Source organism: Phyllostomus hastatus, unplaced genomic scaffold (assembly GCF_019186645.2).
Source record: "Phyllostomus hastatus isolate PE091 unplaced genomic scaffold, TTU_PhHast_1.1 phas_contig_209, whole genome shotgun sequence".
In the NCBI taxonomy this organism is placed as follows: Eukaryota; Metazoa; Chordata; class Mammalia; order Chiroptera; family Phyllostomidae; genus Phyllostomus; species Phyllostomus hastatus.
The window spans coordinates 18,076,688-18,220,866 of record NW_025333735.1 but is presented as its reverse complement, the minus strand read 5'-3'; the positions used below and the strand labels follow the sequence as shown (position 1 = coordinate 18,220,866).

Sequence of the window (144,179 nt, the reverse complement as noted above, 5' to 3'; positions counted from 1 at the left end):
GGCTGCAAACGAAATTTTGTGCATTGGCTTTTAAGAGGCTCTCTGCATCTCTAGCTGCCTCTCCCTGGTAGAGAGAAACCCTGCTGCTTTTCACAGCTGGATGTTATCTAGGTTACTTTCTGGCTCTGGTGCTGTAGGCTGGGGAGTCCAGCTTGAGGTTTAGACCCCAAATTCTCAGGGGGAATGTCCTGGCTGCTGAAATATCTCTCTGGAACTCTAGCTGCCACTCACATGAGCCCAGCCAGTTCTCTTGTGCCTCCTCCACACTCTCTACCAGTCATGCTGTGGTAAAGTGGTTTCTTCTGTCTGTCCTTGGTTATAAGGCTTCTTTCCAGCTACCATTCAGTTGGTTATTCAGGATGATTTCATTACAATTTAGTTGGAATTCCAGATTGGTCCTGAGAGGAGATTAGTGTAGCTTCCACTTACTTCTCTACCATCTTGGATCTCTAAATCATTACCTTTCAAGAAGCTTACATTTTAGTGGGGTAGGAAGTGAAGATAGGGGATGAAAAAATTAACAAGAAAAAAATAAAGAAGAAAAATGCCAGATAGTAAGTGCTGTGTAGAGAGGTAAAATGAGATAATATGATAGAGAGCAATTTGGTAGTCACTTTACACAGGGCAAGTCTCTTCCAAAAGCGGACACTGACATTGCCATTTGAATCATAGGTAGGGAGCCAGTACAGTAGAATCAGCTTGCCACTGATAAGTTGCTTCTGTAGAAAAGTTCTCCAGTGTCTAATATCTCTACTCTTTTCCTAATGTTCATGTTACCCTAACCCCACTCCCTGCCACCTTTCCCTTCCTCAGCCAGAATTTTCTGTAGATTTGGGGGACAAATGTGTATCTTTTTATCTTACCCTTGGGCTTATTATTACCTTTGGGTCTCACAATCTTTGTAAGTTGCTGCTTTTTAAACAAATATGTTGTGCTTCTTGGTGTGGGTTAAGGAGAAGGAAAAGCCCCTCATGATACCATTCAGAGGGAAGAGGAGAAGAGAAACACAAAGAAAGAAAGGCAGATTAATTTTCAGCAATGCTGAAGCCAAATGGAATATCCTAATTCTGGACAATTCTAAAACATCCAATTTTCTCTTGTTTTAGTATCTTCCTTTCCCTCTACCCCACTTTTTTTTTTAACATAGAAGCAATGGAGGAGGCACAGTTGAAGTACAGTTTTGGGATGTATGTGTGTGTTTATCCTTTTTAAATTAGAAACTTTTTTACAAATAAGAAATAATATTTGATGATATAAGAAGGCTTATGAGTTTTAGCATGTGGCTCTCAGGTACCATGGGTTGCTGTTCAGCCATGCTGGTACAACAAGAGAGTGTTCTCAACTTCTTTTCTTATATTTTCAGCCATCCTCTCCTTAACATAGAGGCAGCACATGACTACGACATAGGGCAGAGTTTTCATAAATAAATTTTAGCAACTGAAAGGAAACCTGTTACAGAAGCCCAAAATGTAAAACAGGTGAAAGCAAGCCTCCCATTGGAACAGAGGTTGAAGGTCATGTCTGAAACAGCCTATACATGCAGAGTGAAAATCCAAGGCTGGGAGCACTGGTTCTCTCTTCCACACCTGGGTGATCTGGATCCCAGCCTAGCCTTGAGAAGCCAGGACCTCAGGACTGAACCAACTTTTCCATCTCAGCCACAGACTGCCAACCCAAGCTAATAGAACCACAACTCCCTGAAACCTCCCTACACCCTTAACAACTTTGTAACAAGGACTTTTCTCTTAGAGGTTGGTAATAGAAGTGGTACTACATGCAATAATTAACTTGTTTCTTTCCAATTACTTTATCATAAATGTCTGGGTTTAGTTTAAGTTTATGTTCTTTTTGTGATCACTAAAGTATAAAATATTGTGTTGTGAACATTATTAGATTTTATAACCCCAAAGACTGCTGAATTGTGCTGTGGTTTATCTCTGTATAAAGAAATAATACCAATTATAAGAGGTGATATTTTAATGGGTAATGTTATCCACTTGGCAGACACTATTGATTTAAAATAAAACAAGTGATTAAAAACAATTTATGGAGCTCTCTTGGGTAAAAGCATGAAACCAATATAAAATAATTGGATTCTGATTCATGGAGTAGATTATGTGTTACTTTCTTGGATGCCACACTTAAGGTAATTTTATACAGAACTATAACAAATGTTTGAGAGAATGTTATTATGTCTCTTTCCCACTGCTAAGATTATACCATTAAATTCCAATTAATGTTTCATGTTAGGACTCTCTTAGTTATTTTGCTAATTTCACTTTCAACCTACTCTGCATCTGTTTATCCAGAATTTCCATCAATTTTCTGAAGATGCATCTCCTTTAAGCTTATGTTCAGGAACACAACTTATTATCTAATTTTTATAATTAGGGTTTAGCAATAAATTAAGAATTTATTCTAAAATGGTTTTTTTGTTTGTTTGTTTGTTTGGGATAGTAAAAAGATTCTGGCCTAGCTTTTTGAGGAGAAAAAAAACTAAACTAAGCAAATGTTGGAGAAACAGTACTTTCCTGAGATCCTTGGTTCAAAAATTGAAGCAAAACAAAATGCTGTTTCTAGCCACACATGCATGACTAAAAGTAGTGACTCTGTCGAGCACAGGAAGGAAATCATGAAGAGTCAGACACTAGAACCCAAGAGTGAGATACAGAAGTTAATAAACCTGACTTTTCTTTCTGTTTACATCCTGCTTGAGAATTTTATTAGAAGTGAGTATGAGAGAAAGAATATAACTAAAATTTTTAAATAGTATTTTTATTTTTCAGCTACACAGTAATTCACTTAAAAAGTGTTTTAAAAAGTCAAAGTGATACCTACATAAATGGAGTGAAAACTGAGTCCTCCTGCACACCCCAGCTTCCCATGTCCCAGGCCCATTGTAATAATAATTCTCAATAAATTAGTGTTTTTCTTTCCAGTTTAATGGTTAAAAATGTGGTATTGCTCTGTGGCTTTCTATCTTCATCTAAAAATATGTCTTGGAAATCTTTACATGGTGTTATACATAGCTTTATCTTATTCTTTTAACATTTGCACAGTATTCCATAGAAAAAAAACTTATTATATTTACCTATTCTGGACATTTTGGTTGTTTCCAATTTTTCATTATTATACCTACACCTCTAGTAATTGTTCTTATATACATCTTTACATCATAAGCCAATGTAGGGGGAGGGATAAATGCCTAAATGGATAGAGCAAGAAGGGGAATACGAGGTACCTGAGTGGAGAGGCAGGAAATGGCAGGGGCTTGTATAGCAAAGAGAACATAAAGAAACAGGGCTAGAAGACCCCCAAAGCATGCACTTTTAGGTATCACAGGACTGCTCTTGTTCACCTAGTAAATAGCTCCAACCCTACCTAAATTCCTATGATACTCCTGCTCCTTTGTTTTAGTGTTCAGAATTTCATAGTAAACACAAAAAATATATTCAATGGAGACTGGCTGATCTGATACTTATTCCAAACCTCTTCCTATCTGGATTTAAACAAAATTCAGTACTCATTTTACTTTGGGATTCAATGTAGGTGATTCATTTTATCTTAGTGAAATTGAAAATCATTTATACTTTCTTATGTGAGGAGATTAGGACCTTAAGAAGCTGCCAGCTGCCTCATATTTGCAAGTTCATTTTTCCTTTTTTTCATATTCATTACACATTCCATTTAATGTACTACTTTGGAGATTCCATGTAATTGAATAGAGGCAGAATATTCAGAACCCTGTGAGGGATGGGAAGGAGCTTGCTAAAGCCCAGAGTAATGCAGAAAAGCAATTATAATGCAAAAAAAATGCTTTGGAAATATAATAGATGATAGAGTCAATCTATCCTCATGACTTTAAAATGATTTCTAAAAGCACTCTTTAAAACTCTTATTTTTCCATTTTGTTTCTTTTGTTTTACTAAGTAATGGAAATCCTCATTTAGCAAAAAATTTGCAGAAAAGTATAAAAATTACAAATATGAATAATGGTGCAATAGGTTGGCTAACCTTTCTTCTTTTATTTTCCATTAAAGAGACTGAAATAAGGTCAAACAATCAGGGGTTTGAATTTTGAATCTACCACATGCTAAGTGTGTGACCTTGAACAGTCACTGGAGTTTGATATTCTCTCTCTTTGTCCTATTTTCTGGGACAGGATACTAAATTTGGTGTACCTTACTAAAGAAAACCTGACTGAGTTGACTACTCTCTCCTTCCTGAAATGCTTTCTTCACTCCACTCCAGGAACACCACAAGCCCATGACTTCTTTCTCTGACCACTGATTCTCAGCCTCTTCTTCTGGTTTCTCCTAGCCTCTCTGTCACATAAACATTGGAGGCCCCATAAACCAGGCCTTAGTTTCTCCTTTAGTGATCTCGTCCATTCTTGGGGCTTTAAGCACTATCTGTGTCATGAAACAGATCATCCTGGCCTCTACCATGAAATCCAGACTCATACATTCAACTCACCCTCTGACATATCCGTTTGCACATCCTCATGCCTATAAGACCCTATATGAGATGATCTCTTAAGCCTTCTCCACTCATAGATATCTCCATCTCAGTCAATAGTATTGCTATTTTTCCAGCTGCTCACAAATCTAGATGTCATCCTTGACCTTTAATGCTATCACTTGTCATATCTACACTATTAGGAAACCCAATCCATCCTATGTTCAAAATATATCTAGAAACTAAATTACTCTTTTTACTTTCAACTCAACCACCCTAGTTCAAACCACAACCATCCCTTGTCTAGGTTATTACAAAAGTCTCCTAAGGTCCATCTTTGATAGAGTAACCAGATGTAACTAGATGATCCTGCTAAAACAACACTTATCCAAAACCTGCCAATGGCTTCCATCCCATGAATAATAGTAGTTCAAGTCACTACAGTAACCTATGAAGCCCTATCTGATTTATCTCTATCCCACTAGCCACATAGTAAGCACCTCAAGGATTTTTTTTCTCTTCCCTGAGACTTCTGCATTGCCCAGTAGTACATTACCTGTAAGCCTTCCATGACCACTCTATCTAAAATTGCAAACCTCACACCCATACTTCCTACTCTGCTCCTCTGCCATACATTTTATACACACATCATGTTCATTGTTGCCTGCTATAAGATAAGATCCAGGAGGGCAGGGGTTTTGTCTCCTTTTGTTCCCATAAATTTTTGATGCTTAGAATGGTGCCTGCTACATAGTAGATGCTCAAATAATGTTTTAAAAAACGAATTAATAATAGATAATGACTCAATCTATTAATTCAAATCTGCTTCCAATGAGAAGTAAAACAATACCACACAAAGGCATCAAAGAACTTTGAGACCTCAATGCTTTTTCTGTGATTCTTCCATAACACTACTATTTGATCACCATCATTGCTGTTTCTCTTTAAACTGACACTGGATAGTTGATGTAAAAGCAATGATATTCTGTAAATACATGCATTTTCTTTTCAACTCTGTGTTTTTATTTCCTTGGATTATTTCAACATGATACTTATTTTCAACAACTGTTTTTCTTTTGACCAAAGCCCTTACTTCAAACAGATTCAAAGGAATTCTAACTCTTCAAATAGATTCAAGAGTTAATAACACTTCAGTGGACAAACAGTATCTTCTATTTCCTCAGGAAGAAATGTGTCTAGCAACCACACTAATTAGTCAGCTCTCTGGCTAACAGGGGCAGAAAAATCGTGTGGCGTGTTTGGTCAAACAAAATGACCAAACAAACAAGTGTACTCACTTTATAGAACATTAGCTAAATAGTGTGCTAATAAAACCCAATAGCTAATTTTTTTAATTTTTATTTTAATCATTGTTCAACTACAGTTTTCTCCCTTTTACTTCCACTCCAGCCCACCCACCCATCCCTCCCCACTTCCCTCCCATTACCACCCTCCCCCTAGTTTTTGTCCATGTGTCCTTTAAATTTGTTTCTGTAAACCCTTCCTATTCTCCCCTGAAATTCCCTCTTCTTTCCCCTCTGGTCATTGTCAGCCTGTCCTCTATTTCAGTGTCTTTGACTATATTTTGCTTGTTTCTTTGTTTTGTTGTTTAGGTTCCTATTAAAGGTGAGACCATATGGTATTTGTCTTTCACTGCCTGGCTTATTTCGCTTAGCATAATGCTTTCCATCTCCATCCAAGCTGTTGCAAAAGGTAGGAGCTCCTTCTTTCTTTCTGCTGCATAGAATTCCATTGTGTAAATGCACCATAGTTTTTTGACCCATTCATTTACTGATGGGCATCTAGGTTGCTTCCAGCACTTAGCTATTGTAAATTGTGCTGCTATGAACATTGGGGTGCAAAGTTCTTTTGAATTGGTGTTTTAGGGTTCTTAGGATATAGTCCCAGCAGTGGAATTGCTGGGTCAAAAGCCAGATCCATTTTTAGTTTTCTGAGGAAGTTCCTTACTCTTTTCCATAGTGGTTGTACCAGTCTGCAGTCCCACCAACAGTGTACTAGGGTCCCCTTTTCTCCACAACCTCTCCAACACTTGTTGTTTGTTGCTTTGTTTATGATGGCCATTCTGACTGGTCTAAAGTGGTATCTCATTGTGGTTTTAATTTGTATCTCTCTGATTGCTGGCAATATTGAACATTGTTTCATGTGTCTTTGGATCCTCTGTATGTCCTCCTTGGAGAAGTGTCTGTTCAAGTCCTTTGCCCATTTTTTAAATTGGGTTGCTTGTCTTCTTAGAGTGGAGTCATGTAAGTTCTTTATATATTTTGGAGATTAAACCCTTGTCTGAGGTATCATTGGCAAATATGTTTTCCCATACAGTTGGTTCTCTTTTCATTTTAATACTGTTTTATTTAGCTGTGCAGAAGCTTTTTATTTTGGATTAAATAAAAGCTTCCCATTTGTTTATTCCCATTTGTTTATTCTTTTCTTTATGTCCCTTGCTCTAAGGGACATGTCAGTAAAAAAAGTTTCTGCGTGAAATATCTGAGATTTTCCTACCTACCTTCTCCTCTAGGACTTTAATGGTGTCACGGTTTATAGTTAAGTCTTTTATCCACCTTGAATTTATTTTTGTATAGGTGTACGTTGGTGCTCGAGTTTCATTTTTTTGCACATAGCTGTCCAGTTCTCCCAACACCGCTTGTTGAAGAGGCTATTTTTACTCCATTTTATGTTGCTGCCTCCTTTATCAAATATTAATTGACCACAGAGACTTGGGTTATTTCTGGGCTTTCTGTTCTGTTCCATTGGTCCATGTGCCTGTTTTTTTATGCCAGTACCAGGCTGTTTTGATTACAGTGGCCTTGTAGTATAGTTTAGTGTCAGGTACTGTGATCTCTCCTACTTTACTCTTCTTTCTCAAAATTGCAGCAGCTATTTGGGGTTGTCTATGGCTCCACATAAAGTTTTGAAGTGTTTGTTCTATGTCTGTGAAATAAGCCATTGGTACTTTAATAGGTATTGCACTGAATGTGTAAATTGCTTTGGGTATTATGGACATTTTAATGATATTAATTCTTCCAATCCATGAACACGGTATATGTTTCCATTTGTTTGTCTTCCTTGATTTCTTTCCTCAGTGTTATGTAGTTTTCTGAATACAGGTCTTTTACCTCTTTGGTTAGGTTTATTCCTAGGTATTTTATTTTTCTTTTTGCTAGTTCAAATCGGATTTTTTTCTTGATTTCTGCTTCTGCTGTTTCATTGTTGGTGTACAGAAATGCCTTTGATTTCTGGATATTGACTTTGTATCCTGCTGTTTTGCCAAATTCATTTATTAGGTCAATCAGCTTTTTGCCCAAGTCTATAGGATTTTCTATGTACACTATCATGTCATCTTGAAACAGTGACAGTTTTGTCTCCTCCTTTCCGATTTGGATGCCTTTTATTTCTTTTTCTTGTCTGATCGCTGTGGCTAAAAGTTCCAGTACTATATTGAATAGAAGTGGTGAAAGTGGACATCCTTGTCTTGTTCCTGATCTTAGTGGAAAAGATTTTAATTTTTGCCCATTGAGTATGATGTTGGCTGTAGGTCTCTCATATATGGCATTTATTGTGTTGAGGAATGCTCCCTCTATTCCCAATAGCTAAATTTAAAAGACCAAGCATTCTCATAGTTGATAGGAAATTTGATGTAAAGATATGTTGTTAAAATCTACCTAAAATAGTCAATATACAATTCACACTATTTATTTATTTATTTATTTATTTATTTATTTATTTATTATTGTTTTAAATGCCATCTACTTTTGTTTCAACATGAAGCTGGGGTTGGCTGGGTGATATGTGCAGAGGTAGCAGAGCTGGGGCAGACCTTACTTTCCTGACTCGCAGCCCAGGGCTCTTTCACGACCTATACCAAATGAACTGCTTAGAAATGGACCGGTAGTTCTCATCTGCCTGAACATTAGAACCACTTCAAGAACCCAAAACAACAACAAAAGACTACTGAAGCCTGGTCACTGCATCCAGCCTCAGTGATAGTTTTATAGAGGTTTGTCAGGGGTATTTTATGTAAGGCCGGGGTTGAAAACCATTAACTTAATTGTTCCTCTTTGTAAAAAGAAACTTTTTGCTTTTATATACTATTATTTATACCCCCAATCCTTCCATCACCACTTTTTCTCAGGGACAATAGATGCCAATCCATGGAAGTCCCTTCATCTCACTACTCCCCATCTACAAACTTCCTTTCACCCATCCTGTCTCCTTGCTTTCATGAGATAAAAGAGGTACACCTGTCCCCTCTCAGGCTAATATTTTCACTTAGCATTTACTCTTCCCCTCATCTTGTGCCTCCTTAGGAACTGGCTGTAGTTTTCTATTTATAAATCACACCCATCTTATTCTCATTCACCAGTGTCTGGCTCATAGTAAATGTGGTAGAGATTTCTAATGTTCTGGTCAGCATCCATTCTCATGTTCTTATTAACAGAACCTCTATATTATTGAAGCATCAATGGCCTCATGGAAGGACACATCTTCCAGCCTTCCCTGCCACTAGGTGTGGCCATGCAACTGAGTTCTGTCAAATGAGGTATACTTAGGAGCTGTTAGAGGGATTTCCAGGAAGTCTCTTTAAAAGAGGAGACAGATGAATGGAGAGCATTTTTCCCTCCCCCTTCCTCCTTCCTTATGACTGGAAGTGGACATGATAGCTAGAGCCACAGAACCCACTTGGGACCATAGGTGATGTGAGGACAAAAGCCATTCACTGAGGATAGCAGAGCAGAAACATGGAAGAAGCCCACATCTCTGGTGATTTTGGGGAGCTGTCTTGGAACACTTTTCTCTACTTTTAGATGAGATAATTGTTTTAAAATCACTGTTATTGGTGATCTTGTTATTTGTATCTGAATTAACCCTAATGGATGCAATAGGTAATTACAGGTTAGCTTTTCAAATAAGGAATGGAGTACACCCCTCTGGTGTTCATCTATCATCTCCCCAGTTCCCCTTTCCTGGGAACTGCCCCTTTCCTCCTATCCCTGTTCCTCCAGTGTCACCCTGGTCAGCTGGCTGAAGTCAGTTGGTGTGGGATGTCCTAATGCAAGCTTGGCCTGTCAAAGGCCTTCCCCAAGACATGACTCTGGCCATAACAGTTGGGTTAAAGATGCACACCTGACCTAAGCTGGGCCAATCAAAGATGTCCCCCAGGAACTCTGGAGAAAGAGACTCTCTCTAGTGAAAGCATTTGAGATACGAAGTTCCAAGCTGTTGTCAGTCATGTTTTTCTTCACGTGGCCAGAATAAAAGAAAGATGGTCTGCATACAGAGCAAGAAGAATAAAGAGATGAACAGAAAAAGGCAATGAGAAGAGAGAGAATGAGAAGCCTAAAGGCATCTAAGTACCTGATTTTAACTGCTAACAAAGTTCAATCATATTCATGACTCACAGTTAATGAGAAACCTTAATAATAGCCTTCTTTTTTGCCTAAGCTATTTTAAATTGGTATTTATAATGTGAGTCCTAATTAATACAACCACTTAAACTTAAAAAGAAAAAACTTTGTATTTTGCTTCCAGAACGTATATGATTTTCTTCTAATAATGATTAGCAACAATCCAGTCTGTTTGTTTTTATCTTATACATCAGTTTACCTAGAACTGAAAAGTTACTACTATGCAAAGATATATTTGGTGTTGTTTTCAGTAAATCATTAACTGGAGTTAAGCCTCAAGCCATCCTGACAGCTGCTCCCTACATCGACATCTTTGCAATAACAGACAGAAGAATTGGCAATAAATGCAATCGCTTTAAGAAAATATCATATACTTTTAAAAGCCTGTGAGTATCGGATTGCACTATTAACTTCCTGTGCATCCTAACTGGAAGCCTAAAATGGAAACAAAGTTTTGATATTTTTATTTTTAAAGATGATTATAATTTTTAGCTTTTCATCTCAATAATTGTGCTTAAAGATACTGCACATTATCTGAGAAGAGGACAATCCCTTTAAATTACATGACTGACTTTCAAAATATGAGTAAAGTATGGCTAACCAAAATGTTCAACCGACCATATACAAATCCTTTTCTATGACTACGTAAACAAAAAATCTTTTGCACGGTACCAAGTTTTATGTGGTATAGCATGTAAAAGATAAAACCCCTTATCTGTGTTTCTGCAGAAACCAGGTAACCTTGTCATGAACTAGGGAAAAAATGACTCAAGTGTCACCTCCCACATTTCCTGCTGTGAACAGACTTAAGGGCTCCTGGGTGTCATAACCATTAACACACAAACTTGACAGTAACTAAATCTCAGTGCACAAGTTGAAAAAAAAGTATCTGTTATACATGAGTTCTATGAATTCATAGCTGGCTTTTTTCATACATTATTTAACTTCCCAACAACTGTGGTATATTATTAGCTCTTTAATGCTGAGGAAACTGAGTCAGAGAGATGAGGCATTTTTCCAGGGCACCTCACTCATACCATGTGCCTTTCTCAGCACTGTGCCTTACCATGGATTCCTCAAGGTACGGAAGCTGCTGTTTAAATTGTTTCTTTTAATTAACCTCTGCCATACAAGACTAGAACCTTGGTAGTAATAATTGTATATGCCAAGAATATAGCAGTTTACCAAGAGTATATTAAAGTCATCAGGTGTGTGTAATAGACAAATTACTAAAGGCATTCCTGTGAAACATTTTCAGATTTAGCAATAAGAAATAATTTAAAATGACTTGACCACCAAATTTGTGATCCTGGACTGAATTCTATGCCATTGGCAAGTATAAGGGGAGATTTGCTGTCAAGATTATTATTGGGACAGTCAACAAAATTATAATATGGGATGTAGATTATTTTTAAAATACTCTTATCACTGTTAAATCTCCTGCATTTGATAACTGCTGTGACTACTTAAAAACATATCTTTATTTATAGGAAAACATACTGTAGTATTATAACTAAAAGGCCATTATATATGCAAGCAACCTCTTTCAGATAATTTAGTAAAGAAACTGGGTGGCGGGGGGGGAGGAGAGAGAGAGAGAGAGAGAGAGAGAAGGAAAGAGAGAAAGAAAGAGAGAAAGAGGAAGGAAGGAAAAAAGGAAGGAAGGAAGGAAAGGAGGGAGAGAGAGAATGAGAGAGGAAACAGAAATGACAAAATGTTAATAAAATAGTCTGATAAAATGTATACAAAAATTTTTACATGTATTGTTTTCATGATTTTTTTGTAAGTTTGAAATTATCTTAAAATATAAGGTTAATAAAAAAGAACATTAGCTTTAGACCCAGGGATAATGGATTTCCCATTATCCATCTGAGTGACATTTGTCATTTCATATAGCCTCTCTGGACCATGTGAAATACAGAAGTGATTTGTTTTAACTGTGGCTGGGCATTCCATTAGGTCAATAAACTGCATTTCATCCATTACCCTACACTGGGTAGCTTTGACTTTTTTTCATTATACACAGTACTACAGTAAGCAGCTGTATATATTCTTCCTTGTGATCATGTGCAAACTTATCCTAGAGTTGATCTACCTGTAGGAACAGGGATAAACTCAGGATTATAGCTTAAGTGAAAAAAGCCCAGTCCAAAAGGATACATTAATATGATTCCATTTATGTAAATTTTCAGATATTAAAATACATGATAAAAGAAGAAAAACATATACTGGATTCATATTCACCAGCTTCACCAGAACTCACCACCAGGGGGAGGGAGAAGGAAGAGTGTGGTAAGGTGGGCTTTAGTCACATCTATAATACAATGCTTTATTACTGGGGGAGGGGAGGGAATTAGAGTAATAAAAGGGTTCAGTTAAAGAATATCTCAATCCCTTACAGCCCTAATGGTTCATATTTGAGTTAGATTTATAAACTTAAACTTGATAACCTGTAGCCTGTTTATGAGTGTGTGAAGACAATTTAACAGAAATCAACAAGTACATATTAAGAAAATACTTAAGCAGAGTACTAAGGTACCTACCAGGTAGTCAGAGATAAATAAAACATGGTTTAGAATGCTTTGAAGGAAAAAAAGACTCTGATGTTGTATTAAAGAAAAAAGCCTAGTTAATCATTTCCTTGAGATAATGGAACTTAAGCAACAATTAAAAGAGGTAATGAACATGGGAGTAACGGCAGGCTTTAGTTAGAAAAATGGTTTTAGCTATTTATTCCTGATGTGAAAACAGGAGCTTTTCATTCTTGGCATTGTTGGCTCAGCAAACCACCTAAGGAAGTTACACCCCAAAAGGAAGCATGTTATTACACATTGGAATTGACTGTTTCTCCATTAATAGCTACAATGGAATTGCACGTTTTGAAACTGCAGAAAAGCAGAAGCAAGGGAAAATATTTTTGATTCAGGACTGGTATGATTTAAACTAAAGTGAAGTAGAAATTTATTAATTATCCAGTGAATTTCTGCAGCTCAATAACCAAACTGGATAGTTCAAGCAAAACATGCATCTATTGCTGCATATATGCCATGACAACAAACCAGCTCTCTCTCCCAGGAGGGTCACTTCACGTAAACATGAACAGAAGAGGAGCTTATCCATGAGGTCTCTTTTGGATCAAAGAGTAGAAAACCTGGCTCACAAACTTAAATGAAAATAGGAATTTATTGGACCAAGTAACTACAAAATTTATGCATAGATCTAAATTAAACCTTGATGCAGGAGCTAAGGCTATGGCATTGATTCAATTTCTTCCCATTCCTAGGCTTGTCCTTCTGCAATGCTGGTTTCATTTTTAGGCTTTATTTTTTTTTAAGATTTAATTTATTTATTTTTCGAGAGGGAGAGAGGGAGAGAAACATCAATACGTGGTTGCCTCTTGTGTGCCCCGCACTTGGGACCCTGCCTGCAACCCAGGCACGTGCCCTGACTGGGAATCAAACCTGCAACCCTTTGGTTCACAGGCCGGCACTCAATCCACTGAGCCATACCAGCCAGGGCAACAGTAGAAGAGAGGCTGAGGCAAACCCTGTGGTCCTCTGCTCTTCTCCTAGACTCATTCAGCATCATTTGAACAAATGTTGAATAGTTATTTAAAAACCATCTCCCTGAAGAAGTACCTGCTTGTGGAGCCTGTGTATCTCAGTCTAGCTCTCATCACAACACCCTGAAACACTAACCTCTCTCCTTAATGGCCACTGATTTTACTCCAATGTCAGGTGAGATATTCTTGCTGTGCATCTTGTATTTCCACAATCATAGCACATAGTGCATATTATTTCTGTTAACAAGTTCAGTTGTCTGTCCTACCTTCTGGACCATAAGTTCAAGGTGGGTATGGACAGTGTCTGTCTTATTTATTTCTGTGCCCCTTTTCTCTAGAACAGTGCCTAGGACAATATTTTATAAATAGCTTTTAATTGAGCCAACAATTACAGTAATGGTTAACATTTTTGCCATTGTCAGATATTTAAATTTTGGCCATTCTGGTGGGTGAGTGATGGTATCCTATTTGGTTTTAATTTGCATTTCCCCAATGACTAATGAGATAGAACACCTGTTTGTGTGTTTACTGGCCTGATGAGTATCTTCTGCATTAGGTGACAAGGGCTGCCGAAACACAGTACTACAGGCTGGGTGGCTTAAACTACAGAAACTTATTTTCCCACAATTTTGGAGACTAGAAGTTTAATATCAAGCTGCTAGCAGGGTTGCTTTCTTTTGAGGCCCTTCTCTTTGACTTGTGGATGGCTGTGTTCTCACATGGTCTTTCCTCTGTGGTGAATGTATCCTAACCTCCTCTTCTTATAAGGACACCAGTCATATTAGATTAGGGCCCTCCCAATGACCTCATTTTAACTTAATTACTTCTTTAAAAATCCCATTGCCAAACAAGGTAATGTTCTGTCCTAGGGGATAAGACTTCAACACATTAATTTGGGAGTGTATTCTTTTAATAAAAATAAACTTTATTTTTTTTAAAAAAGAGAAGGGAGACTGATGAGAATCTCAGATGAGAAGAAAAGTGAAAAATATCTATTGGCTTTATCAACACCAAAGCCACTGGTGTTAATGTGAGGGCTTCTGCTGGAGGGGTGCCCCAGAGGACAGGTTCCAGTGGAGTGAGGAATGGGAGTTGAGAAAACAGAGACAAGTAGGCAACACATCTATCATCTCACATATTTAACTTTTTTGTGTGTGTGGAAACATTTAAGTTCTCTTCTCTTAGCAAATTCATAATACTCAACCCATACCAGGCACTTAACAAACTATCACTGATGAAATGGATGCCTGAATCGTTCATGGCACCTGACAAAGGACAAATGAGTATCTTCCCAAGCTGACCGACCCTACATTTTAGTTCATTTCCTATGAATCCATCCCAAGAATCCTTATGTTCCACAAAAATTGCTCAAAGCTTCCAAACTCAACCTGCACTCTAACTCCTTACTCCAAACCATACGATTCCATCTCCCTCAATGGTCTTTCCACACACCTTCGGGACTGCAACACTTCTACTCATTCTTCCAGATCCACCTTGAGTGTCAGATCCATGTGACTCTGTGTTGATCCCTCAGAATGAGTTAGTTTTCTGATTATTCCCAGAACAGTGAGTACATTCTAAAATTTACTCTTGTACATACACTGTTTTTCAAAAAAAAATCTTTGTATCTGTTTTCTTCACCAAAATGGGGAAAGATTGAGGATATGAAACATCTACCCATCTTGGTATTTTCAGCAACTGACACTGTAAATGAATGGTTGAATGGCTAAACAAATATTCAAATATGGGATTTAGGAGGGTTAAATTGCCTAAAGAGTAATTAGGAGTATAATATAAAGGCAATGAAGACCTGAGCTAGGATGCTAGTAGTGATGATGGAAGTACTACTAAGAATATCAAGGTGGCAAAGTTAAAAATTTGATAACCAAGCAAAAGTTAAGGAGAGACACAAAACAAAATAACTCTGTCAATTTTATTCAGTTATGTACCTCAAAAATCTAAAGAAAGCTAAGAACATTCATTCCTGGAAAAATGCACATATGCTTATTCACAAAGCTGTTTGCATGTTGAATCAGAAGATTTCCTTTCTTAAACATCCTTCACTCAAGTTCACACACTACTCCTTTAAAGTTGCAAGAGTAACCAACCTATGAGCAACTCAAAAAGCAGCTTAGAGGAGTGAAGGGAAATTGGGTTGTGAGAATACAAAAGACCTTATGGTGTGCATGGTTTTCACTACTCTAGAGAGACACTTGAGGAGCATGACATGTGCAACTTCTAAGGATGCTAAAGCATATTTGAATCCTGAGGCACTGCGATATTACAGCTGGTCAGTTAGTTTTAGCTCAGCTGAGTGCATAGCAAATGAAACTTGACTTCTTTATACACTGGTCTTAACAAACTGAAAAAGATCAACTTGTGGAATAGGTTAATGCAAACTATTAACTCAAACAAGCATTTCCTTATGTGAGAGTTAATAGATACATTCATTCATCTTGAATAGCAAGTTTGCTGTTTTGACTTTGAAATACTAATGGGCCACAGAAGCAGAAATGCTCATTAGATGGTTGAAATGGTTATTGGAAAAGAAACTGAAATCGAGTTAAAGATTTGAGAGTCATTCCTGCTGAAGTGTGAACATCACATATGTAAGTGTGAGATTACCGCGTGCAATAGGCAGAATTCTAAAATAGCTCCATGATTCCTGCTCCCTTGTACTGATATCTTTGTGTAATCCTCTCCTCTTAAGTGTGGGTGGAAACTGCGATCTGTTTTAACCAGTAGAATAGGGTAGAGGTGATAGGATATCACTCCTACAATTGTTACCTTATTTGGCAAAGGTGAAGGTATTTTGCAGATGTAATTAAGGTCCTAAATCAGTTAACTCTGAATTGATTAAAAGGAGTTATCTTGGTGGACCTAATCTAATCAGAGGAACTCTTTAAAAGAAGGACTGGGACTCTGCCTGAGTTCAAAGAGGACCTCCTGCTGGCCCCAAAGGAACAAGCCACCACGAATTCTACAGCTGCATGGAAATGAATTCTCCCAACAGCCCTTCGAGCTTGGAAGAGGACCCCAAACTTCAAATGAGGTCACAGCTCTGACTGACAGCTTGGCTGCAGCCTTGTGAGACCCTGAGCACAGATCAAGCTGAGTTGTGCCTAGACTCCTGATCCACCAAAACTATGAGATAATAAATATATAACTGCTATACATGTGGCAATTTGTGATGCAGCAGAATATTAATATAATATGAAGAGGACCAAAGAAAGTGAAAAATTCAGACATATATACGAGGTCTGTCCAGAAAGTATTCAGCCATGTAATATGAGAAACAGAGACATTCATTGAAGAAGACACAAGATACAAGAAACATAGTCCATGGGACAATGATGCCTTAATCCACTTCAAACTAGGTACCTAGGGACCTCGCACAGTTCTCCTAATTACCATCAGATGCCCTGTAGGATTTTCCTGAATCTCATTGATGGTCTAAAATCTCTTCCCTTTCAAAGGTGATTTTAGTTCTAGGAAAAGATAGAAGCTGCAGGGTGTCAAATCTGGGCTATAGGGGGGCTTAGTCACCTGGGTGATTTGATGTTTCACCAAAAAACTCTGTATAAGACATGATGTATGAGCAGGTGCATGAGCGGTATGATTGTTGTGGTGAAGCTGCCAATCACCAATTGCCCATAGCTGTGGCCTTCTGAATCATCCAAATAGTTTCCACAGAGGAATGTTTAAGCTTAATGTAAAATTTGATGCAGATTCATTGTTCTATTTGCTCAGTCATTTTGAGCGAATGCAACAGCCACACAGTACAATGCTCACTCAATGGCCGTCTACTGACACCACTGACTAGTGCAGTGAAGTTGTCATTGTTCACACATGTCCACTCTCCTTGGCTGCCAGGTTACATCGATGTTATACAAACAATTCTTGCTCGTTATGTTAACAATGGCTGAACTTTGTCCAGATGGACCTCATATATAGCTGCATTTGAGTGACTGAGAAAGGATAGAGAGTCAGTGACAGGTATTAAAAGAGGGTGGAAGTCAGGCAGTGTCTTGTTGCAGCTGCCATAACAAATGTACCAGAGACTTAAACTCAAGGGTGTTTAAGTGAAGAATGACTTAAACAGCATTTATTTCTCACAGTTATGGAGGCTGGAAGTTTGAGACCACGTGCCAGCATGGTCAGATTCTGGTTGAGAGCCCTCTTCTTGGTTTCCTCACAATGAGAAGGAAGAGCTTGGGTCTACTCATCCCTTCTTAAGGGTACCAATCCCATCATAGGGGTTCTACCCCCATGACCTCATCCAAACTGAATTACTTCCCAAAGACCCCCACCTCCAATAACGTAACATGAATTTGGGGGCAACACAAACATATTGTCCTTAGCAAATGGGGACTTCTAGATAATAATATAGAAGCTGGTACATGAAACTGTTTCTAACCCTAAACATGTAGAAATTATGAATATTAAAATAATTGTTTAAAATATGAAGCCAAGCCAAAATCAAGAATGAACAACCCCATTTGCCAGAAATGAAGGGAAGCCTAAACAAAGAGTATGAAGTAGGAGCTAAAACAGAACAGTTCACAGGGGTAAAGGAAATAATTATATCTCTTTGGCATTAGAGTTTTAGTATTGTACTTTTGAGGAGAATTAGCAAACAGCCTCAGACCCATGTGTGATGGTGAACTTGAATAATTTTGTCCTGTTAGTAAAAATGGGGCAGGGGGGAAACTCCATCAAACCAACACAATAAGACAATAAAAAAAAAGAAGTATAAGAATTAGAAGTGAGGGAGAATAGTGCTTTATTTTTAGGTAATATGGTCATTTAAAAAACAAGATAAACTATGATAACCAGTAAGATAAACTATTAATTATAAAAGGTTGCTATAATAATTTACCAGAACAAGGTAAGTATGTAAAAATTATTACTCTCTTGATTCCAGCAATATCCAATTAGAAAACATAATAAAAAGATTTCATTTATCACAGCAATGAACACTAAAGTTGGAATTAACATAACTAATGCCAGATCTTATATAGAAAATTTAAGTAAAAATTATTTATAAAATAACTATAGCATAAATACAATTCAAACATTTTAAAAACACAGAAAAAGGGAATATTCTATAAAATTTTCTCCCAACCCTCCCCAGCTACACTGTTCTCTTCTCTTGGTTTCAAACACATTCTTTCAGAGATATCCTGAATATGTATTATTCTTACATGTATTATTCTTATTTTTTCATAAAATGATAGCATAGAAGAATATTGCTCAGCAACCCCCTTTCCTTCACATATCATATATCTTTGAAATAATTTTATATCAGTACATATGAAATTGCCTCATTCTTTTAAAGTATGCCACTATATCATTTACATAAGCAATCTCATATAAATGGAAATTGGTACATGCTCCTGTGAAAATCCCTCTACATAAATCAGTTTCCACATTTCCATGTGCAGAGAATCTCAGGTTCAACTTGCTAGAAGAGGAATTGTTAAATCAAAGAGTATGTGCATTTCAAATTCTGACAGAAAAGTCAAATAGACCTTCATAGGGATTGCATTAATTCACATTCCTACCAGCAATGTAGGCCAGTGCCTATTTTCTCTCAATATACTTTCCATTCCAGTAGGTTTTTTTCAAAATTTGATCTTCACCAATATGACAGGTAAAAAATGGCCTCATGCAAATGAAAACCACGGAGATACCACTTCATATACACTAGGATGGCTATAATCAAAAAGATAGATAGTAAGTTTTGGCAAGGAACTCTCATACACTGCGGATAGTAGCAATTTTAAATGATGCGGCCAGCTTGGAAAACAACTGGGCAGTTTCTCAATGTAAAACTTAAAACATGAAGTTACTATTCAATCCAACAATTTCACTCTTAGGAATATACCCAAGAGAAATAAAAACATACATCTTCACAAAAAAAATTTGTATATGAATGCTCATAGCATCATTCCACCAAAATATAGAAACAGTTAAAATGTCCATCAGATGATGAAACAATAAGCAAAGTGCAGTATCAATACAATGGAATGGCATTATTTAACTGTAAAAAGGAGTAAAAGTTCTGATACAGGCTACAGCACAGATGAACCTTGGAAGAGGCCAATCACAAACCACATATTATATGATTGCATTTATATTAAATGTCCAAAATAGGAAAGTCTACAGATACATAAAGCAGGTTAGTGGTTGTCTAAGGTCAGGGGAGAAAGAAGGGCCACAGCTGATATCTAAAGTTTATAGTGTTTCTTTTGGGGGTGATGAACACGGTCTGAAATTGATTGTGGTAATAGCTGTACAACTCTGTGATTATACCAAAACCACTGATTTATACACTTAAAATAGGTGAATATATGGTATATGAACTATATCTCAATATATCTCATGCTGTTAAAAAAATGGTCTTAGTATAGTTTGCACTGCTATTATTAAGTGAAGTTGAGCATGTCATTATATACTTATTAGCCTTTCCTTCTGTGAATTATCTACGTATATCCATTACTAATTTTCTACTCCTTTTTACCTTTACCAGCTTATAGGGGCTCTTTGCACATTTTAGCTATATTGAGATGCTTTACAGATTGGCAAACATTAGAAAATTAGTATGGTAGATAGAAAAATGACCCCACAAAGCTATCTACATTCTAATCGGCAGAGCCTGTGAATATGTTAGGTTACACAGCAAAAGAGGTTGCAAATGGAATTAAAGGTTTTAATCAGTTGACCATGACAGAGGAAGATTATACAAGGGTCTTTGAATGTTAAATAGGGAGGCAGAAGTGGGAGTATCAGAGTGATATGATGTGAAAAACATTTGAATGCCCATTGCTAATTTTGAAGATGGAAGGGGCCATGAGTCAAGGAACATGAGTAGACTCTAGAAGCTGGGAAAGGCAAGAAAATGGATTCTTTACTACAATTTCCAGAAAAGAATGCAACCCTGCTGCCACAGTCATTTTAGCTCAGTAAGATCCATTTCAGACTTTTGACCTTCAGAACTGTAAACGTGTTGTTTTGAGGCACTACATGTGTAGTAATTTGTTACAAAAGCAATAGAAAGATAACATGATTAAATAACAAAAAATTTTGAAAAGGGTGAGGAAAAATAGATGTATTCATGTGTCACTCATGTGAATGCCAAATGGTGCAGCCAGTTTTGGAGAGCAATCTTGTAGTTCTTAGTGCAACTGAGTGTGTGCATCACTTATGATCCAACACTTCTATTTCTGGCCACACATCTCAGAGAAACATCCACATACATGTGAATGTGCATTCATCAAGGTTTTTTCATTTGCAGTAGCAGGAGTTGGAGGTGAGCTGGAAGCCTACCAATATAAGTATGGATGTGGGAATATGGGTTATGCTCTTGACAGAATGCTATGCGCAGGCTGAAACAATGAATGAAAGCTGCTTGTACCTATGTGGATCAATCATAAAAACAAGATGTTGAGAGAGATATAAAAGAAAAAATAGTATTGAATTTATAAAATATTACCATTCTTTAAAAATTTTATAACATAATGTTAAATATTACAGATTCTTAGTTATGTAAATAAACACATAGGATATGAATTGGAAAAACATTATGTAAATGAGAGTGTCACTGGAGTGGGAAGAAGACTAGGGCTGAACATAAAGCATAATTAATAAAAGAAAATACAATAAAAACAAAAAGTTTAAAGGAAGTATGAACTTGACTTGCCAAAAAAGGGAGAGAAAGAGAGAGAGAGAGAGAAGATCAAATAAATAAAATCAGAAATGAGAGAGGAGATGTTACAACTGATACCACAGAAATACAGAGGATCATAAGAAACTACTATGAACAATTATACAGCAACAGATTGGACAACCTAAAAGAAATGAATAAGTTCCCAGAAATATACAACGAACCAAAACTGAATCATGATAAAATAGAAAATCTGACTAGACTGATTACTAGTAAGGAGATTGAATCAGTTTTTAAAAATCCAACAAACAAAAATCCAGGACCAGGCAGCTTCACTCAGCTTCACTAGTGAATTCTACCAAACATTCAAAAGATTTAATAGCAAACTGCAAATTCTTCCAAAAACAGAAGGGGGGGGGAACTCTTCCAAACTCATTTTATGATGCCAGCTTTACCATAATACCAAAACCAAACAAGGATGCCAGGAGAAAATTACAGGCCAATATCCCTGATGAACACAGATGCAAAAATCCCCAACAAAATATTAGCAAACTGAATTCAACAATAAATTGAAAGGATTATATACCATGATCAAGTGGGATTTATTCTAGAGATGTAAGGATGATTTTAATATCTATAAATCAATCAATTAGATACATCGCATTAACAAAATTAAGAATAAAAATCTTACGATCTCATTAGATGCAGAAAAAGCATTTGACAAAACATCCATTCATGAGAAAAACTCAACAAAGTGAGTATAAAGGAAACATACCTTGACATAATAAAGGCTATGTATGACAGGCCCATAGCTAAAATCATACTCAGTGTTAAAAATCTAAAAGCTTTTTTTCTAAGATCAGGAACAAGATACAAATGCCAACTCTCACCACTTTATTGAACATAATACTGGAAATCCTAGCTAGACCAATAAGCAAGAAAAATAAATAAAAGATATCCAAACTGGAAAGGAAGAAATATCTACTTGCAGATGACATAATATCATATATAGAAAAACCTGAAGACTCCACCAAAAAGTGTTAGAACTAATAATCAAGTTCAGTAAAGTTGCAGGATACAAAAATCAATGTGCAGTAGTCTCCCCTTATTCATGGGGGATACATTCCAAGGCCCACAGTAGATGCCTAAAACCATGAAGAGTACTGAATCTTATATATATGTTTTATGTACATACCTATTATTAAGTTAATTTATAAATTAGACACAGTAAGAGATTAACAACAATAATTAATAATAAATAGAACAATAAAGCCACGTGGTGTGGGACTCTATAATGCTACACAAAATGGCAAGCAATTTAGCACTTATGAGTTGTTTATTTCTGAAATTTTCCATGTATTATTTTCAGACTGCAGTTGACAATGGGTAACTGAAACCATGGAAAGTGGAAACCATAAATAAGGGGGGACTAGTGAACAAAACTCAGTTTCCTATACATTAATAGTTAATTGTCAGAAAGAGAAAATAAGAAAAAATAATCCCATTTATAATTTCATCAAAGAGAATAAAATACCTAGGAATAAATTCTAACTTAGGAGGTGAAAGCTCTGTACATTAAAAACTATAGGACACTGAAGGAAGAAATGGAAGAACATACAAATAAATAGAAAGATATTTCATGTTCATGGGTTGGAAGAATCAATATTGTTAAAATGTCCATACTACACAAAGCAATCTACAGATTTAATGCAATCCTTATCAAAATTCCAATGGCATTAAAAAAAATCCTAACATTTGTAAGAAGTCACAAAAGACTCCAAATAGCCAAAGCAATCTTGAGAAAGAACAAAGCTGGAGACATTAAGCTTCCCAATTTCAAACTACATTACAAAGCTATAGTAATCAATCCAACAGTATAATATTAACATAAAAAGATACATAGATCACTGGAACAAAATAGAGAGCCCAGAGATAAACCCATGCATATATGGTTAATTTATTTATGACGAAGGAGCCAAGAATATACAATGGGAAGAGAACAGTCTCTTCAAAAGTTGGTGATGGGAAAATTGAACAGCCACATGTAAAAGAAGTAAACTAGATGACTGTCTTACACAATACACAAAAATTAACTTGAAATGGAGTCAAGACTTGAACTTAGGACCTGAAACCATAAAACCCCTAGAAGAAAACATATGCAGTAATTTCCTTCACATCAGTCTTAGTAATGATTTATTTGGATTGGACACTAAAGTAAAGGCAACAAATGCAAAAATAAACAAGTGGGACTACATCAAACTAAAAATCTTCTGTACAGCAAAGGAAACTATCAACAAAATGAAAAGGTAGTCTACTGAATGGGAGAAAATATTTTCAAATCATATATCCAATTATTAAGGGGTTAATATCTAGAATACATAACTCATCAAAGTCAGTAGCAAAAAAATCTAATTAAAAATTTGACAAGGATGTGCAGAAAAGGAAACCTTTGTACATTGTTGGTGGGAATATATATTGGTATATCCACTATGGAAAACAGTATGGGGGTTCCTCAAAAAATAAAAGCAGAACTGTCACGTGATCCAACAATCCCACTTCTGGGTATTTATCTGAAAAAAAAAACTAACTTGAAAAGATATCTGCACCCCTTTGTTCATTGCAGCATTATTTATAAGAGCCAAGGTAAGGAAGCAACCTAAGTATCCTTTGATAGATTAATGTATAAGTAAAATGTGGTATATAGAGGCAATGGGATATTACTTGATTAAAAAAAGGAGATTTTGTGCCATTTTTAACACCATGGACAGACCTTGAGGGCATCATGCTAAGTAAAGTCAGACAGAGAAAGACAAACACCATATGATCTTACTTATCTGTGTAATCTAAAAAACAAATAAATAAAAAACTAAGCTCATGGATACAGAGAACTGATTGATGGTTGTCAGAGGTAGGGAAGTGAGGGGTGGGAAAAATGGGTGAAGTGAGTCAAAAAGTGCAAGCTTCTAGCTACAAAATAAGTCATAGTGTTGTAATATAAAGCACATAGGTAATAAAATTATTATAAAATTGAAAGTTGCTGATAGTAAATCTTACTGTCTTTTTCATCACAAGAAAAACAATTATAACTGTGTGATGATGAATATTAACTAGATTTCTTGGGGTGATCATTTCATAATATATACATATATTGAATTACCTTGTATACCGGAAACTAATATAATGTCATTTATCAATTACATCTCAACTGAAAAAAATTGTAAATATGCACTTTCCCTGATGCTCAAATTCTGCTTCCAAAACATACCCTATCAAATAACCACATATGTTCAGAAATAAGTATGTAAACTACATAAAGGGTATTGCTTACAATATCATGTATAATAATATAAAGTTATAAGTTAAAATGTTCATTAAAATGGAAATCACTCATGAATTATGGTTTATTTGTACTGTAGATGTGATGTAGTTGTTTAAGAAAATTATGAGGTGGACATATATACCCTGACATGAAAAGAACTCCAATATGAATAATGCCAGTAAAGGAACAATATTTACCTATGGTCCCAAATATACCCACACAAGGAAAGGTAAATGTTTGTGAATACAATTAATAGAAAGTAGGTATAGAGACCAGAAATTGTTAACAGTTAGATCCAGCTTATAGTTGTGTTTGCTTGGAACTTTTCATAACTCAAAAGAATAGAAAGTGTCACTATCAAAGATTGGTGTAAGAAGACTGATACAGATCATGAGAGGACTGGGAAGACTAATGGGTCTTGAGAGGACAAAAATCTCCCTAAACCAAAGGTTGACAATTGTTGAATTTGTGATGGGGATGGGAAACAAAGAGAACTGTTCATATTTTGTTCTCCACTCTTTTGTATTCTTGACTCTTGTTCAATAGAAAAAGAAGTACTGATATATCGATCATGAGAATAAAAGAGGGGGTAGGGCAATTGCATATTGTGTACTTTATGTACCAATACTCAACACAGTTCTGTACATTAAGGGCAAGATCAACATACGTTTTCTGTAAATGACCAGATAGCAAATATTTTAGCCTTTCTAGATCATATAACATTTAGAATCTCTGGGGTTTACTTAAAAAATTACTAGATGGTCAAAGAAGCACAAATAATATGATTCGTAAGTATGAGAAAATTTAGGCAATACAAATAAGCCTAGAAATAACAGAGATGATAGAAATAGCAGACAAGGACTTTACTACAACTATTATAAATGTACTCAGTAATTTAAAGGAAAAACAAATAATAAGAAAAAATGGAAACTGTAAAAAATAACCAGCACTGGATGGTGTGGCTCAATGGACTGAGCATGGGCTGCAAGCCAAAGGGTCGCTGGTTCGATTCCCAGTCAGGGCACATGCCTGGGTTGTGGGCCAGGTCCCTAGTATGGGGTGCATGAGAGGCAACCACACATTGATGATTCTCTCCCTCTCATTCTCCTTGTCTTCTCCTCTCTCATAAAAATGAATAAATAAAATCTTTTAAAAATAACCGAATGAAACTTCTACAGCTGATAAATATTTTAAAATCTCATTAAAAAAAAAAACAGGAGAGTTCCTGTTTTGAAGGAGAGTTCCAAGGTGGCAGCAGAGTAGGTGGAAGCTACACTAACCTCCTCCCAGAACAAAAACGGAATTTCAACTAAATTATGGAAAAATCATTCTGAATAACCAACTGAAGATTAGCTGGAGAGAAGTCTTATAACCAAGGATTTACAGAAGAAACCACACCACCACATTGATGCTGGTAGGAAGTGCAAAGGTGTAAAGGGCTGGCTGAGCTCCCATGGGCAGCAGCTGAAGTTCTGGAGGAATATTTCAGTGGTTTGGGTTTTCCCCTGAGATGTGTGGTTCTGAGTTCCAAGCTGGGCTCCCCAGTCCAGAGCACAAGAACCAGGAAAGGAAACCACATAACATCCAGTGGTGAAAAGCAGCAGGGTTTCTGTCTGCCAAGAAGGATGGTTAGAGAGGCACGGAACCTGTTAAAGAGCCAATGCACAAAATTCCATTTGCAGCCACTTACCCTGCAGTAGAGGGAGGACAGAGCAGACTAGAGCCATGTGAGGAGAGTCTGGGGTTGGTGGCTATGGGCAGAGAGGTGAAGGGTTAGTCACCAGGATCCCTGTGCTGAGTTTATACCCCATATACAGAATCTATCTTTCTTAGGCAGGGAACTCCTCTCCAAATGGCATCAGCCTGATAGGAAGCAATAGCCCCACCAGTAAGAATACCTCTCAATTCGCCCTGTTGAGCTTAAGCCCTGATGAGGAGTACAGTTGCAGGCACTTTCAGTGATTAAGTGTAACATACAGCCGTCAGGCAGAGGCAGATCTCGGGGTGTTTTGAGACTTTTGTTGATCCTTCCTAGGTCTGGTGCTGGTAAAAAACAGCCTTAGTGTACCATTTGGTCTTTTGCACATGCACCTAAACACTGCAGAGGGAGCCATAAGCTGTGAATCACTTCGCTGATAGTTCCACACAGGTTGCCTGGGGCCAGTCACAGGCAGCATCTGACATAGGTGGGCAGCATCTAACATAGGTCTGCATCAGTCTTTGCAGATCTACCTAATACATAGAAGCAAACACAAAAAGGTAGTCAAAATGGGAAGACAAAGAGGCCCCAAATGAAAGAACAAAAGAATTCTCCAGAAGAAGAGCTAAATGAAACAGAAGCAAACAATTTATCAGATATAGAGTTCAAAGTAATGATTACAAGGATGCTCAACAGCACCAAAAGAACCAATCAGAAATAAAGAATGCAATATCTGAAATAAATAATACACTGGAAAGAATAAACGGTAGGTTAAATGAAGTAGAGGATCAACTCAGTGATTTGGAAAACAAGGTAGAAAAAAACATATAATCAGATAAGCAAAAAAAAAAAAGAATTTTAAAACATGAGGATAGTTTAAGGGGACTTTAAGAAAACATGAAGTATAACAACATCTACATCATAAGGATACCAGAAGGAGAAGAGAGAGAGCAAGGGATCAAGAACTTATTTGAAGAAACAATAATGAAAAATGTCCCTGACCTGGTAAAAGAAAAATACACACAAGTCCAAGAAGCACAGAGAGTTCCAAAGAAGATGGACTCAACGAGACCCACACCAAGACACATCATAATTAAAATGGCAAAGCTTAAGGACAAGAAGAGAATCTTAAAAGCCACAAAAGAAAAGCAGTTAGTTACCAACAAGGGAATTCCCAAAAGACTGTCATCTGATTTTTCAACAGAAACATTTCAGGCCAGAAGGGATTAGCATGAAATATTCAAAGTCATGAAAAGCAAGGACATACAACCAAGGCTACTTTACCCAGCAAAGCTATCATTTAAAATTGAAGGAGAAATAAAGACCTGCCCAGAAAAGAAAATGGAAAAGTAATTTGTTGCCACCAAAGCAGTATTGTAACAAATGTTAAAAAGCTTGCTTTAAGAAGAAGAAGAAAAAATGAAGAAAATAGTTTAAAAAATACAATGGCAATAAATAAATATCTATCAATAATCACTTTAAATGGAAATGGTTTAAATGCTCCAATCAAAAGACATAGGGTAGGTGAATGGATAAGAAAATAAGACCCATTATATACTGTCTTCAAGAGACCCACCTCAGAATGAAAGATACATCAGACTAAAGTAAAGGGTTGGGAAACCATATTTAGTGCAATGGAAAGGTAAAAAGCTGGGTAGCAATAGTTATGTCTGACAAAAACTAATTAGATGCATTTAACAGATTTGACACTGCAGAAGTGAGAGCAATAAATTTGAAGACAGCATTAGAAACTATCCAAACTGAAGCAAAGAAAGAAAAAAAATAGGAGAAAAAAATATCAGAGTGTTAGTGACCTGTGGGGCATTTTAAAGCCCTCTAAAATTATGTACTTGGAATCTAGAAGTGGGAGCAGAAATAATGTCTAAATTTATTTTTAATTTTTCAAGAACTTATAAACCACAGATCTAACAAAGTCAAAAGACCCTAAGTAGAATAAATACCAAGAAACCACACCAAGGTACTCTAATATTGAAAACCAGTGATAAGAAGAGATCTTGAAAATATCAAGAGGAAAAAAAAGACATTACATACAGGAAAACAAGATAAGAGTTTTACTGACTTGTCATTAGAAAATATACAAGCCAGAAGATCATGGAATAATATCATCAATGTGCTAGGGAGAAAAAAAAGCTGTGATTTTATATACAATTAAAAAAAGTTCTTCAAAAATAAAGGTGAAATAAAGACAGCGTTAGACAAGCAAAAGGTGAGAAAATTGTCAGTAACATACCTGCACTATAAGTAGTGTTAAAGGAATATGTTTAGGGAGAAGTTAAGTAAGACCTGGTGGAAATTTTGACTTATACAAAAGAATGAAGGAGAATGGCAATCATAAATATCAAAAAATGTGTAAAACTTCTATTTTCTATTTTTAAATTTCTTTAAAAGATTGTTACAAGTAGTAACAATGTATTGTACAGCTTAAAATATATATGAAAGTAAAATGCACAAAGGAATTGCACAAAAGATAAAAGATAGCCATATAATATAAAGTTATACACTATTTGAAGGTAGGCTGAAATAAATTAGTGATGCATATTTATAAAAACTACCAGACATATGAAAAGATGTTCCTGGTCAAGAATATCCAGTTTAAAGCAATGAAACATCATTTCTCACCTATCAGATTGATAAAAATTACAGAATATGGACATAATGTGGTATGCTAGCAAGAGAGTAAATAACTAGTTTGGATAATAATCTAGCATAATCCATTAAAGTGAAAAGCTCATACCTTTTAATTCAGCAAGCCATATGTGAGATTCTATTATATACAAATAAAAGCACCATGTATTTATACATGAATGTTTTCAGTTTGGTATGTTGTATTTTTGTTTCGGAGGAAATTTGGAAGAACTTGAAGAACTATAAATAACAGAATGGTCGACTAAATCTTAGTACACACATAGCATAGAATGGAATACTTGTAGCAGTTGAAAAAATGAGTTAAATCTATTATGTATGTTGTAGAATAAACTTTATGCCATATGGTAAAGAAAATCAAATGATGGAAAGTTAGATGGTTAGCATAGCTCAATTTTTGTTCAAATGCAGAAAAAACTCTCATGTTTTTATATGTCTATAAAGACATGAAAAAATATGACAGGATTTTCACAAAACAATTACTTTTGGGAAAAATACTGGAGGGGAGAGGACAAATTAATAAAATTTAATATTACTCTTCTGTGTTTGGCTTGTAGAAAAGTATACTTATTTGAGATTCTTCATGTCTCAGTTTTAGCAGAGGTCCTGTAGGCCAAAATCAGAAACTCTAATAAATCACCTATCAGATATTAGTGCTCCAACCTGTGATTTTTGGTATCTCACTTTTTTCTCCTTTCTAAGACAGAGCATTCATTGTACCCATTCCACTACTTTCCACTGTGGGTGAGGGAATGGGGTGTAGGTAATGTACACTTTGGGGTTGTAAGCTGTAGACCACAGTAATCATAACCCACCAGTAGCTGCTGCTTACTGCCCAGAGAGCTTGATTCTGAGCTGGATGCAGTGACAGGGTAGGATTTTGTGTTGTCTCACTTGGAATATCAGAGGGTATTTTCTATGCTATGAAGAATGGAACAAAGGGATATAGGAGCCTAAAATACTGAAATATAGAAAAGGCTGTCCATGCTCACCAGCATTTATGTTCCAGAGTACTCTTCATTAGGCTTTCATTGAAGAGTCCTATAACAAAATAAATTAAAAAATTAAGGAATACATGTGTGGTTTCATGTAAGAATGTTCATAACATATTTGTCTTTTATGTGAATCATTGTCCTCTTTATAAGAACTTATGAAACACTTTCTCTTGGGCCACTTAAAATCCTGCCTCTGATGACCAGGTTACAAGCCATTATATTATGGAATCTGTGAATCCTATGACTCATATGTCTCTTAGATTTAGCTGCTGAGAATAGCAGAGCCAGACTATGAATCAAGTTTATATTGTGTGTGACTCTTTGGCTGTCAGTGTTTTAAATTTGCTTCATGACCTCATTTTACACTTTAATCTTTATTTTCATTCAGTAAGGCCTCTGGCAACCTAAAAACCTCTTGGAAATGCATTGCTCCTACCAAGATGTGGCATTTTCCATGTAGTTTGCTCATCTATAAGCAACACCTGTGCTTTCTGAATGTCCGTTGTAGAAAAGTTACAGCTCTGAATTTTAAGAATCTTTGGGGTCTATTGATAATCTAAAAATCTTGTACTACACTACATTATATAAGCCTTTCAACACATGACAAACAAATATATTTAATCATTACATTGGTGTCCTATACGTGTAACACTTTAGACAGATGGGTAAAATTCATAATTAAGTAATAACTTTAGAAATGAAACTTTTCTAAAGTGAAGCAGCAAAGATGGATAATCAATCTTAGGTTATGATCACCTTCTTATAAGTAAAAGGTTAAAAAGTATGTAAAAGCTTCCTACCAAGCTTAACTGGGGCCAGCATTTGTCTGGTGCCTCAAATCACTATGTTGGCAACCATTTCTTAATATTTATTCTGACAAATGACAGTAAGTTGTTCACAGCAACCAGTGTGAGTAAGTATGTTCAGGACTTTTGGTATCAACAATGAATCAAAATAGAAATTTAAAGGAATGGAAAACTACCAGAAATGGAAACTGAACTAGTATTTCCTAGAAAAGTCTTTGTCACTGTCAGTGTGGTTTTCATTTAATTGAGCTTTTGGTTTGCAAGTACATTCATCTAGCTATAGCTGTGCAGAAGGCCATCTCATACCCATAGACCTAAAAATAATCATCCCAACAATCATTAGTTGATACTTTGATTTGTATGTTAGGCTCTTGCTTGATTAGGCATTATTCATTGTCTAGGGCTTGTTCTCAGAAAACACAGAAGCAAGATTTTTTTTTCCTAACTAAAAGGCAACCACTGACAAAAGCAATGCACCTACTAGGAAAACTCTCCTGATATTAAAAGAAGAAGGAGAAAAAAGAGAAGTGGAGAAAGAAAATAAAAGGCCTCTACAGATGGGTAGATTGCATATGGAAAGGTCACCGACTTGCTAAGAAAAACTTACATAATTTCCAAACTACCTTTTTAAAACTCTGTTGAAACTTTTGAAGATCCAACACCACCTATAACCTTGGTTGGCCAAAGACAGTGAGATGTCTCCAGAACAAGTCAATTCAACTCAGTAAATGTTTGTTGAGTGCCTGTCCTTTGCCACTCACTGTGCCAGATGCTGGAAATAAGGAAGCAAAGAAGGCAGATGTGGTCCTTGCATTCGTGAAACTTATGATGCAGAGAGGATGTGGAGGGAGAAGGGATGAGAGAACTGCTGTTACAACTATTAGCACAAGTATTCCCCTGGTCTCAAACGTTAAATTGAATGATACACTGATGGATTTAGAAGACGATAATTTCTCTAAAAATGTTTATGTAAGATCGATCATCTGATTTATTTGCATCTAGGAAAAAGAAGAGAATAAAGAAGACTGTCATTGTTGCCTGCATTATATTGCATTCCATCATTAGTTAGATTACTTTATAATCAGATTTAAGCCCAATACCTCTCATCTGTTTCCCTAAAGAAAATAGCTCAGATGCACTTGGAACTCCATCCTGTGTCTAAAATAGCAATTTTGTAAGATGTTGCAATAAAAGTTAATAGACCAGTAGTCTTTAAATATTTTAGATTATGCATTCCTTCAGAAAAAAGGGATTTGAGAATACACCCTAATATATGTTCAGTTGTGTTTTCATTTACCTATAAATTTTATATGTGTAAATAAATATACATTGCAAATGTATATGGTAAAATGTACACAAAAATAAATTAAATTTTAAAATAAAGAGAAAATACTTTTTGGAATAATTGTTAACAAAATAAAAGCCTTTCTTCTCACTAAAAATTATTGAAAAATAAGCTAATCCATAAATTATACAGGCTAATTATTTGGTTACCATAATTTTATTATTCCTGATACTAATCAGTTGTCCTTTCAAACTAATTAGAAGCTTCTGCATTTTCATATTTTTTAAGAAATGGCTTAAAAATTCAGTAAACTACTCAGTTGAAATACTGAAACAAGATAGCAAATTGTTTCCATGATTTTTAAAGTATTTTTTGTAGATGAAAAATTTATGTAATTTTTAGCAAACCACTCCCCCCACTAATGGCAACATTTTGAAATATTTGTTTTCAAATATTCTTTTCACTGCAAGTTCTCACTCAGTGTTAAAATGTTAACTACCTTGAAGGGACAAAGAAGCCTGTGATTTTTTTTTTAAGAAAAATCTATTATGCAACACACTACTAAGAGACAGATATAACAGAAAAGATCAGCAAATTTAGAATATGTGCTTTTTTGTAAAAGAGACAAATAAACTATAACTCACTTTTAACTAAAAGTATTCTTTTATCTTTGTTGCAAGTGATTTTCACAATTATTTATCATCTTACTACACAGTAATTTTAAAATTTTACAATTTAAAAGATTTACTTCTATCAGATTGTCCACATAAATTAAAATTTAACATCTTATCTTATGCCTACTACCCAAATAGTATGGTAACATAGTTAACTCTATATATGCTCAGCAAACCTGAATTGGTTTTAGTGGACTGGAAGAATATCCCAGAGATATTAATAAGACACTCTTTTAAGAAATACTGCCTTAGACTTCCAGTCAAGATGGTGGCATAGGTAGACAGGGCTCGCCTCTTCGCACAACCACATCAAAATTACAACTAAAATATAGAACAACCATCACTCAGGAACATCAGAAATTGAGCTGAATAGGAGTCTGATAACAACAAAATCAAGCTGAATGGAAGTCTGACAAGTACGGAATTAAAGAAACCACATCCATCCAGACTGATAGGAGGGGTGCAGACACGGAATGGGTTGGTCCAACATCCATGTGTAGTGGATAAAAATTCAGTAGGGATATCTTGGGAGTAAGAAATCTCAGACTCACACTAGTCCCCCCAGCCCAGGATTTCAGTGCCAGGAAGCTAAGCCTCCACAACTTCTAGCTGCAAACCCAACTAGGATTTAGACAGTGAAAGAAACTTCTGGAGCCCCAAGCAGTTCCTCTTGAAGAATTTACACATGGACTTGCCTTCTCAGACTCACTCTCTCTGAGCTCTGGAACCAGGGTAGCAGCTTGAAAGGTACCAGTGGTATATATACAGGGAGAAACTGAAGTGTCTGGCATCAAGGTGAGTGGAGGACATTATTCCTTTGCTAAACCCTTCCCCCACAGAGCCAGCAAGCTTGTGACATATCTGAGACTCCATCAACTTGGCTAACACTGTTTGACCTGCCTTGGATATCCCCAGAGTCTCTGCCCCACTCAATTTATGGGCCTACCTGAGCTGCTTTTCCATGAGAATGTCTGATCTTGGCTCCTAAAACCTATCAAACAATCAACAGCTGGCTTCAGTGAGCCCTAGCAGCAGCCAGATTAGATTCACAATTTGACTTCATCTGGGAATCTCTAAACCCAGTACAACTAGCACCCATCTCAGATTGCTTTATAGCTCAGGCAGGGTGCTCTGGGCAAAACACAGACAGGGGCTAACCTTGGTCTGCACCACCTAGGAAACTCCAGGGCCAGTGCACTCAGTTGACAGCTACAGATCACTTTGGAGCACCACTACCCTGCCCCTGCACAGCTGATCCTCCACAGAGGGTGGAAGTTGGTGGTCAGTGGTCACATGTGGCCAGTCCTTTCAGCTGACTAGCCTGGGTAAATCCCTCCCATTGATCTTCCAATAGCAATCAAGCCTCAATTACAAGAAGAGGGTGTACTCAGCCCACAAGAAGGGTGCACCTTGAGTACCCAGTTTCAGTGATAGGGGAGGCTATGCCACTGGACCTTACAGGATACCTACTATGTTAGGCCACACTACCAAGACACAGAGTCAAAGAAGCTCTACTTAATACATAGAAACAAACACAGGGAGGCTGCCAAAACAAGGAGACAAAGAAACATGGCCCAAATGAAAGAACAGATCAAAACTCCAGAAAAAGAGCTAAATGAAATAGAGATAAGTACTATGCTAAGCAAAATAAGCCAGACAGTGAAAGACAAATACCATATGATCTCACCTTTAACAGGAACCTAAACAACAAAACAAAGAAACAAGCAAAATATAACCAAAGACACTGAAATAGAGGACAGGCTGACAGAGACCAGAGGGGAGAGAAGAGGGAATTTCAGGGGAGAATGGGAAGGGTTCACGGGAATAAATTTAAAGGACACATGGACAAAAACTAGGGGGAGGGTGGAAATGGGAGGCGGGGGGGAGGGATGGGTGGGTGGGCTGGAATGGGAATAAAAGGCAGAAAACTGTACTTGAACAATGACTAAAATAAAATTTTGAAAAAGCAATCTATCAAATACAGAGCTCAAAACACTGTTTATAAGGATGCTCAAGGAACTGGGTGAGGACCTCAGCAACATAAAAAAGATTCTGTCAGAAATGAAGGCCACACTAATTTAAATAAAGAAGAATTTACAGGGTAACAACAGTAGAACGGACGAAGCTGAGAATCAAGTAAGAAAGATAAGAAAGCTTTGTTTATGTGACAGTTCTTTTCATTCTTACTGGTACATAAAAAAATGGATATCTTATAGTTGATGAATTCCTATATTCAATGAAATACTGTCATAAAGGCACCACTGTCATCCCCACTGCACATTCTGCAGTGCATTCTTCCTCCCTCAGAATCCCACTTATAATATATAGAACATAGGGCTATTTAGGGTCGGTGTCACGCCGTCTGTTAAATGTTCACTTCCTTCTTATTTTTTAGATAGCAAACACAAATGAAAGTTCTGATATTTTCTTGTCACCCCAGCCCTGCACACAACCCACTTTGGAGGCCACAGCCCTAAGGTGTGGTGAGAGCCAAGAGCTCAGACTGCACAGAGGAAGAACATCTCAGAAAAAGTTCTCTCATTACCGCCAACAAAGTGACACTTCTCTGTGGCTGTGAAAACCCAGAACACAATTTTTGTCGCACTCATCACAACTTCGGTGCGGAACTCAGCACGCCAACTCAGTCGTCGTGCCGTCTGAGGAGACAGCCTTCACCCTCCGCACTTCACGTGAGGGGAAGCCGATTGCCTTGCTCCAGGAGACAAGGCACAGCCCCCGGCGGCGGCCAGGGGTCGCGGCCCGCTCCTGCCGCAGCGCAGAAACCGCAGGTGCCGGTGGGCCGAGCCTCCCGCTTGTCCTCCGCTTGCCCTCCGCTGCCCCGTGCGGGGTGCCCACCCTCGGGGTCTCCCAGGCGGCTCGGCGGCCCCAGAGGGACGCTGATGCTGGGACGACCCGAGCTGCCTCTGCGAGCGCAACGCATGCGTTCCCGAGCACACCCGGGCCTTGGGGCCCGTGTGCCATCGATGAGCGGTGAGTGAGCAGGGGCTTGGGTGGGGCACGGCCGAGCTCAGGGTCTCAATGCCCAGGCTTCAGTGATTCTTTGCTTCTCCCGGGGAACTTGGGTGGTGGCCTCTCCTCATTAAGGTCCTCGCTCTCTAGGCTCTGATGTTCGCTTGAGGTGCTGGGCTGGTCGGGGTTTGGCTAGACGGAGGGGAGGGGGCGCGCGGGCTGAGTCCCAGACACAGAGTCAGGGGTGGGTGAGGAGGTGAGGGGGGTGCCAGCTGGAAAACGGCAGAGGGCAACCCTTCAGGGTCCAGCCTTGGTCCAGGCCCGTGGGCATGACTAGGGGCTTGAACTGGGACCTCCCCTGAGATCCTAAGGAGCGGGCTTACCCTTCTTGCACCAGGGAGGGGGGCGGAGTGCTCCGCTTTGGGCAGCTGCTTCCTGTGGCCTCTGTGGACGGACCGCAGTACCTGTCCCGCCGGTCACTCGCGGAGCGCTCTGGGGCGAGCGGCCGGCCAGCCTCAGTTTGTTCATCTGTGAAAAGTCTCTTTCAGGAGTCAAGAAATAAAAGTCTGAATGCGCTCCCACGCGTAATGCTCACCCACGTTTTTGGCCCAAACTTTCAGGGGGGAAAATCTTTTGTTTTAATTGTTTAAATTTAATTTTTTATTTATTTGTATTTAGATACTTGTCTTTTGTATTATAAGGGAATTTTAGCATGTATTTTTTAACATATTATGGTACAAGAAAGTTTATGTAACAAATAATTACAACACAGAAGAACATATACAAGGTATTTCAGGTACTACCCATGTATATCATGCACATACTTATTTCTCCCTCAAAAATTTGGGCAAAAAAGTGCCTATTTTACAATGCAAAATATTGTCTTTTTATTAAAATATTATAGATTAAAGTCTAGATATAGGTCTTTCAATAGTGGCCCAAAAGCATACAAAAAAAACAGTACTCTGGTATGTCTAAAAAACAGGTTGAAATTAGTCTGTATCTTTAAAAAAATTGGATAATTATTACAATCCCCAAGTGGATCCCCAGGTAGATAAAATCTTTGTTGAGCACCTACTATGTACCTGGCATGTTGTCATCCTCTATAACTCTTTAAAAACCCAGTGAAGTGGTTATTAGTATTCTCATTTTACAGATATGGAAAACAACACTTTCACAGAAATAGTGTTAACAAGTTTCTGGCCCCAGACTCTGTGCTCCTTGCCTTCTTTGCGCCTCAGTCTTAACATTATAGCCACCCCCACTTGGACAAACACTGGGTTCTCGTTTCCCTTTAACAAGGAATGGTGTAGTGTCCTAACTCTCTGCCCCACATATAACTGGAAGGACCTTAGTGTCTGTGAGCTGATACTCTCCTCCTCATTTTAATGTGAAATCCTCAATTCATTACTATCACTTTGTTAGTCATAAAAGGCTCTGAAAGCCTTTTTAAAATCTTTTGTCATGTTTCTTGAATATTACGATGTTTACATAAGATGGTAAGTCCCCAAATTTTGGTAAGCTCTGAATCTTTGTGTATTGGAATGAGTTCCAGTGTGAAAAAAATTCTAAAGTACATGTAAGATTTTTGTGGGAGTAGAATCCTCTAAGTACAGTAGATGTTACACATCATTTGTCAGTTGTGGACTTATTTTTTTTAGTATTGCACTTGCATTGTTCTATAGCCAATTATTTGTCATCTTTGTAATGACACAGCAGTGCTCTGAACTTTTATATGTAAATTTATTTAGACTAACCAGTAAAGAAATCCAAACACTAACCCCCCTGCCATTCCCATCCCCCAAAAAGGAAGCCAAATCCCAAAGAAGCCTTGTCAAATATCCTTTGTTCTGGGAACCTTTGGTGTTCTTTGCTAATGGTAACAATGGTGTTTTTTAAAGTACAGCTATGTATTGAACATCTATTATGTTCAGCACATTATGCAGGTCACTGTGGTGAGTATAAAGAAATGTAAGACCCAGTCCCTGTCCTCAAGAAGTTAAAACTATTTGGGGGAAACAATAATTATGAGTACATTTAGTTTTCATAACTGATAGATGGTATAAAGTCACTTATAAAGGAGGTAAGGGATCTAATTTTAATCAAATTCATCTCTCACTGGTGAGCCAGATAAATGGGCAAAGAGGTAAAAAAAAAAGGCTATCTTAATTCTGACAATATCTTTGAAAAGTAAGTGATGTTATCTTTTTTTCCTTTAATAATAGGAGATGATGATATTTATTGAGCTCTTGATATATACATACATGCCAGACACTGGACTAAGAGCCTTTCATTTAAACCCCATAATAATCCTGTGAAGGAGGTGCTATTTTAATTTTCATTTTACAGATAAGGGAGCTCAAGCATGGAAGGTAGTTCTAATGAATCTAATTCTAAATTTCTTCCTCCTCCTTCCCTCTGCCTCCTCCTTCTTATTCTTCTGTATGATCTTGGTCACCTTGCAGATCTCTCCACCTGTGCAATAGAAATACCAATAGTTACTTCTATAGTAGAAGACCAAATATTAACAACTCAATTATGTGCTCTGAATTATGATAAATTGCTAAGTAAATCCTTATAAAAGGTTATTAAGTTAGAATCTTAACTTACATCTCTTTTGCAGGGATGTGCAGAGGAAAAGGGAAACATTAAGTAAAATGTCAGGCAAAGATGCTGAAACACGGAGTTGTTAGTGTAGAGACTTCAGTTGAATTCTTAGTTTACATAAGAGACTTTAGGAACATTGCAGGATGGTGATCACTAGTCTGAGTCCCCACCCCATTCCCACAGTGTGCCTCCAACTATCTGAAGATAATTGTGAAATTCCAGAAAACTCTCAAAACAAGGTAACTGTAATGTACTTTAATATCTTTAATAGTTAAAAGACTCAGGGGTTGATGTTACAAGGTGAAGCAGAACTTGCCAGGATTTCATCATACCCAAGATCCGAGGTTAACCGCCCCCTCAACCCCATGCCATTGTCCATAATTAGAGACGTCAAGATGGAAGATGTACAATGAGAGACCCTTCCAATAAACTAAGGAAGAAACGTTAGTGAAGCAGATTTAATTTTCTTAAGTTCTGATGGGCATTTTTCAAACAAGGAAAAGAGGCTTTGAAATAAGTCACTTGCGATGGTGAGATGGTCACACAGGTAGAAGTGGAGAAAACAGAATGGCAGCCAGGTTCTCTGGCCCCAAACACCATGCTCTTTGCAATTCATCATCCTTCCCAATAGAAGATGGCTTGTTTGATTTATAGCTCTAGAAGAATGCAGAGGGTGAAAATAGAGATGGTTGGATTGTTAAAACTTAATTGAACAATGTCATGAATATTGTACGCTTGTGGAGCTCATCAAAAAAAGAAAAGATGAAACAGCAAACAATATCAGTTGATTTGAAAGTACCTTTTTTCTTCAAGACTCCATCCATGGATCTTCCTTTCCTCCCTTCTTTCCTCCCTTCCTTTTTATTTCTATTTTATTGTTCTATTGTGGGGAGGCTGGTTCAATTTATTAGGCAGTTCACAGTACAAGTGATTCAGGGATCAGGGCTGGATAATCCCTACTGCATTTTAAACATAACTTGTGTACACAAACATTTTGGGAGCCTGTTTACTGTGTCCAGTGTGGTATTTCTGATGTGGAAATAAAGACAAATAGAACTGATAAAAAGAATATTTCAGGAAAAAAACAGAAAGAAGGGAGAAAATCATACGATCTTTGTTAAGAAAAATGATTAAAAGATCATAAATAACAAAAGAAGAAAACTTTGTGACTGAAAATAAAAAAAGTACCAAAACTTCAGAGTCAACTGAATTTGGGCAAGAGAAGAAAAATTCTCCATGGTAAAATTAGAAGTACTAATGCTTACCACTGAGAAAATTCAAGAGCGCCTCAGCAGCTGCGTAAGAAAGGAAAACAGGTGTGTGTCCAATTTGGCTTGTGTAAAGGGTGATGGAACTACTGGGTAGAAAGATAATGTAGCAGAGAGGATTGATGTGGTGTTACTTTTTCTTCCCCTTCAAGCCATCTAACATGTTACGAAGGGGCCGCTTTAATTGGGGACTGTCAGGCCACCATTTGTCTATGTTATAGCTTGTTAGGTTTTTCACCAAGTGATAAACTCAGTAGGAGAAAGGGGACAAGCTTCAGTCAGGAGACTGTTCCTTTTCATGACATAGATCAAGAGAAGTCATGGAGCAGAGAAGGTTGACTTGAATGGCTAAATTGCAAGTTAGCTACTTGGTGGATTGGATTTTCCTTTTCCATCCTCATAGTGGAATGGATCGTTAGAGACGGTTACATCTTGTATATGCAGGGATTTTGCTGTTTCATCCTCTTTTGAGGGAGGTGGGTATCAGAAATAATGATTCAAGCTTCTGAAGATTACAAGCATTAGACATTGTAAGAGCTTTACTAGAGGGTATCATAAATATTGTGTGTAACATGCACAGTGCCTGAAACAGATCGACAAACTGCAGCAATACTATTAAGGGTAGTATTAACATTGGCATTATTTTCAGTATTATGCTGCCATTGTTGCAACTGATTAGAAACAGTTTCACATGCTAGAAGTAATGTTGGATTAGAAATCTGGAGACCTATGATCTAATCTGGATTCTGCTAGTAATGTGACCTTTGTCAAATTTCCTCTTTTCTCTAGGCTTCAATTTATCTCTGTAAAATGGGGAAGGTGGGAGAGACAACCTCTGGAGTGTTGTCTTTATACTGGTCTGGCACCTTTAAGACGCATCTGTAAGTAGCTTTCCCAGAAGGGAAGGATTTTGTACTCTGCCTCATTGAGTCAACTGGATAACTAAGGGCAGGCATTTTAAGACAGCCAGCCTTGATGCGCATTCAGAACAATCACTTGGTTGTTCTGCAGTGGACTAGTCTCAGTTGTCAGTGTTGGGAGGGGAAGGTGGCAGCAGGCACATGGTATTTACTAGCAAACCTTTGAGGTTCTTTCTTCCTCTGACATTAAATGATCTGATAGCCAGTGTTAAGAATAAAGAGTGCCTAACATATCATTTTTTACTTTATTTTCTAGTTACTTTACTTTTTTACTTTATTTTGTTATTTTTCCTAACAAAACACACAATTCTAGTACACTGAAAGTAATAAATGATTTTGAAAAGAAATGCAAAAACTGGACTCAGATGGGAAAATGGGTAGTAGCCTAAGTATAGTGCTACTTTGTGCTAGGTATTCTTACAGTCCATGACACTATTGTATTACTCTTCCCAAAACTTTGTCTAGTTACCCATTGCATAAATGAGGAAATGGTACTCTACGGGTAATAACACTAAGTGGAACTGAGATTCACCGGCCCTTTTTTTCCCTACAATACTGTGTTGCCCCTTGAACTTAATATGGTGCAACAGAAGAAAAGTAATATGGAAGTAGAAAGTGTTTCCGCCTACATGAAATGATCACTTGTGGTAAGGGTTTTTCCTAGCCTAGTAAAGTAAGATTTTGAAGTAGTTGCATATTTTGTGCTTCTTTCTGGAGCTATAGGGGAAGAAATTCACTGAGAGGTAATTGCTGTCTCTGCTGCCTGCCAGTGGCTCTGTTTCTGGCTAGTCCCCACCCCCTTCATTGAGACGCTGTTTTCACTGTCTGGAAACTGTCACTGCTGGAGTGATGAGTCAGTGACATAGCACATTCTTTGTTTTTCTGATTCAAGATAGAGTTGTAGTTTTAATATCAACACTTCAGGAAGGCTGTATGAATGATGTTTACGGTTGGTAGGAGGTTTCATTTTATTGGAAGATACCTCATTTACTTGAAGGTCTTCAGGGTGCTGAGTTTCTTATAAATGGAGGAGCTCTTATTACCTGGTATTCAGAGAAAATTAGCACCTTTGTGTTTGGATCATGATACTACATAAACTCAAATTTGCCCTCTGTTTTGCCTATTTCATATATAGGTATGTATATCTATTTCACATATATTTCATATATACACATTTAAAATTTTTTATAGTATCCAGTTGAGTATTTTACAACTGAAGAATGTTACAGCTCATAAATTGCAATGCACATTGAAAGATACCCTGTAGATATCCTTTGCAGTTAGGAAGCAGAAACCTATTTAATCCCTGTGTGTCTGTCCATTCAATTATTTTCTAATTCAATTCATAATGTTCTTGATAGAGAATATTCCAAATTTTAATGAAGCAACTAAGGTAACTACAATAAACAAAAACTTATTAATGACATCAGCCACAATGTGGCAGAATAAGATGTAATGTACTTTTAATTACATTAAACTAAACTAGAAGTAAATTAGATGAACACAGAAAAACCATTTAAATTTCATTCAGTTCAGCACATGCCTGCTGTGTGTCACAAACCATTGTCTCTGCCCATGAGGAGCTTTCAAACAAATGGAAGAGACAAGTAGATACCTAAATATATTAGTTCTACTATGTCAGGTGCTAAGATGGGAGGATGCAAGATGCTATGAAGATACTAGTGGGAGGCTTCAATATGACCTGAAGACATAAGTAAGGCTTCCGAAGATCTGACAACTTCTTTCTTCCATCTCTACTATTGAGTTGGCCAAAAAGTTCGTTTAGTTTTTTCCATAAAATAACAGACACATTTTTCATTTTCACCAAGAACTTTATTGATTTAGATATTTGAGTATGCTGACTATCATCCACATGTTATAATGTTGATTCTTCTCAATCAATGTCTCAATTTGATTGCTGTCAACTTCACCTGGTCTACTCAACCATGGAGCATCATCCAGTGAGAAATCTCCAGCACAAAACTTTGCAAACCACATTCGATCAATCACAGCACCTTCTCCATACACTGCACAAATTGTTTTTTGTGTTTCAGTTGCATTTTTACCTTTCTTGAAATATGAAGCCTAACATGCTGAAAATACTGCATGTTTTCTTCCATCTTCAATACTAAAATGGGCCATCATAACCAAATCAAAAAACAACAAGTGCTGGCAATATTGTGGAGAAAAGGGAACCCTACTACACTATTGGTGAGAATGCAGACTTGTGCAACCATTGTGGAAAACAGTATTGAATTTTCTCAGAAAACTAAAAATGGAACTGCCTTTTGACCTGGCAATTCCACTGCTGGAATTATACCCTAACAATCCTGAAATGCCAATTCAAAAGAACCTGTGTACCCCAGTGTTCATAGCAGCACAATTTTACAATAGTCAAGTGCTGGAAGCAACCTAAGTGCCCATCAGTAAATGAATGGATTGAAAAACTATGGTACATTTATATGATGGAATACTATGCAGCAGAAAGAAAGAGCTCCTATCCTTTGCGACAGCATGGATGGAACTGGAGAGTATTATGCTAAGTGAAATAAGCCAGGCAGTAAAGACAAATATCATATAATCCCACCTATAAGTGGAACCTAAAAAAAAAAAATTTAAATGGCTACACAAAAATTCACCACTTTTGATAAGTGTTTTTTTAATGCATGCTGATATGACAATACAATCTGACAAAATTGCTTTGAATGAAGTTAAAGACAACTAAGTGCTACTGGAGCCTTCTTATGGAAAAACACAAACGAACTTTTTGGCCAACCCCATACTGTAACTGTGGTCCACATCACCATCATTTCCTACCTGGATCTCTGCAATTGCTTCCTAACTGATCTGCTTGTTTCCACTCTGACCCCCATTAAGGGGCCAAGACTAGTTTTTGTTTGTTTGGTTTTGGTTTTGCATATGTGTGTTTAATGTAATTTTTATATTATAACACCCCAATTTTATATTATAACACCCTCAATTAAAATCCAGTTAAATATATAAATAAAACTTCTAATTAAACACCAGAGGTTTCCACAAGTTTGGAGAGTAAAATCCAGGTTTCCTTCCATGGCAAACAAGCCCATGGAAGATCTGGCTCCTGCTTTCTCCAATTTCATTTCATACTAATCTCCCCACAATCACTTTCCAGAGCCACTCTGATCTTATTTCTGTGCCTCATCCACAGCAAGCTTGTTCCCCTGCCTCTGACTGTGCATGCACCATTTTCTCTGACAGGTGACTTCTTCCTGAGTCTTTCCTTGGCCTACACTAATCTCAGCTCAGACGTCACCTCCTAGAAACACCTTCACTGACCACCTTCTCCCCTCCCCAGACTTTCTCCTTCTTTAGCCTATGTTCTCTGAATTTGTTATTTATTTCTTTGTCTTCTCTCTCTCTGTTCCAAAATCTTGGTTTCATGAGAGCCAAACCCACTGTCTCTTCTCCACTCTGTCCTAAGCCCCTGGCACATAGAAACTGTGTGACAGATATATAGATATAGCTTCACCCAAGGACATTTTTTAAAACATTGCTCTTAAAGAAAGAGGAAGGGAGGAAGAAAAACATCGATGTGAAATCGTAAGTGTCCAGGACCAGGGATCAAATCTGTAACCTTTCAGTTACGGGAGAATGCTTCAATCAACTGAGTCACACCATCCAGGGCAAAACTGTTTAATACATATTTGTGGAATGAATGACTGAATAAAAGGTGTCTCAGCTGAGTTGGGATGGATGGAAAAGACTCAGCCAGTCTGAGAATGGTGGAAAGGTAAGAATAGCATGAACAAAGACACAGAAGCAAGAATTGGCATGAGATATGCAGGGAACTATAAGTGGCTCAGTGTTACTACACAGTTGAATGTCAGCAGACGGTGGTGGTAGATGAGGCTGGTGATAAAGGACAGGAATTAGCTCACAGAGGCTATTGTAAGCCATAACCTTGGACTTGATGGTTAAGAGAGAGGAACACTGTTAGATTTCTATTTAGATTTGTGTTTCTAACACATTTTTAATGAACACCCAGAAAAAAAATATATTTTATATTATCTGTAAATTGAGATTCATCCCCAGACTTTAGAAGCCACCATATTCCTCGGCTCATGGTCCCCTTTCTCTATCTTCAAGATGGCAGAGACAGGTCTAGTCCTTTATGTATCACAGCTCTCTGCCTTCCTTCCTTACCCACTTTTACGGATTCATGTGATTAGATCGGGCCCATTTGGATAATCCAGGATAATTTTCCCATCTCAAGGTCCTTAATTTTAATCACATCTCCAAAGTCTCTTTGTCATGTAATATATTCATGGGTTCTGAGGATTAGGGATTAGGGCATAGATGTCTTACATGGGCTATTTTTCTGCCTACCACAGAGATGTTTAGGGAGTTTTCTTTACAGGTCATATTTCTTCCTTCTCCTCTCAGTCCCTCCCTCACTCTCTCCTCGCTTTCTTTTCTTCTTCCTTTTTTTTTTAAGATTTTATTTTTTTAGACAGAGGGGAAGGGAGGGAAAAAGACAGGGAGAGAAACATCAATATGTGGTTGCCTCTCACATGCCCCCTACTGGGGACCTGGCTTGCAACCCAGGCATGTGCCCTGCCTGGGAATTGAACCAGCAACCTTTTGGTTTGCAGGCTGGCACTCAATCCACTGAGCCACACCAGCCAGGGCTCTCCAAGCTTCCTTTGAATAACCATTTATTGAATATCCTTTCCCAATGCTAAGTGTTGGCATACAGTAGTGAGCAAGAGAGTCAATATTTCTGCCCTCATGGTGGCTTAATTTTAGCACAAAGATAGATTGCAAACAAGTAATCAAGTAAATAAACAAGGTAGTTACAGGTTGTACCATGAAGGCAATAAATAAGGCAATGGGTAGAAAGTAGCTAGCTGAACAAGATGACTTTGTCTAGGTGATCAGGGAGGGGCTCTCTGAGGAAGTGACACATGATATGAGGTCAGAAGAGTGTGAGTTAGCCAGCCACTGAGAACTGGGGAAGAGAATTCTAGCAGAGGAAATGGAAAGTGCAGGGTGCCAACCCCCCTACCCCGTTCCAGGGAAGGAAAGGGCAAGTCTTGTTTAACAAATAGTCTGAAGGCCAGTGTGAGTGGAGTAGAGTGAGCAGGGCAGAAATGCAAAGTGAATGATGGTGGTAAGAGGGCAGAGGTGAGACCATGCATTGGCAGAGAGATCGTGCGTGGTAAGGACTTTGGATTTTATTCTAACTGCAATGGGGACCCATTTAAGGGTTTTAAATAGTGGTGGTGTGAGGAGGTTTTTATGTTTTTATCTGATTTATGTTTCTATAAGGTAGTCAGCTATGTGAAAATAGCTTAGAAAGGGGCAAAGGTGGATTGGAGAGATACTTTAAGGGGCTACTTTAGTCACCTACAGGAGAGATGACTGTTTGGGACTAGGAAAAAGTGAAAAGAGAAAAGTGGAATGATCTGTGATATATTTTGGAGGTAAAATTGACAGGACTTAGTGATGGTTTGGTTGTAGGGGATGAGAAAGAGTGTGGAAGCGAGGATGACTTCTAGGTTTTTGAGCAACTTAAGGTGTAAAATTGTTATTCACTGAGATAGAGAAGACTAGGGAAGAACCAGTTTGGAGAAGACCTAAAATTCTAACTGAACATGTTACTATTGAGTAGTCTGCTAGACATCCAAGAATTGATGCCAAGGGGACAGACATATGAGACTGGAGCTCAGGGAGAAGTCTGGATTGAAGATATGCATCTGAGAATCTTTAGCATACAGATGATATCTGGAGCCAGGCAATCAGATGAAATCTCTTGGGAGGAAGTAGAAGTAGAGAAAAATAGTGCATTGAGTGAGCTGAGATCCTCCAAGAATTCAGGAGGGGAAGGAATGACAACCAGCAAAGGTGGTTGAAAAGATGCTACCCTAAGCGATGCCTAGGCTAGTGGTAGAGGAGTCAAAGGAGCAAGTGGGCACTTGCTTGGAAGCCCCCTAGGGCAACTGTTGTGTCTAGCATTTAATGTTGTGCTTGGCACATGGAAAGTAGTTATCATTAATTGAGTGAATAAGCTAATTTTTCTGAGGCTCTCCCATACATTCTGGCACATTTCTAGGTGTGGTAATAAGAAGTGAACATTTGTATTGGTTGGTTTGCAGTGGCCTGACATCAGAGAACTTTCCATTTGACTTTATGAATTTTTGGCCCATCTTTAATAGAATTTAGAGAATTTGCTAATGACTAGTCAAGCCATTCCTTAGATTTAAATTTGGAAACAATCAGAAATCACCAGCTTGCATTTTCCAAACCATTCAAGATGAAAATAGTTGGTAAAATAATAAATAAACAAGAAAACACACAAGTAAAATTGAGCTCATACAGAAAATCCAAACAACCCTCTTTGGGACCCTTGGAATTCCTTTCCTACTGCCAAAGAGAAAATTTTTTTACAAGTTCTGAGGGTAGGGGAGTGGTTATGAGCCATTCTTTAATCTCCTGTTACTTCCAGAAACAGGTGGCTAGATCAAAAATTCTTGTTAATCTTGGAATTTCACACTACTCTGCTTGATGATAATGATGCAGCCTAGTTGGAAGAAAAAAAACGTGTAGGACTGAGGCTTAAAAAGTTAAATAACTTGCCAATAGTCTCAAGGTATTTAAACCCAGTTCTAAAGAACTCCAAAGCCATGTCTCTTCTCCCACCATTTGCTGACCCCAAGAAGCTTAAGTGACATGGAGGTTAGCTGTCACTAGAAACCAAGTTTCTAACTTAGTGACATGGCTAAGATTTTCAACTTACTGGTTTTAAAAGTACACTTCATTACTTGAAAATAACAAACAAAATATTAACAATATGGAGAAAATTATAGGGGCATTTTAAGCTTTTCTGAATGTGTTTAACATGATGAATCTGTCTTCTTTTACAAGGAGAAATATAGAGGTGTGTTCCAGAGGTGACAGTTCATGGCACAGACAGTTAGAGCATGCTATTTGGCACTTACTTTTGTCATCATGTCGTTGCTGGTTAAAGCAAAAATAGGTAAGATATTTCTGTAATCTAATCTGTGGAAGGATTTGTTTAAATTCTCAATTACAGCTGCAATATGCATTTGTGGTAAATGTGTTGGTAGTTCATCTTTTTTAGTTAATCTCTTGTCATTTAAGTGAACAGGTCTGGTCTATGTATGCAATTAATATGTATTTTATCTAATTTATACTAATGATTAAAATAAGAGTTCAATGATATCATTTCCTCCTACAAAAATGGCTAGGTAGCCAAGCTCAGCATCATGAATGAATGTTTTACGTTATAATGCATTTTAATAGAGGGTATTAATGGATGAATTCAACTATTAAAAAAATAATGACAGGCATTTTCTTTGCTTTTTCTATTAGGAGCTTATTTTTGACTTTCTGGCCAGTTAGGATCAAAGATCAAAGAGGGAGAAAACAAACATAAGTAAGATAAGAGAAAGGACTTAGTTTTAGTTCTGAAAATAGAAGTGAGAATTTTTTATTCTAAATGAATTTTCAGTACTTCCTTTATTTGATTTAAATAACTTTTTAAAATCAATTTCTATTGATGGGAATTGATCCAAGCAATCTTACAATTACCCAAAAAAAGACTTTCAGTGAAGGGTTTATATCACACCTAAAAGTTCAGAGTTAATCTATAATTCTGAGGTTCTTTCATTGGCACTTATTAAGTACCATGAAAAAGTGATAATTCTGAATAGTTGTCCTATTTATTCATAGAAAAACTTGAGTGGTAAGAGGAGTTTTAAATGTGGTAACTGGTATATAGTAAATAATACGGAGAACTCTTTTTAAAAGAAGAATACATTCATATAATTTTGTATTAGCTGTATTGGGTAATGGTTCATCCAGCCCAGGGTATTACATCTTGAAGGAACATCATGATGGCATGGTAAGACCTAATTTCCATCCTGGTTGCCAACTGCAAACACACCAGAGCCCTTGAATATTTTCTGTGATAAAATAATGTAATAGATTACACCTACTTTGTAACATTAATATAGCAAAAGAGGGACCTATTCCCAAATCTGCCCCTACAGTTTGTAATAGCATTTTAAAATTGTCTTTTTTTTTTCTTTTTGGTATGAGTATTGAAGTAAGCATTATAAATTATAAATGGAGATGGAAACAAATGTGATTTATTCTGGGAAGTACTTCTTAGTAGTCTGGTGAATAATTTACATATAGAGAGATTGGCTTTTCCTGGAACTGAGTTCTTGAATGTTCTTTCAGCCCTATTTTCTCACCACTTTCCTATTTATAGTTCTGATTATAGTATTAGTGTTTTGAGAAGAATGCATGTTTTAATTTAGTTAGACTTTAATATAGTTGCCTTCTGTTCTCAATGTGCATCACCAATACAGCGAGGGAAGCAGAAGTTATTTGTATTTCCACTATTTGATGGGGCTAATTTTACTCTGCTTTTGGGACTTTCACAAACCCTGCATTTTGGAATGGGTTTCTTACATGCCAACTGAGTACTCACTTGTGTCTTCCTGCAGACGTGTGCAGGAGAGGCGATGTGACTGTGAAGCCCTCCCACGTGATTTCTCTTGGATCAGCTGTCAGTATCTCCTGCTCTTTGAAGACCAAACAAGGCTGCCCTCGGTATTCCAGTTTTAACAAGCTAATCCTCTACAAATTCTACCAAAGGATCCTGTTACAGCGTGGCCACTTCCTCAGTTTCCAAGTCTCAGATCTTCCTCTGGGGACAACAGTGTTTGTCTGCAAACTGAGCTGTAGCACTGGTGAGGAGATTCGAATATGTGGGGCAGAGATCTCAGTTGGCGGTGAGCATTCCATTCTGAATTCCTAAAAGTTGGAATCTTTTGGTATTTGTTGAGCGTTAAGCAGAAATCCTAATAATATAGGACAGTATTCTTTCTTCTCCCACCACTTGGGTATGTTTTATCTTGAAAGCAACATGAGCACCCAGTGTGAGAAGTCCAGAAAGCAGTACAATTGGGGTCTCGTTTGGTCTCTTTTCTCTCATTTCTCTCTGTCTCTCCCCCTTTCTCTCTCCAGCACCCCCTTCTCCCTCCCCCTTTCACCATTAACATCATTTACCTGTTGTCCTTGAACTCCAATGGCAGGAAAATGGATCTCTGCAGGTGAGTCTTCATGACTTCTTAAGAGAATTTTTTCAAAGCTACAACCTCCTAAGAAAGAAGAAAGAGATATCTTTTTTGACTTAGGCAACCCAGGCTGACTACCAAATGCTGAGCACTTCTCCCCTCTCTAACTTAACACACAAAAAATAGTTCTTCCACGTTGGGGTCTGCCCTGCCTGGTCTCAGGAAGCTGTAACCCCCTGTGGCTAAGGCTGAGTGAGAGACCTCCAGACCAGGAGACACTAAGGAGACAAGCTTATCTCCCTGGCAGGAGCGCTGCCTGCTCCTTGCCTGGCCTCCAATGCTTGATCAGTTAGCCAATGACGGGTAAGATTTCCCAAGGGGGGAATCATCTAAGATAGGCATGATCATGTGGAGGCCCCAGGAAAGGGGCTCAGGGGGCTGTGGAAATGAAAGGGTGATCGGCATCGACCCCTGCCCCCTCGGCTTTGACAAAGCCTGAGTCCTTGTTCTGGCTGTAAGAAATCCAAGTCTCCTGGCTGCCTTTGTCTCCTCTGCCCAACTCAGGCCTGTGGAAATAGCAGGGGTCTGTGGAAATAAGAGAGGCGGTGCAGTCCAGACCAGAGTCAGCGGACCCCTGGGGTAATTAGACCTGGGGCATAGGATATGCAAGATCCTGTGAGACCTGCTTGCTGAGGATGCTCTTGAATATGAAGGCACAGGCAGGAAAGGAAACTAGCCCTGCAGCTTTTTAAGTGGCCCCCAATGCTAAAACCCCAAACTCAGCGTGAGCCTTTTTAGCTCTTTGAAAGATACCTACTCATTTGATCTTCCCTGCCAGACTATAATCCACAAACTGTGTCCGTACCCCTACCCAATACTGCCTAATAAAAAGCCTACTCAGGCAGCGGCTCAGGAACTCTCCACTAGAGAGAGTGGCCATGCCGTTCCTATTCTTCCACAGGACTCGGTAGTCTGTGTATTTCTCTTGTATCATGAGCAGCTGCAGCTTTTGAGGTCACTGAAGGCCAGTGGCTGCCTCACTTCTATCCAGTCACTCCTGACCATACTTAACAAAGATTAAAAGAAAACTATTGTTATACTTACTATCTTTTCCTGGGTTTTCTAGAAAACTGTCCGGGGGGCAAAACTGACCTGTTAGCACTCCCTGGGGGTAAGAGAGTTGTTCAGTTTCAGGGAAACAAGTGTGAGCCAGGAAAGTAGCAAAGCACAAGGTGGTTAAGTTTCTGAGCTGGTCACAGAGTCAACCAAAAACACAGCTGCTTTCTTGGTCACTGGGGACATCTCCAGAAAGAACATATGGAAATGCAATGACAGGGGAAAGAGAGAACCTGTCTGCCGTTGGTCAAAGTCACCAGCTCCCCCATACTGCTGCTTACACTGCTGGTCCCTCTAGGCAGCTGCTGGGAGTAAGAACTAAGATGTCAGAGCGGGCAACTGCAGCATGAGCCACAACCCACAGAGTAAGCTAACAGAACACCTGCCTGCAGCTGCAGCCCTAAAAGCCCAGCCAGGCAAACCAGGGAGCATGCATGGGCCCTGAGAGATGCCATGGTACTTTGTGCCTCTGTGCTTCCAGGGAAGCTCCCGAGTAGCAGATGCGAGGCATGTAGGTTGGAATTGCTCCAACAAGCTGACCAAGATGCAAAGACAGGATCCCTCATGAAAAGTGATATAGAGCTCAATAAGGCTCTTTCCAGGAAAGATGGAAACCTCTTCTCTGTGACCTATAAGGATATGGTTGGTGCCAGGTGACATTCCTGGAGGGTCATCAGAAGCATTGAGCAGAACAGCAAACAATGGCCAAGCAAGTCACTGGGGGTAAAGAGACATAAACTAGGTGTAGTACTCCTCTTTCAGCTCAGTCTCCTGTTCATACCACTTACAGGTCATGCACTTTGAGCTCCAACAGCCTGTGGTGTTACAGGAGGAGCATAAGCTTTGAATTATAACACTGCAACTAGCAATGTATTCTTAAACAGTTTCAATTCTCTAAACCTCATTTTCTCCATCTTTGTTATGAGGATACTAGCATCTACTTCATAAGATGGTTGCAGTGATTAGATGTCACTTTGCATGCACAGTGCTTAATAACCTAGCACCAGGCACATAGGAGGTATGTAGGTCATAAGCGCTAAGACTGCACTTCTGTGCAGTTTTACTCTCTTCTTCACATGTTCAGTGTGTTTGGTAGCTGAACATGCTTCCCTTAAAAGAAAATATGAGCATTAGTTATAGACAAAATGAAATATTTTATAAAAAACGTCAATGTTCTTCACCTCCCTTGACCTCAGAATACCTGACTATTTCACCCAGGTAATTTGCCAGACCAACGTCACATATTTGCATTAGACATTCCCAGCCCTGTGATGTCAGCTCCAGCTGTCCACAGGCCTCCGGTGTTTTGGTTTTCAGTAGGCTAACAATAGCCTTGGAAGTCAGTATCCTTGCAGATGTCTTTAGCCATTCTGTTTCATTTCAGATAGAGTGTTGCAAACTCCTTTCCATTTTTTTTTTACTTTTCCATCCAGAGTATGCAGGTGCATTTGTGACATTTTGCAGCTTCAGAAGATCTAGGGAGATGGTAAGGAGTGTCCATCATGGTGCCGCTCAGCTGGGTGCAGCTGCTTGCCTGAACGTTGCTTGTGCAACGTGCACAAGTTGTAACCGCACCATGAAATGGCTGCCTTTTGAACAAGTTTAGCACCTTTGAGGGGAAGGACTGAGTGGAACCAACACCTTTTTCTGAATATGGCTAGTCATTCCAAGAAAAGACACAATGTTGGTTTCACCCAGTATAGTAAGCTTAATCCTATCTAGCGAGAGAGTAAGCTGCCCATTTTCTTTTTTGTGATAAGTGGCAGTCCATTGGATATCCTGAGAGGTCCTGTGTATGTCACTGGTTCTTTAGAATGGGAATGGGTAAATAGCCTTTAACCTTTTCTTCCCTGCCCCTTTATGGGCTCGTGCTGCTCAGCTACTCAGAGCTCATCCTAATTGTGTAGTAACTAAGCAATTAATGCTTTAGTTTAACCTCATAGGATTGATCCTCAAACTAGATATTCAAGGCAAAAAATGAAAGAAAATGGATTTTTTGTTTGGTTGTTTTCAATATATGTTTTGCCATTGACTGTTTCTGAAAGCTGTTTTTCTGAGACTTTTCATTGCCCATAATAAATGAAAAGTTTTAAAAACATAACTGTCATAAGGCTCATACCAATTTATTATATTAAAAGCTATTTTAATTTTTAGAGGTTTTGATTTCTGTCCTTTTTTTGGAATCAGCTATTATGCATTTGTATTGAGGAGAATTAGGTCTGGTTTCCCCTGGGACAGATAGTATCTCCCAAAACCTAGTCCTGGAATGAAGTAGACAACTTGATTTCCTGGTCCAGGGAACTCACATTGAGAAAGATGACCTGTGGGTTAAAGCTGGGGTCTTTAAAGATCAGAATCTCTGCAACATTTAAGAGTAAAGGTGAGCACGAGGACTTTTTCATTATGTAAGAGTGTCAGGCATTTTATATCTCATTTGGTTATCAAAAGACCCCATGAAGAGTTAGGATAAAAAATGGAGGTTTAAACATATTTATTCTCATTCCCCCTGAAATAAGTCCAGGATGGAATAAAGAAAGTTTTCTAGAGGCACAAGCCCTAGGAGAAAAAAATGGGAGGGAAGATACACTGACCACATTTTGGAAAGCAGAACAGTGACAACTGGCTTAGCCTATAGCTGGCCGTGGGAAAAATCAAGATGCAACTAATTTCATGCAGAAGCTCCTGCCTCAGAAAGACTCAGAAACTGATGACACCATATACTTCTGGGAGTGAGAGTAAAAGTGAAGCTAAAAATGAGAAAGTTGATTGAAAATGTATTTAAATATAAAGCAGATTTTAGATTCACTTCCCAATCCTATGTAGCCAGACAGTCCCTGCTCCACTACATTGGTGTAAGACTGGAGGCTTGGTATCGAGGATCACTGAACTAGTTTCAGCCAGTTTGGTCTACGGCCATACATACCTCCCTGAATTCACCCGATCTTGTCTGATCTTGGAAGCTAAGCAGGGTCGGGCCTGGTTAGTACTTGGATGGGAGGTTTCTAATATTTGAGTGGGCTTTATTCTGAAAAGGTAAACTCATCATCACCAGGGTAATGGAGCTAGCTAGCACTGGGTATTCACCTGCTCAGGAGAATAATAGAATGAGGTGGAAAAAGGCTTGGACTCAAGTCAGCCCACCTAGGCTTGAGCCCTGCTTCTGCCACTTCATAGTTTTGCAATGTTTGGCGAGATATTTAACCTCTAAGGCTTAGTTTCCTCTTCAATAAAGTGAGGATAATAATAGTATGTACATAATGTAGCTGCTATGGTGTGTAATTGAGAAAAACCACACATAAACCATTTAACATAGGATTTGGCATATCGTAAATATTTGGTCTATAGCCACTGTGACTGCTGTTGTTAGTAGAAGAAATTCATGCCTCACAGGCAAGTTTGAACTTGATGGGACCTAAAATAAATATCAGCTTGTCTGGGAATGGGGCATATAGAGAAAGTATTGTTACCTTGTTGAGAAAATAATAATAATATGATTGAAATATCACTTGTGTGGCATTTAAAATATGTGATTTTACTCTTTATTTTGAAGTTGTTCCAGAGCAGCCTCAAAACTTATCTTGTACACAGAAGGGAGAACGTGGGACAGTGGCTTGCACCTGGGACAGAGGACGAGACACCCACCTATTTACTGCATACACTTTACAGTGAGTGAGAGACTGGGTTTGTAGCTTTTTTGTGGGTCTTCTGTAAGATGACATTTAGAAATATCTAATAGTTGTCGTTTTATCAGTGAGAAAAAGCAATAGACAACTCTAGATAACTAATAATTAGATGCTTTTAAAAAATTCTAGTTTTCACTAATTAAAACTGGTTCATTCATTTAAAGGGTGAGAACTGACATCTTGGGTCTGAGGTCTAACTCAATAGTGGTCTTCGAGGCATCAAAGGCCCATGTTATAGATGTTCTTCCCTCCTCTAGTAGGGCTAATCTGGCTCTGTCATATCTCTTTCCTTTTTTGCAGATGCAGACTCTTGTGGTCATGATATATAAAACACACTCTTCCTTGTGGGAGCTTTCCATTAGTCTGGGAGGCATTTCTTTTCAATCCACTTTTGCTTGACCTAGGAGTCCACAAAGAGAGAGAGTCTGGGAGATTCTGTTCCTTGCAATTAATTCCATAATCTCATCCGAAGATCCAGCTGGGTTGCACTTACCTAAGTGAGCAGCAGATGGGGGAAAGGAAGTGGGGCCCAGGGTTCTGCTCTGTGCTGGAAACTGGCACTTCCGTGCGGTAAATGTTGTATCAAAGTGGCCATGGACCCTTTGGACATGACCTAAGGAGCCAAGATGTCTGGCAGGATATCAGGCAGTGTAGGTTTGGATATTTACCTATAGAACATCAAAAAAGTCTCAGTCCTACCAAAAAAAGAAAAAGGGATGAGGGGAGTATGGTCCTATTTATGACCACAGAATACAAATATTTTTATTGTGAACCTTCTAGTAATAAGGCTGACCTTAAAAGTATGTCTAGAATTTTAAGCATTTGAAAATTTTGTTATTTTATACTAAAAGGAGAAAAAGCACATAAAGTACCTTGATAAACACAATTGCCTTTTATTTACAGGTTAAATGGACCAAAAAATTTAACTTGGCAGAAGCAGTGTAATGATAATTGTGACCATTTGGACCTTGGAATCAACCTAATCCCTGAATCATCTGAATTCAGTTACACAGCCAAGGTTATTGCTGTCAATAGTCTTGGAAGTGCTTCTTCATTCCCAGCCACATTCACATTCTTGGATATAGGTACATTTTATTTCACTTTGGCACGTGAACGTTATTTTAAACATCACTCAATTGTTCTATATGTAATTGTTTCAAAAAAGACAGTGGCTGGTGGAAAGTGACCACCTGGCACTGGTAGATGCAAGTAAAAGTGTGCATGATCCTAGAACTACATAGAGATGGTTGTATAAAATGAGATACTCAACATTTTTCTCTATATTGGCAAATAGGAGCTCCCAGCTTCAAATCCCATGAAAGCACCAGCTGCCAGTAATATCATCTGACTGAGAGAAGGAGGGTCCTGTGAAGTTATTCAAAGAAGCTCAGTGTAGTTCTTCATAGCAGAGGTGACTTTTTACCCCCGTAGCTGCTCCACTGTTTAGGCACTTGGCCTAAAGCAGCCGGTGAAAACTATAAATAAAATGTATCAAGGTTTATATGCAGCTTGCTCTGAGAATACTTACCTCCACTCCTTTCAGCTTAGTTGCCAGAATGAGCCAGTCCCAGCACATTTCTGAGCAAATATTATTGGCCCAGTTGAGTCAAAAGACCAATTCTCTAGGCCTTCCCAAACTCTATCCATCCCAGGTAGTACTGGGTGTCCAGCCTGCCTGAAGTTCCAGCCTCACCCTCTGTGTTTCTCTTCTCTCTTTCCACAGCACCTCTTTGCATACATACGTCTGCAAACCACACGTCTGCACATAGGCATTTTATTGTGCGTTTTCTTATCACACTTCTCCCATCCTACCTTCCATCTCTTTACATAGACATCTGTAAGCCACCTTCTACCCCCTAATTCTTTTCTTCTGTTCCCCTTCTCCTATGTCCCCTTCCTGTGACTTTTCTACCAACATTTCTTCTCCTCCTGGGGTGATCATCACGAGCCACTTTTGCCTTCTCCGCCATTGGAACTCTCAGGTTTGGCATATCAGGTGTTTTATTTTTTTCCTTAATTATTGGATTAAATGGAATCAACACTATTACTAATGTTGGTGGTAGTTTATCTGATAAAAATGAGGGGAATTATTTTAATAATTTAGAAACAAATCCAACTTCTTCTTTTTTGGAAAAGCCAGGGAATTCTCCCCTGTTTATGCCACCAAATTTAGGGGTCATGATCCTAAAGATGAATTTTTGTTCAACTCTTTATAGCTCATGTCAATGTATAAGACAATTTCTGATTGTGGAACCTGAATAACACTTTTTTGTTTGTCCTGGTTACCAGTGAGGCCTCTTCCTCCGTGGGACATCCGAATCAAATTTGTAAATGCTTCTGTGAGCAGATGCACTCTTTGGTGGAGAGATGAGGGGATGGTGCTGCTTAATCGACTCAGATATCGGCCCAATAACAACAGATCCTGGAAAATGGTAATGGCCTTTCGAGTGAAGGGGAGAAACAGAGAGGGCTTCTTAGAGTTGCTGCACAGACCTCTGTCTTTTCAGACCAGCAAAATAGGTAATTTAAGAATAATGCCCAAAAGTATATACTTGAGATACACCAGAAAGTCACATGCACCTCCATTTATTAAGAGATATCTTGAATTCTGATCACTGATTTTGAAATTTTTTTAAGTTGTAAGCTTCTGTAAACCAGTATTAATTTTCTGTATTTTATTTCTAGTAAAGGGCTCATTTCTCCTTGTTTTTCTATCCCGTGTCCCATATTATATTTTGGTAATTTTTTTTAACATACTGGAAAGGGAAATGTTAGGGAATGTCCATAGAAGCTTACACGGAATTTAATATTTCAAAGATAAGCACTTAACACTTTGATTGTTAGGCATTAATTTTTTTACAATAAAAAGTATAGGATTATAATTCCTTCCAGTATTTTTGTAAAATATAATGTCTTACAATGACAAAGGATCAGTTAGTTTCACATATAGCTGATGTTCAAGAGAGGTATAGTAATTAAATTTTTCTTATCAAATTATTCTTTTATAATTAAAGTGTTCCATTTGAACCCAGTTCTATGTCTGTATAAGTGTCAAAATATGTATCACATTCTAATTGTGACCAAATAAAAAATAATCTCTAATGTAGAAAATTCTCCAAGGCCCTTTTCAAAATTGGTAGTTTTCAACCTTCACTCCCTTTTCAGCTAGTTTTAGGATCCCCCTTGGAACTCATATAGGTAGGTTTTTAATCTCGGGAGTATTGTTTTTTGAGACACTATTATTTCAGATTAACATCATGTATATGCAATAACCCAGCCAGTGATATTTCTTTTCATTAAATGACAGATCTGAAAAAATAAAAATGGTTATCTGGTCTATTTTATTTACCTTTACGTTAAAATTCTTTAAATTAATATAGTATTAATATTCATCTTTAAAAATCCTGTCTGCTTGAAGGTTAATGCTACAAATGCCAAAGGAAGACATGATTTGTTGGATCTGGAACCATTTACAGAATATGAATTTCAGGTTTCCTCTAAGCTGCATCTTTATAAAGGTAGTTGGAGTGACTGGAGTGAATCATTGAGAGTTCAAACACCAGAAGAAGGTATGTGTCAAGAAAAAAAAAAAAAGAAAGAAAGAAAGCAGGATTGGTGGGGAAGGGGAAGAAAGGAAAGAAAGAGGAAGATGCACTGATTTTCTTGGAATGGAATCTCTAAAATACTGATACTGAATCAAAAAGTATGATCATCTTAATTAATAATTTTCACATTAATTTAAATTCTGAAACTGTCCAGAGAAATATGTTTATATTACTAGGAAATTTTTAACATTAGGTAAGTCCTACTCCTGTTTGCCACATATTTTCATGTTGGTTACAAGCTTAAGCCTCAGTAATGTTTGGTTGTAACTCTTATTTCTATTATACTTACTATTTCTATTTCACTTACCATCTCAGTAACTTTCTCATGCCACAAAGCTAAAGCAGTAATTAATTTCACTCTTTCATAGTTAAATCTTATTATATTTTACCTTTCATATTCTATGAAAATTAATTTGGCTTTATAAGCCACTAAAGGCTTGAAAGAAGGAAGACTCTGGAGACATAACATTTTAAAGTAAAATTTAACATCCAGCCATCTTTCTCCTCCAAATACTGCAGCGTTGCATTTCTCAGGGCTTTGACTCATAGCTCAGATGAGTGCCAACAGACTGCCCATAGCTTTGGAAAGGATTTCAAATATCTTTTTCAGTCTATGGACTTTTCTTTTTTGTAATTATGGGAAGATAATTTTACTGAAGTATAGTTAAATATTTTATTAAAGCAAAAATGCTTATATGAACATTATGCCAGTATTAACAAATCTTTGGAGACACAAGATATAACCATCTGAATATAGTATTCAAAAGCTCTCATTTACTGATATAGCATGCAACTTTTATAATTTGCATAAATTTGGCTCAGAGGAAAAGTTATTAGCATATAATCCATTGCTTTATTATCTGGAGATTTATATATATATATATATATATATATATATATATATATATATGCTTATTTGTGAAACTCATGGATGTGTGTGCATATGAACTAGCCTTATGATTAAGTTACATTTATTTTCTAATGTAATAATTACATTACATTGAGCTAATAATTACTTTTGGTAATTGATGACACTTATCAATAATGCCTCAATGATGTCCAAGCACCTAAAGGACCTATTAATAAACTATAATTTCTGATATACAAATTGTAGGATAATTGTATATTCCTCCCTTTTCCTTGTATGAAATACATTTCTCTATTTTAAAAAATGTTTAGGCCCCAGCTGGCATAGCTCAGTGGATTGAGTGGGGGCTGCGAACCAAAGTGTCGCAGGTTCGATTCCCAGTCAGGGTACACGCCTGGGCTGCAGGCCATGACCCCCAGCAACCACACATTGATGTTTCTCTCTCTCTATCTCCCTCCCTTCCCTCTCTAAAAATAAATAAATAAAATCTTAAAAAAATAAAAAAGCGTAGCCATCTGATAAGGTTGAGGATATTTTAAAAAATGTTTAAAAAGAAATTCATCCAACAAGTTACAATTTATTTTCTCTCATTTCATTATAAAACATCTCTTCATGTTGAGCCACTTACTCTCTGCTTACATGATTACCATTTTTGTAATCCAGAGCTTACTCTTATTATCCTTTTATTACACATAGTCAAAGTAATGCATTTTTAAAAGGTACTTCATGGATTGAATTTTATTTATACATAATGCAGACAAAATTTTTTAAAATGGGCCATATTTTATGTTTAAGTTCAAAGTAGTAAATAGGCTGAGAAGTGCTTGTTATATCACATTAGGGCTAAACTATAAACAAGCAAAACACTGGGCTTGCGAATTCTTGACAATGGCCTCTTTGGAGATGTGTGTAAAAGGTTTGCTTTTCTAAGCCTTTATCCATTGAATCAAAAACCCTTCAAAGTACGACAGTAATTTTCTCATATTCTGTAAAATAACCACCATCATAACAACAGCTACACTTACTGTTATGGTTAAGAACTCGTGGATGGTTGTGAATTTGAACCAAGGAAGCGTGTTTATTCAGGCTAATTCAGGCATTCATAAAGAAGGAAACCCATACTCTGAGTGTACCCTGGTTACCAAGCTCTGTTGGCTTCCTTTCAGTGTCTGAATCTCCCTTTTCAGTGTTTGATCTTTCTGTGGGTTGTTGTAGGTTTTCTTTTCTCTTGCTCTGAGCTGCTGCATGGTTTTTGCTTCTTACCACTATTTCTGTCATCAGTTTCTTTATGAAACGCCAACTGATGTAAACCTAAAAGGTGTGAACTTTTTTTAACACTCCTTCCTTTAAATCCTTTTAATATGTACTCATATGTAACTTGGCATTTAAAAAAATTACTAGTAAGCTTTTTTTTTTTAGTTACTCAAAGTTAATGATCCTTTGCTAACAAAACTGAGAGCATTATGCTGTGTACTGGTGAGTTGGGGATAGTTATTTATATCATGTTGGTGAAAATGAGGCCACTATTTACTCCATATGGCCTTTTCCTATGTCATTAATTTTAACTCCATTTATGGTCCTCCATGAAAAACACCTTTTAAATGACCAGTAAGTATGGGGTAGGAGGAAAGAACATCAGGAAACAGTCCCACAATCAGTTTCCATCAGAGGCAGACTTCATACTGGGAATTGAGCAACCATATTTTGCTTTTAGTGGGAAAACACTCTTGAGTTTGGGTTTCCTGATGTTCAGACATGCTTGAGAATGTCCTCAGGTGCTAAGACCACTTAGAACACCCAGGTGGAGACTCCAAAATAAAGATGAATGAGCCATTCTTCAGAACTATATTGTCAATTTGGTGTTTGTCTGTTTATTCACCATTTTTAAAAGTCTTATTTTCAAGTTTTGGTCTTGCTAAAACTCTACTGTGGACACTTACTAAAGGAAGCGTTACGTTCTTATGCTTGTGCCATAGAGGAGGTAAAGGAGGAGCCTTTTCTCATCATGGGGATGACATGGGTGTTTAGTGGGAGGTCCACAAAGAAGCAGGAAATGCTGGGTTACCAGCTACAGCCACCCCTCACATTAATTCATTTTTAACTTTAAAATAGTCTAAAATTGATTAGGTAAGAACAATTCAATACTAGAGGTTATTTTACCATCTTGGTTAGCAAGCATTTCATAACAATCTAGCTTAGAGATCAGCAAACATTTTCTGTAAAGCTCCAGATAGTAAATATTTTTGGTTCTTGGACCATATAATCTGTCTCAACTACTAAAATTTGCTATTATAGTGTGCAAGCAGCCACTGACGATATATAAATACCTAGCCAAAGCTGTGTTTCAATAAAATTTTATTTATGAACACTGAAATTTGAATTTTATATAATTTTCACATGTCACTAAAAATGATTCTCCTTCTGATTTTTTTTACAACCATTTAAAAATGTAAAAACCATTATTACTGCCCCGGCTGGTGTGGCTCAGTGGATTGAATGCCAACCTGGAACCTGAAAGGTCGCTGGTTCAGTTCCCAGTCAGGGCCCATGCCTGGGTTGCAGGCCAGGTCTCCAGTTGGGGGAGTGCAAGAGGGAACAGATCAATGTATCTCTCATACATCAGTGTGACTCTCCCTGTCTTTCTCCCTTCTTCTCTCTCTAAAAATAAATAAATAAAAGTGTCTTTATTAAAAAAATTAAAATATGGAAACTATTATTATTAGTTCACAGGCTATACAAAAACAGGGAATGTGCCAGATTTGATCAATGAGCTATAGTTCACTGACTACTAAACTAGCTAAACTTGCAAGTATCATACTTATGTCTCTTTGCTTGTGGCTTGAGGAAATGAGAATGAATACCTCTTTACCCTTCTAAAGAGACTTACATGCAAACATTTTCATTACAAAGATGTTATCTTTCATATCCAATGTCAGTCCCTACCCTCTTTCTCCTTTTAGTCTCCTTTAAACCCAACATGTACCCCTAAAGAAGTAAATGCCTAAGCTTAATTATTTGACAAGATGGTGATCACCCCAATAGGAAGAAATGTTTTTCATGAAGCCCCCTCCAAACCAAAACCAGTGGGAAAAAAATATGCCTCTCTCAATGGTCTGTGGGGAATGTGTGTGAATCAGGAACTATGCCAGGTGCTGAGACACAGTGTTAACTAGTCAGATCCTCGGAGTCAGGGGTGTGTACTGGAACATCAGGAAAAGATTCCTGGAGGAGGGGAACCAAGAAGAAATGTGAAACCCAAACAGAATCTTATAGCTTTCCTCCATCTGGAACAGATGGCCTCCAAGGTGATTGTAGTAGGGGAAGAGAGCTATTTCCTCCTTGAAGTACTTGATTCTCTTGAATTCTTTGAAATCTCACATTCCTGAGTGGTTTTTTTCTTTTACTTATTCCACATTTACCCTGTTCTACCTCCCCTCACCTCAATTTGCCTCTGGTAATTACCATACTGTTGTCTATGAATTTTTTGTCTGTCTTTTTTTTTGTCTTAATCCCTTCACTTTTTTCACCCAGTTCCTTAACCCCACTCCCCTCTTAACAGCTTTCAGTCTGTTCTCTGTATCTATGAGTCTGTTTCTACTTTGTTTATTTGTTTATTTTGCTCATTAGATTCCACATATAAGTAAAATCATATGATACTTGTCTTTCTCTGATTGGCTTGTTTCACTTAATATAATACTTTCCAGGTCCATCCATGCTATTGCAAACAGTAAGATTTCCTTTTTTTTTTTTTTCCCCCCACAGTCAAGTAGTATTTCATTGTGTAAATGTATTCAGGCCCTTTGCCCATTTTTTATTGGATTTTTGTTGTTGAGTTTTATAAGTTCTTTACAATTTTTTTATATTAACCCCTTATCAGATGTATCATTGACAAATATTCAGTGGGTTGTCTTTTCATTTTGTTAATGGTTTCCTTTTCTGTGAAAATGCTTTTTAGTTTGATATAGTCCCATTTGTTTATTTTTTCTTTAGTTTCCCTTGCCTAAGAAGATATAATAAAAAAATTGCTGTAAGAAATGTCTGAGATCTTACTGCTGATGTTTTTCTCTAGGATTTTTATGTTTTCAAGTTTCACATTTAAGTCTTTAATCCATTTTGAGTTTATTCTTGTATGTGGTGTAATAAGGTGGTCTAGTTTCATTTTTTTACATATATCTGTCCAAATTTCCCGACACCATTTGTTGAACAGACTATCTTTACCCCACTGTATGTTCTTGCCTCCTTTGTCAAATATTAATTGACCATAAAGAAGTGGGTTTATTTCTGGCCTCTCTATTCTGTTCCACTGATCATATTTCTGGTTTTTATTCTACCTTATTAGCCAAGTGTTGGTAACATATAGTTTCAGCTCTGGACCCTCTCCAGAACTCCAGGTCTATGTTCCCATTCCCTATTTCTTATTTCACTTAGATGGCAACAGACATCCTAAACCTCATATAGCCTAAACAAAAACTTTTCAATTTCCTTCAAAGCAAAATGTATACAAAATATTTCTGTCTCACTCTTTTCTATTTCAGTAAATGACACCACCATCATCCTAGATACTCAAGTCAAAAATTGAGAAATTATTCTTAAATTTTCTTTTTCCCCCATTTCCTGATATCAACAATTGACTCAATCTCCTGAATGTATTCAAAATCTGTTCATTACTTCCATGGCCACTGTGATTGCCCTAGTTTAAACTACTCTCTAATTTAAAGCATAACAACAAAATGAACACTATGAACACTTAAGAACCCACCATTCAATTTAAATACTACAAAATTACCAACATGTCCTTACCCCTGGCATGCCTCCCCAGAAGTAATCACCAACCTGGATTGTAGGTTTATCATCCTCATACTTTCCTCATAGCTTTCTGAAATCTCTATACAATTATTAGTTTTGCTTGTTTTTGAACATAATCAAGATTGTATTTTATATAGTCTTTTGCAACTCTTTGTCTATCAGCACTCTATAGCACTCTAACACAATGCCTCCATTGATTTTAGTATGGATGAAACATCCCTATTTCTATGAAGAAAGAAGCTTGATCTTCACTTGTGATCTTGTTGAAACATTATATTTCTTTAAAAAAAACAAAGAGGGAATATTCAAATATTTGAAATGCTGCTGAGAAGTCCAATGAAATAAGAATAGACAAGTGATAGATATGACAACACAGAGTGTACTGCCAACCAGTAGTAGTGGGCACAAAACCTCAGCTGGGATGAGTTAAGAGTGAGTGTGAGGTGAGGAAATAATGGGAGTGACAATTCACAACTCTTTAAGAAGTCCTGTGAAGGGGAGGAGAGATGCAAGGCAGTAGTTGGAATGGGATGTGATGTTAGGAAGTTCTTTGTCTCTTTGTTTCTGTTTTTACAATCAGAAATAATATAGTATATTTACATATTTATTGGTGACTCTAGTTAATCCTACAATGATAAGGGCCTGGCAGAGAGAGTGAGAAGTTAATAATATAAGAAAAGTGGAAGAGAGATTCTTGATAAAGCAAGAGAGGATGGGATTCAGAACTCAGGTTAAAGGATTGAACTTTGATGGAAGTAGAGATGATTCATCCCTAGTAAAATCAGTGAGGGTGCTGTGTTAGGGAATAGATGGTGAAGTTTGAAAGTGTTCACAGTGGAAAGATGAGGGAATTCTGGCCTGTATTTTCCCTTTTGCTCAGTGGGGTTTGAGGCAAAGGCATCAGTTGAGAGAAACATATCATTGAATGTGGGTAGGTGGACAGGCTGACAGGACAGCCTTTGAGAAGGAACACCCGTGTGGATGATAGGCTATAAAGCACAGTGACAGAAAGAGGGGCTGTGATCCCACATTCCTGAGATATCCCTCCTGATTTTCATCTACCACACGTGAGTGTGGATCCAGCCCTTTTCACATTTCCACATCTCTGCCCCTCCTGTCAGTCTGGATGGATGTGGATTTAATTCCATAGTTGTCAGACTTCCATTCAACTCAGTTTCTGACAGTTCTGAGTGATGGTTGTTCTACAGTTTAGTTGTAATTTTCATGTGCTTATGAGAGGAGGCTAGCCATGTTTACCTATACCTCCATCTTGACCAGAAGTCCTAAAACTAGATTTTAGATAAATATATCACAGCCTAAAGAGTGGGGCATTAAAGAATCAAGGAAGTGAATGACTTGTTTCACTCTCTTGCCCTGCTTAGAGCACAGCTTGGACAAAAAAAAAATGTGTGCATTGCATTTCGTCTACTACCTGAAACCTCTCAAGATATGCCTTTTCCATATTTACTTTTTGTTAAATCCTCCAGTTTCATTGTTCTTAGAGATCTTTATTCTTCCTTTCAATTCCTGGTAAAACCTCTGTGAAGGGACAGCTTTATACCCCTATTCCGTTGCCCTCGTCCACAGCCCTGTGCCTGGGCTTCAGATGGGAATGCTAATCTCAAGAGCAACTCATTGATTGGCTCTCATTTGTTTGCCACACATACAGTTTCATGGAATCCTGGAATCTGGGGATTTTAGAGTTGAAAGAATCCTCAAGGTCATTTAAGTCATTTAGGCCAATATCTTGCTTAATTAAGTATCTTTTCTTTCCGCCCCCCCCCCCCACCCACCATTGGTGACTCTAGTTAGCCCTACAATTTTTCCCTTTTCATAGGAGCTAGTTTCACCCCAGGAAAGGCAACTTTCATTTTGCAATGTTTATATATTTAATCATTTGGACCCATTTGTTTTGTAATCACTTTGACATATGAGCGTTTGACTTTCCTTTTCCTACCTGCTTATAATAGTTTTAATCTGTCTTTTATTATTACACAACACTGTGGTTAGACCTTTAAGTGACTTTGTGACAGCTAAATGTCAAACATTCTCTTTAACATTAGCCCTTACATTGTGTTAAGCAACAGTGGTTTGACACCCCTGGTCATGAAATGCTACACTTTGAAACTCACACAGATTCAACTAATGATTTCTTTCCCATAGTGGCTTACACTGAAGGTGGCCACCATTAAAATTTCAGTTTCACTTGCAATTTCTCCTTTGAAGAGACTAAGATTCTAGAATTCCATGTTTAGCTCTATAATAAAATGATAGGTTATAGATCTTTAGTAAAGCAATAAATGTTTCCTTTACATTTCTTACCAATATGTGATTAAGTGAAAACATTTAGCACTAAGGAACAAGTCAACTGGCTTTGACACTGAGCATACCCAGGTTTCCATATCCCGATTATGTGTCACTGTTTGGATTATCAGGTTTGTGAAGTATTCAGACCTTTGTTCAGCATAACGAACTGTAATGGAAAAGCAGGGTCTTTGGAGACCTAGGCTCAGCTCTCAGTTTTGCCACTTACCAGCTGTATGTCTCTTGTAAATCATTTAACCTTTGTCAGCTGTAAATTAGGTGTAATCACATGCACCCCCTTCAATATGTGAGGATTAAATAAGATAATGTATATAAAATGTCCAACTATTACCTGACACATAATAAGTGGTTAATACATGTCAGGTTCCCTTTCCTTCTGTTGCCTGTACATTTTCCTTTTTTTGCATCTGGACTAGCAGGAAAAAAAGTCCTAATTTGATTCCTGGGTTTTCTTCATAATCCTAAAGGATTGAGATTTTTGTGATGTTTTATGTATGTATTTCTTTCTGCTAAGTCCTCACTGCAAGGGTAAATACTACCACTAGTGGACAGAAAGGGGAAAGAAAAGAAGTGAATGTTGAGAAAAAAAAAAGAGGGCAAGAGATGCAGGAAGAGGGAGTAACAAAGGAAGAAACTGAACACAAAAGAGGCACGTCTACTGGGGAATTATAGAGAAATCATTAGCCTTCTCAGATTCAAGCAACTTTGTGGTGCAGAGTGAAGACCATGAAATTAAACAGATATGTGTTCAAAGCCTGGCCTCTCTGAGCATTAGTTTTGGGACCTTGAACAATTCCTTTATCTCTCAGCACTTCAGTTTTCAAATGAAGAAAACAACAGCTAAATTTATTGAGTATTTAGCACATTTCAGCACTCTTCTATTCATTTAAATTCTCACAACAGTGCCATGTGATGTACAGAATTATGATCCTCACTTGACAGATGAGGAAACTGGCTTAAGGATGTGGTTACCAGTTGTTCAAGATCACAGAGCTGGGATTTGCCCATAGATGCCTAGCTCTGGAGCTCACACTTTAACCACTGCAATATAGCTGCAGACGTCATGGCGATGAGGGGGACATGAGCTGTAACTGTGAATGAGCCCACACAGGACTTGCCCATAGTATGTGCTGGTACATGTGCTCGCTCCCTTTGTCCCCTTCTCTTCTCCTCCCCTGGCTGCTTGTCTTCTGTTATCCAGGTGAAACTTAATTTTCTAGAAATCTCCATCTGGTTTAATGGAACTTCCTGCTACAGAATAAACCTCATTATAGCCTCACCACAATTACACTCCAACTGTCACTGTTAACTAAGTTAGGTTGGTGCAACTGAAGCCTGTTTTCAGGGGTTGCTTGTATTGACTCCCCCTTGGCTATAAATCAAAACAAATCTGATACAGGAAGAAATAAAACTACTTCACCCACATATATACACACACGTGCACACAAACTTTTACACACAGGAGTTGATTATTTAGTTTTCAAGCATGTTTGATTGACTTTTTCATATTAAATTAGGTCATATTTGACCATTGTCCTATAAATTGGTGGCTATTTCTACTATCAGTTCAGCCTGTGTTTTAGCATCAAGTAGATAATGTTGCCTGATTTGTACATTCATCATGTAACAAAGAGTTATATAAAGAGAGCCTATTATATTCCAAGCATGGTGCTAGATAGGAGAAATATTAAGATGCATGAGATAGGCCTTTCTTTCAAGAAGATCATTGTCTAGTGATCATAAAACCAAATAATAGTACTGTGATATTAGGTCAGAAATGGAGGTGAGTGCAAAGTTTATTATTCATATTTTGTACTTTTATAGGATCAAAAAATGTTTTCCTTATGATTTATGTCTTTAGTTTTGACTGAGAATTCTTGATGCATTCCAATAAAAAAGGAAAAGCCACACACACTTTAAGTTATTTTATTAATATGTTTTAAAAGCAAGTTAGGAATCTAATTTCCTCCTCCTCATTTTTTAAATTTTGTTTTTAAGGTAACTGTGAGCTTTCTATGGCCAAAGATATACATGTTCATTGTTTAACAAAAGAAAAAGAAAAATACTGGGGCACAAAGAAAATTGAAAGTATCTTATAATCCTACTCTCCCAGAATTGTTTATCAAATAACCCATTGACTATTAAAGGTTTTATACTTGTATATGTGTATGTGTTTACATATATGTAAATATTTATATGAAAATATGTTCTTTCCTCTTTAAATCAGAGCCTACTGGGTCACTAGATGTCTGGTACATGAAACAGAACATTGACTACAGTAAACAACAGATTTCTCTTTTCTGGAAGGTAAGTTTTCCATGTCAATTTGAAATTCAGGAGAATTATATATTTGTGATTTTTTGTTTTTATTGAAATATAGTTGACATATAAAGAGAATTATATAGTTGAACAATACATTTCAAGGATGGAAAAAGATTTTTTATCTTCATGGTGGCTTTCATAGATGAGGTTTCAGAGATTTTGTTGGAGCTCGTTTTCACAGCCATATCTTCAAGATACTTGACTCAGTGTCATTTACTTTTGCCAGGAAAGGGTGAGAGCTCAACCGAGTTCCTTCCTCCACACAATCACGTCTTTCCCTCATCTACTTCCTCATCTTTCTCTCATCAGGGTCCCTTCCCTTCCCCAAGCATATCCACCCTCTGACCCCACTACATCATCTCTTCTGACTTCTGTCCCCTCTCTGCCCACTGCTCTCTCCTACACACAATGTGCCCAGCAGAGACCATGCACTTTTTGGGAAATTAAACATGGGGAATCTGTGGATGTGGATATTTAGGAATATATTTTCTATAGTCATTGAAAAGGGAGAGGGAGAGCTGCAGACCTCAGGAACACAAATAATAACAAAAAAATAATATGAGTAGGAATGGAAAACAGCTCTTCCTCAGGACTAGTAGTAAAAGGGCAGTAAATCAAACAGCCTTCCAGGAAACAATGCCTCCTTATGTAATTACAGGATGTGAAAGTTTCGCAAAGTGCTAAAGGCTGGCACTGTTGTTTCATTTAATCCTTACCAAAACCCTGTGTGATAGGTGCTAGGTATCCCTACTTAACAAATACAAAAACTGAGGGTCAGAGAGAGGAAGATCTTCCCAAAGTCACCTAGCTACTGAGTGCAGAGCGTGGACTGAAACAGAATCCAGAACTCTTTCTGCTACATCATGACTCATCTGTGTTGAAAGAAAATGCGATTTGAACTGAGCTACTGATTGGCATGCTCATAATAAGAGGTTTTCTGGTGAGCTGCATTCCTCCTTATTTCCCAAAACCTCTCACTGCACCTCTTCCAGCTAAGGGTAAATAAACAGTTTTGGAATTATGAAGCTGGTGAGCACAAAACCAGAAAGGTCAGAGTAATGAATATATAGTTCTCCAATGGGGTTTGCATGATAGATTTTGGTAGTTGCAGTCTTCTTTGTATTTAAGAAATAAGCCAGGCAGCAAATGGGCTCTTCCTCCCTTTTTCCCTTTCTCCCTCACACAAAAAATGTCTGGTGTAAGAGGAAACTACTATAAACAGCTTGGTGAGTCATAATCAAGCTCTTTACTTTGAAACTAAAACCACAGCTTAAAATTTATTTTAAAATAAAGCCATTTATAATAGCAAGACAATTCTCAAAGCAAGACATTTGGAGCAGCCATACTTGTGAATATTATAGAAGAACCCAGCTCAATTCTTGGCTCTTGGTTTTCATTTTTACCAGTAAGTGACTGGTTAAAAAAACAAAATTCCTCCTTCCATAAAGATTTCTCCTCCCAAAATGTCCTCAGCAGTGATCTGAAAAGATACTGTTTTCTAGCCTCATTTCATTCCCCTTATTTCAGGATTTTTCTCTGTAGAGTGGGGGTAATGATACTGGTATCTGTGTAACTGACAAGACCATTGTGGGGATTTATAAATGAGAGGACACATAGAAAAATTAAATGGTATTACATTATGAACTTTTATCCTGAGGGCAAAAGCCACACGTACTCAGTGTCATCCATGCCTCTGTGCTTCTCACTGTAACAGAATTTAGCATGGTGTGATCATGGTACTCCGAAGTATCCTGGGTCAAGTGTCATGTATCAGAGCTGAATCAAAATAAACAGTTGCCAGCCACCGGTAATTCTTAGAAAATGTGCATATGCAAATTTACACTGCTTCTCATTTTGATCTTGCCGCTAGTCCTCGAGAAACTTATATTATAAAGTGAGGTTTTGCAATTCAAAACGATTTTAATCCTCTTCCTCTTCCAATCCACCCTTCCTCTCCTAAACATTGCTTCCGCATTGGCCAGGACAGACAGATGTCTCAGCTGGGACCTTCTGATACAAGGAGAATTCCACTTTGTAGGTAGCCTGTGCCATGATGGGCATCTCTTATTGTTAGAAACTCTTCCCTTATGGGGAGCCAGAATTGTAGGTGCTTGAACTGGAACTGGCTTGAATAAGAAATCAAAAATGCAAACACTAGAAGCTTCTGTAACTTGATAGTGGTGATGATAGTGCACCTTCCAAGCCTTCAGTGATCATCCAGCCGGAGAGACTTCTTAAGGAAAGTTGGATCTAGTCCTCAGTTTTGTAGTGCCGTTACAGAATTAAGTCCTTTGCAGCAAAATCCTGGGCTTCTTCAGTGACCCCAAATAGTTACTCACCAGGAAGTGGGAATAAAACACTGACCAGAGTTACTTAGGCGAGCAGGCCTGCATTGGGTCACAGAACCACAGAATCACAGACCTCTAGAGCCAAAGGGAACTGAAGCATCACACATTGTTGATAGTCCCGCTACCCATTTTACAAATGCGGAAACAGGTCTAGGAAGGTCAAGTGATTTCCAAGTAGAGCTAATATGGTACTTGTTTCTGGGAGCATTTCCTGGGCAGAAATCACTGTCCCTTCTGTGGGGAACCGTTCACTGTTGCCCCACTCGTCTGACCCGGGATTCCTCATGCTGCTCTCAGGCAGGTGTGGGCATTTGATGGGGTGGTGCCATGACAAATGTCACTCATGAATGCCAGACTAGAAAGAGGTGCTGCAGCCACATCAGGGGCTTTGTGGTGAGGCCCAAATTAGACCTCACTGGGGAAAAGAAGCAAAGACATACATGTGGTGGGGCTTTTTTCTTTAAACATTGATTAATACTGGGAAACCCAGTCAGAGTACACCCCACCCAGCAGAGAGGGGAATTTCAGGTGTTGGCACCAAAGGAAGTCCCAAGTAAAAGCCCATTCGCCTGTGAACAAAGTGAGAGCATGCTTCTCTAGCAGTGGCAGAAATGTGAGATGACCTTTCATTTTTGCAGGATGTTTATATCAGAGGAGAACAACCAGGTGCTGAATGGGCACAGTCCCTGTGAGTGTACATGTGAATGTATGAATGTATGTGAGTGTATGTGATGTGTGTGTACGTGCATGTGTGTGGGAGAAGTGTGTGAGTACAGAGGGTATGTGTGAGTGTGTGTGTGAATGTGTGTGCCTTTCATATGTGTGAAGGATATGAGTGTAGATGTGGGTGTCAGTATGTATATACGAATATGTATGTGAGTATAAGTGCACCTATGTGAATGTCCTCGTCCATGTGAGCTGTTGTAACAAAATATCATACACTAGTGATGAATGAACAACAGAAATCTGTCTCTCGAAGTCCTGGAGTCTGGAAGTCCAAGATCAGGCTGGCAGCATGGTCAGGTGAAGGGCATCTTCTGAGTTGCAGACTTCGTGTTGTATCCTCGCATGGTGGAAGGGCAGGGAGCTCTGTGGAGTCTCCTTTATAAGATCACTAATCCCATTCACGAGGGCTCTGTTCTCATGATGTAATCACCTCCCAGAGACCCTGCCTCCTGACACCATCACACTGGGGGTTAGGATTCCAGTAAGTAAATCTTGAGGACACATGAACATTTAAGCCACAGCAGTGAATAAGTGTGTGTGGAAGGTATGCCTGTGGATATGAGTGTGGGTGTGGATGTGTGTGAATATCAGTGTGTATCTACATGAATGTGAATGTGTGAGTGTGTGGGAGTAAAGGAGGCCTTTGCTTTGATGCTCTGGTTCCCACCTAGTTACTCATTTTCCCACCCATTGGTTTCTCTTGAAAGCTGTATTTCCTCAAAAATATCCTGTACTATTTTTTGCCATAGTTATTTTTAAAAGAAAAAGTATTTTCTTTGCTGAAGCCAAAAGTACAACATAATCCATGAAATACAATAGAAATACTGGGTATTGTTAAAACAACAAATGCAATAACATTTAGAAACTGCTTGTCTGTCACAAACAACCCGTCCTGTGTTAGAGGCCTTCGCAGGGGACTTTTAGCAATTCTGTCCCTCAGATTCTGTCATCTTCTGTGCAGAGTTCCTTAATCTAAGCAAAGGAAACAATATGAGTCCAATACACTTTCATTCCAGCTAATATAACATGTATCCTTTAAGAAGAAAACCACCTTGTGTATATATCAATATAAATGAAGATATAGATACAAATATAGGTATAATGTGAAATGATATGACAATGGGTAAAGCCACATTAACCTTTCCAGTTTCCTCTGTTAATTTCTTCTTAGTCCTCCCACTATCTTGATCATAGCAAATCAGAAACTTTCTGAAATTATAGCTGAGGCCATAGGTCTGGAAGAGGAATATCTGTGTGTAAATGAAGCTGAATTCACTTCATTCATTCATTCATTCATTCATTCATTCAAACAAATATATTAAAGCCAGTCTATAGTACTGGACACTGTGTGTGCTTTGTGCCAGTGATATGGAAGTGAACAAGACAAATCCAGCCCTCATGTCCTTGAACTTGCAGTCCAGCAGGAGATCAGGAGTAGGAGTGAGGATGATGAGGGCACTCTGGCACTAAGGAGGAGTTTGAGATTCAGCTGTGGGGATGATGGTCGGGCTCATCCAGTAGAGCGGAGGAATGGATAAGGAGTTAGAGAGGACCTCTCAGAAGGTAACAGTGGAGCTGACCCCAGAAGAACAGGTGAACCAGGACAAGGGAGGAAGCACAGTTGGGGGAACTATGGATTCAGCCCATAAAGAAAGATCACTTCAGGGAAGTGATTCGAAGCAAGCCTCAAATGCAAGCCAGTTGTGGCTAATTCCAAATTTTCTCGCAGTCACATTTTAAAAGAACGAACAGGTGGAATTAATTTTTAAAAGATAACCCAAATATATCTGGAATGGTTTCATTTCAACATGTAACCAATATTTTTATTATTGAGTTATTTTACATTTTTTTCCCTACTAAGTCTTTGAAAACTGGTGTGTCTACTAAGCATCAGCCCAGTGCAGTGGCGGCATGTTCGCCCTCCAGGCAGCAGCTCCTCTCAGTTCAGGCCAGCCAGGCTGCCCGGCTCCGCGCCGCACCCGCTGCAGTGGACAATGAGGCTCTGGGGCTCTGGCAAGTGACACTGAAGAGAGTGAGGGAACTCTTGATTACATTAATGGTGAAAGGATTTGGTGATTTCTTTATTCATTTGGTAAATGAAGTAATTTATTTAAATAAACAGCTACCCTCAAAACACACGAGGGGAGAATAAAGAGAAAATGAAGCCCAGGTTTGGAAAGACTGTCAGGACCACAGGCAGCTCATTTACTACATTCGCTTTGCCTCTTTGCCCGTGTATTTCTCTATGTTGTAGGAAGACTATTCCAACCTCTATCACATCGCAATGAAGGGATGAGTTTTTTGGCTTCTACATTATGAAAGAGATTCGGTAAAAGTAGACAGTATTATTTGTAATCTGACTTGTATTGACTGATTGATGTAGGACAAAGGCCTATTGTAAGTCCCCAGGGAAGACAGGCCGCCAGGAGCCTGAGGGTCTCAAGTAATTATAGGATGTATCCAATCTCAGAATCAATGCTTAAACACAAAAGCAGCAGATGGGAAGATTTCAATAGTTTGTCATAATGTTCAAGTCTATCTCCTTCCTTTTCCCAAACCCTGTCCCATCACAGGCTGGCACAGAATTTCAGAAGGTAGTTTCAGACAGAATAGGCTGCTTTACCTCACTTACTAGTCACACATATTACACCAGCTATGATGTAGAGATTTTTGGTTGCATAACAGATGAAGTCAATGACAAAGAGTAAGAGTAGGTAGCAGAGAATTAACAGAAGATAGAAAACAGAGGTGGAAAGGGAGTTAAAGTTTTGCTCTTATAGAAGCTTCCATTATTTTGCTGTTTTTCTAGTGGCAGAACAGGGTAGAAATTTTGTGGGGTGACTACCACAAGGTAGGACTAGAAATTAAATCAGTTCAATGTAGCACAACATCTGGGGAATGTCTACTAAGTGCTAGCATCACAGTGGTTAAGAGTTCATCCTCCAGATAGAGCTACACTACCTGAGTTCAAGTCCCAGCTTTATCACGTAATGGCTGTGTGTTCTTGAGCAAAGTACTTACCCTCTCAGTACCTTATTTTCTTCACAGGTAAGTAGGCAGTAGTATATACCACCTGAGGTTGTTGTGAAGATTAACCAGAATTGTGAAAAAGTGTCTTCTAAGCCATGGTGTTAGTTTTTCTAACACATGGTGACATGTGTTAGTTTTGTCCTATCATGGATTACCCTCCTTCAGTTAGTTTGGATGCTGAAAGCCTTTTCAGGCAGCGAACTCTTATAATAGGTTTATGAGGGAGCTGTTCACTCTTTGCTTCTCAGACAAACCAAAGTCAGAAAGGCCGAGTTTACTACTTTAAATCATTTCCCACTGGATAGAACAGAAAGAAAACTGAAGACAAGAGGCAGTCTGACAGATTTTCCTTTTTTTACCTTACTCTTACCAATAGGAGAGGTGACAATGACAATAGGAACACTGGCTTGAGATCAGCTTCAGCATTGCCCAAGAAGGCACAAGCAGCCCTGGCCAGTGTGACTTGGTTGGAGCATCGTCCTGTAACCAAAGGGTTGCAGGTTCACTTCCTGGTTGGGGCATGTACCTTGTGGCCAGTTCGATCCCCAGTGCGGATGTGTGCAATTCCTGGTCTGGGCGCATAAGGGTGGCAAGCAATCGATGCTTTTCTCTCTTACATCAAGGTTTCTTTCTTTCCATTCCTCTCTCCCTTCCTTTCTCTCTAAAAAACAATGGGAAAAATGTCCTATGGTTAGGACTTTCTTTAAAAAGGAGAAGAAGAATAAGAAGGTACAAGAAGTATCAATTCTTCCAGACATCCCCAGGGACACCAGAAATGGTCCAGGCATTCCTTCCTCTCCCACATCCACCAGGGGGCGCACTAAAATCTCACATTTCTTTGTGTGGACTGCTTGAGTCAGTTTCTTAACTGCTCCAAGCCTCAGTACCCTGATCAGAGTGGGGAGTTAGAAGGACTAAATGTAGCAATAGCTGTAAAGCTCTTGACTCATGGTGTGGCCCAATAGGTGATAGTTTCTCCCTTATCACTCACCCAAATAAATGCTGAAACAAAAGTAAGTTCATCTGGAAAGACCCAGCTGGCTCCACAGGTCACAGTTCTTCTGGATTGACAGCTTTTCTCCCTGTGAGTCAGGGCCATTGTCTCTGGAAAAAAAGAATTGTGGCTCTCCACCTTTCCAAAATTGCTGACCTCACGTCCACTGTTGATGCTCCACATCAGAATGTACCACAACCTCACAATTAGAGAAGCTGCTTTGCAACTTTGGGGCAGAAGGGTGACTAGGGATTCCAGCTATGAAACATGGTGGCCCATACTTACCAGTTCATCGTTTCAAGCTCACCAGTGACTGGAGCAGACGTTAGAGTAGTGGGCCCGCCAGTCTGGAAGTCAGGAGCCCTGGATTCCACTCTCACCTCCTCCATTCATCCGTCGAGTGGCCTTAAGCAAGTCACTTCATCTTTCCAGGGCTTAGTTTCCCCATTGATAAAAGGAAATGTTGGAATAATTGTTAATCTGTAGAGTCCCTTCCTGTTCTGTGATGCTATTCCTTTCCATCAGGGTCAAGTGTAATCCAGAGGCAATGGATGATATTCACTTTTTGCAAACTTTATGTTGCTATTAAAAAAAACAAAGTAATTATATTGTTTTCAGTTGCTTCAGTTGCTACCAGCCCAGCTGGATTAATACTTGTTTTCCCATTGGCTCATTGAATTTTTTGTTCCAAGGACCCTGTTGGACAAGTTAGGCCAGTTTTTGAATTTGGTTAAGGAGACCAATTGTCTGAGACAGGTTAACCTTTATCCCAAAACTTGAGCTTGACATTTTATACAAGCATAACTCACAGGATACCATATTTATCTAAGCACCTCAACCTCACCTTCTCACTGATATTTTCAACTCTGGGAACTGTCACTGACCGTTCAGATCCACACCTCTATATACTAGATCACTTGATCAGCTAGATTTTCACAGCAGTCACCAGGCAAGCTCCTTGGATCCAAGATGACGTGAAATGTCCCCCTTCTTTGAGCACTTTACCATAGGAATGAGTAAGACTGCTAAGGTAGCTGTGGAGGACGATGAGAGAGAGAGAGAGAATAAAGGCTTATTTGAAAGGTGTTTTTTCCTATTAGGGCTCTGCTTATTTGTCAGAGTGAGACTGAAGCCGCTTTTGTTCATGGCAAGAATGGAGAGCTTGGTGAACTTGGTTAACTTTGAGGGGTGCCTTAGGGTGGGGGTGCATAGGTTGGGGGTGGGATAATAGTCCTGTGTCTGGACCATCCAAGGAAATGGATGGGGAAGGAGTGAGTGAGAGACAGCTGAGGACACAGTCTTCACTAGACAGCTTTTGCTTTAATTTACCCTGTATTTTCCTCTTATGACAAAGGGCATGTGTATTAATAAGTTTAGAACACCACAGTTTCAAAAGCATTCACTTATTTTAGTTCACACAACAGGCCTATGAGAACAGCTGTGATGGGCATTTTCTTGGTTCTTGCCAGTACACAAAGATGCCTTCTAAGGAAAGGCTGTGCACCCAAAAGAACCCTCTAGAATATGGTATTTACTTGGTGTATTAACTATGGTTTAAGATCCAATCTTGAGCCTTGTGGATCCAGAGAGGCAGCTAGGGAAGAACCTGAATTAATTAATCTCTTAGAGACTAAACTATGTAATAAAAAGCTGGATGTTCATGATTCATTTATTGTGAAAAATACAGCTGTTGGACAAACCAGAAGGCTTGAGTCAGCAGATAGGAATATTCTTTCTCAGTATGCTGATTATTTCAGAAGCCAAATTTAAAGGAGAAGGGCAATTTATTCACTTAAAGTGAAAAACAAATTTTCAGTGAACCAGATGTTCTTGTTAGCCCAGCCTCTGCTGACCGATAAAATACATAGGAAGCCAAATTATTAGATGATTGTTTAAGGAGTAGGGAATCAGAGAAAGGTGTATGTGTCAACCTTAGGGTGTGTCTGTTCATCAGCTTGAGGCAATCCCACACCTCATGGAAGGAATAGCCTTGCCAAGAAACCTGCAATGCTTAAATCTGGTGAGCTAGGCCTTCCTCCCTGTGGTAGGCATGGACCAGCACTGTAATGCTGACCTTGGCAGCTGTCCGTTTTCATTGCTTCTGTTTCCCATGGTCCTTATCCAGACAGAGTTACAATACAAATTAGTTTTCTGCTTACTTTCTGGGATTGTTCCCAAACGATCTCAACTGGAACTTTCGCAGTTGCAAAAACTGGTTAGGCACACATTTATAAACAGTGTCTTAGGTTTCTAGCACAGATGGCAAAGCCAGTTCACCAAGTATGGATTTTACTAGTTTAGTTCTTGAAAATCTTGTTTTTGATTTCATGAGTAGCATTGAACTTTCTATTTGAAATGTTATACTTCTGTGTGTGGAGGGGTATGTCACAAATTTTGAAATGGGGATTCAGAGGGGCTGAGTGCCTTGCCTGGGTCACACAGCTAGTGATTGGTAGAGCTAGAACTCAAACCCAGATCTTCTGAGTTCCGATCCTCTTCTTGTTCCATTGGATGTAATTGAGTTTTCTACTACTAGGAAGTTTCACTTTGAAGCAAGAAAGGAAAGTCAATGTGTTTCTAAAAATTAGCTGTACAAATGTTAAGTAATATTTTTCTCTAAATGGTGGTGGTGGGCAGAAGCATTAAATGTACAGTAGAGAAGATGAGAAGGTGTAAATAGAAAGGTCACTCAGATGTAGCCACCTGCTGCAGGGGCCCATGAGGTCCAGGCATAGTGTGTCCAGCGACCTTGTTTGAGTGGACACAGTAAGTGGATGTGTTTTGTTGCAGAATCTGAGTGTATCAGAGGCAAGAGGAAAAATCCTCCACTATCAGGTGACTTTGCTGGACATGGCAGGGAAGAAACCCACACTACAGAATACCACAGAACATACCTCCTGGACCTGGGTCAGCCCCAGAACTGAGAACTGGACTGTGGCCGTGTCTGCAGCTAACTCAAAAGGCAGTTCCCTGCCCACTCGTATTAACATAACGGACCTGTGTGGAGCAGGTAAGTACCAACTTATCTTTAATATTGCCTGTGGGAAACTGTCTTACTCATCTCTTACCTTCCATGAGGCTCAGCTCAGGGCCTAGCATGAATAGCGCTTAAATTTAGATTTCAGAGTCAACAGCATTCAGAAGCTGTCTTTTCCACTCAAACTATGAGTGACCTTGGACAAGTGACCTAACACACCTCTGAACTTCACTTTTCCCCCTCCTTAAAGTAAGGATTACATCATCTGCTTTGCAGGTCGCTATAAGATTAAATACAGAAACTAATACATAGCAGGTGCTTAGTAAATGTTAGTTAAGCAAATACTAGTTACACTAAGTTGAATACTAATATCTGGCTAATTATTCCAGAAGCAAGAATAATATGTGCTGTCAAATTCTAGAAGAAAACATTTTACACTTACAGTGAAAATATTTTAAGACCATAGTATTAAAACAATATTCTGGCTGTAATGAAACTATAGTAAAATTTTTCTATACTGTAACTGTTTATTCCACAAATTTAGATATGTATCCAATTATCTACATTGAAAACTTCCCAACTAGCTACATACATTTTATGGTTGTATTCTCTGAAAACTAACTTCTCTGGATAAAAACTTCTAATTAGTCAAGAAAATAGATATTAATGCAATTCTCAAGATCTGTGCTATAAAAAGGCCCATGTTTTTCCAACATTGCCCCATGGAATAAAACTGTAATTAGATCTTTCCTTAAAACTCAGTGTAACAATTTTATCTACATGTGAGTCTAGCAATCATCATTGTGAAGAAGGTTCTACTAGAACATGATTACTTTATATACACACTTAAATCTTGGTTAGATATCCTTTCAGTCACATATCTATAAACATGGAGATAATAGAGTAATAAAAATAACTAGAAGAGAATACAAGTAAATATTGATATAACCTTGGGTTGGTAGATGAGTTAGGCATTGCTCTTAGGAATAAGGCTTGCTCTTACCAGAGGCCTGACTATGGTGATTTATTTATTCTCACCCATTAAAGAAGTCAGAGGTAGGCTGCGAGGGCCGGCGTGACAGCTTCGTGACATCATCAGGACTCCAGGCTCCTTTCTGTTCCTTCTGCCAAGTTGGCTTTCATCCTCAAGATGGAAATGGTTCAGGATGGCTGCCAGAGCTCTAGCTATTTCCATCTAGGCAGCAGAATAGAAGGGAGACAGGGTCACCCTCCTCACTGGTGAGGAGCTTCACCCCAGGTCACACAACACACGTTGCAGTCGTTGACTCTAACTGGTCACCTGGCCACACCAACTGCAAAGGAGGCTCAGAAACAGATTTCAGGCAGCAGGGTGGCCTTGCTACAGAAGATGAAGAGAGGGTATCTGGTAGGCAGCCGGTGATATCTGCTCATGTGGGACAGGCGCCTAAGGCAGAAGAACCTGAAGGGAAAATGGATTAACTATGTGAGGAAAAGCTTCAGCTTTCTGCATAGTAAAATAAAAAACTTTTCTGAAACACCAACAATAAAACTCCAGAGAGTAACATAATAAAAACATGTTCCCACTTTCAGATCTAAGAAATGTTAACATTTTGACAGGTTTTTTCATTATTTTTTAAAATGAAACATTTATTTTTTATTGTACTTTATATTCAGTATTATTTTATATTAGTTTCAGGTGTTTAAATACCAATTTAAGAAAAGGATATATCACATTTTGGGCAAGAAGAGGATTATCTATATCTAACTTTTTAAAATAAGAGACCAGGGTATATGAATAGGCAATTCAACTAATAAACGTAAAAGAATAGCAAGATTTGAAAATACTTTCAGCCTAATTAGCAATCAATGAGATGCAAATTTTGAAAAAGCATGAGAAACTAAATCAACCTGAGAAAAGAGTAAGCAGCGTTAGTATAGTCCACATTGGTGAGAGTGTGGGGAAGTGTCCTTGTACCCTGCTAGTAGGTGTGTAAGTTGGTTCAACTTTCTCAAGAACAATTTGGCCATATGTAACAAACTTTAAATATAAACATATCTTTTGACCAAGAAATTTAAGCATTAGGACTGAATCCTCAGCAGATAATAAGTGCTTGAAAATATAGGCTAAAAGATGTTTATTGAAAAAAATGTAGTGAAACAGCACAAAGAACCTAAATGTTAAATAACAGAAAATGAACCGATTTAATACATCCTGACTCTCACCAGCATTCATTCATTCACAGTGGCACTAAAGTGATGCTGTAGCTGTGTTTGTATTGTTGTGCAAAGTGCACATAATGAGTAACAAGACAGGCATTCAACAGTGTATATGGGATGATGCCATTTAAAATATCTATTTACATGACTATACATTTTTTGCATGTTAAAAACAATTTAGTGGAATATATATGGACATGTTAACAGAGGTCATCACAAAATCATGGGATTACAGGTGACTTTCCTTCCCTTTTGCTTGTTATATTTTTAAAATTCTTCTTCAGTGGGTAAGTGCTACATTTGTAATTTTTAAAGTGAATTCTGTGGGGGAAATTGAACTCATATCACTCTTTAATGTCCTGATGTTGGTAAAATGCCATATGCCAAAACACCTTATTTCTTCAAACCGCACTACAGGTGAGTCTTGGAAATATAAGCCTCATGAATTTTCTGGACCCATTCCAGGCTCTTTATTTAGATTTGAGAACAATCTCTCAAAATGACACAGTCATTGTTTCAGAGTTGACCTCTACTTTATTCATTCAGTAGTCCTTTATTGAGCACATACTGTGGAAGTCAGCTGGAACCCAGCAGTAGGTTAAAAAATGCTGTTGAGGTCCTCCAGTTGTATTTAGTCAGGTGGGATGGCAGACATATAAACAAGTAAGTCATAGTTCCGTATAACAAGTATAAAGGTAGAGGTATGCACAGGTAGCTCTAGGAACAGAGGAAAGCCAAAGTATGGCCTTGGAGAGGAGGCAACATGTGAACAGGGCATGGAGAGACAAGTTGGCATTAGCCAGGTGAGGGAGTGCAGGTGTGCAGGCATGAGGGATTTTTTAAAAGTGGGATCTGAGTGGATCAGGGGTAGGGAGGAGTTGAAGATAAAGGGGAGAGAGGGAATAATTAGTGGAAGGAAGTCCCTGGGGAGCTGGAAGATGATGGGATCCGGTGACAAAAAGAGTTAAAGGAACACTTCTTCCTCTAAGAATGGACAGGTGTTGAGTAAAGGATGAGGCTCATTAAGGATGAATGTGTAGAGAAGGTAAGGTAGGACACTGAAACAGTTCTGTACAACTGAGCTGTCACTAAGAGGGTCCTGGCCCTGGAAAATTTGGATTCTCCAGGATCTTTTACATCTCTTAAGATCACACCTGAGCCATCCGATACAAGCTGCTGTGCACCTCAGGGTGACCTGTGGAGGACAAATGGGCACATCACAGAACCCCATCCTCGACGGCTCTTCTCTCACACATATCCTGAATGATCTGTAGAAACAGTGTGCCGTAATTTTGTGTGTCTCTCTCCTTCAGTATGTGTTCACACTACTCACATAGATAACTTTCCTTTCAGGAAGAGAAAAATAATGCTGCAACAGGAAGAATTATGTTGATTTTGAGAAAATTAGGGACAATTTTATTATAAAATGTGCCTGTCACAGCATGACATATCAAGAAGCACAAGCACGAGTTTCTTGATTTGATGAAAATTGAATGTGTTCCAAACCCATAGCCAACAATTAAAACATATTTCGCATTTCAGACCAGTCCCTGAGCTCAAGAATTCTTGAAACTAGAAGAAGAATCAGAAGCCAGTAGAGTATTGCCAGCCCCACACAGATGTCAGACACGTAGGCCCCAGGAGGTGAAGTATCCTAGCCAATATCATACATTCAGTTAGTCACAGAGCTGGACAGAAAAACCAGGCCACCTGTCTCTAAGGTGGGCACTTTTCCAAATATCTGTGAACTTCATAACTCTATTCATAAGCTCTCAGTGAAAATGGAGATGGGAATTTGAATGATTGAGGGGAAAGAAATAGTTTTGAAAGGTCGCAGAGGGAAGGTTAGTCGTGGCCAGAGAAGGGGAGAGAACTAGCCCTGAGAGACATCATGGGGGAGCGAATCCAGTCTGGATCCTGGCAAGATGAAAAGTCTAAGGGTTGAAATAAAGAACTCAGCCAATGAGTTATCTAGCAGAAAGGACTCGAGAAGACTGAAGGAGTGGAAGATTTGATAAGAAACTCTTCCAAAAGGCATCAAAAACAGAAAAGTTGAAAACAGATGAGGAGATTTAAAACATTGAAAGAATTGAAAGAGAAGTAATAATGACCACCTGAAAGGAGTCACAGTGAGAGAAAGAAAGCAAATGAAAAGGAAGAAATGCTTGAAAGTATTTATCCAGCATCTTACAGAATGTCAGTACTAGGAAAGACTGTGTGCGTGAGAGGCATGGGGTATATGGAAAAATCTCTGAGCCTTCTGCTCATTTTTCTATAAACTTAAAACTTCTCTAAAAAATAGTCTATACTTTTAAAAGTCACTACAAGATGCAGTGCAGAATGATTAAGCAGGGTTTATCCTATGAGTATAAAGATGGAGCAATTTGAAAAAATGTAACAATGTAATTCATCACATTAATACTGAGAGAAAAAAGGGATATGTTTTTAACAGACATAGAAAAGTATTTAAAAATAGTTTTTAGTAAGTGATACATTACTTTTAAAACCTATATAGAAACTATGAATAAAAGAAAGCTTTTTAGTTTTTTAAGACTTTCTACCAAAAACATGCAGCAAATATCATTTTATTGTAATGAAGATATATGGGCACATTCTCTTTAAAATTAGCAACAAGATAAAAGATATTAGCAACAAGATATGATATTTTCCATATCATAATCTAATAAGATTATGATATGGAAAATTCAACAAGGGCAAGGGATGAATTATTAGACTAATTAGAGAATTTAGCAGGTTTGCCAGAAATAACACACACAAATTAATAGTAGAAAAAGTAGAAAATAAGCCCTGACCAGTGTAGTGTAGTTGGTTGAGCATTGTGCCACAAAGGGAAAGTTCCCTGATTCAATTCCTGGTCAGGGCACACACCTGGGCTTCCCCATCTGGAGAGTGTGAGAGGCAATCAATTGATGTTCTTCTCTCACATGGATATTTCTCTCCCTCTTTTTCTCCCTTCCTTCCCCTCTCTCTAAAAATATAAATAAATAAATTATTTTTAAAAAGTAGAAGGTGCCATATATAAAATAAACTCAAAGTGTAACATATCTAAGAATTAATCTAACAAAAATGCATGAAAACTTTAAGGAGGAATTTTACACTCCCTTAAAAATATAAAAGGGGAACTGAATAATTTCAATGAAAGAGCATATTCATGAATGGAATGATTTAGCATTGTAACAGTGTCATTTTTCCCTGAATTAAACAGCATTTTTAACTTAAATCCAGTAAAAAAAAAAAAAACCCTGCTAGAATTTGGGGGTGGGGGGGGCTAGGATAAACTAATTCTAAAAGCTGCATGGAAAAATAAGGTTAAATGAATAACCAAGAACATTTTGAAAAAGGAGAGCAAAATGAGAAGGGTAGTTTACCAACCAAATACTCAGACATCACAAAACCTAGTAATATAATCCATGTGTTCTGGTAAAGAAGCTGACCCAACACAGACCCAATAATGTATAGAACTTGGTGTATGTTAGGAATGGTATCATATTTGAAAAACTGACTCACAATATGGAAAAATAATAAAATTGTTTCCCTTAAAAATAAAAACAACCTTTCAGCTAGATTTGGGGAAAAAATTGAATGTGAAAGGTGAACCAGAAGTCAATAGGAGAAAAGGTGGTTGAGTATCTTGGTGACCCCAGGATGGAAGGATTTCATAAACAACAGTCAAAATGCTCAAACCGTAGTATACATCAAAGTATTTATGTGCAACAAACACATTGTAAAGTTGAAAGACTGGAGCAAGATATTTTTAGTGTTGAAGACTGGTGAATGATTAAGATCTAGAATATAAATGCTATTTCTCACTGATTAAGATCTAGAATATAAAAGCTATTTCTGCAAATCAGAGAGAAGACAGGAAATCCAGAAAAAATTAGCAAAGTATATGAATAGGCCATTCACATAAGGGAAAATAGTCAGATGATTAGTAATGCATGAAGAGAAGTCAGTCTCACAAGAAATCAGAAAACGAAAATAAAACCACAATTAAATACCACTTCACATGGACCAGATTGACAAAAATCAGAAAATACCAAGTGTTGAGAAGAAAATGAGATCTCTCAAAGCTTTTCTTGTTAGAGTGCAACTGATAGGCTATTTTAGCGGTAAGTTTGGCCATATTTAGTGAGACATGTAAATCCAGAAACACTCTTACACAGAAACACATGAGGACATGTTTGTGTTTATGTTGATGTAAGAAGATCCAAACCCATAGATAATTTTTTTAAGAGTTTGAGAGAAAATGATATATGCTGGACATAAAGATCTCAAATGCCCTGGAGAGTAACAGTTTTGCAGTTTCTTTTATGCATTTGAAAGTAAAGAGGGGTCATAAGGAAGATTACATGAAGGTGGGAGAGAGCAAAGTAGGGGTTGGATTAGAAGACTATGTGCTTTCTTAAGGGTGGTTATACCTTACTTCTGGGTATTACTTCTGGCATCTCAAAGGTGTGTTAACCTAGATGCATAAGAACAATGGACAGGGCTTGCTTAAAAAACTTACACTTAAGAAGTAGAGGTCATGGTCATGACTACCCACCATGACCTGACCAGTTAGGAATTTATGATAAATTACAGCACCCTTTTTTGTTTCCATTAGTAAAGAGTTGGAGGGAACCTCCTGCTTGTCACTTGGAGACTGGACAAAAAAAGGGTTGAGGCAGCAGCCTAACAGACTAAGCTAAATTTACAGGTAGGAGCAGGATGGATACATCCCAGATACATGTTGAGTGAAAAAAAAAAGAAAAAGCATTAGATCTGCTCTCAATACAGTTTACACAATAACAACTCACAAGCACAAAGCGACACCAATTTTCAAGGATACATATATGTGTAAACAAACATATAAGGTGGATTAGAAGGATGCATGTTACATTCACTAGAGCCAGTACCACTGGAAATGGAAAGTGAAATGAAAGATGAAGGGAAAATAATTCTACAGATACCACTACATAGGGTTCTTGTCCAAGCTGATAATGCCAGTTCTCCCAGAACTGAGAAGTAGGATGAACTTAAACCTGTGAATTTGGAGATCTTAAAAAGAAATTGGTCCTTCTTAAAGCATTGACAGGATTTGCTGTGTTTTATATCTTTGTCTACAGTGATTTTTGTTTTTGTTCCTCCTCATTTTCCCTTATAAAGGGTTGTTGGCTCCTGGCCAGGTCTCTGCAAACTCAGAGGGCACAGACAACATTATGGTGACGTGGGAGCCTCCTGGGAAAGCTGCCTCCACTGTTCAAGAGTACGTGGTGGAATGGAGGGAGCTGCATCCGGGGGGTGGCATGCGGCTCTCTCTAAACTGGCTGCGGACTCCTCCTTACAATGTGTCCACTTTGATTTCAGGTACTTAATTGTCCACCTTCCTTTGGGAGGTTACTCAATTCACATTTGTTTGAGAAAATTGCAGGTAGGAACCCCAAACTCTGCCTTCCATTACAAGCGGCTACATGAGAAAGAGGGACAGTGATGACCTAGGGGCCTTCAGGACAGCACCTCAGAATACACCACTGCAGCCATAGAAGGCCATCTGGTTGACTAGAAGCTCTGGTATTTATGGAGAATGCATGTGTCTGACACAGTGCCATTACACCAGAAGTGAATACTTAAACCAGACAAACGTGGCTGGGAGCTAAGTAGTAACCCATTAGTGTGATGGGCCCCTGATATTTGGGAGTTCATTTAAGTTTTAGAAAAATCAGGTGCAGCAAGAGTTACCATTCCCATGATATAGGTGAGGATACCAGGAGATCTTTCATTCCCAATCAAGTGACTGAGAGCATATTGAAAATGATCAGAGAAAACTTAGGCAAAGTCATTTTTAAGTGTTAAGTTCACAAAGGTGCTGGTTCTACAACCAGGCAATCTAAATTTGAGCGCTGGCTGTTACTTACTAGGTTGCATAATCTAGGGCAAATTAGTTAACTTCTCTGTGCCTCAGTTTCCTTATCTGTAAAATGGGGGCTATTGTGTTATTATGAAGACTAACTGAATTAATATAGAGAAAACATTTGAACAGTGCCTAACATAGTTTAAGTGTTTGATAATTTAGCTATCATCATCATGATTATTTTATGTAATAGAGCTAAGACTTTAATAGGTTTTTAAGCTCTAAATCCCATAATACGATCATTATACCATGACAATGATTGCACCTGTCCAGGAGAATACACACGCCCTACTTAAGGAAACAAGATTTACACCGATGAAATAAACAGAGCACACCGCATGATAATTATAGGAGATGGTCCTTGACTGTGTGCCTCTTTTATAGTGCAGCTGCTCAGATTTTTAGTGGGTTGTGTTCAGTTTTAATCACTACACTTAAAGGGAGTGCTGCCCAGTAAGAAACAGATGAAGATGAGCAAGTCACTGGGGTTCTGGACTTTTAATGTGGAAACCGAGAGTTGTGGATGGGGTGGGGTGGTTTGGTGGCTGTTGATGGCTTTGATGTCTACATGAAAAAGAGTAAGTGTCCTTTATTGTTTTGGAGGCTAAAACTGAGGCTTCTGCATGGAAGTTGTAAGAAGGCAGATGCCAGGTCTATGTGGAGAAAGAATTTTCCTTACCTGTTGTGGTCTCTAATAGGACAGTTGATTGTCCCTGGAGTTGTTGCAGTAGAACCATTTTTTCTTTAGGGTTGTTATGTCCATCAAACCAGATTAAACAGTGCATAGAGCAGGCATTTAGTAAACTCTAAACCGCAACAAAATTGTAAATGCTCACTATAAACTGTATTAGGATTTACCCCTGTGGGATAGTTTGAATCATATAGCCCATATAATTCCCTCTTTTTATAAATCTATACAAATGCCATAAATAGATGAAAAAAGAGAATGTCTTCCATATTTAGGAAGCTAAAATGTTTTTAAGCATTTTAGAAATATTTATTTGTATAAGATCAGTATAATGGTGAAATATAATTATTCTCCTACTTGAAAACACCTGGTTAACTGTTAGTTTGTGTTGCTGTTATAATTCAAAATGTCCCTCTCTGGTCAGTAATATGACTCACTGCCATTGCATTCTCAGCTTCTGGCTGGGGCAGAGTGCGTTGTTGGGAGTGGGCCAGGATATAGTCCAGCTCCAGGGTTATAGGTTGATGAGACCTAGGTTAGAGATCGTCAGTCCTATTTTGTCTATAAAAATGGTTCAGGCGATACAGAGCCACTCCTTTTACAAGTACGTAGACAACACCATGTCTAGAAAACCTTGCCTCATACCTAGGCTATTTGGGTCCCCATTCTGCATGCTCCCTCGTATTTCCTCTAGGATTCTTCCATGATGATCACTTAGTGTTTGCTTTATCCCATACTTAATAGGTGAAATTAGCTATCTGCAGAAAATCCACCGAAGAGATTAGTTGTAAATGTTAAAACAGAGCCTTTGCCCAAGGTTGCCAGGCATATATGTATGCATGAGAGTACAAGCAAATGAGCAAGTATTGGGGGCCAGAATGAAGAAAGAAATGGAAATTTTAACAATGTGGGCAGTAGCCACTGGGCAGCATGGCTGAGGAACTTTTGAGGTAGGGAGCAGACATGATTCAGGGGTGTTTGTGTAAGAATTAGCCAGTAAAACAGGAGTCCTCAAGGTCAGAACCAGGGAACAAGCTTACTATGGCTTTATGATTTGTGGAAAGGGAAATGTCACCTGAGTTAAGGTGACACGTTTTCTTCCCTCCTCCACTAAAGTAGAAGCCCATAACTTCTGTCTGATGCAACCATTCCCAAGGCTTCTACCCTGAACTCATGTTTTGCATGGCAAAACGCAACAAACACATTTGCCTAACGAGCTCACCTGGAACTCTCAAACCTCTACAGGGCACAGTGGTTGGTTGGCACCTTCCACCACTACTGGCAAAACAGCCAGGCACCTGCCCCTGGCAAATAAAATGTGAATCACATTCCATGTTGCCCATGGAGCTTCAGGGTCTGGATGCCACCCACAAAGAATCTTTGGATTACTAGACTAAGCTGACTGTGTCCTTTTCTCCATTTCACTTAGTTCAACTATTAGGTCATGTAGTTTTCTGGTAGAGCCTATAGGATTTTCTATGTACACTATCATGTCATCTGCAACTAATGACAGTTTTACTTCCTCTTTTCCAATTTGGATGCCTTTTATTTCTTTTCTTGTCTGTTCACTGTGGCTAGTTCTGTCACTGGTCAGGGCACATTTGGGAGGCAACCAGTGTTTCTCTGTCTCTCTCTCTTTCTCCCTCCCCTTTCCTCTCTCTCTAAAATTAATATTTTAAAAAATATTTTTAAAATAAAATAAAAACTAGGAAGGAACATTAACATTCCCAGATATCTTCCAAATGTCCCAGGCCGTGATGCATCTGAGGCCTACCTGGAACACGCTGGGGAGAGGTAGAGGAGGAGGAACAATGGGTTGGGTTGCACTGAGTGTGCCCTGGTTCATCACACCCAGATGCATCGTCCATAGCTGCCCTGTCAGATCCTGATAAGCTTCTGTGGAATTAGAAGGGCCTTCCAGGTTCTGTGCCTGCAAAATCCCAGCCTTACTTTTTAGTAAAGGGCAAATGATTTATTTGTAGAAGTCAAAGCATTTTTCTTGACAGAAAGTTTTGTTTCAAAAGTTGTCTGTGTGGTTATATTTAAATCTTTGTTGGCACTGAGCTAGCTTTTTTCTCCTTAATCATGATGACCCTGGGAAGAAACTCAGGTTTGCTAACTTATTCACTATGAGATGAACTTCGGACATAAGGGCTGTGGCTTCCAGGCGTGGATGCCATGGAAAACAGGATGCTGAGATTTTGTAGCTTAGGTCATTCCTTTACCGTCAGTTCAAATTATACTTGAACCATCTTCAAACTAAGAAGAGGCAAGAGATGCCTTGAATACTTATGTATCAGATATTAAAGCAGCTCGTTTAGTGATTCACATGTTGTAAGAACTCCCTTTTCTTTGCAGAGAACATAAAACCCTACATCTGTTATGAAATCCGTGTGCATGCACTCTCGGGGGGCCAAGGAGGATGCAGCTCCATCCGGGGTAACTCTAAGCACAAAGGTGAGTCTTAGGAACTTTTGCCAAATTTTGCTTTAGTTTAATGACTTGGATTTGGAGGGTTACAAAAGCCTCCTGTGTTCTAATTTACAGCACCACTGAGTGGGCCCCACATTAATGCCATCACAGAGGAAAAGGGGAGCATTCTAATTTCATGGAGTGAAATTCCAGCCCAGGAACAAATGGGCTGCATCCTCCATTACAGGATATACTGGAAGGAACAGGACTCCAGCTCCCAACCTCAACTTCGTGGTATGTATGAGAAACAAACGCCTTGGGGCCTTTCTTGTTCCTCTGCCAGGAGAACACAAGTGTGTGCATGTGCACATACACAAAGGGCTGGAATCATGCCTGGCGCTTAGGAGGTGCTCAATAAATATGGTGAAATTAATTGAATACAGGAAAATAAAAGACCTCTAAATACATACACACAGTTACTAAATACATGTCATGTGCCAAGCAAGTTAAAAATATGAAAATAATGGACTATGCTCTTGAGGAGCTTACTTATATGGGGAGACAGCACTGCAAGAAGCAATAAGGGCACATACCTTAGTAGAGCTTTATAGACCCGTGAGGTTTGCAAGGAATGCATTTTGGGAAACTTTTGAGTCCCCGTGTTTGCAATTATCATTGTAGCATATTATTTCTTCTCAAAATGGATAAAACACAATATATATATAAGTAATTCCTTATGACCTACAATTATTCTATAAGACTAAAGCAATTAAAATAAATTCTGGCTGGAACATTATCTCAGATGACTTCATGGATCACTCATTTGTAGTAGCTCCAAGACACTTGGCAGATTTGATGTTCTAACTTTGATTTATTCAGAGTTTTCTCTTTTTTTCCTTGGCTTGCCCTTCTTTTTATTTCATAGGCATCTTGCTTTTTTTAGGAGAATTTATCATAAAGAAGCATCATTTTTGTTCCTTTATGAGAGCTAGTGGGTCAGGGAGAAGGTAACAGAGCCACCCCAAGATGTGGTGCTAGGGTACTGCCTGCAGACTGATTCTGCGTGGGGAACTTTAAGAGTTGGTCCTGTCTCGTGACCTGAGAAGACCTGCAGTGTTGCTTTTCTAAGTTGTGGCTTTTGAAGCTAGTTACTTTTTTTACTACATAAATAATACTGCATGTGATAAAAACATTCAAATAGTTTGATAAGACATAAAATTGAAGTGATCCCTTCATTTATATGTAGGCTCTTACCAGTTCTTTGTGTGCTCATCCAGAAAAAATTGATATATATCCAAGCATATATTTGGATAATTATCTGTATTCTGAGCTTCACCTTGCTTTTACTTCTTAATACCACTGGAGATCTTTCCACATCAGTCCATATGGATTTGCCTCATCCTCTTTAACAGCTGTCTGGTATTCCATTATAAGACCTCATAATCATTCACTTAACATTCACCATTGGTAAACAGTATGTATTATTGAACAGAACTGCTTCCCTTGGCCCGTCAGGGTAAGTCAGTTCCGATAAACACCCCAAAAGGTGATAAATCAATTGACCTCTTCCTGAGCCATTTTAAATTCTTCATGTGGAATCTGCTCCCCTCCATTTCTCAATTTTCATTTTGGCAGAGTTTAAACTGAGATGCCTATTTATGACCAGACAGATTAACACGGTCATTTGGTTCTTAAAGCTGCTCTTGTAGATACAGAAGAAAAATCTACTTTAGTTTGCCACAAGTTTGATGAATCTAAGTCTATATAAGGATGTTTTAAAATATGTCACAAGGGGAGGAGGCCCAGATTCAAAGTCCTATTTTATACTGGCTTAGATTAAATTTTCCTATTATTCATTAAGCACTTACTGATGGGTTAGACCCATTCCTTCTCTTCACAGAGTTCACAGTCTACTCAAGGAGATGGAAAAGTACACAAAAGTGATGTAACTGCTCTAATCAAGGACTGACAACTAGCTATTGCATTTGACAACCAGAAAGCCCAGGTGATTCACAGGTGCAGCTTCTGGAGAGTGATAGAGGGCAGTAGGCTGAAGGAGAAAGGCATCAGGAGAGAGAGACCCCACTCCACAAAAGCTAGATGGAGTTCCATTGGGGGGGGGGCTGTCTTACATGTCTTGTGGCACCACCCAGAGGGACAGCACGTGCAGAGCTCAGTAGGAGCACTTACCCCTGCCTGGGCAGAAGAGGGGCATAGAACTGGGATGGGGCTAGGGCCTGTGCCTATTAGTACATTCCACAGGTAATTCTGGTATCCAGCCTCTCCTCTGCAAGTTTTCTGATACTCACGTGTACCGATGGCAAGTACATTCTCTGCGGGTGCACACATTGTGCTTTGTTACCTCTTGGCTGCTTTTACCCACAGACTCTAAGCATCATGAGGACAGATACCATGGCAATTTGCTCACCATTGTCTCCAGTGTACTTACAATACAGCCAGGCATACAGTAGGTTCTTAATAAAAAGAGTATTTGTTGAATAGCAAATGGGTGATTAAAATCCTGCATTTTGCTAAACAAATGTAGATTGTTAGGGAAAAAACTAATTTTCAGTAATAATGTGGCTGTTTTGCCTGATACCACTTGATCTTCTTATCCACTGCTGGTCTGAACGTTGGCAACTACCACGTCCTCCTGAACTGGAGCTCTTGTCCTTTAATCACCCTAAGCCTAAAGTTTCTGGGGGCCAAGGAGTTAATGGCCCCTTTATCTGTGCCTGAAATCACAGCTCAGACCCGGGCAGCAAAACCGGTATTTCCTGCATGATTTCTTTCTCCCATTACTCAACCCAACCTATTTTGCCAACCAGACTGCTGACACCATCATCCTCCTTACTGCTCCCCGCCATAAAGTTTCTATTTTTATTCTTTGAATACGCATATGTGTATGTGAGCCTATGTATAAATTTTTTGGCCCCACACACCATTCACATTTCTTCTCTTCTGTTCTAGCATCTGTCTCATTTCACTCCCAGAGCTCAGGAAGGCATGCCTCACACAGTGCAATGGTTGACTCCCAGATGCTTGCTGATGCTTCTTCGTTGCAGCAAGATGAGCAGGAGGTTGCTCCAAAATTATTTTTTTAATCCCCTGAAAAAGGGATAAGAAAAGAGATTTTTTAGTTGAATCACATAGCTTACATCTGTGCAAGCAATTTCATCAGGTTAGAGTAGGCTCGGGAATTTTCCACATGGTATTTTTCTCAACAAGATGTAAAATACAGAAGTTGCTCTGATAGTCACAGCTCTTACATAGTCTGCCCCAACCTCTGCCGCTTTGGGTGGAGTGGATGTAAGATTGCAGGGCTCCATCATGCTGGTCCCCCATAGTAAGCAGGGGTGGTAAGTGGTCTCTTTTCTCCACTAACTGGTGAACTCTGTGAGGCATTCTGTGCCTTTGTACACTTGATGCCTTGTCCAGAGCAGACACTCAGTAAATATTTGTGACTGTTGAAATATCAATAATTTGAGCAAACAGGGTCATCGTCTGACTTGTACTGGGATTTGAGAGCCAGTGAGTGATGCTGAGGCACAGGGTGCTGGGTTCTGGTGTCCACTCTGATCACCAGCACAGGTGAAAGTCTGCTGAGCAAGCCTGCTGAGCAAGCCGGTGGGCTGCTCCTGCCGAAGCCTTAATTTTATAGTCCCTGACCCTGCGGCGAGGCTACTCCAAACTTGCACCTGGAAGATCACTGGAGGGGAAGATCACTGGAGGGGAAGATTGCCTGTGCACCAAAGGCTCCCAACACTCATGTTTCCTGGAGAAAAACAGCATCAGTGCATTGTGCTGAAAAACAACATCTTCCGTGCTGAGAATATGCAAGGATGTTGAGAGCATAAGGAACTGATGATTTTGGCTTAAACTGCCAAAATAACTCTAATCCTGAGTACTATTGCTCTAGAGTTTAGATTTTATGTGAAATTGTAGCAGATGGTCATATTAAGCCCACAAAGCCCAATACACAGAGCCTACAAAAAAGTAGAAAATCAGAATTAATAACTGTTGCTTAAATATCCGTTTTATTGCTAAACTTACCTTTCTTAAAAATTCCATTGAGAGCAATTTATACATTTAATTTCCTCCCCAAAAGTTCTCAAATATACCTGGTAAATGCCAGAAACATTATAGGAAATAAACAATGAGTTAACTACAGCTAAATACTTTCAAAAGCAAAATGATAAACATTTTGTTAAAAGATTGTACCACAAGAAAAAATATGTAATTCTTTTGATATGCTGAGAAGTGAGGCCTCCATTGATGGCAATGGCTGGGGCCTACTAAAGTATTAAGTAATTAAGACTATTTTAAAATATATATGTGCTTTTCTTGTTCTAATTAAATGAAGAATAAAAATGAGTAAGAGCCCATACTCAAATATTTCGTATAATATGTAGCTTTCTTTTTTTATCTTCATCTTCCTTTCAGAAATTCCCTATAGGGTCTCTCCCAACTCACACGCAGTGAACAGCCTGCAGCCCAGAGTGAGATACGTCCTGTGGATGACAGCTCTGACAGCTGCTGGCGAGAGCCCCCGTGGAAAAGAGAGGGAGTTTAGTCTGCAGGGTAAGAAGCAGCCATGGAGATGGAGAGTCCACCCTGGACTCCCGCACAGGTGTACAGTCCCACTGCCTTTGGCATGGAGATGATCAGATTTTCTTTAATTTGCTCATAACTTTTTTACTGCTACATCTTTACACTTGCTGTTTCCTCTAACTGGACTGCCCTACCATGGTGTTGTCTACTTGGAGACAGTGTCTACTCATTTTTCAAAACTCGGTGGAAATGTTTCCTCCTTCAGGAAGCGTTTCCAAATGCACCTCCATATTTCCCTCATAATGCACTACATTTGACCGATATTCAAAACTCTAAATCCAATAGGCAGGGACTGATATCCGTTTATCTCTGTCTTCAAGGTCTAAAATGGTGCCCAACACTTAGTACTTGTTCACTGAATATCTGTTTAATGGATAATGAGAATAATCTCAACAATAACAATAGCAGCTATTGCAGTCAGATAGTTATGTACCCATCATTGTGTTATGTGCTTCTATAACATAGGAGGGGCCCCCCTAAAAAAACAAAAGTGGATTATCTTCTGGATAGTGGGTCTCTTGTAGTACAGGCTTCCCCAATAGGTGTTTTAGGAACCCATCCATGTCAGTGTACCAGCTGGCGTTATTGTGAGAGGCTGCATTTGGCTTCAGTGAATTATTTTGAAGACTCTTTCAATGTGTTTGCCCATTTCATGATGGGTGATTTACGAGCTCACCTGCCCACACCATACTGAGTGTTCAGCAATTTTTGACCAAAAAATGACATAACTCCTGTGCCCCACCCTATTTACTCAGTCTCTCCCTGAGCAATTTTTTTGTTTGTTTCTACGGATGAAGAAAGTCCTAAAAGGGAAATGTTTTTGCTGATGTGGAAGAGGCAAAACCAAAAACAAGAGAAGCACTAAAAGGCATCAAAATTGGCAAGTTCTAAAACTGTTTTTGAGCAATGAAAAAAAGGCTTGATAGATGAATTGCATCAAATGGAGAGTACTCTGGAGGTGACTGAAGTTTAAACATGGAAGAATAAATATACAATTTTATATAAGGAAATTCCAGGGCTTTTTGGGTCCCCCCTCATATTAGTTTTCCAGGGCTCCTGTAACAAAGTGCCACAAACTGGGTGGCTTAAACTATAGAAATTTATTTTCTCACAGTTTGGAGGCTGGAAGTCCAAGACGAAGGTATCAGCAGAGTTAGTCTCTTCTGAGGGCTATGAAATAACCTATTTTATGCCTCTCACCTTGAGTCTGGTGGCTATCTTTGGCGTTCCTATGCTTGTGAATCTCTACTTTCATCTTCACATTGAGTTTTCCTTGTATGTGTCACTGTGTTCAAATTTCCCCTCTTTATATGAACACCAGTCATATTGGAGGAGAAGTCACCCTACTGCAGTCTGACTCATCTTAACTAATTACATCTGCAAAGACCCTACTTCCAAATGAGGTCACTTTTTGAGGTACTGGAGGTTAGGACTTCAATATATGAATTTGGGGGGTGAGAGGACACAATTCACCCTACATAGCACATACTTCCACTCATTTAGTCTTGCCCACAACCATGTGAAGTGCCTGCTTTACATAATTACACCTGGTCACTACCAGGAGCTCAATATGGAGCAAATAAAGGAATGAGGTGCTTTTTTTACAAGTGTAAGGCAGAAAAATCACCCAAGGTCATTGAGGTGGTAAACAGCAGAGCTACAAATCAAACGGATTTGAGTTACTTAAGTTACGCTGTCCTCTCTGGCAGCACTATTTTGCATTTGCTCCAAGGGTGGAACAAGCTGTTCTTGCTTTGTAACGTGGAGTATCAAGTTGATCATTCAGTACTTTGCTGTTCTATGCCAAGCAGTTCTCCACTGGGGAAACTGAAAAACCCTCTTTTCCTCTCCCAGCTACTCCTGTGAAAGTTAACTTGCAAGCACTCAACCTCTTTCTACTCGTGGTACTCCAGACTGTCCCAACTGCCCAGCAAGGAAGGCAGACGCTGAAGAAATGTCAGATTGTGCTGATTGTATGGGGTGGTAACAAGGCTGCCTGCTCCAACTCCCCCGTTCAGTCCCGATAACACACCTCTCACTGGGCCCAACAGGTCTCTGGCCCCTAGTTCCCCATGCTCACCTGCGCTCCCAGCCTGTCCTTCGTTCTACCAGAAAAATCCTTCTGCAAGACCCCCAGGGCTGACATTTTGCTTCTTGTTGCAACCCATCAAGTGGTTCCCCAAGGGCTTCAAGCTTGAATTCAAACTGCTTGGTTACCAGGCCCTACATGACCTGGTCCTGTTCACCCATTCTGCTTCATCCTCTGCCTCCCTCTCCTCATTTACACTCAAAAGCAAGACCAGGCTACTTGTAGTCACTTGAAAGTGCTGTGCTGTTTCTTCCTCCCACTCCTTTGCATAGTTCTCTGTCTAGTCTGTGCTTCCCCAATTTGTCTGCTTAGCCAACTCCTATCGATCCAACTCTAAACTTTTAATGTCATGCCTCGAGAAACCTTCCTGAAATGTAAATGAGGTCAGATCCCATGCTGTTCTCTGCGACAGGACCTCATACATGCTTGTTTTTACAATGGTTTACATGGGCTACACTCGTGACTTCTGGAGACAGCAGAGCCCAAGTGCTATTCATCTTCGCATCTCAGCACCTAATAGGGCCTTGTACGTGGTTAATAATGAATACTGGGTGAATTAATGGATAATTCTGACATGTGGCAAAATAAATGTTCATAGGAAGAAATCAAAACAATTTCAAAGATCCTAGTTAGATAAAGGGTTGGTTAATCCAATGGTTTGGTAAAATTACTAGTTACTGTTTCTTGCAGGCCTGGTCTTTTCAGATAGATACATTGCCTTGTGCTTTAGCTACATTGTCTCCAACCTCACAGCAACCTGCAGGTAGACATCATCATTCACCTTTTACAGACCAAGAACAGGTCCTCAGGTGACATCGCAGTCAGTGGAAGATCCAGCACCAGGACTCAGGGCTCCCTGTTCACAGCCCGTGCCTTGTGTGCCACAGCCCTTGTCCTCCCACCCACTGGAGCAAGGAGCCCTTGCAGGGCTGATGCTCCTCTCAGCTATAGAATTGGCTCCCCAAGGGCCCCTTCTCCTCAAATGAATGGATAGAAATGAGTTGGCCTTTTCCTGGGCCTAGCTACCCAGGAGCTATGGGTCGGGCCCAGAGGGCTCATACGGTAGTCAGTACTTTGAAATGTTCATTGAAGGTATCCCAGTCACGGGGTTTGCTCTCTCTTCAGGTAAAGCCAGTTGGAGCACATTTATGGTCCTGAGCATTTGCACTGCTGTCATCGTTGTGGTCATTTTCTCAATGCGTTCCTCCCGGCAAAAGTGAGTTGGGTACACCTGCCAATTTTGGTAAAAAAAATTTTTAAATGATAATTGCTGTGGTTGCTATGAGTCCAAGAAATGGATGCTCTCATACATGGCTGGTGGCAGAGCAAATTTATTCAGCATTTTGGAGCGACAATATATGTTAAATCTTTATTCTACCATAGCAATTCCTATTTAGAAATTTATTCTAAGTACATCATAGGGGCATGTGGCTATTTGATGTCAAATATGTTCACTAAAGTATTGTTCATAAAAGGAAAAATAATTTGAAACAACACAAATGCCCGATGATATGGGAGTAATTATATCTTATGCTATAGCAATACTATGCATCCATTAAAATGTAGAATAAAACTTAAATATGAATATTTGCTATATTACATTTTAAAAAGCACCTTGCAAAATAATATGTACTTCCATTTTTTAAAAAAGATTTTATTAGCCCTGGCTGGCGTAGCTCAGTGGATTGAGCGCGGGCTGCGAACCAAAGTGTCGCAGGTTTGATTCCCAGTCAGGGCACATGCCTGGGTTGCAGGCCACGACCCCCAGCAACTGCACATTGATGTTTCTCTCTCTCTCTCTCTTTCTCCCTCCCTTCCTTCTCTAAAAATAAATAAAATCTTTTAAAAAATTTTAAAAATAAAATTTTAAAAAAGGTTTTATTTATTTTAAAAAATTTAAAAAATAAAATTTTAAAAAAGGTTTTATTTATTTTTAGAGGGGAAGAGAGGAAGAAAGAGAGGGAGAGAAACATCAATGTGTGGTTGCCCCTCATGTGTTCCCTACTCAGGACCTGGCCCACAACCCAGGCATGTGCCCTGACTGGGAATTGAATCAGTGACCCCTTGCTTCACAGGCTGGCACTCAATCCACTGAGCCACACCAGCCACGGCTGTACTTCCATTTTTTAAAAAATAGTACATATACACATACACACAAATACACATACAAGATATTATCAGTCATCATTAAGTTTGGTTTTATGTGAGTTTTATAGCCCAAATAATGTGACAAACTAGCTAACAGTTTCCCATTCAAGTAAGGGAAGTCAACTAAGTAAGGCCTCGTGTTAGCTCCATAGTTTTTGGGACCTGGGTTCCTTGCACTTCCTGCTCCATTATGCTGACACTGGCTTCCATGAGTCTCCCCTCTCAGCCAGTGGCTGCAGAAATTATAGCCATCATGCACCCATTGTACCACCACAGGGACAGAGAAGGCACACCCCCCTTTCCAGTACATGTTACATGAAGAAGTCACACAAAATACTGTTGATTAGATCTCATTGGCCAGAACTTGGTGAGGGGGGTAGGTTTAAAATTGTGGCCTTATAGCTGGGTTCATGATCATCCCAATAAATTAGGGTGCTCTTTCTTCGGATAGGAAAAAAACAGGTATTGGGTGGCAATTAACACTTTCTGCCCCAAAGATATACACCACAAGATTAATGGTGGTTATATCGAAGAATAAAATCATAGGTGATTTTAGTGCTATTTAATTGTTTTCTAAAATTTTTAAAACATGCATTACTTAATAAGATGGAATTTTTTAAAATGAAGTAGTTCTTCAGTACAAAGTTTTCTTCAGATGTTGTGTAAAGAGCAGAGGTAAAAATAAAATTAGCTCAAAGTCATTCTACTAGGCACTGAACTTGTCTGAAAGGCTTTACATTTATTGAAGCTCCCATGTGTGATAGATACTTCAAAGCAGAGCTCTCTTTAGGTAGATTTTGAAGTTAAACTAAAAAGGCATTGACTATGATCACATACATCCTCTTCAGGGAAATAGTATCAGTTAGGGTCAAGGCTTCTGCTGTTAAAAGAAAAAAGAGGTCTCAAAAGCAGTGGCTTTAATAAAAGAGTTTATTCCTCTCCCATGTAAGAGGTTAAGTCATCCAGGTTGGTTGGCAGCTCTGCTCCACACAGTCATTTAGGGACCCAGTTTTATTCCATTTTATTGGCCCACCATCCTTTGGGCACTGTCCTCGATCCATATTAAGTCACAGGTACCTCTGCTCATGATTCTTTGGAGAAAAACTAGTCAGGTGGCCACCTCTCCTGTTTCAAAGAGCTAAACACATCCCAGAAGCTTACCATTCTTATTAAACATCAAAGCTTATTAAAGCCAAGGATTTAATGATGTTTCATATTGGTCTTGAATATTTAAAATAGAGTGATGATATTTCAGCCACATGCACATATAAGAAACATTTTTTAGAATTTTCCCCATCCACATCATAAAATATAAACTCATTTAAAAAATATTTTTAAAAACCTAGAGATGTAGGAAAAAAGACCTACATTTCCTCTGATCACCAAACACAAGTACTGTTAACAGCTTGAATGTTTCTCCATGCTATTTTTTCTTGGTTTTTTTTTTGCAAGGTTTATATTCAAGCTATTTATATCATTTGTATCTGGCTTGTTATTTTTACTTTTAGCACCATAATGTCCTTGTCATTACAAACTTTTTATAGACATTGTAATTAAGTAAATGGCAAACTCCCAAGGGTAGAGACCATGCCTCCCTGTTTGCTGTCCTGTCCCAGCCCTGTGCTCGTCACGCATTAGGGAATATTGAACAGTTGCATGGCTGGATGGTGACAGCTACACATTACATTGATCAAAAATTCCATAGTTTTCTTAGCAAACCCCAAGTGACTGCATCACAACTCTTTGTCATCTATCTACACTTCACAGAAAGCTAGTCTTTCCTTCGGTGATGTGCCATCCTTCTCCTTCAGTGTTCGCATTTCACTCATTTGCATAGCCCTACACTGAACAGCCCCTACACTGGAGTCACTGCACCAGGAACCTGTGCTTCCACACTTAACCAGGTGTCATTGTTTTCTTTATCTATAGGCTATCTGCCCTCCTTTCAGGCCTCAGACCTCAGTGGTGTAGCAGACAAATTCCAGACCCAGCGAACAGCACATGGGCCAAGAAATATCTCATTGTGGAGGTAAGGTGTAAAGCCTTAGCAGCCACCCCTTGATGGGGTTTGAGACATCTGTGCATCTAAGTTTCCCCTGGTGGTTAGGAGGAAACCTGGGTACTAAGAGCCTATGAATAAAGTGAGGTCATTCACGCTAGGTTATCATCTGAGTCATTACTCCCATGTCCAGGGATTTTCTGAAGCTTATGACCCAAAGACTCAAGAGTCATAGCTTTTCATTCCTCACTATGCCTTGTCCCCCTTCTCACCTTGATTTACTTTAAAAGAAATTGAAAAACAATTATTTTTGTTGTTTATGCAGCCCTAGGCTGAGCACTGACTCATTTGAATTCAAAAGAACTGGAGCTTTACCCACGATGTTCTCAGCCCCTCATCTGAGCACAGAACAGAGAAATAGAACCCAGATTATTTTGGTTTTGGCAGGAAGCCAGTAAGCCATCCCACCATGTATGGAAAAGGTTCTAAAGGAGAGGTTGCTGAGCTGGCAGATGAAAGAGCAAGAATAAAGGAAGCTGAGAGAGCTGCTCCTGTGCAGTCTGAGGAGGTTAGAAGAGCTCACAGTGGGCAAGATGGTCCATCTCTGGGGGAAGGTTTGGAAGCTGAAGGCATCTGAATATGGAGCAAGGCTGCATTTATGGAAAGCAGAGGGGAGGAAAGTTGTATGCCACTATTCTTCCCAGGCCTAGGCCATTGGCAGCCCCACATTCCCTTAACTACACTTTGTAACCCTTCTCCTGCAAGATTCTTCTCTTCAAATGCTCAGTGCATTCTATTATCCACATCCTTCCTCAGCCAGAAGCCAGTGGTACCAGCCGCTACTCAGGTAAGGAGCTCGTCTCAGCTATGTCTGCCTCAGCAGGAATTCAAGTCCCTGCAGTTCATTGCCTTTGAAACAATGCTTGGATACAAACCCCACCTCTGCCCCTTACTATGTAGATGACCCTTGGGCAACTTGCCTGACATCTACACCCTAATTTCATTCTTTGTGAAGTAGGAATTCACAACATCTCCCATATATATTGTTGTGAGGATTAAGAAAGATGCCATGTAGAGTACATGGCTCATACAAGGCAAAGATCATTCACTTTCTTCTTAGGAAGACTCGTACTTGATGTCTCCCTCTGTCTATTGAGGGGATGTATTACTGTTAAGTTATAATAGCAAGAATAGTAATAGCTATTATTACTATTAAGGGCTGGGAACATATATATGATCTAGATATATTGTATATATTATGTATCTGCATGATATACAATTATGTTATATAATTTTATTATACATCTATGTTTATACACATTTATATAATTTTATATATGCCAAGCACTTTAAAAAATGTCTCCATACAGTACAGCTTTATGAACTTGTACTATTATCCTCATTTTTCCGATGAGAAAACTCAGGCATAGAGGACTAAGTAACTCGCCCAACGTTAGTCAGCTAGTGAATGGTGAGTCCTGAATTCACATAGATGCAGGATGTGCCATCTGCCATTATACTACACATTCTAAAAGACCTTTAAGCACAGAGTATAACAGGAGTCTTTCTGAAAGTCAATGTCGCTGAGCTGAAGAGACTAAAGAGGGCCCTCCCTTCATGGCAATATTATAATGACCTGTGGGGACCCACTGCCTGTGTTAGAGGGGATTCAAGTGCTAGGAATTGAACCAGTTAGGTTTAAGGTCTCTTTCTTCCAAGGCTGAGATTCTACAGTCCCATGTCCTAAAACAGCAATCTCAGCCTTTTTTACCTCATGGCACACATAAATTAATTACTAAAATTTTGTGGCATAGGTGCTATCAGGGTAGTTTAGTTGGTGAGAGCATCGTCTGAATATCCCAAGGTTGTGGGTTCAATCCCTGGTCATGACACATACAAGAATCAACCAATGAATGTACAAATAGGTGGAACAAATTGAGTTTTCTCTTCCCCTCTCCCTCTCTCTAAAATCAATAAATACAAAATTTTTTAAAGATTTTATTTTTAGAGAGGGAAGGGAGGGAGAAAGAGAGAGAAAGAGAAACATCAATGTGCGGTTGCTGGGGGCCATGGCCTGCAACCCAGGCATATGCCCTGACTGGGAATCAAACCTGCGATGCTTTGGTTTGCAGCCCATGCTTAATCCACTGAGCTACACCAGCCAGGGCTAATAAATACAATTTTTTTAAAGAAAAAATTAGGGTTATAGAGTTCTATAGCACAGCAAAAAATTTTTTGCCAATCTGACAAAAAATAGGTATAATTTTTATTCACACTGGACAGCTATTGTTGTGTTGGCTGTTGTCATTTTTTATTTGACTAATCAAGGGAAAAGAGGTCAGTGACCCTCACTAAACAGTCAGGTATTGCATGCTTTAACAATTTTTGTGGTACACCACTGTGCCTGCCGTGACACACCAGTTGAAAAATCACTGACCTAGAAACCTGAACTAGCATGGTGGGAAGCAGCTCTAGGTCCGTCCCGGACACCTGGCGGCTTCCAAGTCGGCAGCTTTGAAGTCATGGGCTCCATTTGCCTCTGCCTGGGCATGACAGGGGACCTTAAAAAGCCTAGAAGAAATGCTAAGAAAGACACGCAAAGGGTTAGAGAAAATAACACAGGGAAAAGGTAAGAGAAGTTGCCACACATATGCCCTAAGTTGTATAAATATGTTCCTTAGAGCATTATACATAGAAGCCAAAAATTGGGCATAATGTAACCTGCTACCAGGAGGTGAGGTTGAACATTTTGAATATATCCATACAATAGGATATTATGCAACTATTTTTTAAAAATCTGTATGTCTAAAAACCTCTAAGATATTTAAAAATGAAAAAAAGGAAAGTCTGTAACAGTTTCTAAAGTAGGTTCTTATTTGTATAAAAAGGAGGGAGACTTTATACACACACGCCCCCCTGGGAGCCTACATATGAACCTGATCATCGGGGTTACCTTTGCGGCAGGGGTTGGAGATAGGAGGGCCATTTAATTTTCATTATAAATTTCCTTTAAACTTTTTTTTTTAGTTTTTTAATTCAATTTTTAATTTTTTTTTCTATTTTTTTTTATTTTAATCATTGTTCAAGTACATTTTTCTCCCTTTTACTCCCATTCCAGCCCACCCACCCAACCCTCCCCACTTCCCTCTCATTACCACCCTCCCCTTAGTTTTTCTCCATGTGTCCTTTAAATTTATTCCTGTTCCTTTAAACTTTTAAAATTTCTTTAAAAACTGTGTGCATGCTTTTTTTCAAAGATAACTGGTAAATTAGAAAATTTAAAACATTTAGCTTCAACATGGCATCTGCGACGAAGGCCTTGAGGCAGCCTCAGAACCCAGGTCACGTGACCCTTACGGTGAGCAAACTGGTGTTAAAGGCCCAAACTGCTCTCCTGGTGATAGGCCAAGGCAGACATCAGAACCACAACAGTCCTTCAACTCCAACAATAGGTTTTCTGTTTTCAGGCCTTATGTGCCCTTCCCATCTTAGATGTAGCTAAAAAAATCATGTGTCTTAAAGCTCTGGAGGAAAAAGCCACATCATGAAGGGGATCACCAGAATATTGTAAAGGCTTAAAATAGTGTCCACGAGGTACCTGAGCCAATAGCTCTCTAAGAGGCCTTGTCCCAGGACTTGTCTGCCAGAGCACCTACTTCATAAAAGCTCAGAGGAACGGCCTCTATCAGTACTGCCAAAGCTTTCAAGAAGGCAGAGTGAACACCTCACCTTGTGATAAGGAGCCATTTCCACACCCCATGTCCTCTCTCACATCTGTGATAGTAGCACTGGGAGCTTGCTTCCCAGAGCTTCCCAGAGCCGCCAGCCACGTTCCAAGCCACTCCCCCATGCCAGGGACAGCCTGGACAGCGATTGGGAAGAGTAGGCTCCCAAGAGAGGCACATGCACATACCCTCTAGCTTGTGGGCCCTTTGTGGAAGGCTGTCCTGAGACGGCACCATCATTCACTTTTTGGAAACTTATGCTTGAGGAAAGGCAAAGGACATCAGAGCCAATCCGGACCAAATCACTCTTGCACCATTTGATGTTGATGGGCGAGGGAATCCAAGCCCAGAGAGGTTGTTTTCCCGAGCTGTAAGGTGTCAGAGTTGGAACTAGTCCTGAGGATTCACCCTGTCCCAAGGCTATTTTTTATTAACCTATGCCTGCCTCCCTTAAAACATGGTCCCCGCTCACAGGTGGCTTATGGACACATTTAAAAAGTGTGTCATTACACAGCACCGTGTGACAAGAACCTAACGGGCAGTTGCTTTGCTGTAGTTTTCAGCAGAGGGAACAGTCACTAGGGGCTTCAGGAACGAGGAAGGTGGCAAGCAGGGGATGGTGCAGCAAACAGAAGTGGGTAGAAGCTGGCAGTGGGAGAAAAGTATGGTGGCACAGAGAAAAAAGTGTGTTAAGACCAGGATGGTGTGCCTGAAATAATTTCTGAACAAAAACATGAGTGGAGGAAGGTTCAGGAACCTGATTGTCAAGGTAAGGGCTAAAAACTTGACTGCTTATGTAAGCCTCAGATCTTAAAGGCAGGGGAGCTTTGCCTTTGTAAGATCAGTCAGTATGAAAGATAGTTTCCAGGATGTGAGGAGAGTCCAAGAAAGCAAAGAAATGTTAATCAAGTGCTTGGACTTGGGCTCAGGAATCAGCATCAGGTTTGGAAAGCAGGGGTGACCTTGAAGAGTTGGTAATCGTGAGAAAATAAGCAAGAGGAATAACATAAAATTAGATAGAGGGGGGAAAAGGATGCAAGTTTTCTTCCAAAAAAGGTATTCTAGAGGGGTCTTTCTTAAGAACAGAACTGATGAAATTACCCAAAAACTTTTCAGTAGTTGTATGAAAACCCAAACTGCTTAGGATCCTTTAAAAACCCCTTCATCATGTGACTTCCTGCTGTGTCTGAAGCCTCAGTTTCCCTGACATAAGAACTACCAGTTTCCAGAACAGACCAGTTTTTCTTGTCCACAACCTCCTATATGAAAAAAGACTATACTTCTCAGGATTCAGCTCTAGCGTGACCCTTTTACAGCCTTCTCTACCCACCTCCCCCGGGGAGAAGCTCAGCCCTCCTTTTGCACCAGGTGTGTCCTCCCTCCTAGATGAAAGGCAGCTAGCACAGTTTGACTCACCAGAAACAGTCTGGTTGAAGGTTGAGCAGGGTAGTGAATCACCACTCACTGGCCAGGTTTGAGAGGACTCCATGGCTCCTGCTTGTCTGCCTCCCAGACAATGTTAACTGCTTCTCTTACCTCGCAGAGTCAAGGGACCAGCCTGTGAGGCCCTCTGGAACCCTGAAGTCAGTCATCAAGGATACTCACTTAACAGCCATATGAGCTTCTTCCTCCTCTTTCTTAGGAGAAGATGCAGCTGCCCTTGGACAGGATCCTAACAGACTGGCCCACTCCAAAAGAACCTGAGCCCCTGGTCATCAGCGAAGTCCTTCACCAAGTGACCCCAGCCTTCAGATGTCTTGTTCGCCCCAAATGGCCAGAAAAGGGAAGAGGAGTCCAAGGTCACTATACCTCTGAGGAAGACACAGGGTACAGTGCTTCAGGCTCACCACCTCCAAGAGCTCTCACAGCAGAGACAGGACAGCTAGTGGATCTGTACAAGGTGCTGGGTAGCAGGGACCCTGACTCAAAGCCAGGAAACCTAGCAAGCCCCTCGCCAGTCCTCCCAGTGGACTACCTTCCCACCCACGAGGGCTACTTACCCTCCAACGTAGATTATATCCCTTCACAAGAGGCTCCTGTAACTGAGCCTCCAGAAGAACTGGAGCCTCAGCGTATCTCCCTTTCTGTTTTTCCCTCAAGCTCCCTTCACCCACTCACCTTCTCCTGTGGAGAGAAGCTGACTTTGGATCGGTTGAAAATGGGGTGTGGCTCCCTCATGCTTTGAGTGAGGGTTGAAACTTGGCAAGTGCTCCCAACCAGCACAGCATGCCCATCTACCCAGCCCTCTGCTCCAGCTGTCAGCTCGTGTGGCTGCTACTATTTGGTCTGTTTGCAGCTAGAGGACAGTCAAGCCAGCTCAGGGTGAATCTTGGGGAACTGAGTTGACTGCAGCCCAGATACCTCATCTGGCCTTCTCCAGAGGCTTCAGATTACATCCTTCACTGTATGGACCTGGAGACTCCAGTCTAAATTCTTGCAGCTTTCTTGGCTATGGTGGCTGGAAAAGGGGAGCGTGGAAACCAAAATGCTTACTAGCGATGTTGTTTATAAAGCAGCTACTACATACCAGGTCTTAGGGTGAGATCAGTCCTGTCCAATAGGCCTATCTACACTGCTGAATATGCTACACACTAACAAGTGGCTGTTCACACTTTGAAACGTGTCTTGTATGAAGAACTGAATTTGGATTGTAATTGAAAGTCACATGTGGCTAGTGCTACTGTATTAAAGACAGCTACAGATAGATGATGGATACATTAGTGAGAATTACCAGGGAACTTCAAAATACATCATCCTAGTTTTTTACCAACATGAGACCCTGGTGTACAATATAAAAGGACTTCCAAGATGGTGGTGATTGTCCTTATTTATGGAAGCCTAAGAATGTGCCTTCCCCTAGTTTTGCTGGTTTACTTTGCCTTAGCCTTTCAGTGAATCAAGAGCAGCTTGATTGTGGAAAAGCTACTTGCAAACCCACCTTACAATTTTATGCAAGGAGCCACCCCTCTGAAATCAGAGGTCTTGAAAAACAGTGGGCCAAAAGCTCTCTGCCTGCCTTCTTTCTGATGCAGAGGGCGCTGCCCTGAGGACCAGAGCTGTCAGGGTTTAAGACCCAAACTGCCACAGTTGTAAAGTGTCCTTCACTTTCTTTCCTGAAGAAAACCAAGCTGGTCCTTATAGCTCAAACTAAGCCTAGAAGAGTATTATTTCCCCCAGCACAACTTGAGATGTGATACATGTTTTACTCCTTTAGAGCTGTGGTCCTGGCCTGTCACCCTCCCCATGCCAGTCACTGTCTGTATCCTGTCCCCTAGAGGCACTTCTGCTAACCTCGTTTCATTGCTAATACCCTTCCCAAGAAACAGCATAAAAGGTCCAAGAACTTTTTTCTTAAATCCCTGTCAGACATGGGGCCTACCTCCTACCCCCATCCCACCCAAACTGGAACTGAGGCAGGTAACCTGCAGAGGCCTAGAAATTGAACTAACCTTGCTCTGGTTGTTCATGTTTGAGTCTTCATCCACGCTTCTTGCCATTCCAGAGTTAACATACTTAGTCCTCCCAGGCTTTTTCTTCTTACATACATGTTTTACTCTAGCTGCCATGCAGCACCCCCCCAACCCCAGCTGCCACCAGTACCTTGCCATCTGAGCTTCAGCACTGGCTGCTCTGCACCCAGGATAGCTTACCTTGTTTGCAATGGGCCACAAGGTCACCTCTTGACAAGGGAAGCCAACTTTTCTTGCAATACCTGTGTTTTGTATCCTTTGCTGTCCTCTTATCACCTAATACCTTAGCCACTCTTCTCTTTCCCACTTGGCCCCAAAGACCAGCTCCAAGTCTTTTTACCCTCATCCTCCACATCCTTTCCCTTAAAAGCAGTCCCTTTTTCCCCCTAAATAAGAAAAAATATATAAAGCTTAATTTTAAAAAGGGAGACCTCCCTGACTCCTCAAGGCTCCTTTTCAAGATGGAGAGGCTTCCTTGGTGCTCCACTAGCACGATGCCCACACCATCTACTTCCTCTACTAAACTGCCAACAACCCCAACAGCAGGAATTATGCAATGTTTCTTCAGCATGGTACCTGATACAGATACCAGCCACCACTTTCTTGCTCCAGTTCCTGAAGCCAGTCCAGCTGTGCATGCTCACTTTTTACTGGGACAACTGAGTTTGCATTTGTTCTTCATTCCCAACCCTCTCCACCCTCACTGTACACTGGCAGCACTGCTACAAGTAGCAATGTTTAAAAATATATTTGAGCAAGACTTTTTGCGGCTTGTCCTACCAGATAAAATGTCCTCTTTCCATAAATGAGAATGGGTAACCTTGTTCTATCCTTACCCCTCATTTTCATATACCTACCCCCTTCCTGCCACACACAAAATTTCAAAACAGGTTGCCTAGTGTACCAGGACTAAGTGGAGCTTATTGATATTCAAGACTCATTCCTCAAGAAAACTAGCAGTGATTTAAATCCTCACCCAATATACTTCCAAAGCCAACCCAGATAGATACCTCTGCTCTGTTCAAACATTAAATTCCTTACTTTTCTGGGACCTAAATATAAAGTCCCAAGTTCATACTTGCTGGATATATGGCAACCTTCCTCATTAATTTTTGTGTACAAATCCGTACTTTGAATTGTTCCTCGAAAAGACCCTCCTTCCCAGAAGCCAGAGATTCTATTTCCTGGGCTTCTGACTTCTTTGTAGACAACAGGAGAGCCAAACTCCTTACCTAGTTCTGGTCTTTTACTGCCTTTCCCCCTCCACCCTGTCCCAATTTCTCAGCTTCCATTAATATCCTACAGCTGCAACTCACCAGCGCGCTGAAGCCTGTGAAAGATGCCAAGCTAGGCATTCTATTCTAGTCAACCTCCCATGTTTGAATGTTTTTTTTGTTTTTTTTTTGAAGCTCCAACTTTTCCTTTCACGTGCTGTAGTTGTCATGTGTTGTAGTTGTCATGTGTCCCGATACCACTGCTCAAGCACTCTAAGAGTCCTGTTTTGCTCTTACTAATCTGCAAGACTCATGGATGTTCACATTATCCCATTTTATAAAGGCTGACTGATAGGTGACTCCTCATACTCTCTAGAATAAGAGATCAGAAAGGTCTCTTCTTCCTCCTAAAAAAAAAAATAGAAACAATTCAATCAATTGGCTAATTGACAACTAAAAGAAACAAGTCAGATCTTCGAATCAGCCTATACGGAAATAAATCTTCAATGAAAAATTTGCAAAACACACACACATCAAGTTAGATAAAAATATTTGCAATACATGCCCAAAGTAACTTAGGGCATTCTCACAGATCAATATGAAAAAAGTCAACATTTCAAAGAATGGACTGAGAAGCACAAAACAGTAAATTTCAATAATAGTGTCACCTCAATAAATTCAGTAAAAAGAAAAAAAATTAAATGCTCAATATTCATGAAGAAAATAATCACCTGTAATCAAAGGAATAAAATTAAACACCACTTTCCATCAATCAAATTAGAGAAATTAAAAAATTACCCAGTATTAATTAGAGATGGTGTTTGCAACCAGGTATGCTAGATGACTCCTTTCTGGAGGCAGTTGGGCAGTACTTTTTAAAATTTCAATAAACTCCACTCCTAGCAATGCAGACTAGAGAACAGTATGAGTTATTACAGCACTGATTAAAACAGGGAGAGGGACCTAAATGCCCTTTAAAAGGAACTTGGTTAATCTATACAACAAAACAGCATCATGCAATCAAAGACTATGAATTTCAGAACACCCCCACCATTATATTATGTTCTGAGTTGAAAAAGAAAAAAGCCACTAAAACTGAAATATGCTGTTGATTTCTATGGTGCATGAATTCCCCCATCCCCCCGCCAAGATGACTGAAACCGGGATGGATCTTAGAGTTCATGAAAAACGCAATATGCAATCTTTCAAAAAGCAGAGCAATATTTGGTACGGAAATGGTCGATTACAAAAGAATGAACAGAATCATATCACTGTCATAAATCAAGCAAACAGGTTTTTGAAATAGACACAAAAACGCTAACAGTGGTTTCCTTTAGCCATAGGTTTTTAAATTGTTTCTACATTTTCATTACAAATATTCCTTATTCTTATAATTGGATAGTCAATACAATATAACCAATTCTTTTCCCCCAAAGGCCTGACACAATAGGTCTAGAGACAAACATGACCAACCACTTTTTTTTAAGGCCATGTCGCTTTCAGGCTCCATCTATCTGACATTTTCACTGGCCTTTATTACTCCTGTCAGTTAGTAGAAAAGGCAAAGGAAGATAAAACACCTAGTGATGGTGGGGTTGGGGGCGTTAGGGTAACAACTGAAGCAATGGATCTCTGAAATACAAAGTTGATATAACAAGCCAAATTCCCATTCAATGTATGCAACACAATGCATTCGATCCTCGGCTTCCTCTCTGGATTGGTTCCAGGACCACCCCTACCTGCAGATGTCAAAATCCTCCGATGCGCAGTCCCTTATATAAAATGGTGGATTTGCACATAATATACACACATCCTTTCAGGTACTTAAAGTCTCTAGATTATACCTAACACAACATAAATAGTTGTAATGTTTAAGGAATGACAAGAAATGGCTTTACCTATTCACAGTAGGTCTAACCACATAGCACATGTCACCAACAATGTAACACCTTTTTTGGATATTTTAATCCTCGGCTGAATCTGTGGATTTAGAACCGTGGATAGAGAAGGCAATGTATTTAGTCCATGTTGATTTTAAGGTACGTAATTCAGTTCTCACCATGACTGGTTTAAGATAGGTGTTATCTCCATTCTAGAGAAAAGGAAACTGAAATACAGGTGAATGGTTAAGTCACACTACTGGTACCTAATACATGACAGTCTGGCTTCAGAGCATAACTTTCAACTATACAAATTCCTTTCAATGCAAATGAGTGCTCTAAAAACTTACATCAATTGGGGTTCTAACTGCAGTTGACTAAAACTGTTGCCATAAAAATCTTTGGAGCTGTTTTTACTAAATAACCAAAACCTGGAATTTCCATGTTTCTCGAGTCCCACCTAGATCATTCTTGGTTCCCAAGAAATCTACCTTTAAAAACTAGGTAAATTTTCAAATGACAATCTGGTACTCCTGGATTTGCTAATTTATCTACCCAGCTAATCTAAATCCTACAAGGCACAGGTAGGCAAAGGAAAAAAAAAAAAAAAAGGCCACAGAAAAGAACACTCCCCCAAAAAGCCCATTATGTTAAGGGAATTGATATATGGAGTATTTAAAGCTATTAAAAAATTAAGTTTTTTAAATAGAAAAGCAAGCAGAGGAACTGTGCTATAACCCCACCTGCTATACCTACTGAATTTTTTCCAACTTGACGGCTATGATTTCCTAAGCAAAAAGAAATTAGGGCTGCATGACTCAATTTTATTGCTTGTATTAATTGTTAAAATATAAATGCCTTGCCTTTACTTTATGGTAAAGGCCACACATTTTGCTAGTGCTCCTTTATTTACAAGTGGTTTTTCAATTGGTTCTGCTTTCAATCACATCTCTAAGAAACATACAAACCTATTACCACTTCTCAATTTCCACAACTGTAAGGAATTATTCCTTAAGAGCCTGGCCTTGCCAATACAAGGTAATTTCAAAACACCTTCTCCGCCTTTGCCAATTTCAGGCATTTTACTACCTATAGGTAATAGAACCCAAGGAAATGTTATAAAAGGTACTATGAGAGTCAGAGCATTAACTATTCTGAAAGGCCTTGAATTTTCACTGGAAAATCAGGCCCACCCACAAGCATGACATTTTCATTACATTTAAAAAGCTACAAAAACATTTTCAAAATACAATGAAAATTAGTAATGAGAAACACTTGTTCTTTACATCGCACTTCACTTGCTGAAATGGCTTATATGTCTCTCTGCACATTAGCTGAGAATGTGGCCTGTGTTAACCGGTTATTTTCCTTGTGCTGTCTAAACCAAGGAGCTGGTAGACCCTCCCCCAGCCCTCATGAATCAAAAAAATTTCAAGGGTGAAAATGGAACACCGCAAGATTTAGAAACAGATATCTCAACTTTATTCCACCACAAAGGGAGTAAAAGACCATCTGCCTTCCTTTCACAACACTGTAGAAATACTTCTTTCCCAATGTTTTTCTCCTCTCATTCTTGTACAACTCCACAGACAGGATTCCTTTGCATTCCTATAAACACTTCCTTTAGTTTACCCTCTCTGGCCTATGGCAGGGTAGCTTTCATTGCAGCTGAGTAGTCAAAAAAACAAAACAAAACAAAACAAAACAAAACAATCACCAAAACCTTGTAGCAAGAATGATAATGCTGAAAAAAAAAAAAAAGAAAATGGGGGGTGGGTATACTATTCTCCCGTAATTTGGGAGGTGCTAGGTGCTAGTTCTATTCCTCAATCAACAGTATAATGGCACTTTAAAAAATAAACTTTATCCATTTTTCCTGAAAAGAATTTCTTTCTCAGATTCTATGTATTTTCACCTAGCATTATGCAGCACCAAAGCACTTCTCTACTTCAGTCAACATTACTTCCAGTTCTACCTTTCGACTCAAGCAGGGACATCAGTCTAATTGTTGAAAACACTTTGATCTAGATTTTGCTAACATCGAGTGACAAACTGCCACTCAATCTTCAAGGGATGCTGTTATGAACAAAATGCAATAGTTTGAACCTGCTAAGTATGTGATTTCTTCCCAATGACTTGAGATCAGTGAACATGCGTCTTAAAAGTAACTATCCAATCCAGTTTTCCCATGCATTCCTCAGAAACTCCTGAGTTTAGCACTTAAGAGAAGCCTTGTACATTTTGTGTAGGTGTACACTTACTCAAATTATCTATCTCTGAAAAGGCGTCTGTCTAGTTTAATTCACCAATTATTAAATCCTAAACATTTTCAGCCATAAAACTGAAGGAAGGAAAGGGGGAATCTACCAATCAACCAACAGTGTTTGATGCGTTTAAGTCAATTCCAAAACAGATCCTGGCAGTCTAAGCACAAAATGTTTAAATGCACTCATCTATCATTGTCCAACTGTGGTTGCCAAACAAAGGAACATTTCACTATGGATTCTGACACCCAAGGTGTGAAACAAAGAATTTCAACATGCAAAGTTCCCCAGATTTCTGACATTCAGCTAATAAAAAAAAAAAAAATAGCCCAATCTGACAAAATTCAAATGTCAAGAACCAAGTTCAGCGGGACCCTTTGGACAGAATCTTCATTTTATGTAGATGAAAACCAATGCCATTTCTTTAAATTAGAAGTAATATTAAGTTCCTAAAATCTGTTAAATCAATCAGCTACAACTGCAATTAAGGTGATATAAACAATAATGCCTAAAAATAAGCCACTTCGCATTTTCCCTACCCAGTTTACCAAATAACAAATATCAAAATCCTGAATATTAATCTTTCACTTTTCACATTTCCATAACAGTAATAGCAGCTATTTAAGGAAGCAAAGCCACAGCAATCAGTTCAGAGCAAATCTCATCACCTGATATGAATCAACTACTTCTAAATAGGTTTCTAAAAACCCATAATGAAATCAAAATTTTCTAATATTTGTTATGACCAGGTATCTTTTGTCTTTTATAACACAAGGCTTAGTACACATAAAGCAGCACCAGAATCTGCCACACCCTCCCAAATAGGCAGCAAAAAGGACAAAGTTGACTGATTTAAAACACTAAATTCCCACATAATTAACACCTGAAACAAACAATTTGGTAAATTATTTTCTAACTTGTGGAGGCAACTTCTCATCTTTTCTTTCCTTCCATTGAGAAGTGAACAATTGACTCCCAGTTACTCAGTACAGAAGTAGTCAATGGCACAAGAGCTAAACTCTGTCCAAATGGATAATCTGCTAACAAAGCTGAGGAATGAGATCCTCGGAACCCATTCATTCCTGTCCCAGTTTAACCTAGGAGTTAATCAACAGCTTACCCATACGAAAGGTCCAGATTCTCATGCAAAAACTATTCACAACAGAAGATTTTAGCACTAAGTGATGAGAAGTGTTAGTGATTCACTAACCATAAATCACTAAACTATAATCACAGCATAAAGCTTACTTTTATTGCAAATTTATACTTTCCTTAACAGTTTTCATGAGAACATATTTAAGTCACAAGCTACATCATCTTTTCTTAAAATAACATGATCTTTACTAGGTGACTACCAGATATTTTGGCCCTTATTCTCAGTATAGAAGAGGCAAAAAATTTGCTTTAAAATACTTCTGATTTTACAACTTCCCATAGGGTAGGATGACTTAATTTGTACCTAAAATAAAACTTTTATTCTAAAAGAACTCCCGTTGACCTAAGAGTAATCGATAGCTTAGATCAGGATTCAGCAAACATTTTCTGTAAAGGGCCATGTTTTAAGCTTGGTGGGCTACATACATCTTTGTAATAGAGTTTTATTTTTAACCCTTTAGAAATCTAGAAGCCATTCTTAGCTCAGGGCCTGTACAAAAACGAGCCACAAGCTGCTGACCCCTAGCTGATACAGTACCTACTTAAATGACGTTCATTTCCACTCTATTACTTTCTCCCGTGGGAACAATCTTGATGGCTTTAGTAATACACCTTCATATCTGAATTACTTTCTGAAATTAAGTTTCTAATCCCTTAAACTACAACCCTTCTTTCATGGTTCTTTAGTGAACCCCTTTCTCAGCCTGAAAGTTATTTCAATCACTTCTCCTATAAACTTCCCACTTTTCTACCTTTAAGATTCTCAATTCGAGAGAACATGTCCAAGGTCAAACCCAGGCTGAGCAAAAAGCAACTGAACCCGAACTCCTGAAAGCAGACACTTAACTCTATACCTCAAAACCTGACAGTTTTGCAAATGACGTTGTTAATTACTTCACTATGTCTGGGGTTTGACTAGAAATCATTTTACTGCCTTGTCACTAGATATACTCTACAAAGCATAATGGTGATCAAGTTCTGGGTTTCTAAAGATAAAGCCCAGATCTGGCTTTTAAGATTCAGACTCCACAAATACTAATTTCATTTACATGTTAATTTCAGCAGAATTACAACTATCTGGGTTAAAGTCTATCTTTTAATCAACTATTTACTTTCTTTAAAAAGAGTTACATGCACCCGAGTGCCTGAGAATAGTTATACCAGTTACTTAAATACAGGGATAAATGTCCAGGTTCTAGCAGTTTCACTTTCCTCCTTAAAATTTTTTTAACCTTTTAATACTTGTTGGCCCAATACATGTAATATTCAGACTTTGTATGCAACTCCCTAATAACATTTTTCTATTTCAGTGTGACCTTCTCTAGCAATTAGAAAAATATCAGAAATGAGTACTTAATGTACTCCCTTCAAACCCATGCCAAAAATTAAGCCCCAAATATGTCAACAACCCTGGAGATGATGTGTCTGTCCTACTTCCACTTTTAAAATAAAAATGAGTAAAGTAACTAGATGTACAGTACCTAATGACACATTTTTAGATCTTTCACAAATCCACACAGGTCTCAAAATAGTTATTTAACTAAAAAGAAACCATATCCCAATCATTTCAATACAAGCTGAAAATATCTTAAATAAATTCTGGCATTATTCCCATTAAGGGATTTTTCTTTAAAGTATTAATAGTGTTTAGCGCCCTCCCCACCCTGAAAACAGTGGCAAGTCATTAACCCCTGCATTCTAAATGTAATCTAAATGTAATCTAAGAGTACTGCTACTTTTAAGATCAGTCCTTGTAATTCATTTTGTAAGAATTCAACTTTCTAACACTAATACTCACTAAAACAGGCATCCTTCCCAAATGACCTTATACAGCATAGTTTAACAAAAACCCACATACACAAAATCTAAGCGTTAGAGAAAAAATGAAATGTGAGCATTACCTTTGGGGTGCACACACACATCAGAAAACACATGACGATAAATGGGCTCCTATTTCACTGTTCTTATGACTTAAGAAGTGAGCATGAAAATAAAATCTTTATTTTCAGTCATTACCCACCAATAAAAGAAAGTTAGGTTCACAGTTTTAGATCTTGACACAAAGTGAACTAGGAGGCAAATTTACATCCACCAGATACAACTAATGGACCAACTTTTTAAAGTTCAAGCTATCTCGAAAGCTTGCAACATATCAGATATTGCTGTGTAGTCTCTAGTGACAGAATGCCAGCAATGGCTGACAGTGAGTGGAACTTGTGAAGTGTTTTTAATAGGTGTTTTCTATATGTTGCTAGAAATTAAGAGGTTTATAAACATATTACACATCCAGAAATGAGTTAAGATATTTAAAAGTCCAAACATACTAACCTATTAGGAGGGGTCAAAAGTCCACATGGATTAAATTAATACTTGCCTCTGGGTAGCAGGTATGTTTGTAAATATAAAATCATATTAGACATTAGCACCAGTACAGAACATGCGCGGCATCGTAAGATCCAAAACACCAACACAAGTTATTTATCATTTAAGATCAATTACCTCCTTCCTAATATATGTCAAACTGGTAGGTAACTAGATTAATAAATCTATTTCAACTGATTAACTTTTGTACTGTACAATTGCTCTTTTAGAAGTATACTGAGAGAACTAATCAGCAAACAGCAGACATTTAATGATTTAAGATTTTCAATATTTTAAAAACTGGACATTACCACACACAGGTAGAAAACTACTGAAAATTAATGAGTGACAAAGTTTTTCAACCTCTAAGTAAAATTCCTTTTTCTGCTTATCAATAAATATTGCAGAAAATAAAATCCTAGAAAACCTGTTTATTGATCATTCTCTCTATGTATGTTTTACTAAGTGCACTGCTGCTCCCATTCAGGAATCCGTTATTAACCTAATTTTCTAATAGAGGAAGAGGTAAAAGATACTTATCACCTTCTGTGGAACAGTCCAAAATTAATAGTAATACAGTAAATTCAGAAACAGTAAGATTTTTGGTTTATATTTCATGGATGGTGCTGCTGTTCCAACCTTATAAAGTAAAGCTGTCTGCTTTCCAAATTCCAAATATTAACACATTCCCGCATCTCACCATACTAACCAGTGCCCTTTGGTTTCTTTAGAACAGGAAGGGTTAAAGGGTCATTGATTATGGGTGTACAACTTTGATTTGGGACCTTTCCACAGACACAAATCATACCAAGTGGCCAGACGCAGTTTAAATATCATGCATTAGCCAAATCAACTTTGTTACACCCACCCTGCTGGAGAAGGAAAAGCCCAACACTCATAAAACTACTTTACCTGACAGGATGTGTTTGTTCTTCAACCATAAGTAGCTTAAACATCTTACTACTAGACAGTAAGGAAACTAGTTTGGTTTTTAAAATGGGAAATTCACACATTTTAAAATATAGTTCCAATTGTCAATTATAATTTGAACCTAATGAACCATGCAAGAAGATTAATAAACCAATGTGCTTTGAATTTGTTCAAGTCATATTTCTGTATATAAAGATTTAGCATATAACAGCGATCATGAGAAGTGAAAAAAGATTTCCCCAGAAATGAAAATATTAAAACTAAGTTAAAATACATAAAGTCATTAGTATTCCACACAGCATAAATTTTAACAATCAAGAGTTTACATGTCCCAGTTGACCATGTGTGTAAATGCAAAGCAGGTACTAAAACTGATATTATGTCCAATATTTAAAACCAGTCTGTAACTGGGGGAACATCTAAATTCTTAATTAAAAAACACAAATGAAGTGAAAGCTTTAAACTGGTACACATGTTCACACCTATATTTCAAGTTTGGAAATGCATATTTGCAAGCAGCAATACAAAATTTTCATGAAGAATGCATAATCTCTGAAAATTATGAAAACATCCCTGCTACCAATACATTTCTAAATACAAAACTGACTACCATATTGTTACTTCCATGTAGCAAGAGAAGTTCATTTTCAAAACAGATAAAATTCAGTCTGTAGGTGTGAATGGTATGAATGACAGTCTTTTTTTTTTTTTTTTTTTTAAACTTCTTGGTTGGGATCCTTAAGCATGCAAAACCTCAGAGAAGTAGGGTCCACAAAAGAACCAGGGTTGTCTTATGGCATCCAGTTAAGCCAGAGCTGGGAATGCCTCTGGGTCATCTACATCAGGAGCAGAAGCACTTGACTGAAAAAGAAACAAACCAAAATTAATTAATTCTCAAATCTTGCCAGTGTCTACATTTAGACACAGAACTCTAAAAAATCTTTAAGTTAAAATACTAAGTAAAATGTGCCAAATCTTTGATTTAAAGGCAAAATTTTGGATCAGAATAGGACTATAAATACTTGCAGTGAGTGTTGTCCTGAATTTCTATTTCTATCAAGACCTAGGAAAATCCCCTAGTAGCAGCATGGGTTATTTCACTTTTCTAATATATCACACAAGTAAATTCACATGGGATGTGTACATAGATTCTTTCTTTGTTGTTAAGTATTCCCATATTTAAGCAGCACATTCAATGTTAGAATAAGACCAACTGCTATTTACAACATACAACCCCCCACCAAAGCACGGAAATGGTCCACATACACACATTGGCTGTTAAAAACACCTGACCTCAGAAGAAGAGACGGAAACAAAGAATCACTATACTGATATTGCTAACCATAAAAATGTGTAATACTTAAGTTACCACTATGATCAAACACTGGAAGAACCAATCAAGCAAGTGGGTCCCCCCAGTTTGTGTATCAGATGTTGAGAATTGAGGAAGACATTATGGCTGTATCCTAGACAGACCATAGTGAACTAACCAAAAGGTTTTTCTCTAATAATGTAGTTTAATAATAAATACATGTTAAAAGCATGAACTTTGGCAGAGCTCAATCTATCAATTACTAGGGCTTATATAAAAATATTTCATATGAACTTGTGTTACATGCTTTGCAAGGCATCGAAGATTACAAAAATTAGGCCAAAAATGAATCCCAGCTCTTACATGACAATCTAGTAAAGTTAAAAAAAAAAAAACAAAAAAACAAACAAAAACACCAAGAACTACAAAGGTGTTCTCTAGTCCATCATTTACTGAGTTTCACACAATTATGCAAGGAACACAAAAGCTATGTTTAAGAGGCGAAAAGTCGAGGCAAAGGATGCAGTTGGCATTTCAGGCAGACCCAGCTATAGGTTTCCTGTAGCTGAATTCCTCTTCTGTAAAATGGGGTTGTCAACACAGTAACAAGAATTAAATGACTCACCACATAAGATGCCTAGCACTGTACCATGACAGCACCTAGTTAAGTATTCAATAAAGGATAAATTCAATTCTACTGGCAGCACCATTCAGTTGTTCAAGTGCTTTAAACAAAAATGTAACTAAAATGTAGTCTACTGTTTAAATTCATTTTAGAAAAAGAGAAGTGGGAGGGAAGAGAAACATTGATTTCTTCTTCCACTTATATTTATGCATTCATTGGTTGATATTTCTATGTGCCTTGACCTGGGATCAAACCTACAATCTCAGTATATCAGGATGACGCTCTAGTCTAACCAACTGAGCTACCTGGCCAGGGCCTAAAATGTAGTTTCTAAAAATATACCTACCCTTTTTTCCTTCTGCTTATGTGCCCAAAAGGACTTGGAGCAGTGAATTTACCAAAAGAGTTCATCCAATTTCTTGAAAGGGCAAAAAAAAGTCTTTAAAAATTACCTTGTCAGTCCTGCTGCCACGGTTTGGACGTCCACCACGTCCACGGCCACCTCGTCCTCCCCTGCCACCACGTCCTGGGCGGCCAAGGTCTCCAAAATTGATCTCCAGCTGAGACGTTATATCATTTGCTGGCTTCCGGAAATGATGGTCCATAACCGAATCTTCAGCATGAGCCTAAAAATTTCAGTAAAGGCCACTGGGTGATTACCAGGAAATTAATGCTGCAAATTTCTAAATGAGCTTTCTTCTTAAAAGACCAAAAATCCAATCTGTACATTATGTGATCTCAATTAGAGGTATATAATCAAACCACTCAAGTGGCCGGGGCCCATCTCAAATCAAACCTAATGAATCATAATCTCTAGCAGCACATTTAAAATAAGGCTGTCAGGTTAGTATTTCCCATGAAGGAACCCAATAGGGGATTAGGATACCCCTAATTTGGATCCCGATTAAGACATGGACAGATAACATAATCCTGAATTTCTTTGTAAATTAAAGAAAACTTTTGCTCTCTTTTCTTCCAATCATGAGTCAAGAAATTATATATGAACTTCTCAAGATATGAACTTCACAGGATGCTATTCTGTTCATATACAACATTTTGTATGTTCCTTTCACTCAAACGAGAGAGCTACAGATTCAAGTGAATCACAACTTTACAAAAGGGAACCTTGAAAAGCTGTGCCCAAATAAAATCAGGCCTTAAATAAATACATCAAAGGAAGGAACCAACTAAAAATGAAGTTGTCATGTTTATGAAGTCCAGATCCTACTTTGCGTTTCTGTAATAAGCTCCATGACCCAGTCTGCAAAAAAGCCAGAGAATTTCATACTACTTAATGCCTGCTTTCTTCTTTTATGTCTGGGATGAATGAATTTTCATCTTCAGGTTAGGAACTTTCCTTATACTACATTAAAGTATGTTTTAGTATTTTACATACATGTTTTATATGCATTTTAGTTTTTATATATTTCTGGAGGAATGTTGTTTTTTCTAATAAATGTCTTATAATCATTAATAACTACTCTTAAAGAGTACAAATAAATGTTGTATTTGTAGCCGTGTTTTCACCCCTTTAATCATCTAATACCCAAATTAAATGTCATCCCTTACTGACAACCTAATTTAAAGGTAAGAGAAGGCTCTTTAAAGAAGCATAAAAAATGTAAGTCCACTAGCAAATTAAAGTCAATTACATATACTAATTGTCTAATTTTTAAATGTTTGCTATTGCACAACAGAAATTTATTAATCGAAAGCTTTTACAACTTCCTAAAGCACAAAAGCAAAGTTTAGGTTGATACACTACTAAAACAGCCTGACAGGTTCTACAATAACATAAAGGAAGTCTGGATATTCAGGGTACTTCCCTAACCTGTAAGGTAACTAGTAGGATAAACTGGCAAAGCTTATAAATGTAGCTTGATAGTAAATATGTCCTGGTTTTCTAGTTATTCATAACCAATTCCACATTTTATAATTTTCAAAAATTTCTCACCATATACATTACCTTCCTTAAAACTGGGATACCTAGCCTGATGTCTATAAAATGCATGAAGAGGCTTCAGGAGGAAATCACCTTAATTTGTATCAGAATTTTGTACAAGTCTTTTTCTGGAGAAAAGTTGCCAGGACCCCAAAACAGTTATAATAAATTATCTCAAAGATGACCAATAAATCTTTTCCATATTAACCTAAACAGTTTAATAATTAATTCAAATGAACAATCTCCCCAAGGTGAACTGTCAAGGTTCTTTAATCAGAAATCCTATTTGTTTTACCCAGATACACAAAACTGTATCTGTAAGAACTATAAAAAATATCCAAAAAGTTGTTCTAATAAATCAAAATATTTTCCCCCCTATAGGACCTGACACTTAGGAGACAATGCCCTCATCTATACTATTTTTATAGACTCAATATTTTACAAAATCACCTCTAAACCTAGAAAAATATTTAAGTCTCTTTAACCTGTTTTATTTCATAATGTTTCCACATTGGTTTCACAGCTACTTTTTTAGAAAATTAAAATGTAGTAAAATCCTACTGATAATCTTTTTATTACAGGTTGCCTTCATAACATTTTAATCTAACTTTATGACTAAAATCTTATACTTACACAAGCCCTAAAAGGATGCAGCACTGGGGCATTCCCTGTAAGAATGTCCCCCAAATGTTAAATACAACCTGCCAAATCAAAAGCCACTAACATGTCTTTCTCATTAGTTTCCATGTTTTGTAAGTAAAGGAAAACTATAAATTAATTATCTGGTCTTTACATCATTCCTAAATAATGAAGGGTACTACCATCTATTGAAGAGTCCTGACCATTATATATGACATAAGCAGACAATTTCAAAAATTGAATACTAAATAAAGCTGTTCATTTTATTTTAGGTTAGCCACATGTAAACGCCAAACTTTCAATCTAATACAAGTCCTTGAATGATTACCAGTTAGTTAAGCAAGACTTTTAAAAAATATCACAACTTTGAGAAGACTCACTGTATTTCTAAAACATAGTAATTGTAGGATAAACAATTGACAGCTTTTTCTTTGGGGGGGGGGACTACAGATTGACAGGAAGACTAAATTTCTTGGAATATATGGTAATGCAGTTTATTTTCCCTTTTAAGCAATGTATCTGTCCCAAACAATCCTAAGTAAAGCTTTTCCTTTTTATAAACAGAAATTTAAACCAAAAATGATAAACACAATTCAAGATACCTCTAAATATTTCCAAAGACCACAAAACTTAACTTTACCTCTTCACTCTTTGACTTATGAAGAACAAATCCCTTCTTCCACTGCCCATCAGCACCTTCATTTGGTTTTCTGATATTAAATTCTACTTTTGCCCGGTCCTTATTTTGAATAGCCTTCCACTCATCCAAAGTCATTTCTTTTGGACCCTCTTCCTTTACTTCTTCAACTTCGTTTTCTCTGTGAAAAGATGCTTAGCTTTTACATCTAGTAGGTGGCTGACAAAAGTCTGTATTACTTATATGAAGGATCATCATTTTTATAACCCAATGGCTAACATGTAATTTGGTAGACACCAGGAATTTAATGCTTATTGAACTAGTGAAAGTATGGAGAAAAATACAATTCAACTTCACAGATTTTAAAATGATCTTCTATCAGTAATACAATCCGGAATTGGCTTTACCAAACCCAAAACACACATTTCTTAAGACCACAATACTTTACAACTGTATACTTACATAATCACAATCTTTGGCCTAGCTTCTCTTAAAACACCATTTCTAACTTCCATAATTTCCCACAATATATAACTCATAACATACATATATGAAGGTAATCATTTAGGTTGCCTGTGAAACCAAGCTTCATATTCTAGAATATAAAAAAACTGTTCCTCTATCCTTTATTTTAGCAACACTTAAGGCAAAACAAAAACTTTAAAAGCCAAGTTTATACAAATCTTAGATTCTATATAATCCAACTTTCAAACCAACCTGTGTGTGGATGAGAAACAGGTTTCACTAGCAATGAAATTCTCCACAAAACACACTGGTTTCAATACTTAATACTAAATTAGTTATTTCCAAATACAATTCTCAAATAATTATTATGTATTATCATTTTCCCTTTTTGCAGAAAGCAAGCATGGGTGTAGAAATCCATTATTTTAGTCTAATCTCAATTTCCAATAGTCACCAAACAAGTAATGCTATTTTGGGAGCTCTGCTTCTTTCCAAAGATAGCAGTTGATTCAATTATCCTTAGAGCTCAAATACCTCTCCCTTCCAGGCTACTCTGTACTGTCACAAATCCTACCTTAAAATTTCAAGTTTACATTGAATTGATGAGATATGGTTATCAGGCTCAGCTGTGAGTTTACAAATGAGAAAAGTAAGACAATTACTCTCCTAAGTTGAGGCACAGCTCAGAATGTAACTCAGCACACTTCATCACATGGAACCATGACACCTACCTTCAAGGGTTGTTGTAAGGATCAAGTGAGACAAAACAAAAGCTCTGGAAACCATATATGAGGGAGCCAAAGCCAGCCAAGCTATTTCTTAAATTCATATTTCCATATACAAGATACGATACCATGTTCAGATTCTCTCCTACTCTGGAGATTGCTCTAATATCATCATGATCGTTAGACCAAAATACCCTCAATTTCATCCCTGGGTCCTGAGTTAAGGATTTGCTTCTAAATACCCTATCAATATGTGATTTCCTTCTGGTAGACATTTATAAACTCTGCAGGTCACACTTAGGTGATTCAAACACGGGCTCTTTATTAAAGGAACAACAGTTGGGTTTAGCACTGTGAAATACTTAGTATTACATAGGCTCATTTAACTCATCCATCACAATTTCATTGTTTACCAAACAAAATTCTGATCCCATGTAGCTTCATATAAATGAATCACATTACCCTAAGTTCAACACATCACTTAACACCACATTTTTTCTCCTCTCTCCAATAGCAAATCTATTATTCCTTATTCCAACAGACCCATGTGATATGACACTGAAATCATTAACAGTGGTTCACTGTAAGAGCAATTCTTCCTGAAAAAGCAAAGTTTAGAAAAGCATCTCCTCCTCGATTGATTTGAGTATGTCCTAGTTAAAAATTACTGACCTGAATAATCTGTAAGGCAAGACTTTAAAACCACAATACTGTACAAAATGATTGGCATATAACTGCTGCTTCAATCAATAGAAACTAAAAGAAGACATTAACTTATTTCTGCCAGTGTAACTTGAATCTTTAAAACTCTCTCACCCTGTAATAAAACAAAAACTTCAAAATCAAGTCTTCTACCTAAAAACTCAGAAAATGAAAAAGATTAAGAAAGCTAGCGGGTAACATATTCTGGCCTTTGCTCTTCTCATACATTTTAATACAAGCCAATAATGGTATGTTCCATTTTCAATGTTGATGAGGAAAAAATTTCAAAGAGATAGAAAAACTAATTTTAAGGTGGTCACATTTTCTACTTTTAAGCCATCTCAAAATAAAATCTGTATAGTTATAGGGTCCAAAGTACTTTTAACTATGAGTTCTTACTACTACAAATTCTCTCATTTCAACCATTTGCTGTAATTTAACCTCCCTCCCAATTTCAGATTCCAGTTCTCACCTATTTGATGTCTCTGGACAGCTATCACTAGAATTACCTATTACTTATATATTTATTATCATTATCTCTATTTAGGTTATTAGTGAGATAAAAATGCATGGCATCTTATTCCTTTTCTCTATTTTGAGGTTAAAATAATTAATTTTTGTGCATAGGGCTAACAGGTTTTACTGAAATATGTATCTTCCTTATCTTAAGACAACAATGGTAATTTCAAATAGAAATGACCATATCTATTTTTTAAACCATTAGAACCCATTTTATACATGTGTAAAACACTCTACACAGATACTATTTTAGGAGGTTGAGGTACAACAGAAGTTTCTCCTGTTAAAAAGCCATCAAATATCAGCATTAAATCTATAGGTTTTCTTGGCAAAAACCTCAATTGATTTCAGCAATAAAGCGTTATCTCTATATATAAAACCACTTACTTATTTTCAGTGTCCGCAACTGGATGTTCTTCACCTTCAGGTGTTTCCTCAGTCACATTTGATTGCTCCAAGTCACTGCAATTATAAGATATTTGTTTCTGAATGTATTTTGGGGACTCTCTAAGGAAAGAAAGAAAAAGAAAGGCATCTAGGTCCATTTACATGTAGCTGAAGAATTTTTTATATAGAAATATTTCAAAATCCATACTTTTCCTAAAAGTCTTTTTTTCTACTAAATTTACACTCTAGTAGAACTTTAAGAGAAAATAATTTTAAAATGTATACTGATCAAAGTTACAGTAGTTTGCTCAAAATGTAGCAGGACATAACAGTTAGTTTTAAAACAAATCCTCACTGGCTTATCAAATTTTTGTAGTGACTACAAGGATCATTAGCTACAAACTATAAAGACACAGAAAACCAGAATACCCAAATAACGTCAATGTAGGGTTTTAGGAATAAGTATGTACCCATATGAAAAGAAAAAGTGGTATCATATATATTGAAATATAGAAAAATCAATAACTTGATACATTATAATCTAAACATATCCAATAAAACATTATCTTGTACGGTCATAACTCTAAGATGAGAGCTATTCCATTCTTTTCCCAAGGACAAATAAAATTTAACAGTCATGGGTGAATCTAAGTAAGGCATAGATCAATTTTATTAAAATTATTTTTAAAAAATCAGAATACCAACGTTAATTCATCTTTGACAGTTCCCCAGTTGTGAGATCCGCTACCTCCACGTTTGTCCTCGTGCTTCAGGCCACTATAATGTGAAAAAGAACTAACAAAACTGAGTTAACATAATACTCTTTAGTTCTAGAAATTCAAATTTTGTTTTATTAAAGAAGTAAACTTAAATCTAAAAATATAATAACCAATATAAGACTTACGATCTATCACTTCCACTATGCCTATCAAATTCTCGTTTGCCACGAGAATCAAATCCATCTCCTCGGCCCATTCCACGTCCTCGGCCTCCTCGACCTCTTCCAAGACCACCACGGCCTCGGATAGGCCGGTCAATAATCGGTCTACAACAAATAAAGAAGGCCATATATGTCCCGGTTTTAAGAGTAAAGAATAGGGAAATTCAAAGGACCAAAAACACAGGAATACATTTATTGACTCATAAGCGAAGAGTTAAATACATTTTAGGAAACTCAAAATGTCTGTTTCTAAACACATAAAGGAAATCAAAACAAGAAGCCACCCCCAAATCAAGAAAATTATTTTTACATTGTCTAAAACTTACTGCTAGAGCATATACTTTTTATTCATTTCATATTCTAATCCAGTAAAACTGCCACTTACCAATACACTTAACAATTAAATCTAACCTGCATGAGTAATCTGTTTCACTACAAATAACCCAACAGAACTTTCCTGTTAATATCTGGGGAAAGCAAAGAAAGAAATTGCCTATCAATTCAAGTGTTTCTGTAAGGATGAACACTAAAAACTATTTTTGAAATATCTGAAGTATAACAATGTACACGTTCAGATGTTTCTTTGAAAAACCAGCCACACTGCTACCAAACAATGACCAATTTATCTTTGTGCTAAGATGTGACTCTATAAACTGACAAAACATAATTTTTTTTAAAAACTTGCCTATCAACTGAGAATTCTCCTCCTTCACCCTTTTCTTCAAGTGGCTTTTCAAATCGTCGTTCACGAGGTGGTCGCCTTTCTGGTCTCCTATCAATTATTTTCCCTTCACCCTGAAGTTGTTGATCAGGTCTTCTTCCAACACGTCTTATTCCTAAAATGATAACCAGCACAAGCAAATTATTTTTGCAACACAAAATTTTAGGCCTAGGCTTCAAAGAAAAAGAAACTGCTAATCTTAGGGCCCACTGAGTAGTACTTACTGTTGAAAAAGGCCAACACTGGGCATCTCGAAAGTAAACACTCAAAATGGGTGAACACACCTTGTACATTTTAGATTTACACTTCAGACTCAATTTTTTTCATGTGCTTTCTTGGCATTAGTCAGATCAAAGACGTAAAGTCGAGCAGTTAGAGAAATCCCTATATAAAGACAATAATCTTTTTTCAAATTTCTATCTAGTTTGCCAAGTCATTTCCCCCCTGAAGTATTCTCTGCAACTGACCTGGAAGGCATCTGGGTGGGAAGCCATTATTCCTCTTACCTTTCAAAATGCCAGCTTCTTTAGAATTCTCAATTTAAAAAAATTCTAGGCAAATGATATGGTTTGGCTATAAAGACACCAAAGGTTAACACCAGTAGCCACTCATAATAACCAAGCAAATCCATACATATTCCCCAGATGAGGACGGGGGGAGTCGGGTCTTGGGGAGTGTTTTGGAGGGGAAAAAAACCTCAACAAAAACTGATAATTCTATGAAATTATAAAATTTAAAGGAAAACAAATGACATTTAAAATCACGCCTCCGTAGTTTGAAATAAAGTACCATCCTCTTATCAGTGTATATGTATATATACACACCACACCTAACAAAAAAAACTGTTGTGCAACAATAGGAAATACTCATTATTTTACTATTAAGGATGGAGAGTGTTTCTTTTGGTTTGCTGGTACCAGTATATTTACTGATTTTCTCCTTTATTACTTTTGTCCTGTTAGTGTCTTAAGGTCCACAAAAGCAACCAATATGCATTATTGGTGACCTTAACAGTAAGTAGATTGATGGTTAAATTCATGACTAAAATTTTAGATATGGTATCATTCCCAAACCACAATTTATGACAAAGTCAAAAGGCAGCTCAGGAATTGTTTTTTTTTTTTTTTTAAACAAGTTCTCAAGTTAATTCAGTCTGGTTCTTTCTAAGAACAATTCACCCACTTGTTAAGGTGACTGTAAATAACTACAGTCAAACAGTAAATATCAAACTCTTCAATGAAATTTTAAAGTCCATTCCACATAAACTCTCAGGATAGGCCACACTGTTAGATCTCATACCAAAACATTTTAAATAAATTTCATCAGAGGTAGTGTATTCGGGTGGAGCTGAGCTATGGAACTAGTCTTTATAATGATATCTAAGCCAAACACACCCAATAAACAATGCCTTGCTTCCCCACCCAATATTCAATATTAGGCTTACAGAGTCTAAAAGCTTACCAAATACATTCATTCACCCAATAACTGACATTTAAAAACGCATGCTTCTCTTGATATATTTACCTGTACTTGCAAGCTCTCTTCATGTTCACTAGATTCCGGGCTTTTAATATTTTTTAAAAATCCCACCTTTGTCTACTATGTGATATACTGTGGTGTCACTTCTCAAGTTCTCCAAATGGACAAAAAATGAGCTACAAAAGCTAATTCTTATAAAGACTAAATATAGATCTAGGGCATATCTAGCACTGGACCAGGAGCAATCTTCAAAGGCACAGAACATACACCATCAGGACTAACAATCCTTCCTAACACAAGAGGAAGATACTGTTTATAGGTCTATCCTCCTCCAACGCCAACATCAAATGACAGACAGCAGGATCTCAAGACAAGTATTTTTGCTTCATTTGTAAATTTGTGTTTTATGTAATTTAAAGTTAAGACTGCTCTGAAACACTGATTTAAAGACTATGAGGATAGCTAATGCAGGAAATTTCCCAAGGAAAAACTACAGAATGACAAACTCAGTCCTGGTTATGAATTTATGAAATAATTCCATTTTTGTCACTTAAAATGCTAGTTTCCAGATTAGACCTTACTTCAAAAATGGGCTTTATGATCAAAACAACTGAGGCATTTCAGACACGCTTCATCCTTTGAACATTCAAAATGGGTGAACAAACCTTGTACATTTCAGATTTACACTTCAGACTCAATTTTTTTTCATGCGATTGAGATAAGTCTGATCAAAGACATAAAGTTGAACAGTTTAAAGAATTACACATGCCAGTGTTCCTTAACACAGAAATTAAATGATTTATTCAGTTGTGCTACAGGTTGCTATAAAGCTTAGTTGACAAAATAGATATTCGGTTTAAGCAATGTAACATGCTTTCTAATACTCTCAACTTGTGCTTCTCCCAATCTGTAATTTTAATAATACAGGAGTTACTGTTTTATTCACTACTTCGGTTCTTCATTCCAAACCTCAGAGAAATTATATTTTAAAAACAAACAAACAAAAAACCTAAACCAATACCTAACACAATTTTTTTTTAATGAGTTGAATGCTAACGAGTTCAACTAAAGCTAATGAGAAACAACTCCTTTCCGGAGCACGTGGCAGTAAAGCGAAACTTCAACTTTAAACAAGTAACACCAACCAAGACACGGAGCTTTGGTCGGTCTTACACCTATTTGTTACTGATCACTTTTGCCTTTCCTCGTCTCCAACTGTATTTGCTTTTTAGTTCACCACAAAAGACAAACTTGTAATGAGCGAACACACAAAATTCAAGCTTATCACACTTCTGTTGAGTTTACAGTGTGACCTGGAAGCAACTATTACCCGCCAATGAAATCCTGACCATGCTTCCCGCACACACGGAGAAAAAGCGATAGACTCAAAAGAGCTCTCTCTGCTTCGGCTAACGTGACAGCCTCTGCACTCATTCCACCACGAGGTCCCAGCCAAGCCACACAAGAAAGAGTGCGGGGGGTCGGAGAAAGGGTCGTGGATTTCCTGACACAACCAATCTTCGTTCAGAATTCCCGCTCTGTCTGTCTGAATGCACACAGCCAAACTTCTCTCTTCCCAACAGCTTAACGAACTCTAGCAACTAAGTTTAAAATAGCTTGGGGGGAGGACAATAAAGCGCATGTGGCACCTAAAACTGCAATTGTACTTCCACAGTATCTAGTAACCTCAGAGAAGGGGCTTGGTGTAAATTCCGACCCCCGGCTTTTCACTGAGGTACTCCGCGCCATCGTGGGACAAGATGGCAGGACAGAAGCGCAAAACAGACAACAGCACCTCAAAGCAGCACTCTGAAGGAGAGCTGCGCGGTAAGAAGCTTGGGGACCCCATGCTTCCCCATAACCTCAGTCCCTCTGACGCCCGAAAGATTCGGCGGGAAGGCAACAACCTCCCTGGATTCCGAGCACGCTGAGTAGCAGCTCATCGACCGGCCACGCTCCTCCGCTTAGAACCTGAGGCGGGAAGAGGCTCCAGGAGGCTTGCAGGCGGTGGTTTGAACTTGGGGCTACCATGCTCGCAGGACCTGGTTTTTGTCATGGGGAGAAACGTGAGGAAATCGGCGGCAAACCTCCAGCAGACGCCGGGAACTCAAGAAGCAAGTGGTAGCCACAAGTCCGCCCCGCTCCTTCTATCATCCCCACGCTCTAGCAATTTACCTTCTTTCTTAAGCGCCACTGGCGGCTGCGTGTCCTCTTTCTTGTCAGCCACGCCAACGTTGGACGGCAGTGGGTTTTTGCGATCTTTCTGGGACTCTTTACGCAGCTGTTTGCCTGCCGCATTGGAGTTGGTCTGGGCTGCGGCCTGAGCTGCGCTCTTGGCCCCAGGGCCCCCAACACCGCCCCCGCCGGCTTCTTTTTTCTTGTTTTCTGCTGCCTTCAACACCTCGAAGGGGTCCGATTCGTCGTCAAATAGCTGATCGAATCGGTTGGTGACTACACAGCCGAAGCCTTCCTGTAAATGCCCAGGCATGATGGTGGCTCGGCGGCGCGTTCCTCCACGGATTGCAGCGGGCCGCGCCGAGCCTAAAGCGCCTGCTTCAGCTGTTCCCACAAGATGGCCGGGCCGAGAAAGGGGGGTTGTCTTCTCTTCCGGCGTCAAGCACACATCCGGAGCGGCCAGCGCCGCAGGGCACCATGGGATAAATAGGCTAGAGTTGCTTCTACTGAAGCGGCTCCCGGCCTCAGAACTACAATTCCCAGAATGCATGGCGCAACAACTCTTCGCGCTCGCCACTGAGGCGGGACCTCCCGGAGGGCGTGGAGCTAGCGAGCTGAGGGAGTGGAAGCGCGGTGGTGGGCGGAGTTCTGCCACCTGCTCTTGCCACCCTTAAACTCTCAATCTGGAGCTGTGCTGAAAACAGGAAAACGTGACTGCGTAGATTGCTCTCGAGAGTATTTTGCTCTCGAAAGTGGTCTTTGGTTTTACTCTCACGGTCTCCGGTCCAGGCTAACTTTCCCCACCTTTCCGGGAGAGTCAAGGTGACTCCCACATCATAGAACTGTAGACTCACAAACTTCCCGGGCTAAGGGGGTTGCCAAAGTGCGGCACTGGCCTCGCCTAGGCAAGACCCGACCTGTTTCAATTCAACTCCCTCGCCGCTCAGTTGCTGGAGTCGTTCTCCTATACCCCCAATAATGAATCGGCACTTTAACGTGAAGCAGAATACGTTTTCTCTCGCAGGGAAGTTGGATAGCAGAATTCATCAAAAGGACAAGTTGAACTACCACATGGCAATTTGTGTGCCTTTCCTGGGTAAGAAATAAGGTTTTGCGACGGATGCTTTAATTACAGTTCACTCCTGACAGTGCTGCACTAGCTATACACTGGGCAGGCCTCGAAAAGGCAGTGGTTGTAGAAATACTTTTAGAGTTCATCCACTTGTCCATTAATGCCCTGCAAGCCAAGGATTAGGTGTTAGTAAAATGTGCTCAAGAAATAACATTTTAGAGCATCTGAGTGTATAGGTGTGCTGAGAGGTGCAATGAGGGAGGGAAATGTCAACGAATTGCCATTTATTAAAAGTATTGATATTAATTAAGAATATTAACGTCTGTTAAGGTAATTGAATGTCAATACATATTCAAGAATATTTGGTAACTTTAAATATATCATAATTTAAAAAATTATTTCCATTAACAAAAAATATAATAGAAAATGCATCTCTGTGTTCCAGGAGCTATAAATAACCTTAATCTGAACAACTTTTTAGGTAGGTATTTTCCACTTTTCACTGATGAAAACCATTTCAGAGGTGAAATGACTTACCAAATTCACACCTCTGTCTAAAGTGATAGTGCCAGAAGTTAATTCCAGCTTCTAACTCCACTAAGGGTGTTGACACGAACTCTTTAATCCAAACTCTTTCCAATACTTAATAAGATTTAAATATTGCTGTGTTTCAGGCAGACTATGCAACATGACTGAATGTGATCTATAATTTTGAGCGGATATTAAATAAATTCCTTAACAGAGAAAATGGAAGACAGCCATATCATAGGCACATGGCAGCGAGCCTGGTGGTTTTCTCCTTTCTAACTCTAGCTCCTACTCCTCAAAGTCACCTGTTTCTCTGTTGCCTCAGTCTCTGCCACACACACACACAGCCCACCCTTCCACAACTTCTGGCTCTTGTGGCTCCTACCAAGACAAAAGACAAGGAGTTTTTTACCATATTCTCCATATGTCCTTTGAGAATAGCGTAAGTGCAATTTTGAAGGTCTCCATGCTTTAAAAACCTTTTCTCTTTACCAAGGACTGTTAATACCTGCATCTTTGAAACACATGCAAGTTACCTCTTTCTGGCCACTGCCACAACAACAATACTAAGAGCTAAAACTTTATATTTACTATGTGCTGGAGCACTTTACATGTGTGATCTCATTTTATCCTCACATCAACTCTATGAGAAAGTATTATTTCATCTCTAAGGTGAGGAAAATGAAGCACAAAGAGACTAAGTAACTTACCTACTGTTGCCATGGTCTAGGGAGTGGGGCTGACCTATCCTCAGCCATTTTTATCCTGTGTATAGATCCCTCATTTCTTCAAACAGATTTTTATGATCACCAAGCATCATTACAATAAGAATATTTAAAGATAAATTATACACTGGGGAATTGTACAGGAGTTTCACTTATACACTTCAGATAATTTATCTACTAATATAACATAAAAATATATAAACAAACACTTGGGGGAAAGGGGAAAAACTTGTAAGCACTTTCAACTTCCTCATCCCCTTTCTTCTCCCCTGGAATTTTGGTTAATCCAGGAAAGTTTTAAAGACCCTTTTTAAAGTATGCAAATAAAGCTCAAAATGGTAATTCTTTTACATCTCAAATCAATTATTTTCTTATAAATAATGATTTTCGCTGAAGTTTCCTTTCTCCTAAGAAGTTAAAATAGTTTAAAAATATATTTAAATGTCCCTGCCACTCTCAATAGAAAAAATATTGCTGAATAAACCTCAAGGGAGGGCTCTGGCTGGCATAGCTCCTTTGGTTGGGCATCTTCCCACAAAGCTAAAGGTTACTGGTTTGATTCCTGGTCAGGGCACATTTCTGGGTTCCAGGTTCAGTCCCTGGTCGCGGCTTCTAGGACAAACAACCTATGGATGTTTCTCTCCCTCTCTCTCTCCCTCCCTTCCCCTCTCTCTAAAAATAAATAAATAAAGTCTTTTAAAAATACCTCAAGGGAGGAAGAAAAAAGAGTTATTGGCAGACTATTACTCAAATTAAAGGCATGAGTTGTAAAGTGACAAGTTATAAGATATCACTGATTAGAAACATAGCCTAAATTATCAGTTCTGTAGCAAGCTTGAATCACACAATGTTATCTGAAAAATACACAACTTCACAGCCTCATCTATAACAAATGCTCTAAACAGTAAACACTGAAAACTATCCGCATATCTTGATTAAATGTCCAATATGGTTGCCTAATGTTTATGAAACTGAGAAATAATGTTATACCTTTTTATAGCCCTCACTTGCTTTTAGGATGCTAATACTCAGTTCTTAACTACATTACAACTTGTTTTCACCCATTTCTTAATAATCTCAATACCCCATTACTAACTGTTGCTATATCATGATCATAATAATTAACAACTGTAATTCAAACCTTTACTAAACACTTGACACTGTGCTAGGTACCTCGCATGCATTTTCTTCTTTAATTCTCAGAACAACACGAACTAAGTAGTGTCACTATCTTTACTCTCATTTTACAGATAGAGAAACTGAGATTAAGAACCTCTCCTAAATTTGCATTGCCTGAAAGAGTCCAGACAGTCTGATCTCACAGTCTGGACACCCAACTATTCGCTTCTCAAAATGTTAAACCTACTATACTTGTGAGGGACGTGGTATAGGGGACAAAGTCCTCCATCCTTATATTGCTACCACTTAGCAAAGGAAAACTATTAATCTGTTAAAACACTTTGGTGACACTAGATATAGGCACTGCATAAAATGTACATAAGAGATTCTAATTTTTAATGTACTCAAAATACATTATGCATTTTTAAAACAAAAGCAGTAAAGGTGGTTCTTGAAGAAAGGGCAAATCTTCTGTGTCTGAGGATGGACTGCTAAGTATAATCTTGCAAGTCTAGGCCCATAGAAATATTACATTCTCTATTTTGCCACCTCAAATTTACTGTGAAGATTTATCCTCTTGATTTTAAACCTCCCTCTTTTCCTATATTGTATTCTTAAAAATACAAACAGCTATTTGTATTTTTATTGAGAATTATATTGAGATATAATTCACATGCCAAATAACTTACCCATCTAAAGGGTACTATTAAAAGGCTTTTAGTATATTCACAGAGTTGTACAATTATTATCATTATCTAATTTTAGAACATTTTTTACCACTACCACCACCTCCTGTCCTCCTGCAGCCAAGGAAATCCATAACCATTAAGAGTCACTCCTTATTCTCTCCCACCCCAGTCCTGGATATCCCATAATCTACTTTCTATCTCATGGATTTGTCTATTTGGACAATTCATATAAATGAAATCTTAAAATATGTAATCTTTTATTACTGACTTCTTTTATTCAGCACGATTACTAGGTTCATTCATATTATAGCATGTATTAGTATTTCATTCCTTTTTATGACTGCATAATTTTCCATTATATATAGAGACTATATTTGTTCATTCACCAGTTAATAGACATTTGGGTTATTTCTGCTTTTTGACTGTTATGAATTGTTGTTTGTAGGGATTATGTGGACATATGTTTTCATTTCTCTTGTACATATATCTAGGAAGAGAATTGCTGGTTCATATGGTAACTTTAGCTTTAACATTTTGAGGAGCCAAACTGTTTTCCAAAAAAGCTGCATTGTTTTACAATCCCACCAAAAATTATAAGGGTTTTGATTTCTCTACATTCTCACTAATGCTTATTATTATCTGTTTTTTTAAACATAATCATTCTAGTGGGTGAGAAGTGGTACCACATTATAGTTTTGATTTGTATTTCCCTAATGGCTAAGGATGTTGAGTATATTTTCATTTGTTATTGGCCATTTTTATTTTTTCTTTGGAGAGTGTTCATTTGGATCCTTTGCTATTCTCTAACTGGTATATTTATCTTTTTTATTGTTGAGTTGTAAGAATTCTTTATATATTATTGACTCAAGTGCCTTACCAGTTTTATTATTTGCAAATATTTTACCCCATTCTGTAGGCTGACTTTTCACTTTCTTGGTGTTATCCTTTGCAGCGTAAAACTTTAAAATTGATGTAGTTTTTTGTGGTGAAGTCCAGTTTGTCTATGTTTCTTGTCACTTGTGCTTTTGTTGTCATATCTAACAAGGCTTTGCCTAGCCCAGGGTCACAAAGGTTTACTTTGATGTTTTCCTCTAAAAGTTTTATAAATTTTTAAATAGTTTTAACTTTAACATTAGGCCTATAATCCATTTAAAATTAATTTTGTATTCACTTTATTTCCCTGTCTTTTAACTTAAATTAATTTTGAATTTAGATCAAAAAGAAAAACTTTAGAAGAAAAAAAGGATACTGCTATTATTCAAACTATTCTTGTTTTTAAAATATTTTATCTTGAACATTATCATATGGAGGGGACCTCCCAAAAAATGAAGTTATCTTCTGGAGGGCAGGTATCTTGTAGTATAGGCTTGCCCCCCACAGTTGAGTGTTCTAGGATCCCATCTGTATCAGTGTACCAGCTGGTGGTGTTGTGAGAGGCAGCATTTGGCCTCAGCAAATTTTTTTTGAAGAATTTCAATATGTTTGTCCATTTCATGATGGGTGATTCACAAGAACACCTGCCTGCACTGCATCAAGTGTTCAGCAGTTTTTGACCAAAAATGGCATGACTCCCTGGCCCCACCCTCCCTGTTCACCCAATCTCACCCCAGCGACTTTTTTTTTGTTTCCCCGAATGAATAAAGTCCTCAAAGGGAAACATTTTGCTGGTGTGAAACCAAAAAACAGCAGAAGCACTAGAAGGCATCAAAATTGACGAGTTCAAAACTGTTTTAAGCAGTGGGAAAAAAGTCTCAATAGGTGTATTATATCAAATGGAGAATATTTGAAGGCAACTGAAGTTTAAATATGTAAGAATAAATATACAGTTTTTATAAATAAATTTCAGGGGTTTTTTTTAGGTCCTTTCATAAATAAACAGTTTAACTCCATCCAATGGAGTTCCAGCCAAGATGGAGGTATAGGTAGAAACCCTTCACTTTCTTGCACAACCAAAAGGAGGATAACAAACAATCTAAAATCAATAAACAACCAAAAGCACCAGAAAATCAACTGCATGAAACTCTGACAACCAAGGAATTAAAGAAAAAATCAACTAGAACAACCAGTCCGGTAAGGTAGCCAACTGCATAGGCCAACTCAGAAAAACCACAGCAAGGCAGCAGACTGAGCCAGTCGGGCTGGCTGAAGGTGAAACTGAGACTCAGAGCTGACTGTGGACTATGGTTGCCGTGGTGGGAGAAACTCCCTGTCTCACATGAGAGTCACTTGAAAAGTGTGCTAGAGATGAGCCGGGAACCTGCAATTGTTCCCTCTCTGGCCCCTCCCCCACAGGCAGCATTGCAGGGCAGCAAAGAGGGTTGCCTGCCCAGGTGAATACCTAAGGCCCCACCCCCTTACAACCTATCAGCTGCACTAAGACCAAGAAGTAGGGCCCAAATGAAAGAACAGAGCAAAGCCTCAGAAAGAGAACTAAGTGAGGAGAAGATCACTAACCTATCTGATGGAGAGTTTAAAGCCCTGATAATCAAGATGCTCACAGAACTGATTGAGCTTGGTCAAAAAATGAAAAAACATTCCCTGGCTGGCGTAGCTCAGTGGATTGAGCGCGGGCTGCGAACTAAAGTGTCACAGGTTCGATTCCCAGTCAGGGTACATGCCTGGGTTGCAGGCCATGACCCCCAGCAACCGCACATTGATGTTTGTCTCTCTCTTTCTCCCTCCCTTCCCTCACTAAAAAATAAATAAATAAAATCTTAAAAAAAATGAAAAAACAAATGAAGGATACCCAAATTGAAATAAAGCAAAATATTCAGGGAACCAACAGTGACAGGAAGGAAACCAGGAGTCAATGCAGTGATTTGGAACAAAAGGAAAAAATAAACATCCAACTGGAACAAAATGAAGAAACAAGAATTCAAAAAAGTGAAGAGAGTCTTACAAACCTCTGGGACAACCTGAAACATTCCAATATCTGAACTATAGGGGTGCCAGAAGAAGAAGATCAACAGCAAGAAATTGAAAACCTATTTGAACAAATAATGAAGGAAAACTTCCCCAATCTGGCAAAGAAAATAGACTTTCAGGAAGTCCAAGAAGCCCAGAGAGTCCCGAGTAAGTTGGACCCAAAGAGGTACACACCAAGGCACATCATCATTAAGTTGCCCAAGATTAAAGATAAAGAGAGAATCCTAAAAGAAGCAAGAAGAAAGGAGACAGTTACCTACAAAGGAGTTCCCATTAGGCTATCAGCTGATTTCTCAAAAGAAACCTTGCAAGTAGAGGCTGGAAAGAAGAATTTGAAGTCATGAAAGGCAAGGACCTATATCCAAGATTACTCTATCCAGCAAAGTTTTCATTTAGAATGGAAGGGCAGATAAAGTGCTTCTCAGATAAGGTCAAGTTAAAGGAGTTCATCATCACCAAGCCATTATTATATGAAATGTTATATGAAATATAGGGACTTATCTAAGAAAAAGAAGATCAAAATATGAATAGTAAAATGACAACAAACTTACAACTATCAACAAATGAACCTAAAAGAAAAGAAAAACAACAAAAACAAAAACTAAGCAAACAACCAGAACAGGAACAGAATCAGGGAAATGGACATCACACGGAGGGATCAGTGGGGAGGGGAAGGGAGGAATAGTGGGGAAACGGGACAGGGAAGAAGAAGCATAATTAGTAGGCATAAAATAGATGGGGAAAGACAAAAAAATTGTATAGGAAACAGAGGACTCAAAGAACTTATATGTACAACCCATGGACATGAACTAAGGGGGGTGGAATGCTGGAGGGTTGGGGCACAGGACGAAGGGGGGATAAAGAGGGAAAAATTGGGAAAACTGTAATAGCATAATCAATAAAAAATACTTAAAAAAGTAAATCCATCCAGTGAAATTCCAGATGCATGTGTAGGAACACCTTTGAAAATAGGAAATATATTTCATTCTTAATACTATTTATTTATTTATTTTGATAATAAAATTAAATTCAACAACTATCTGTTGAAAATCCACCTGTGTGTCAAGCAGTGTTGTGAGTCCTGAGGATTCTGTGGTGAATAAAATATACTAGTGAATAAAAAGAAGCAAAGAGTAAACAAGTAAATAAACATCACCAAGATCATTTTCAGAGAGTGGTAAGTACTATGAGAGTGTAATGTGAGGGAGGGATAACTGTTTTTGCATTGTATGGTCAGAAATCATTTTGAGCTGAAGTCTCAATGATGAGAAGGAAGGAACCTTGTAAAAATTTGAAGAAAAAGCAAAGGAAACAGCAAGCAAAAAACCATGAAGTAGGAAGGAGCTTATAGATTCCAAGACAATAAACAAAAGCAAAAAAAAAAAAAAATTTCTGAGTGTCTGTAGCCAAATGAGCATGAGGTTAAGGTGGCAAATTGGAAGGCAGATCCTATAGTGAATACAAGGTAATTAAATCTCTGTGTGTTTTTCAAGTTGCTTCCAGTTTCCTTTTTAAGGCGAGTTCTTCAACTACCACATTTGCATGTGGATAAACAAAATGGAACAACTGGGGAGCGAGACCGACCATGCAACCTGGGGTTCCAGCACTGGCTAATGCATTAGAACCTCTGACTGTAAGAACCTGTGGGGGTTGCAGTGGGAGAAACTGTCCATCTCACAGGAGAGTCTGTTGGAGGGGCCCACAGGGTCCTAGAATATACATAAATCCACCAACCTGGGAATCAGCACCAGAAAGGCACAATTCTCTTGTGGGCAGTGGGGAAAGTGATTGAAAACGGGGTGAGAGTTGAGCAAGTAGCTTTTGTTCCCTCTCTGTCCCCTCCTCCACATACAGTGCCACAGTGACAAAGTGGGTTGCCCTGCTCTGGTGAATACCTAAGGCTCTGCCCTTTACAAGGTAACATGTGTGCTGAGACAAAGAAATACAACCCAAATGAAACAACAGATCAAAACTCCAGAAAAAGAACTAAGCAATGAGGAGATAGCCAGCCTATCAGATGCAGAGTTCAAAACACTGGTAATCAGGATGCTCACAGAAATAATTGTGTACAGATGCAAAATAAAGGAAGAAGTGAAGGCTATAGAAAGTAAAATAAAGAAAAATGTACAGGGAACCAGTATATACAGTGAAGGGAAGGAAACCAGGACTCAAATCAACAATTTGGAACAGAAGGAAAAAATAAACATTCAGTGAAGAAACAACCCTCCCTCCACAAAAAATGAGTAGAGGTTTAGGAATCTCTGGGAAAACTTTAAACATTCCAACATCTGAATTCTAGGGGTGCCTGAAGGAGAAGAGGAAGAGCAAGAAATCAAAAACTTATTTGAACAAATAATGAAGGAAAACTTCCCCAGTCTAGTAAAGGAAATAGATATGCAAGTCCAGGAATCTCAGAGAGTCCCAAAGAAGCTGGACCCGAGGAGGAACACACCAAGGCACATCATAATTACATTACCCAAGATTAAGGATAAGGAGAGATTCTTAAAAGCAGCAAGAGAGAAGGAGACAGTTATCTCCACAAAAGAGCTCCCATAAGACTCTCAGCTGATTTCTCCAAAGAAACCTTACAGGCAATAAGGGGCTGGAAGGAAGTATTCAAAATCATAAAAAGCAAGGACCTACATCCAAAATTACTCTGTCCAGCAAAGCTATCATTTAGAATGGAAGGATAGATAAAGTGCTTCCCAAATAAGGTCAAGTTAAAGGCCCATCATTACCAAGCCCTTAGTATATGAAATGTCAAAGGGACTTATCTAAGAAAAAGAAGATCAAAACTATGAACAGTAAAGTGACAACAACGTCACAACTATCAACAACTGAACCTAAAAAACAAAAACAAAACAAACTAAACAAACTCGAACGAGAACAGAATCACAGAAATGGAGATAATATGGAGGGTTTTCAGCAGGTAGAGGGAGAATGGGGAGAAAAGTACAAGAAATAAGAAGCATAATTGGTAGGTACAAAATAGGGGGGAGGTGAAGAATAGTATAGGAAATACAGAAGCCCAAGAACTTATATGTGCAACCCATGGACATGAACTAAGGGTGGAGGGAATGCTAGAGGGAGGAGGGTATAGTGCAGAGGGGGATGAAAGGGAGGAAAAAATAGTACAACTGTAATAGCGTAATCAATAAAATATACTATAAAAATTCCTCAACTAACATAGTAATAAGGTTTAAAATTTAAACCAGGAAAATACTCTGTGATCAAAGTTTTCATTTATTCTAAAAAAAAAACGAGCTCAATACATTCTTGAAGTTCTAACCTGACAGTGTAGGCATTAAGAGGGCAAAGACATTCCTTCCTGATCCAATGGGAGCTCGAAAATTGCTCTTTTTACTATCTAAGAGAAAAGTTCTCTCTCTGTACTGCAACTCTTCTTGGCTTCTATGAAGTGGTTTAGAGGCAACAATACCCACTAAAGATTGTGGGCAGAACTTTCTTCATGGTGATATCATATTATTTACCAGTAGCTACAGGAGAACTGAGACAGAACATGTCCAGGTGGTATTCATAAAACTGAAAAATTAGAAGAGACAGTTATAAGCACAATAGCTCAGACATAATAGCACTGAATGAACGATAACCATTATCTCAGTAGCTTGAACTGATTTTCAGAAATACTACTTTTGATTGCTGGCTGGAATCTCTTAGGATTTCTGCTGTTCCCAGAGGAAACAAACAGGGATGGTGAAGAAAATGGAGCTTTCATGGCTGGAGATTATGTGTAGAAACTTTGTAGCAGCAGAGTGTGTATGTGTGTGTGTGTGTGTGTGTGTGTGTGTGTGAGAGAGAGAGAGAGAGAGAGAGAGAGATCTCAGGTCAGGGAGAGAGAGACAGGAATGAAGGCTACAAGGTCTGGCTGCCAACCTGGGAGTTCCTTTGTCTAGTGCCAACTTTGTAGAGATTGGGCATTCCTTTTAAATTTTAATCTGGGGTCTGATTTCCTTGATATTGCACACAAAATTTTGCATATTACCAGGGTAGAAGGTACTTTCATCAGATCTTCTGAAATAAGAGCAAATCTAAAACAGAAGGTAGATGATTGGCTGCCTTGGGCTTTGGAGGGGTGGGGGGAGGGGAAGAATGGGTAGTGACTTTCTAATGGGTATGGAGCTTCTTTTAGGGTTAAGTATATTTGTTCTAAAATTAGATTGTGGTGGTGGTTGTACAGCTCTGTATATACTAAAAAAACATTAAATTGTAAGCTTTAAATGGGTGAATTAATGATACATGAGTTATATCTCAATAAACATTTATTTAAAAAATAAAAAGCATCTATGACAGTCAGAAGACTAAGAACCATTGCTGTCTGGCATGAACCTTTCATCATATCCAGGATTACTAATCCCAGGATACTCACAACTATCATGTACTGAGTGCTTACTATGTAGTAATACAGTTAAAAGCACTGTACTAGGTGCTTTCCATGTATTATTACATTATTATACAACAAATTTTGAGGTAGGATTACTATCCACACTAAACATGAAGCCAACAAATGATAGAGGCTGGATTTGAATTCAATTCTACTCAGCTCCAAAAACTCACATTCTTCCTATTTATGCCACCAGTACTTCTCAAACTTTTCCAGCTAAGTACCCATAATAGCTATAAGGATACCACTTTTCAGGGCAATGTAGGGTATTACTGCCCCTCCATTCTCCTCTAATCAGTCATTACATTCTAACAATTCTTCCCTGTGTCTCCCAAACATCTCTTGTTCTGGACTCCCATGGCTAGTGCTCCAATGCAGGCCTTCATTTCTTTCTAGGATTATCACTGTAACAATTGGCCCTGAATTAAAATCTCACCTGGTCTGCATTGTCTAATGATATCACATTATAATGTTATAGTGATATAACAGTTTTCATGGCTCTCCATTACATGATCTGGTGCCATCTTCTTTCTAGCCTCCTTCTTCCTGTCTCCTACCCTATGCACCATAACTCTCAAGCCATGTAGGACTACTCACTGTACCCCATGCACAGGCACATGATCCTTGTCCTTAATACACCTTATAATTCACATCTTGTTCTAGTAATTCATGTTACCAATTCCTTCTCAACCACCAGGTCTTACCTTGAGTTCACTTCCTGTAAGAAGCCCCCTCAAACTCTAAAACATCATGCCCTCTGTCCCCCATGTGTCTAATATTACCTACTCCATTTGCAGTATTTAACACATTGAGTTGTCAGTTTGTTTATTTACCTCTTTTAGTAGTTTGTAAATATTTGCAGTGAGGGTGTTTTATTTAGCTGTTATGCCCCCAGTGCCTTGTGCTTAGCACGTAAATGGATCTATTGAGGGAAAGTACCTCATATTTCCCACTATATTACGAGTCCCTTTATTTCCAGTGCCTAGCATACTTCTATTTTCTAAATATCTGTTTAATGATACTTTGTGCTTATTGAGCATTTACTGTGTGCCAGACACAGTTCTAAGTATTTAATACTCATTTAAAACTCAAAAACTGCATGAGGTCGGTGTTATCATTAATTTATTTTACATAAGGGAACTGAGCTACTGAAAGTTTTAGTAACAAGTTGTGTGACCGTGAGCATGTAAATGCAAAGCTACAATTCAAAGTCTGGTTCCAGTGCCTGCATTATCTGACACTATGCTATATTGCCTGTGTGTCTGTCAAATGAGGAAATGAATAAATAGAATCCCTTCCAACTTCTTCAGGAGTAAATGTCCAGGACCCCTGAGTCTGTTGAAGGAGGGGAGTAGAAAGTGCATTAGGGCCCTGGCTGGCATAGCTCAGTGGATTGAGTGCGGGCTGCAAACCAAAGCATCACAGGTTCGATTCCCAGTCAGGGCACATGCCTGAGTTGCAGGCTACAGCCCCCAGCAACTGCACTTGATGTTTCTCTCTCTCTCTTTCTCCCTCCCTTCCCTCTCTAAAAATAAAAAATGAAAAAAAAAAGAAAATCGGAAATTTATTAAAAAAAAGGGAAAGTGCATTAGGAACTAGAACACAGTTTCTCATGAGCATAAGGTTAGCATAAGGTTATAGATTTCATTGGGATTAGTTGAAATAAATACTGTGAGAACTTCAAGCATATTGCAGGCAGTATAAGCAATTGTGATTTAGGGGGTGGCAGAGCCTGGTCTTGATCTCTAGCTGTGTGAAATTAACTCAGGCTGATACAAAATAAAGTCTTCCTTCCCCCATCCCACCAAACCAGCACCCCATTTAATAGCCACATGACCTAGGCTTATTTCTTAACCTCTCCAAGCCTGTTTCCTTATCTGTTAAATAAGGGTGTAATTGTTAGGGATCTTTTAGGATTATAAGGATTCAATGAGTTCATACATATAAAACACTTAATAGAGAGCACAGCCTCTAGTTAAGTGCCCTAAAATGAATGAATGAATGAATGAATGAATGAATGAATGAATATAATTGTCCCCTTTGGGGAGGGTCATTAAAGCCAAGTAATTATTGCAATGGTTTGTGAAGAGCTACCAGCACCTTTTCTAAATGAGTAGAAGAGGGAAGTGAAAGGATGCAAACTTAAGCCAATTCTGCCACTTTTCATCAAGTTTAGGAATTAAATGTTAGGAAAGA

General features: G+C 38.4%; 2 protein-coding genes across 8 annotated transcripts; one reads left to right on the top strand and one right to left on the bottom strand.

The window, feature by feature from the left end:
* Nucleotides 1-35,222: 35,222 nt before the first annotated feature.
* IL12RB2 (interleukin 12 receptor subunit beta 2) lies at nucleotides 35,223-115,803 on the top strand. Of its 4 annotated transcripts, XM_045835445.1 has the most exons (17): nucleotides 35,529-35,539; nucleotides 40,183-40,274; nucleotides 47,217-47,328; nucleotides 48,827-49,114; nucleotides 54,066-54,180; nucleotides 55,102-55,283; nucleotides 56,488-56,630; nucleotides 57,617-57,767; nucleotides 68,030-68,109; nucleotides 78,013-78,232; nucleotides 85,565-85,765; nucleotides 89,356-89,454; nucleotides 89,545-89,703; nucleotides 93,853-93,990; nucleotides 97,235-97,325; nucleotides 100,187-100,286; nucleotides 105,624-115,803. In XM_045835445.1, exons 3-17 carry the CDS (start codon nucleotides 47,253-47,255, stop codon nucleotides 106,164-106,166), a joined length of 2,586 nt encoding a protein of 861 aa, XP_045691401.1. In that variant the 5' UTR covers nucleotides 35,529-35,539; nucleotides 40,183-40,274; nucleotides 47,217-47,252; the 3' UTR covers nucleotides 106,167-115,803. The 4 variants fall into 4 exon arrangements, with proteins under 4 accessions (XP_045691400.1, XP_045691401.1, XP_045691399.1 ...); XM_045835444.1 differs by lacking the exon at nucleotides 40,183-40,274 and having other exon boundaries at nucleotides 35,223-35,539; XM_045835443.1 differs by lacking the exons at nucleotides 35,529-35,539; nucleotides 40,183-40,274 and adding an exon at nucleotides 45,379-45,510.
* Nucleotides 115,804-117,712: 1,909 nt separating this feature from the next.
* Nucleotides 117,713-130,951, bottom strand: SERBP1 (SERPINE1 mRNA binding protein 1). 4 transcript variants are annotated; one of them, XM_045835447.1, is made up of 8 exons: nucleotides 130,524-130,951; nucleotides 126,834-126,984; nucleotides 126,113-126,253; nucleotides 125,914-126,003; nucleotides 125,209-125,328; nucleotides 122,414-122,591; nucleotides 119,645-119,818; nucleotides 117,713-118,116 (listed from the first exon to the last, which is right to left on the bottom strand). In XM_045835447.1, the coding sequence occupies exons 1-8, from the start codon at nucleotides 130,834-130,836 to the stop codon at nucleotides 118,060-118,062; spliced, it is 1,224 nt and encodes a 407-aa protein (XP_045691403.1). In that variant the 5' UTR covers nucleotides 130,837-130,951; the 3' UTR covers nucleotides 117,713-118,059. The 4 variants fall into 4 exon arrangements, with proteins under 4 accessions (XP_045691403.1, XP_045691405.1, XP_045691404.1 ...); XM_045835449.1 differs by having other exon boundaries at nucleotides 125,209-125,283; XM_045835448.1 differs by having other exon boundaries at nucleotides 125,914-125,985.
* Nucleotides 130,952-144,179: the final 13,228 nt, after the last annotated feature.

Coding starts and splice junctions, on each gene's coding strand:
- IL12RB2 (XM_045835444.1), top strand. CDS start 47,253: ATGGCACAGACAGTTAGAGCATGCTATTTGGCACTTACTTTTGTCATC. Junction 55,284..56,487: donor ATTCACATTCTTGGATATAG/GTACATTTTATT, acceptor CCTGGTTACCAG/TGAGGCCTCTTCCTCCGTGG. Junction 97,326..100,186: donor ATGCGTTCCTCCCGGCAAAA/GTGAGTTGGGTA, acceptor CTTTATCTATAG/GCTATCTGCCCTCCTTTCAG.
- SERBP1 (XM_045835447.1), bottom strand. CDS start 130,836: ATGCCTGGGCATTTACAGGAAGGCTTCGGCTGTGTAGTCACCAACCGA. Junction 125,329..125,913: donor ACTGTCAAAGATGAATTAAC/GTTGGTATTCTG, acceptor TTCTTTCCTTAG/AGAGTCCCCAAAATACATTC. Junction 119,819..122,413: donor ATAAGTCAAAGAGTGAAGAG/GTAAAGTTAAGT, acceptor TGAAATTTTTAG/GCTCATGCTGAAGATTCGGT.